This window comes from Anas platyrhynchos, chromosome 5 (genome assembly GCF_047663525.1).
Source record: "Anas platyrhynchos isolate ZD024472 breed Pekin duck chromosome 5, IASCAAS_PekinDuck_T2T, whole genome shotgun sequence".
NCBI classification, from domain to species: domain Eukaryota; kingdom Metazoa; phylum Chordata; class Aves; order Anseriformes; family Anatidae; genus Anas; species Anas platyrhynchos.
In genome coordinates, this window is record NC_092591.1 from 15793315 (window position 1) to 15895630 (window position 102316).

The 102316-nt window shown below is 36.1% G+C and overlaps 2 protein-coding genes across 4 annotated transcripts; one reads left to right on the top strand and one right to left on the bottom strand.

Moving 5' to 3' along the window:
- Positions 1 to 9742: 9742 nt before the first annotated feature.
- Positions 9743 to 19625, top strand: SERPINA10 (serpin family A member 10). Its single transcript, XM_005021460.6, has 5 exons — positions 9743 to 9888; positions 14679 to 15434; positions 16726 to 16999; positions 17788 to 17935; positions 19407 to 19625. The coding sequence occupies exons 2-5, from the start codon at positions 14729 to 14731 to the stop codon at positions 19596 to 19598; spliced, it is 1320 nt and encodes a 439-aa protein (XP_005021517.3). The 5' UTR covers positions 9743 to 9888; positions 14679 to 14728; the 3' UTR covers positions 19599 to 19625.
- A 1718-nt stretch (positions 19626 to 21343) lies between these two features.
- Positions 21344 to 93565, bottom strand: PPP4R4 (protein phosphatase 4 regulatory subunit 4). Of its 3 annotated transcripts, none has more exons than XM_005021459.6 (25): positions 93082 to 93565; positions 92511 to 92584; positions 69181 to 69283; positions 61409 to 61556; positions 60069 to 60142; positions 57901 to 58007; positions 54778 to 54885; positions 50182 to 50303; positions 47457 to 47579; positions 44737 to 44906; positions 43685 to 43804; positions 41718 to 41795; positions 40229 to 40315; positions 38764 to 38946; positions 36107 to 36212; positions 35166 to 35313; positions 32782 to 32926; positions 31870 to 31911; positions 31704 to 31778; positions 29315 to 29390; positions 28813 to 28893; positions 28389 to 28482; positions 27903 to 27973; positions 27181 to 27328; positions 21344 to 23286 (listed from the first exon to the last, which is right to left on the bottom strand). In XM_005021459.6, exons 1-25 carry the CDS (start codon positions 93187 to 93189, stop codon positions 23262 to 23264), a joined length of 2616 nt encoding a protein of 871 aa, XP_005021516.2. In that variant the 5' UTR covers positions 93190 to 93565; the 3' UTR covers positions 21344 to 23261. The 3 variants fall into 3 exon arrangements, with proteins under 3 accessions (XP_005021516.2, XP_021129360.2, XP_071894450.1); XM_072038349.1 differs by lacking the exon at positions 21344 to 23286 and adding an exon at positions 27033 to 27067 and having other exon boundaries at positions 93082 to 93337; XM_021273685.4 differs by lacking the exon at positions 31704 to 31778 and having other exon boundaries at positions 93082 to 93337.
- Positions 93566 to 102316: the final 8751 nt, after the last annotated feature.

Here is a 102316-nt window from a genome sequence, read left to right on the forward strand (position 1 = left end):
GTTTTCTTCATGAAGCAGACTTTCTCTATTTACAGAAGAAAAACTTTCTAACAATTCCAGATTTTAGTGAAACACAAAGGTTCAAGAGACAAAGGGTATGTTTATACTGGCAGCGGCAGGAAAATATCCTCCCTGGTTAGCAGGGGAGGGTGTGAGGAAGGGTGTGATGGGTCTGCTTCTGCCCATGGCCACAGGGGCCTGGTCACAACTGAGCCCACCTGGGTCAGGAAACCAGGGATAGCCCTATGGTGAGGGCTGAGGATAGAAGGAGCCACAGGGTCAGGGCTCCCTGCTACCACTGCCAAGTGGGCTGCCAACTGTGATGCAAGAGCCCTGGCGTTCACTGGCCAGCACCTCTGTCCTGCTGTGCTGCTGTCCACGCTATCCTTCCCTGGGTAGCTCAAACAATTTCCTCACAGGAGAAATGCCAACTTTCAAATGTCCAAAAATACAAAATTCAAAAATACATTTTTAGGCTGTGACAATGGGGTTCACCAAATCATTGCAGAATCAAAACAGGTACTTCAAGACAGACAGACCATTTTGTTTCATCTTAGTTGTTCTGCCTGTCATCTACGTATTATAACCAATGCAGGCTACATTTACCAACACACAGCATGTCTCAGTCACTCTCTGGGAGGAGGTCAGTAGCAGCCCCCCTGCAGACGGGAAAGTGGCAGGGCAATGGCCATGCAGCAAGGTAGCACTAAATCTCTGTATTTTTGAGATTACTGGAAGATTGTGATGACAGCACTTTAGAAGAGGTTTCTGTTACCCAACCCAAATGCATCCTGATGAGTTCACAGAAAGAATGGAGGGTTTTAGCACTCTGCTCCCCCCACCTACTCTCCCCAGTGCTGGCACAGGTTGGCATGCCACCCAGGCATGCTTTCTTCTCAGCTTCCTTCCTCAGCTCTGCTCTCAGGTGTCTGCAATTTCACATCTTTTCTGAGCAAGCCCTGGCTAAGGGACAAAGGGACACAATCCACATCTTCCTGGCTCTGCACCCATTGGCTTGCTATCCCTGCGTTTAGTTTTGGTCAGTGTCATTGCATTTCTTTTCTACAGATGCATTCATGCACACATGTGCCCTCGCACACATGCACATGCACACACACACATATTTGTTTCATGTTTTGAGATACAAGTGTATTAAATGCTCTTCTAGAACTAAACCAAATAACTGTATAGAAGACTGTGGTTTAGACACTTGCAATGCACAGTGAAGAGTATTCTATGAGAAAATGCTTTGCTAGGTTATATCTTTGTTTTCCAATCTCAGAGTAAATTTAAGATAACCGTGATGTTTGCTTTGCAACTATCATGCTGACTGCGTACTTCTCCCACCCCCGTGCCCTCTTGCTTTATTTTAAACTAGGAGATAAAACTCTGGGCAAAGACTCCATTACACAGCTTATTTTTCTTTTCAGCAGAACTGAAAAGGAGAAGAGGCATTTACATTTCATGAGTGCTTAGGACCAAATTTCCAGGCTGGCTTCAACTGTTATTGCAACCTCATCTATTTGAGCTTGTTTGCCTGCAGGCTTTCTGTACCATGCTGCAGACTGGCCTCGACACCTGCATCTATCACATCCACTTGATTTAGATGTGCTACTTCCAACATAAGCTGCAGCATGTGCATAATTACTAAATTGGTCCTTGCCTGAGAAAGAGCACTTAAACCCATGGCCTGCCCAGGGAAGTAACACAGCTATGTCATTAGAAAACTGTTTCACAGGGAGACTGTTCACGCCACTTTGACAGTGCAGCATGAGCTGTACTGCTATCAGCACAGCTGTACTGCTATAAATGCTCCTACAGTGGGTCTGTCAGTGTCTCAGTTCTCAGAAAAAAAACTCAAAACACTTCATATTGTGGCTGCTCTGCACGCCTACGGTAGGAGCTGCTCTGTAAGGCCGCTAAGTACGGGAGTCACGCAAAGGGGCAATACATCTATGCCTGTGGTGCTAGCTAGCAGTGGAAGCTGTCAGTTTTGGATGGCTTCACATGTTGAAGTTTGGTCAAAAAGCCAGAAACAACTGCATTAATTTCTGCAAGATATTATCTTTGAAAATCAATTCACTTTCACATTACAACAGTAGATTAAGGTTCCAATATGAACTAAAGGATTAGTTTAAGGCAATACAGTTCCAGAATGGAAATTTTCTGTACAGAACCTTTTCCTCTGGTATAAAACAACCTTTTTCATATGTCACCTGACAAATTGTTTAAGCTCAACAAAAGTCACTTTTATGATAGAATGAAAGTCCACACAATGATTTAGGGTAGTAACATTTTTCCATTATAGCTCTACTGCATTATCTCCTCATGTACACAGCCTTATGTCAGCTAAATATTACTGATGCAGTAAAAAAACTTATCCACACTGAAAAGACTATTATTTTCTTTTCATTATTATTGCAATGGTCCGTATCTTCTAGATTTTCTTTCTTCAGATTAAAAACTACATTCTTGCTATAGAGAAGGACTGTAGTATGTCTTTGTGTCCAAGATTAGATCCTCCAATGTGTATTATAAATACGATGCACCTAGGCTGTAGGTTAGGTATAGTCAAGCTGAAGATATAAGTTTGGGTGGAAAGTGTATGAACTATGATGCTCATTATACCAAAACCTGTTCTCAAGTTCTTTCTTCTCTTGATACGGAATCTTCAATTTCATGTTAATACCATGCTGGCATTCACAACGGCTCTTGTTTTCCTGTTGGTCTCAGAGAGTAAACTCTTGTTAAATATAGTCACCCAGTCAATAAAATATAGTCGAAATATCATACTTACCCTATGTTTATCTTCTAGCAAATAGAAATGTTGGCTGACAAGAAGTCTGACCACAAGACTGCATTTCTTTAGAAGGACAATGACTGGAACTTGAGGACACTACTGCTCACTGAAGAAGAATGGGTGGTGAATGGTAATTTAAACCTCCTGTCAATGCAAATGCTTCCATGTTCATTGCAATGCTAAAATGAAAAAATGAATACCCCCATCAGATGCAAATTATATGATGCAGATATCTCACATTCATTCTATAATCAGCTTCTGACCAAGGTTACTATCATTCAGTATGGAATAACTTCAGTGGGTTCCAAAAATTCTTTCATTATATAGGGAGCAAAGTAGGTGCTTTCAATCAAAAATTACTAAGAAGGAATAATTTGAAGATGCTGGATGAGACCTTCTGGGAGGAAAGTAGGATGCCTTGGATGTACATGTATTCAGTGATTTATTCTGATCTGGCCACAGACCCAAGAAGTGTCTGAAGGCTATTCATGTACTAGCGACTCTACTCTCTTTAAAGGAATATATAACATAGAGTATTGCAGGCTTTTAAACTCTTCAGTTTGCACAAAACCTTGACTGTAGGAAACTGGGAATCTTTCCAAAAAAAGGCATATTGAGTAGAGTTGGATATTATTCTTATGGCTGCAGCACAGAATGGCAAGAGTAACCTATTCCTGACTCCACAGAGGCCCTGACGGTTAAGGCACTTTAAGCTGGCCTATGGTCCATGTCCTCTGGTAATATGGTCTTCTACTCCAAGTGAATCAGCATTCAAAGACAGTGCACTGCCAAGCCAACAACATGGAGAAGTGCCATCACTAGCCAAGGAACAGCCTTCAATGGCCAGGTTTTGAGCCAGGATGGTTACTATTTTTTGAGCTCAGTTCAATGAATTCTCAGCTTCCAGCTACCTTGATTGTCTCCCTCTACTTCTCCCCTCCTTGGAGCTGTCCTTTCACCCTCTGGATGTAGATACATATTCAAGAAAAATAAAAAAATAAAAAATATAACCTCAATCTCCATTTTAAACAAAAAAAAATATTGAAATATCACTGAGTCACATTTACAAAGCTGGGTGACACTTTAGCTAGAAAATGTCAGGAACTGGGAAGAGCAATTAAGTGCTGTAGCACTCTGAAGGAAGTCTCTCAAAAGAATATAAAATTTTCACCTGGATCCCATAATTGAAAGAGATTCAGACATTGACTCCATTTCCCAAATATTTTTTTCTAATATAAATGTTTTTCTCACTAGCAGTTTATGTGCATCCATAAAAAGTTCCATTTCAAAGATGAGTAAGGTTGCTAAGTGACATTAGCACTTAAATCAAGGAAATGAATAATTAACACCTCACATCTGGCACTGCCCACATATTAAATGCAATATTCTTATGAAGCATAAAGAAAATCATATTGCAGTCCCTACACAGCTCATAGAAAAGGATTGTTGTCCATTTAACTGGTTCATTGTCTAAATACTTTTCCTTATGGGAAGAAAACAATGGACATATCAGTATTTTTTTTTTCAACTGATAGAGGATTTTTATGTTTGTTTATCAAAAATTAACATTATATAAATGACTGAGTGATAGACACCAAGTGTACAAAGTCTCTGTCCTTGCATTTGAAGGCTGGTCATTATAGATATGTCTTCTATGCAGCAGTGTGCAATTTTTCTTTTTAACTCAAACTCACAAGAACTATGTTCTTGCCATATGACAACTTCATAAAGTATTTGAAAAAAAATGCTCACATATTCTTAAGCATTTGTTTATTTGCCCTTCCTTCTGTGCTTTATTTCTATCATTTCAGATCAACTCAGACACTGGTCCCAGGATCAGCAAACAGGAATGGAGAGGAGTGCATGGCTCCTGACCTGTTTCATGGGATGTCAGGTTTATTATAGTGCATAAGCTATTTAACTTTAAAGAAAGACAATAATTCCTGTATGAAAACTAACCCCTGCTTAAATATTTTGTAGAAGTACAGCCAGGCAGGTGCATACTTTTTCTAGGAAGAAAACATTTTTTATATACCCATCCTGTGCAGCCTACTTGAAGTTCACACTGAAGCCATGAGAACTAGCACCAGACTTGTAGCAGGTTATTGTATTTGATGTCCATTTTTAAAAGAAAAACAAACAAACAAACCAAACACAATGCACAGCTATTTGCCAGCTACTCTGGACACTGTGGCTAACACTAACTCTGCTTTTTTGGTACTTAGTAAACCTCAGCACATTTCAAAAGAGCAAGGGAGCATCTTTTTGCTTGACTTTTACAGAGGCCAAAGGACAAAGATTTCTTCATTACACCAGGTAATTGCTTCAGGCCAGACAGTCAAAGAGTACAAGACACAGGAATTCAACTAGATTATTGCAGCAGTAAGGAAATGCATGCACAATGCATGTAAACATGGAATATGGATAAACAGTAGCAGGAAAATACATATTCCAAGTTCAGAAGATCACAAGCAGTTGATGCAATATTTTCTGTGACTTTGAAAATGCAATAATGCCTTCCTTTTTCTTTCCCTAGACATACAAATCACTTATACCTTTTGTAATTCATGACTTTAAAGTTGATTCTTTCAGGAATTTAAGATAGATATGCACTTGCATTTCACATCTACAGGAGAAGCTTTGGGATGACCTCCCAAGAGGACAGAAATACTTTCTAGGGATTTTTGTTTCAGTTTGTCTCTCCTGCCTGCCTAAGTCCTGCCTCATGATACAGACTTAGTAAGTCAGAGAAAAGGGCAGATGTCCCAGCACACAAAATTATCCTTCTTCCCATCGGAGAAATAAAGGTTCTGATGACACCTGCTGGCTCCACAGGGACTAGACAAACACCAACCACTCTGCTGTAGGTCTCGATTCTTATATATAAAGGCACATCTCAAATATTTTATTCAGAATAAAAATGTTCCTTTGTTGTGAGTCAGAGAATCACAAGAAATAAAGCTGGGAGTGGTTTTAAAGGTAATTTACTCCATTCTCTGGGGCAAAGCAGGATTCAGGCTACTTCCATCACAGCTAGTGGTTGTTTTACCTGCTATTGAAAACTGATAGTACTTCTCTAGACACACCATTCCCTTACTTCACCATTTTCATATTCATTATGAAAACTCCCACAGTAAGACGTCCTACTAACAAGAAATTACATTTTTATTTCTGTGCTCAGGGACAATTAGACTACATTTGACTGTGAATTTGAAAACAGAATGGTGATGCTTTAGCTCTATATTATAAAATCCTGCAGTTTTACTGCTTTGTCCATTCAGTACTACTAAACCTTGTAACACAGACAACCCACCCCATGTGTGATACAGGAATATGTGCCTCTCAGAGATGCTGTCACTGTCACCCCATATGAACAATTGCATGAGCCTAGTTCTCTATGGTTAGGCTTATAAGCAGATGAGGTATGGAGCCATCAGGGTGTTTACATCCAGCTGATTTCAATTATAATGCACACTCTGAGTGGGAGAAGCATCAGCCACCTTGATGAATCATCTAGTTGACAAACTGTGCTCAAGAGACTGTATAAAGAACTGTTTTATAACTGTTAGAGCATGTTAGTTTATGTGTAATGAGTAATCTCACTGTGACACTTCAGAATAAATAATAAAGATCCTTGAAAATCATCACTATGTCTCTCCTGCACTACTCTTAGTGTGCTGGTATTTGTTTAGTTTGGGAAGAATGGAAGAGGTTAGATCACATTTAACTAATACCCAGTCCCAAATACTTGCCTAAATTAACAGTTTTTACCTTAATTCTTCTCATCAAACACGAGCCTGTACAGAATTTCTGACTGACCACAACTAGCTCCATCAAGACACTCTGTGTCTACCCTTAAGAAACCAAATGGGTAACAACTAGCTGGAAATTTCACAGTGAAATGTATCTATCTGGTTACTAGCAGGAAACAACCTTGTTAAAAAAAGGCAAGAAACACAAGTCCAAAAATCTTTTACTGGGACCCTGGTAGTGATACACTTAATTAAACCACCAGCTTCCTCTCTGGAACCTGATCTCTCTGTACTGTGATTATGCCCATCATATAGGCATGGGAGGCTTAGCTGTGGTCAGGTTACAGACCATTGCTGAAATGGGACATGGCATGTGAAACAGTGGCATTATTAAAGGAAACACGAATGCTATACCAAGGAGCTTGTAATTGGAACCATAGTTAGCACAGGGAACATAAGCCCAAAGCAAAACAAATACTAAGATAACACTGATTGATAACTAAGATGACTGATTTCTTCACTGTGTCTGTGTCTCCTAAACCAGACTGAGAAAAGTAACATAATTTGGGGTCAAGGAAAAGCAGCTACTGAAGCAGAGGAGTTGCCAGCCCCTCAAGAATAACTGCAAAAGGATGAAATGGACTTTAAACAGTATTTGGAACAAGCAGGGGAGCTTGTTTGTGCCATATTTACCTGCAGGTAGCCAAGATCTGCAGGATATTTGACAAAGAACTTGATGAGAACCTGGTCTACATATCATTGACAGGTTTGGCAGAATTTTATATGCCTCCAAAAAAACTTGTCTATCAGAGGAGAGACAGTCTTCAGCTCCACTGATAACTTTGCAGTTATACATTGCCCATCCTCAGCACTGTGGCAATGCTGTGCTCAAAGTTCCTAGCAGAGATGCATCTGGGTGGCAACACATATAGGCTGCTCTTGCTGGGTTTGGTCCCAGGGGTGGTTTTGCCATTAGCTGCAGAAAAGTGCAATTTTTCCAGTGTGACACGCTGGCAATCCTCTCGCAGAAAATGACTCTTTAAGTACATATAGTTTGGGTACTACCCATATGCTGTGTGCTGGTTTACCGCTCAAAAAATTCTGCTGAATTCAAGGGGTGACTGACAATATAAATAGTATTTGGTGGGAGGAATGTGCTACTCCCGGTCATGTGTGGAGGATACTCTCAGCAAGGTGTTACCCAGCATGAAAACTACCAGGGGCTTCATGAGTAACTAGAGAGGAAGATAGCTCCCTCTGAGCTCTGTGCACAGTCAGTACATCTCATAATAGCCTAAATAACATTTACGTGTTTTATGTGCTCCAGAAAATATTTAACTGAGAGATCTGAAGACTTTAAGATCTCTTCAAACCCTTCTTTTCATCACCTTGTATACACAAGACTTCAGCTGTTGAATATCAGATATCACTAGTGCTATGTCTTAACTCAACCAAGGCTTCCAGTGGTGACTGTGCATGCCAGGGGCCTGGAGCAAAGACTAGGAAGAGGCTCTGTTGGCTCTGTTTCTATCATCATTGCTAATAACAATCTTAATTTTGCTGAGTACAAAAGCTGGGTATTACTTTGTACATACTATGTTTTCCTTGTATTGTGTTATTGGGCCAAGACCACAGTACAACAGAACACACAGAGATTCAGACCCACATTACAGAAATGCAGTTTTCTTCAACCATATCTGATGCAAATTTCCTCTTTGCAGTGAGAAGAAATTTGAATTTCAAGTCCAACTGAATTAACCACAAATAAATATAGACCAGAAAGTAGAAAAAAATAAGTCCAACCATCAGAGAACTGAAGTTGCGTTGTCACTGTGGACATTTTGGTGTTCCCTGTTCCATGTCAAGGAACAAGCCATGTGATGTTAACTCTGTAGCTCAGTCTTACATTTGTGCATTCTTTAATAAAACGCCTATACTTGGGGCTTACTAATAGAGAGGAAGGATATTTTAAAAAGGAATAATATTTTAGAAGAACTTAAACTAAGGAGTAGTCTGGACACCTAGAGCCAGTGACCATTCATGGCTCTGTTGAACATATTAAGCACATAAAACCTGGAAGTGCCCCACAGCAGTGCATCCTTGCGAAGTGGACACAAAATGGTCACACCAGGGAGGGCCACATTCAGGTATTAAGCACTTCCTCGGTCAGTCTTGCACTTTGTACACTAATGCTGTTGTCACTTTTAGAGAAGTAATGCTTGTCAGCAACACACATCAGCCTTTTTGCATTGAGTCCTGGATGCCCAGCCCCTTTATGGGCTTTCCTCTGACTAAGCTCCCACTTAGACTGCAAATGGTCTTTTTTTTTTTTTTTTTTTCAGTTCAGTTGACAAATAGAGACCAGTTCTGTCATCTCTAGTTTTAAGGCCAATTTTTTTTCTTTAAAATCCAAACCAGAATGAAATGTTCTGTTTCATTTGGGAGTATTTTAAATGTAATTTAGGAGCATGAGGGGGAGAGAAGGAATTCCATGTTTACATTTTATTTGGAATTAAGCCAATGATCAAAATAGTGAAGAGTTTAGATCATGCCCACACTACAGCAATTGCTGAGTAAACACTCTGTCTTAAAGTATGTGCCTTGCCAGACTTACAGTACTCAAGACCCAAGAACAACCTGTCAAATCTGTCCAAGCAAGATGAACTGAAAGTTCAAGCAGTTTGTCCTTATAGCTCTGCACAACTTCTGCAGGAGTACCCGCTTCCCACATTTGGTCATTTTTAGGAGAAGCACCACTTGGTGCCTATCAGTTGGTTAATTCTGGCATACTGCTACTTTACTGAATAGATGGTACACTCTTGAAAAGGGAAATGAAAAGGCCCTGATTTCTCTGAAAGCAAAGGCCTCATTGCAGGGCTGGGGAGCTGGCAACACCCATACAAATGATCTGCATCTGCTCCCTCCCTCCCATTTGTTTCCCCTGCCTCAGTGAATATTGATCTCTTTTACAAAACGGCAACAGGATTGGATACTGCTCCTGCCACTAACAAGCTTAGTAAAATAATTCTCATGGGCAATTGGATGTATGGGACCAAATCCTGTTGGGCTACTGAAGGGCTGGATGCAGAGAGTTTACAGTTCCCTTGTTTCTCATTAAATATATAATGTATTTACTGGAATATAACCATCCCTCATTATGCCATTTATGGGAAACACAACACCCAGTGTTTATCAAGCAGTTAATCTATAACAGACAAAACCAGGTTATCACTCTTCGGAAGAGCAAATATTTGTTGAAAAACTTCTATATGGGACAGCCACCTTCATCTGTTTTTTAAACGTAGTTGATTAAGTAACAGAGGAGCTACCTAATAGGTAAGTCAGTCTTTATATGAAGCATTTGGATTGTAAAGAGGAGGATTAGTTTATTATGTATATTAATGTTATTCACATATTATATTTGTCAGTTGTTCTCTAAGATGTGATGTTTTAAATGGTTGTGGATCTTAATCAATATTCTAAAATATTTGCTTTTTCTCTTGCTATAATGTCTTCAGAAGAAAAACCCACTTGAACCAGAAACTTCTTTTATATTTGAGACTACTAGAAAACATTTTTTCTTAAAATGGAAAAAAAAAAAAAAAAAAAAAAAAAAAAACACTAACTTTTCTCTGTCACATATGTTTATTAAGGAACTACCTATTCTTTCTGTAAAAGTTCTCAAAATTAGTAATAAGCTTCACTCTAGAAGTAAAAAACTGCAAGCCTATAATGTGCAAAAATACCACTTTATTGTTGCCAGAAATGTTTTTCCCCATCCTAGAGGACATGATGTGTTTCTAACTGCTGTCAAAGGTGAATGACAAAGCTGATGTAATGTGTGTTTTAAAGTGCTGCAATCTCAGTCTTTTAGTTACTGTTTAGTGAAATTTTGAGGTTCTTACTCCTGTGATGTTCGTAACACCTGAACCAGTAGCATTTCTGTACGCCTGAGGAAGCAGGACTCTTTTCTTGAGTGATGAATTGGTCTGGGACACACCGGTAAACAAGGGCTTCTGCGTTTGCCTATTCCTTTCAATCTGAAATCTGTTTGTGCTAGGGCAGCAGAGCCACCTGGAAGGCAGCTCATGGCATTCCCCTTTCAGTCCTGGGGCAATTTGTTGGCCCTCCCAAGCCAAGCACCAACCAGCCTGTTCCGAATGAGACACAGCAGTGACACCTGTCAAGCACAGCACTCTTACACAGCAACAGTGCTATCCCCAGAGAAGATGGAAAGAGATGGTTCTCTGCAACCTCTAGTGAGCTGTTAGGCCTGGTGCTCTTTTAGGGGAACTGCTGCTGTTGCAGAAAGCCCTTTCTCTGTGACAGGTTATCAGAAGTGATGCTTTCCAGTCCCTGTCTCTGTGCTAAGCCTGACCCTGTGGTGTCTAATTACCTCTCTTTGAAGAAGGGATGATTCCTTGGGGAAAAACAGCCCCAAACATGATCAGATCCAGAAGAGGTCCTGCTCTGCTGGCAGTGCAGGCATAGCTCTGGGGCAGGAACATATCCTGTGCCTATCTTCCTTCCCACAGAAGGGGCTCACTACATAAGGGGCAGAGGTGCTTTGCAGTTGCTGTAAGATCTCTTTTATTTATGGGCCATCAGGGAGAGCAAGTGTCCCAACCCCACAGAAGCAGCTGGTGCTCTACTTGGTAAGGCAGGAGTTGAATTCAAGGCAGTCCCTTCCCTGCTGGGATTGTGCAGAATCCAGACCTCCTGGGTGCCAGGAAGGGCTGCACATTATCTTAGCTGAGGGCCAGCACGTAGAACTGAGAGACGAGTTTTCATGTGAGATTTGGGGATTACATCAAATGCAGACTAAATGAGCATGAAGATTTGCACTAGCTGCTTCTGCAGCCAGTAAAGGCAGTAGGAATCTCACTGTAGATAAAGCAAGAGTTAACAGGAAAGAAAAAGAAAGAAAAAAAATATTCACATATGCAGTAAGCTACATATTTTACTATGTTCCCTGGCTCTCATGCACTCGAGAGGAGGCACAATATTCAGGGATCTCACTGCCTCCCGATTAAGTCATTACAGCCCATCTGTGTTTCACCAAGTACAGAACGTGACCTATTATCTCAAAAGAAAATAGCACACCACCTGACTGCCAAAAGCACCCTGTGACTTGGCACCCAAATGTCTCAGTACTCACATCAACATACCTTTTCAAGACTAACTCCCACAGCCTGAATCAGGCAACTGTGAAATTCAGTTGAACTCTAAATAAATGGCAATCAAATAAAACCAGCTTTCCCATATGCCAAATCACAAATTGTACAATGACTGTAATTTGCTGTTATAGATCCTTAACTAAAAAGGAGTAGTTAATAGTTGCCATGTGTTTTCTAGATTGTTGAATCACTTACTACTTTAATGGCCATACAATCCATCTTTTCATCTCTTTTATCTATTAACATGCCACTGCAACACAAAAGGATTCTGTGCAGGCTTCATAGTGGTCTTGAACATCTTGTTTAATTTGTAATGGGAAAATGAAGCTCCAAAGATTTTAGCCATTCAACATTTTTCCATAAGGTGCAATTCAACACTGCTTTATGGGAGAAGAGTTTGTATATTGCTTTGATGGAAAGATGAATGATGAGCATATTTGCATTTTATGCTTGCAAATTGCATTTGCATGTGCCACTTTACACAAGCAATGTGTAAATGATGCTAAAGTTTGATAACAAAGTTTGCCTTGAGTCTTTCTGGAAAATATGTCCAGTTCTCTCCAAACATATTGTTTGACAGATGAGAGACCCTGTATTAATTTTGCTCAGAAATCATAACTTGTGTAAAACACTATTTGTAATCACAGAGCAACTGTTTCATCTTCATGCTATTTGGCATTGAAACATGGTATTTTCAGACAAACCTACTCCAGCATTTGCTGGACAATGAAGTGTAAAAGTACAGGGAATCTTATGACAAGTGATCAGGAGTGATCTGAATGGACATCAGATCAACCTGTATCAGAAGAACGAAAAGTGAAATAAAGTTATGAAGTGCAAGTATTCCTCATAATGACTGTATTTTCAGTCCTGAGCCTCATAATCTTTTCAGGGTTTGGTAAGTATAGGCAGTAACATGAAGTTTCATGTTGACTTACTAGAAGAAACTAGAAAAAAACTGCACAGCAGGCTGCCAACAGGAGTACATTAGCAGCTTCAGCACTTTGCTCTACATGCTACTGAGGTTAGAACTACAACCTGTTCTCTTGTTGGCCCTCTTGATAGAGCCGCATACGAGGATGTTATCACTAGGGACTCAAACACAGTAGCCGCAATGTTTCCTTGAGTGCTGCTCTGTACGTGGCATAGAAAATCTCATATGTCTTAACAATATTTATCTGGGCTTTCACAGAACTTTGACCTTCTTTCTGATATTGCTTTTGGCAGTGGAATGCTGATCAGGTTCACTGACAAAAATTTCCTATGCCCAAATCTTCCCTGTTTCTCCAGGGCCACATTAGTACTCTCCTGCACATTTACAGAAATACTTCCCCTATTGATTGTACACTAAGCTCCAGATGCTTTACGGATACTAAAAGTGAAATAGATAAAAACTCTTTTATTCTTGTCATGAGAGGAGCTGAAGTCCAGCTCTCCAAAAAGAGTTGACCAGGCAAGAGTTATGATTGTATGATTACAGATACCATTAAAACCTGCAATGTCTCATTTTTTCAACATTTTATTTTTTTGAGCACAACCATCTTTCCCAATAATAATATCCCCAAAATTATGTTTTTTCTTGACTAAGAGCTGCTGTTGCCATCTTATCATTAAACTCTTTATTTTCCTTCACGTATGTGAAAGATATCTCATCTTGACTAAGTGTCATTGCTGTCTAGTTCCCTGTTAAACCACGGCTACATATTTCAAGACTGTTTGTTTTTTAAACATGGTTAGATGAATGAAAGGGTAAAAGTCCCATAGACACAGATTCTTTCTTGTCTTGGACCAGCTTTGTGCAATCTGTATGTCAGTGGATTTAATCCTGATTTATTATGATGAGCTTGGCTTAATACCTTTTCTTTCAAGGACAGACTGGTTTTGTCTGATTTTCACTTTCTCCTTAAGTAAATGTATCCTTCTTAAAATTTCTCTTGGGAAAACTAGGCATACGTTACACAGCAAAACTCGTTTTTTTCAAGTTTGCAAAAGTAAATTGTACAGCAGAACTCCAGCATTCTCCAAGTCATTTCTGAAATATTTAGTAAGTATTTACATACTTAAATATTTTTCTGCTTGGCTCTTGGATTCCACCATTTATGGAACAAAACCTGTAATTTGACTTTTGGGTCTAACATACAGGTATTTATTTGAGTGTCTGTTTTAAAAGGAATTTTTAATGGAATGTTCTCTAACTCCCCAAACCAGGTTGTTTTCTGGCATTTATCAAAACAGACAGTGTTTGTGCTTCTCTGATGCTTATTTTTCTCCTAAGTGTATCTTGTTGATACAACATGCCTCTGACGTAAAACAGGTAAGGTAACAAATATGAAGTGTCAACATCCCTACAGAGGGGACCATGACTGTCAGGCCACCACTGACAGATGGATCCCATAAGAATGGCAACTGTGATTAAGCCCCATAACATGGAGACTGCAACCCACCTGCCAGTGCCCATGAATAGCAGGTGTCTCATCTCCTCAGCCGATCCCCATCCGGGATTAGTCTGTGCCAGAGCTGTCCAGAGAAAATATCACTTCCAACGTGTGCTGCCTAGAGAGCTTGTGCTTATGGTTGGCATCAGTTTCACGTGAACAAAAGCTGCCACACTGTTCCAACAGGTTGATTTTTCCTCTTTGAGCTGGATGTCTCACTTGAAATCTGGGTTTGATTGAATTAGCAAGGGAAAATCAGTGAAATATTTCTGGAATGAACTGTCAATAGCAGATCATAGCATTTCTTTTGGATTCTGTTACTAAATTTGGAAACTTCTCTCTTTCATTGATTGAAATTTGACTCTTCAGATAGGAACCAAGCCTTAAATTTAGAGTGTATACACTGAAGATGCAGAAAGATCCTTGCTACATCCATGACTTTTCGTGTTGTGAATCAAATAACAAACCAAAAATTCATTGTTTTGCTTTCTTTTTTTCCCTTTTTCTTTACTAGGAAAAATAAATAAATAAATAAATAAATAAAGCTCATTACTGGATGCCAACATGAAAATAGGAATTTATCTACTCCTTTTATGTGAAATATGTCTTGAAATCAGCAAGGCTGACATCAAACCTAAAACTCCAAAGAAGGAAAAAAAGCATAATTTCCTAGGAAGAAATAAAAATGACAATATTTCTGAAGAATGGCATCAGCATAAAAATTTCTCTAAACCTTTTGAAGAGCAAGATCTTGAAGAGTTCACTCTTTACAACTTCACTGAAAAGACAGCAAATTTTGGATTCAATCTCTACAGAAAAATTGCAATGACACATGACAACAATGTCATAATTTCTCCCCTTTCTGTATCAACTCTCATGGCTACATATATGCTGGCAGCCAAAGGGGAAACACACAGACAAATAGTAAAAGGTCTGAACCTTCACGTTTTGAAGGACAGAGATCGACATTATTTACCATCTTTGTTCAAACAACTGAAAGATAACATCACAATGAATGAAGAGCTTCTCTTTGAGCAAGGTATTCTTTCCTTTATCCAAAAGGACTTCATAATCAGGGAGGATTTCCTCAATTTATCGAAGCAGTACTTTGATATGGAATTCCTGCATGTGGACTTTCAGAACAGCACACAGGCAAAATCTATTATAAATCAAAATATTAACCAAAGGACCAAAGGAAAAATCCCAGAGATTTTTGAAGAGCTCGACCGCCATAATAAGCTGTTACTTGTGGACTACATTTTGTTTAAAGGTAACTATTGTTTTTATTTTACAAAATTGTTATTTATTAGAAGAAACAAGACTTTGACTTCATCTACATCAGGGGAAGGTTAAATGAATTCGCTTGTCCTGTTTTCTCTACATAGATTTACTATGTTCTAATAGACTTATTCAAAACAAAATTATTTTTCATGATAGGGAAACACATTTTTTAATTCTTTCTTCCATGCAACAAGGAGCCAAAGAGAACAAAAAGCCCTATTTCAATCTTTGAACAATCCCTGTTTGTGACTAAAGAAGTTTAGTTTTTCTTTCAGCTCTTGATATGAGAAAACCTTAATCATGATAGTTTTTTGAATACCTGATACTGGGTGTGAAATCATTGGCTGATTGTCTAAAGTACACAAAATAAAGACAATAAAACATGTTTTTCTATTTCATACAAGAACCTTTTCCCCTGAGAGGAAGCAAAGTGATAAGGCAAAGGAGAACCTGACAGTGACAGGGAGCACAGCCCACACTTCACTCTGACACAGCCATATAGAAGTTGGAGAAACCCGGTTAGGTAAAATCCAAGCTGAAGAGCTAGGATGGCAAAGGGGAAGAGGAGAATGCTCTGCAGAGACCCCATACTCACAGCCACTGCAGCCCAAGGCACTCAGCAGATGCCATCCACAGAAACTCCACTAAAATAAATGCACCCATGAGAACAAAGAAAATTATGCCACAGCCATACAGTCTTTCCACAGACTACGTTTATTCTTTTAGGTTTACAAAAATGCAGTTTGTCCAATACCAAGGTTACTTTCCCTTGCAGAAAACCAGAGAAAAGAGATAAATGGCTGTGGCTAAGATTGAAAGCAAGTGTAGAAATCAGAATCAATAGCCTAGGAGAGGTCACATTCCAGTGCACCTTACCAGACAACGCACTGCTGAATCCCCATCCAAGGGATTGTATAATTACTTTAAAAACAGGATGTTGAACAGCTGGTAGAAATTTTCAGAGAAGGTGGGATGTTAATAAAAGACAGATGCTCATATGGCATGCAATAAACAAAAGGGGTATCAGTTCTGAACTTGACTGACAACTAATCCACCTTAGAAAAATATTCCCTCTTTTCTCTGTGAATGAAGCAGTTTATTTTGTGCATTATTTCCTTCTCCTGCCGTAACAAACATTTAAAGCACACACACTGAGTATACTGCAGTTGTCATCTACTTATCCCGGACACAACTGACACCCACTTCAACTAGCTACAAAAATGATTTCATATGTATATATATATAATACACATAACTATTTTGTTGCTTTCTTTCCTCAGGCAAGTGGCTCTATCCATTTAATTCCAAATTCACAGAAATGGAAACCTTCCACATAAACAAATACAGAAGTGTACAGGTACCCATGATGTTCAAGTCAGATAAAGTTAATTCAACCTTTGATGAGAATTTAAGATGCAATGTGTTAAAACTTCCCTACAAAGGCAAAGCCTACATGCTGGTTGTCATCCCAGAAAAGGAGGGAGATTACATTTCACTCGAAGACCATTTGACAACAGACCTTGTGGAATCCTGGCTTGCAAACATGAAGAGCAGGTACTGCTGTGACATCTCTTGGCCCTAATGTCTTTTATAGCAAAGCAACAAGGCAAAACAAAGTAGCTTGTCTTCCTGACCCCTCTAACATGCTGGTGTCACTGTATCTACTGAGTAGACACCCTTTAATAGCCTACCCACATCCCAGAGTGCAGTGGCATCTATGGGCAAGCAACATGAGAAAGCTTCTGTTCCAAGGTGATGAGTCTATGGCTCATCTTGGTTAGAGATGTCTCTCTCTGACGGCATAGTCAACCTGGTCTGCCCAAATTCCTCATTAGGACTTCTCTCTTTAAATTTAGCCAAATTTAATATATCCATATATTTGTGTTTATGAAATGTATGTATATATATTGTATATATATATGTATATATATGAAAGAAATATATATGTATAGTTAGGAAACCTTTCCTACCAGTGGAGATCCAGACTAATGGATACATTTGAATATGAAAATGTAAAAACAAATTATTCCCGTGAAACGTGATTCCTGGAGTCACAGTCACTTCCACTGGTCTGTAAGTGAATGTGTCGCCCTGGTAGCAGGGTCTCTAGAAGTATTCATGGAAGTCTTTTATTCTGAGTAGGAAATTATTTCCAGGTTCTTTGGCATGCAACAAAGCAGATGATGTCCTGGCAGCCTAAATTCAAGCAGACCCTGTAGCCTTTGCCTCTTGTTTTACTGTCTGTGTGAATCTTAATTCCCAAGAAGTAAGCATTTCAGCATTCAAGTGACCTACCATATATCTCAAGTTTGCATTGATGTATTTATTTATTTATTTTAAAGGAAAATGGATATTTCATTTCCAAAGTTCAAACTAGAACAAAAATACAAAATGAAGAAATTGCTTTATGCTCTTGGAATTAAAAATATATTTTCACGCACAGCAGATCTTAGTCATCTCACAGACCAAGAATATGTAACAGTTTCACAGGTAAGTCTTGTAAATTTATTTGCTAAGGGTCATACAGACTTCTAGGCACACTAGTAGGATAGGACCTCATCTGCCAAGTATATGGAAACTTCATGCCTTAAACAGCATGGATCTCACTGTGAGTCTGAGGTGTGTAGAAGTAAGGGGCGGTCAATTTTCACATGTGCTCAAACACCTAAGTTTGCCCATTATGGGAGAAAAGCCCTGTCTCAGAAAGAATATAGCCTGGGAAGGGTGGGGGTTACAATTAAACAAAAATTGTAAACAAGAAAGACATTGTGAATTACAGTTAAATAGCAGAGTAAGGAAGGAAACCCAAAGAGGGAAACCCTCATACACAGTCCAGGGATAAGTATTTTTCTTAACAAGGACATCAAAACCTTCTCCCCCAGCCTCCCCCCCCAAATAAATAAATAAATAAATAAATAAATAAATATCAAAAAAGGTAAAAGCAAGATAGAGAAGTCAAAGCAATCCTGCCTTCACTTCTGCCCACTTTGGCAGGGAGGAATCAGAATCTCACAGTAAAGCATCATCACAACACAGCTGTATTCCAAACCACATGAAATAGACCGCTGCAGATGCTGTAAAAAGGAGCATCCCATCCTTTTGTGGGATGTTTTTGGCCATCCTTTTGAGTTGTGATGGCCAACTTTATTACTTTAGGTTATTTAGCAGAGAGCTTGGCACTTGGGAAATCTTTCAACTGTCCTGACAGAAGTCATTCCTAGAGCTAGGAGTCTGAGAGTTAGGAATGCACCAGCTGACCAGGCAGCTCAGCAATACAGACCCAAATGCAGAAGAAGTAGTGCTTGAGGCTGAAAGAACAAAAAAGGAAAGAGAAACAGAGTCTGTCAGGCTGTGATTTCAGTGGGAAAGGAAGCCCTTCGACCTGTGAAGGACTGTAGCCCATTGCTATCCATGTTTACCCTGTGCTACCAAATGTAAGAAATAGAAACATACAGGGAAAAAAATAAGACTGGTGCATTTGCCTAAAAAATAAGACTGGTACATTTGCCTAAGTTCTCACAAAATCAACTGGGAATGACAGCCAGCCATTAAGTGTCTGTGACCAGTGAAATCACACCTCCCACTTATGAGAAAATGCCTCCTGTACAGTTTGGTGTCAAAGAGGAACACTGTACAAATGCACTGGTGGCTGCATGCCACCAGCTGCAGAAACAAAATCTCTAAGCGAGTCTGACACTCGGGAACATAGAAAAGCATAACGATACCTGAGCTAGCACATCTGCACCTTAGCTATTGTGGTCATGGTGGCTGTGGCAACTCCTCCACTTTGGCGGGAGACAACATATGGTCTACCAGTAACAGACAGTGCTAGATTGCACAGACCTACTCATTGCAGTCCTTAATATAGGCCTACTTCAACTGAATTTCTGCCACATTGAATTTCATTCTTCTTGTTCACATAGATTTCTGTCACCGATTTTATCTCTACATTGCATTTCAGGTTGTCCAAAAGGCTGTAATTGAAGTGGATGAAAACGGAACTGAGGCCACGGCAGCTACAGGGTCAGAAATAATTGCATTCTCAGCGCCTCCTGTCATTAAAGTCGACCGACCATTTCTGTTCATGATTTTTGAAGAAACTTTTAAAACTTTACTTTTCATTGGTAGGGTGGTTGATCCAACAGAAATGTGAATAAAGGTAACAGTTTTTATTGTGGTATGTAAGAGGCTTTATTTTTTATTTTCTTTAAACTATTAATGTACATTAGAATAAAAAGCACAGTTTGAAAACATGAAAGCCTGTTTTCTCTCTCCAGCCAGCAGTAGGTCATTGTAGCAATATTTCTTTAATGCCAGTGATGAGTTTACTTCAATAGGGCACAAAATGACAAAAAATGGTTTTATTGTAAAACCTACCATGCAAATTCAAAAAAAAAAGTAAAATAATGATCACGGAACTGAACTTTCAAAATTCAACATTTTAGGGATAATTCTGAACAAAAACCAGAGATTCATACATCAGAGTAATTAGGAAGCTCACTCTCAGACACTGCAGCTTAATAGTCCTCAATGCTATTTTCTGTTGCAGAGAGACTTTAGAGCCTACTGACATCAGTGTTAACAGACTTCTGCCACTTACAATAACAGAAGCAGGATCAAACCCTAAAAGAGAATTTACACCCTCTGTCTAGAGATCTTTAGGTCTGTAGAAATTGTCTATCATCAAGTCTGCATCATCCAGGAGGGTGACCTCTTTCGAAGTGTTTATTTGGAGTACTAGATCACCTCATTTCCTCAGGGTACATGATGTGCCTGCTGCTAAAACCTTCTTTCTACTAAAGATAAAGTAATTCTGAAAAATAATTCAGATATTCTTACTGGGAAAATCTAAGTCTGTACTTCCTCATAACACCAAACTGTACCTCTCCTAAAAACATATTTTTTGTCTGTATTATCATCTAGGTTTCAGAGAGAACGAGGTCAAAGGACTCTATGCCTATACTAAGACAGACTTCAGTAGGGTAAAAATATCTTCCCCCAATTGGAATAAATTTCACAGGGTTGATCCTAAAATGCAAAAGGTGTTTCCAAAATATTCCTGAAGACTATTTCAAAGACTATTTCCATCAAATAGAATAGTGATCCCAACAGAACATTTAATGACAAAGTAGGAAGATCTTTATAACATTTAGAAAATTTTAATTAACACAGTCCATATATAGGTTTGAAACAATGCAAGAAGCTACTTCTCACTATATGTAACCAAAAGACCTAAGCATTCCTCTGTTTTCTTACATATTTCAGAAAACATCTGCCCAAAAGGGGGCAGAAGAGTTTTCAGAATCATTTGGCAGAGAAACTTCAAAGGTATCTATTGGCCTCCAGATGTATCCACACGAGAAGTATTTTCACAGGACCCAGGGAAGGAACGAAAGATAAGACTTCAGGGTAAAGCTGGTAAACAGCTCTAAAAATAAAAACCTCAGTTACTATCAGTTGTCTATTTACAGCAACCCAGACACTGGTATAAGCCCCTCACAAAAGGAATTATCAGGCAGACTGGTACCTGACTAGACTGATAAAGTACACCTAACTTAACTTCACATTACAGCATGAATGCACCCAGAAAGAAGAGGAATCACTCCTTCCTGCCTCAGAATGATTAATAGGAGGAATGCTACTAGAGAGAATCACACAATTATTGTTGTACCGTTGACCTCCAGCTGTTGTTCTGAATTGCAGATTAAAAAAACAAAACAAAACAAACAAACAAAAAAAAAAAACCTGCAAAACCTGCAGGAGATTCAGAAGTATTGGTGCTGTCCAACCTGGATGGAGGTCTGTAGTGCAAAGGACTGATTAAAGTATACACGAAACACCATGTGTATGTGCACCTGGTGTACAAGAAGATGTACAGACAAAAGATGTACAAGGATGTCTAAATATAGCACTTAAAGATTACATAGCAGGAATTTAATACGTGGTAGGGTTATTGAGTGGAACACGTGTTACCAGCATTAAATAAATTAACCAGTTAAAAAGTGATGGACAAATGACAACGAAGAACAAACAAATGACAGACTGTATACAGAACACATTACATGCTTATAAAGGGGAGAAAGAGCTTGGGTTCAAGTTTCTGAACTTACTAGCTGTTGTACATCGTTCTAATAAAGGCATTTGAGGGTCAAACACAGTTATGAGTCCTGTTCTGCAGCTGGGCACTGCTGACTTGATTTGGTCCCTGGCAGAAGTCGGACCGAGAACAGATTGAGCAGCTTCTTCTGGCCCACGGCTGAGCAGCTGTTCCTGGTATGTTGAGTCTGTTGTCCCTGGGGTAGTGAGAGTGGAACAAAAGCCAAACCGGGAGGAGCCAGCATGGGAAGTCTGTATATCTGCATCAATACTGCATGTCAGAAATATCACAATACTAGAAGTAGCTTTTAAAGAAATCTGTGATTTACAAGATCCTATACCAGGCTGCAGAACAAACTGAAAACTTGGAAGTTTTCACAGAATCTAAACAATGTTTATGACTAGGGACAGAGCACCTAAATCCAGCAGCAGAGCAAGAAGCTTAAGTATTCAGACAGTGAAACACTGCTAAAGTCAAAGACACATTTTGTACTCCACACAAGACAGCATAAATCTAGCATTATTGTTATTTAAAATAAATACCTTCTGTAGGTAAATGCTTTTATTTAATTATAAAAGATGCCCTGAGAAAAAAATATTTATTTCAGGAACATGCATGTACAGCATTGTCCTAGGTTTTATTTTGAGTAAATTCATCATTCATATTTTTACATTATAAAAAGTAACCACACACGCATATGCATTCACAAATCAGATCGTCTTTATCATATACCAACAGATTTTAAAAAACAGTTATTTCTGCTATCAATATAGTTATGCTGCTTCCATTTTGAAATAGAGAAGCTGACAATAGCTTCATACATACAATCTCTCTCAAGTATTGGCATAAATAGAATTTTCTTTTAAAATAGAATTGCATGTTTTTTCCACAGACATATTTTGATAGAAACATTAGCATTAATACAAACAAATGCAGATGACATCACTGAAGCATGATTGCTTGCAATAAGAGCTAATTAAAAACTAGGTTCATCATTATAAATTATTCAAGTGAAAATACAATCTGAAATACTAAAAATTAAAACAAGTATTTATACAACAAAAACTATGAAATAAAACATTTTTTTTTAGTATTATCTGGAGACATCTGCTTTTAGATTGCTTTGAAACTTACACAGGATTTTTATTAACTTTACTTAGTACTTGTAAAAACATTACCTCCAAATTCACGCACAATGCTACTGAAGTTTATGTTTTATCTATATAAAACTGATCAATGGTTCTGGATTTTGGTCTTAAATTTGAAATTTTGAAAGTTCCTTAAAATGTGGGATTACTTTTTCATATTCATAACAATTACTTCTATTTCTTGCATAAAATATGGATGCTAAGAACTGCTAAAATTGTAAATAGGCCCAATTAAGTAATGGATATACGCATTCTAGATCCAAGAACTTGAACTACAAAGGCATAACTGAAGAAATCAAAATCCTCTCTTTAGCTGCAGCAGTTAAGAGCACATAGCTGAAGTTATATTTCATAACATTTCACTACAACATTAGAATTCTGCAACCATTACGTTACTTATTGGAACATATTTTACAACTTGGGATTTTATTTAAAAGATAAAAGATTTTAACAATGCAAGATACATTTTGTCACTCCAGGCATTATAGAGTCCCATCTGCTTCTCCAGATTTATCGCACAAGAATGTTGCTTCCAACAGTCTCCGGTTCTCTTCTTTTTCTGTCAGAAGATCTAAGGGTTTGATTTTCTGTTTTTTCTTCATACAAAAGAAGAAACACATACAATATGTTGTTGCTATATTATTAAAGAACATAATAAACTGCTACTGTGTGCAGCATTCTAAAATAACTGTTAGCTGCCGTGCTTCAAAAATTACTAGCTGCTCTACTGCACTCACTGAAAAATCCTACAGACACATTTTGAGGGCATTCTTCACAGGAAGTGACTATTTCCCCATTAAGATTGCTACAGTAATGTAGAGATCTCTTTAAGTGAGATGGCTAAGACAGTACAAGCAGTCTACTCATGTCTATAAATGATGCAATGTTTCCAGCCTTACCCGTGATAAAATCTGATAGAAATGGAGAAAGCAAAGAGAGAGAAGCTTAGAGATCTGTACAGTGTTATTTCTAGGTCTTCTATTGACCATAATGTGGTTTGGACAATTTCTGCATTTTTCATAGCCTTAATTTTTTAATCTTTAAAAATACCAGTATTTAGCTTCACAAAGTTGCAGCTATGTCAACTAACAACTTTCTGTAACTGCCAGAAATTTTTGAAGGAGCAGGACTTCACTTGCAGAAATCCATGGAAATAATAATTTGCATCAATATTTTATAATACAATTTACAAAGCAAGATATTGTTCTTCTTCACTCTTAAAAATTGCTGGTGGAACCTACCATGACAATATACCACCTTTAGGCTATCTATTAGCTTCATGGCACAGGTGGAACCCAAAATGTCTTCAAATGCCACTGGACCTCAGAACTTGTACCATCTTACATGGCAGGAGGGAAACATGATTATAAGCCTTAAGTAATCACCTCAATGTGTAGTATATCAAGTAGCAGAACTATTTAATCTTGTGCTCAACCTCCTAAAGCAATTATATGACTGGATGAAAGACACTACTTCAAGATACTTATGCATATAATTGTTACAACATATTACTATGGATATCTTAAAGGTCAGCTGTGGTTATCTTACAAGATACTGATATCAATTTATCAATAACAAATTGATTTCACTGCATCAGTAAATCTACTCTCACCTTTTACAGAATGGAAAGCCTGTACTCCTCATTCTTGAAGTTAACTTACACTTTTTAAATTGAAAATTAAATAAACTCAAGCAAAAGAGCACTTCTTATCCCTAAATGAAAACATTTTCAAGAAAATAATAAATCTGTGCAGTATAATAATACAAGACTGGACTACTTTATGCAACTCAGTGTTTACAAATGGTGTAAATTTCTGCCCTAGGATGATTCATGATCTAACTACCATCACTTCAGCAGGAAGTCTGATTAGTACATTTGCTCTGCAAATTGACTTAAGTATGGTCTCCTGTGGGTTGAAATACTCAACCAGTGTTCTTTGTGATTCTATCCTACTTCATAAGGTGCTCATCTCTTCTGTGGCTCCACCATTAATGTAAATGGATACATCTTCAGCATAATTCTTGCATTTTCTATTGCCTGAGTATTACATAAGGTTTGGCAAATGACACTAAATCCAGTAGTCATTTTCCAACTGTCTGCTTGTAAGCACTAGATCAGGGTTTACAGAGATTGTTTTTCCTGCATCAATATTATTTAAAAAAAAAAAAAAAAAAAAAAAAAAGGAATATTTTAATAAGTGCCAACTTCTCTGAAGTGGAACAAACAAAATATTTGAGCTCTTGAGCATGGCAACACCTCAGTTCTGCATCAAAGTAACTTTGGATTTTAGCAAGTCCTAGAATAGCACGAATACGTGAAATATATGGAAACAGAAATTCTTCACCCCTAAAAATTGCAGAAGGACTCGTCAAAAGTGAACCTTTGCAGATATGCATTAGAGAAGTTTTATGGAAAAAAAAATACATTTAGTCAATAGCAAATAGCTATTGCTTTTTTTTTTTTTTTTTGCAAATAGCAAAAAACTTTGAAATTTTTTATAAGGTGTGAAAAAATAATTAATCTTAGTATCAAACTGTTTTGTGAATACTAATAAATTTTCAAAAATCTGTGCAAGATGAATGAGTAATTGGAATTTCTACAATGGCTGCTAAAAAGTCACAATGTGTGAACTATTATTCTAGTTTTAAAGAGAGGGAGCAAAGGTATACATTGATTAGTGTAAAAGAACACAAATTTTTGAAGACCTAATTTTTCTAAGTAGGTAGCACTGTATGTCATTTTATGTGCTCAAGGCATATGTCCCATTTACTTACACAGATAGCTGGAAATGATTAGCTAATCTACTAATCTAACGGTTTAGTATGCAATCAGGCACTTTGAAATAATCGAGCGCTTAATGACTACCTATCAAAAGTAAGCATTGTGTGGAGTATTTAAGAGAATGCATTAGGCTCTGGCAAGCACAAGAACAGAGTGAAATTTGACTTGGCATCTTAAAGTACTTCTGCTGTGAAAGCACTGACTCAACATATAGTGTCCACTTTCATTCAGTACTCACTGTCCAACTTTTTCTACAAAGAAAATGCAGCTTAAGAAACAATAGGTCACTATGCAAGTTTGATTTTGTTCCAGAATAAATTTATCTTGTACAAAGAAGGTGGTAAAATTCCAGTTGAGAAAGAGCAAGGGACTGTATCATAATGTAATGTATACAAGTAGATGAATGCAAGCTGTTCAGAGAACATTTCTGACATCTGTTAAACTTTTAAGTGATTTATTTTACAATTAAATAATTGTTTAAACTCATCGTGTGTAAAGTGTGGAGGGAATGTCTTGATTTTTTTTGAAGGAATCTGAAAATATTGAAGTGGAAAAATATGAGTTCGTACAGATGCTTATGTAAGTCACTAGAAAGAGTGATATCACTATTGTTTCCTCTTTGTATCTGGCAAACTAGTGTCATGTCTCTCTTCTTCCTCATCTGGCCAAGCATCCATATCTCAGCTCTATTATTTTTGTCCATCAAGTCATAGCCTCAGGTTCTGTACTCTCCTTGGTCTCTCCTACCTTTCAAATGCAAGTACCAGCCTGCATTTTCCCATCCTTTTCAACTAGTTTTAATTTCTCTTACATTCAAGTCTATTTTTCCCAAATAACCTCACTTTTGTGCTGTATCTGGCTCCTATGCTTTCTATCCTTTCTCCATCCTGCTTTGGCTCAGTAAACAAATATCTGATGGAAAACAGAGCTGTTTGAGCACCTAAAATTACAGCTAGTCAAATGACAGTAATTCAGAACTATAAACTATTCTGTAAAAGGAATCTGCAGGGAATTAGCTACTAGAATCTACGGAGGTTTGACCAAGTAAGTACACATCACAGAGATTTTCTAAGAAAATTGTTACAATTTTATCAAAGGACCAAAGAAATTCATCTTTCATTTTGTTCCTTCAAAACGTTGAACAGTTCAGGCTGCCATTTACAGAAAAACAGCCTGAGGAAGATGCCTAGGATTGAGGCTTTTTTTTTTTTTAATTGAAAAAATTACCATAAGGCAAAGAGGCAGCCTTACTAACAACTAGCATTATCAGTTCATCAAAATTCTCTAAAAATCTTTGGATAGTAACACATAAACATATACAAACACATAAAAAGAAGGAAGAGGAAAAAATAAACACGTACATTCTATTTCTCCAACTACAGGCAGCTAATCACAGTGACTATAATTATTATATATCAAATGCACTAACCTTCACTTTGTCCCATTCCACCCTCCCCGTATCACACCAGCTGAATACGAACATGTGCAGAGCAAACAATGAGAAAGACTAATTAAAAGGGAATGTACAGCAATCTTGAAAGCATTTGTAATTGCACATACCACATTTCTATCCTGCTGGTTTTGTATTTCAAAATCTGGTCAAAAAAAAAAAGTATCATAAATATAGGTTTAATTTTCCAGGGCTCTTTTGTGTTCCCTTTGAAGATGTTACAAATAAACTTGGCCTAACCTCTTGTCAACCACTTACATGCTCATCTTTCGGGACTGACTCTCTTTATTTCCATTGTTCTTTTGGTCAGCTGAATTAAAGGAGTTGCGAGAAGTTGTAAGGGAGGAACTGGAAGGGAAGGTAGCATTCCCACTATTACCAGTGGAACGAGTCCGGAATGTATCATCTGGAATAAAAAGCTGTAGGTTAGACAAAGAATTTTGTCTGAAAAAAATACACAGAATGATCAGAACGAGACGTTTTTCTTACAGCAATAACAGGATATTTTCTATTTCAAAAGGTTAACTTTCTGTATGTGAATGGTTGCTAATTATCTAGTGTCTACTGGTAGTGAATGGAAAAAGACATGTTCCTCCGGAAAGCATTCTAAACTAATAATCCAAACTCTTCAACTGCAAATGGAGAGAGAAGCATTTCCAGACAGTGGTTTCTCTCACCCGGTTCAGTAGAACTTGTACACGATATGCCTTTGCTCATGTAAGATGGAAATGCCAAATTCACGTTTATTTTTACTATTTTTAACTGTAACATTAAACGAACATGAAGAAAAATACAAATAAATAAAAATCAGAAAAATTGACTAACTAGACTAACACTTATTAAGTGTTCAAACATAATGGATATCTATTGTTTTAAGTTATTTGGGCAGACAGTATCTTTCAGCATGCCTGTTTGACAGGGCCCAGAAACTCATCATCCTCACAAAACCAAATGTAAATATAAAGTAATAACCTACTTACCAGTAAAGGATAACATACAACTCTTCCCCATTCCTGATATTGAAGATGTATATCCTGTAGCAGTGCTTTTACTTAAACAAAACAAAACAAAATTGCTTATTATTCTTCTCAATTGTATAATTTTCCATCCTACTCTTTGATAATGTTTAAAGTAATTTCTGAGTTTATATGAATAAATTAAATGAGAAAGATATGCTATTTTTTTAAAGAATTTAGATAAAGCAGTTCATATTGAAAAATAAATTTATATGTGATAAAAGATGGCATATATGAACTTAAAAGGAACTTTCAAGAATTTGTACACCTCAGTATGCCTTAAAATGATATTTCTTCCCTCAGTTCAAAACTAAAAAACAACCTTACCCAAGTAAAAAGCTGAAAATTTAGGTCACAACTCAGTGAGCACATCCCCATTTCTATAGATTAACATGCCTATAATTTCATTACAGCTATCTATTAGGTAGCAATTAATATACAAAAAGATACTTAGGACACTTGTCTATGTTGCTGTATTTTGGATGTAGTGCTTGAGTACTGAAAGACTGACTTCGAACCAACTTGGATTTCTTGTCTTCTTTGCCTAAAATTACAAGTAGCAACAATTTTTAATATAGAAATCATGCATTTACTCAGTAATTAAGAACACCTTTTAATGTTATATTCTGTAAACCTATGGTAACTGAAAAAATGATATAAATACCTCAATAATTAATTGAAGTCACCTATTATATACCAAAGAATAAAATAAAACCAAAAAGCATAGAAATTACACTCAGTTCTAGGAATGGATTATTTTCCTATTTACCTAAGTGAAACTCTGGCCCACAAAAACCAACAGCAGCTTTGCTGGTTTTTAACCTGCTTATATGAAACCAAAGCGTTCTAGAATAATTTTTTGGAGAATCTTCACCTGCTGATGTACCAGAAGAGCTCCCAGAAACAGAAAGAGTCATACTTTTCGCCAACACTGATGACGTTTTATTGTCTCTACCTGAAAAAAAAAAAAAAGCCTACTATAAATTACTTGTCTTTGTTTAATAGCCTTACCTAAAGAAAGAAAGCATAGCATATGACAAGTCCTGTGGCAATAATATCTAATCAGGCGCTACTAATACTTTGGAAATACCACAGACAAGTTCTTATATTACAACCTAAAATGAAACATATTAAAGTTGTGTATTTCATTAATAAAGGCAAAAGCCTTCCTTCTAATATCAAGTCAATTTTCCTAAGTATCTTTAGAAACATACAGAAAACAACAACAACAACAAAATAGTTTTACTGTCACTTTCTAAAGTTCTGGTATTAACTGTATAAGCAGTGTCTCCTTTCTGCTTCTTTCTATCCTACCCATGTAAAAGTAAGAGTAAAAGTAATAAATGTACAAGCAATATGCACACAAATAAACTTACGCTTCTTTTCAAATATTTTATCATTAACATTTGTAGATCTTCCTTCACTTTGCTGCTTCTCTTTTTCAAGTTGTTCCTAAAAAATTAATAATTTACTTAGATGTTACTCAGCTAAAAAAAAAACAGTAATAATAACAAAAAAATATTTTACAACTAGGCTGGACATTTACAAAAAAGGGCATGCTTCCAACTCACCAAAATAACAGTTAATTTCTACACTTTCCTACTATCACTGCAAAGGCTTTTTTTTCTCCCCCTTTTTTTTAAAAAAGGTACAAAGTATATAGAAATTGACTGTTTCCAATGGAAAACTGTGGTGCTACATACATGCTCTGATAATAGAACATACATGAAATACTAGATGTGGCTAAAGGACGCAAAGGTACAAGACTCTCTGCAACTGGGAACATTATGAATTCAAACATCAATGAAAATGTTTTTCTCTAACAGTAAGGTGTGTCACATATGCTTAAACTTTTAAAAGACCAAAAATTAACATCTAAAGGTGATAGCCTTTATGGAAAATAGAAGTATTACAGTTCTTCAATTTTGGGGATTTTGTTTTTTGCCTTTCTGTAATATTAGCTAGCCTTATAATATCTTCTGAGAGCACATCCACAGATAGAAGAGTTAGCCAGATATATCAACAGTTTGAAGCCAACACTTGTCTCATGATTCTTGGTGAATAGGTATCACTCCATCTTCAAAAACCCATCTAATACATTAGTTTATTTTCTGTGCTATATTCATAATGAAAAGTGCTAAGTGAACCCAAACTATTCTACACTTTTCTTCCATTTCACTCTAATTACTACCCAAGTTAAAAAAAAAAAAAAAGAGGTAATTAATTCAGGTCAAGGTTTCTGGAATATAGTTTCTACTAAGTCATTTTCTAAAATTAAAGAATCTTTTTAATAAACTTATTAAATGATATTAAAAGCTGTAGCAGTCAGATACATCTAACTGGGTCCAATAACTCCTGATCTATTCAGAACTGTGACATGCCACAGTTTTCTGTGTACACCTCTGATTCTTCAAAAGTATGCCACTCAGTATATGCTCAAAAAGACCTCTGTGATACAGAAGGCATGTCCATATCCATGTCATAAAAAACAGGCACTCTTCTGATGTCCAGCTGAAGAAACATGGTAAAAATAAATCTTATGAAACACTACAACACAGGGCTCACTAAAGGCTATATTGCCATAGCCCCAAATGCTTTCACTATAAAAAACAGTAACTGTACCTACCTAAAACCCGCTAAAGCTAAGATCAAGTTTTGCACTAAGATCAAGTGTACGTAATGAATATGCATCCTGAGAACCAATGGTTGAACCATGGGTGCAAGATAATAGGAGGTGGCAGGATGTACATGAGACAGATATCATATAATTGAGAAAATTAACCTCCCAAGAGAAAGCCTGTAGTACCTATTGATATCAAAGTGGGCCACAAACACAGGCTCTGTAACTACCCTGCAGAGGAATCAGGGGAAATTTCTGGACAGTCTTGAACCTGTACTGGTTCGCTTCAGGGGAGTTCCATCGCAAGAAGTCAGAGAAACTGTACTAACAATACCTGGTCTCTTCTAAAGCCTGTCAGCTTCCTACCTTTGCACACACTGGTCTGCAGAGGAGGCAACAGAATGGAGGACTACAATCCTTGAAAGTCGTTTAACCGAGGTTCTGTGAAAATGTAGTAGGCTATGTGGTGAAGTGCCTGCTGCAGCTTTTGCTTACAGCCACAACGGACAGATCATAAATGTTTTTCTTAGTTGGAAAATCATTCTGCAGACTTCTTTTCTAAATCCTAGGTACCTTGTAGCTGATTTTGTTCCATATAACCTACACTAAGGCTCCCTCCTGCAAGACTACAGATGTCAATGGCCTCTCTTGCTTTCTTTCTGTCTAACAGGAAAGCCTGTAACACAAACACACTGACTTCTCCTTCAGTGTCCTTAGCACAAAAGAAGTTAGTTATAACATTAACTTCTTTGTTTGTGGAGGCTGTACGTGAATTCTGAGGTGTTTCATTCACCAGAAAAACTGCAAAGCTCCCTCAAAAAATTTCAAATGTGTGCTTGGGACTTTAGAACTACAGAGGTGTTGTGTTTGCATATTTATTAAGCAATTCCAGCTTGCCTTTCTAATTGACACGGTAAACTTTAGGTAGCAAAGAAAAGGAAGATCTTGTTATATTTTACATAGTTTATGCTACTTTGAAGGATTTAATCCTAGTGTAAAGGGTAAAATGAAATCATACACAGATTATAAACCTACCACGTTATTCTGTAATATGCACTTCCCCTACCATAAAACTATTGTCTCAATCATATTTAGCTACAAACTATTAGAAATAAGAAAAGACAGGTTGTACTGATAAAATATACCATTTCCAAAAGGAGATGTTCTTGTCTCTCTTTTTCTTGGTCCAATAAATCATTTTCGTAAAATCTTTTCTGAAACTTCAAAATAAAATCAATAAAAATAAAAAATCACTACATGAAAATGGGAATTAGAAGTACTTGGTAAATATGAAAACTAGTAAGTACTTACAGCATCTAAAGAGATATCCATTCTGTCCAATTCTAACACTGTCTATAAAGAAAAATCAAAATATTATTTATCCTTACTCAACAATAAGCCAAACTTTTAACTCAAAAACTGTGGAGATAAGAAAGCTTAAAATAGCAGTATTCAAAACTAAACATGCCTTTTCTCCTTAAACACATGAAGTCTATGCTTGTATTTTTGTGCTACAAATGCTTAAAGTCAAAAACTGTCATGAGAGTATTCTTAAAGCACTGCTAAGTCTCACAGTGAAGGACTAATAGACCTAATATGCAACTCAAAATACACTTGAGGAGAGCTTGGAAGCATGATGTGCTGTAACATGGCCCTAGGAACCAAGAATGAAAAAATGAACAAGCCAGGGAACCCTAGGCAGGTGCTCATCCAATCCCTTCTGCAGACTGGTCCTGTAAGGTAGCCACCTCCTTCAGGTGGCTTCACTTCTCAGTTTCTTTGAGACTGAGCACGAACATGCCTCAAGAGTTTAACCTTTTGTGAACATTCACATTCCAAAGGTATTGTAACATCTGAAACTACTGAATAGGTTTTCTTTTTACATTGTCAAATAAATAAATTAGCCAGATACCTCTACCTCAAAGACTCAATCATTTTTACTAGGTTCGCACTAGTGTTATCTGGAGACATATGCTATTTTCTCCGCAAAAAACATTGAGCCAAAATTCTTTATCTAGAAAATAACTGCAATATAAGTAACTGAGGAAAAAACGACTCTTAAATTTGATAGAATGAAATATATTACATCATCTCTTAATTATCCAGAATTACACAATAGCTATCGGTCTTTAGCCTCCTATTCCTATATTAAGAGACTCAACAGAGAAAGCCTCACTTTGATCATCTTAATTTTTAATAACCCCAACATGAAATACCACTTACTCTTTTCACAATAGTCAGGACATCTTTGTCTTTCTCTTGACACAAAAGTTTCCGTATACATAACTCCAACTGCTGAAGCAAATGTTTATCACTGGGAATCTTCAGAGTAGATTTAACTTTTGGCAACAAATAGCACAGCTTCATTCTGTCAAAAAATAATAAGAATGATAATTCATCTTTTGATGCAGAATTTAATAAATATTATTGATTTTTGACTTGCATGCTGCTATTTGACTTGAAAAAAATAAATTATTTGAAGATAAAGCATGAAATTAGTAAGTGTAGTTATTCAGAAGTTATTTCAGCTTATGGGTTATCTCCAGCCATACTGTGACATTTTCAAAAAAATTCTCCAGAGATTGGGACCACAGACACATATTTGAAGCTCAAAAGATTTTAATTTTTTTTTAAACCTCAAAAGATAAGCAGACCTCTAGATTTTCAAAATGACCTACATGCCCAGCAGAAGCTGTGAGCTGATAAATTGATTGAGGATACAATTTTAAAGGCAGTAAATTAAGGGAGAAACATTATTCATAAAAAATATTCAAGAACATAAACTTCAAACTTAACAGCTATTCTGCTCTGACACTCCATGGACGCATTTTTATTTGTTACTACAGTGCCCTTGTGCAATTTAAGTTTGGCTACTTGCAAACTGAATGCCATAAAGCACTTAGATGAACTTAACTGTGTCTTTTCTGTACTAAGAACAGAAGCAATTATCGGCCTTAAACTCTGGATACAGCTTCTAAATTGGTTATATAAAAAACATATGTATTCCTTTTTCTAACTTTAAAATCAAAATGCTCCACATATTAATTAAAAGTATTTAATACATTTAAGAAAAGAAAACTCTGCATTTGGTCAGACTGTAACAACATAATAGTGAATAATTTTAATCTAAAAGAATAGAATTTTTAAAAAATAAAGAATATAGTGATATTCTCTGTTGTTCTCAGATTCCACTCGCTTGATCAGAGACAATCCTATGTCAGAAATTATAGCATTGTGATGAACAACATTCTGAAGATTTTTCTTATATGAATTTCATATTTTTATACTTTAAAAATATTTTAACCTTCCTAGCTTCCCATTATAAAGGACTATATCACTCAGTAGAAAGCTGGAATTTCATCTCCCTAATTTTTTTTTTATTTTTTCCCTTTTTTGACATCAAGAGGTAAGATCTAGTTCTGACTTTTAAACTTCACTCCACAACAGACTGTGAGTTCCTTTTAAAAAAATGTTGGGGAACATTCCAGCAAAGAATTATGCCAAAAACACGTCAATAAGGTTTCATTACATTTTAATAGTGTATCAGTAGAGCTTTCAACTGAAATGTGTTTAAAAAGCAATAAATCACATAAGATTATACACAAATGAAGGTGGGTTCTGTTGTGTTTTTTTTTGTTTGTTTGTTTGTTTTTGTGTGTGGTTTTTTTTTGTGGTTTTTTTTTTTTTTTTAGCATAATCACCTTAACACAAGAACATGAAACATGAATGTCAATCTACATGCACAAAATGACTTAGTTTTTAGGTTTGGCAACTTGCTGACCTAAGATGTAGTAGTTTAATACTAAACACAAGGTCTATTTAAACACTGCTTTACTTCAAAATAAACTGTATTTAGTGAACTTTACTGAATAGATACATGTATGTGCAAATTATGCTTACATAAGCCTCTACGAAGCATTAGTACTAGATGCTTAGACATATTAAGGATGACAACATGATTATACAAATCAGCAAACAAAGTTCAAAATCACACAAAATGCATGAGAAAAACAAACAAACTACCAAAGTAACAACTTTCTTATTGGTAATCACTACTGAACTGCCTGGGCTGATCTGTTCAGGGAAGAAAATATAAAGTCTCTATTAAAATAAAATAAAAAGTACTGTATGAAAACGAGTAACATACTAAATCCCCTATATTTTCTTTTCTTTTTCAATTAACTTTAACAATGAAGTAGAATATTTACTCACAAGGAGAAACCTACGCTAACTCCTAAACTTTGACCATTGAAAGAATTACTCCTGTTTAGCTTTACGTATTATGTTGAAATTGATGGAGACTGCTAGGTTCAGCTTGTGTCCCTAGACCCATGAAACAGATTACTTTCTTCTCACCTACCAGTGTTTCATGTTCTTTTTCACTCCCAATACCTGACACTTTTGATCAGTCCCCAAATACTCACACTGACCTGCTTGTGTGTTTTTTTGACATCATGCCCATAAGTCCTCTACACCTTTAGAACTAGTCGTGCTGAAGGCTTCTTATTCAAGCCCCATTATTTAAACAAGACATAAAAAACCATAACCGTATTTGTTAATATATTATTTTTTTCCCTGTACACTGCTACATACTCTTTGCACAGTACCTCACATTTGCCACTGGGTCATGTGTAAGTTCAAGCACAGGCAGAAAGAAGTATTTACAGAAGAATGACTTTGAAAAGAGTTCCATAATGAATTCACAAGTATCTAAAAAACGAAGTCTGTTCCAATAACTTTTTCCTTGGCCCAGTTCTGAAAAATAATAATCCACAAATATTAGCTGTAAAGTTTTCTTTGTCACCCTTTTAAAGTTTAACCTTTGACTCAAAGATGATAATCACGCTTGTCATAAAGGCACACCACTTCAGCCTGAATTCTTCCCATCAGTGAAAGACTAACCCTCTGAAATCAGTGACCATTTCTGTCAGTGAGCACTTTTGTCAGATATCCAATCCATGCCTTTAATCAACCAAAAAAAAATTAAAAATATCAGGTTAACTTGTTACTGGATTGAACAAAGCCTGGCATGCCATTTAGATGATGTCCGAGGTGTATTAAAATTACAGTGTAAATATTAAATAATTTTAATGAGAACAATTCAACCTTCTAACTTATCTTTAGAACACACAACATAGGCCAGAGCGTCAACTTACTCATGCGACTAGTTCATTCAAAAATTAATTTCTGAGATTTATTCAACATTTCTTATGTTGAAGCCTTCAGAGAATTATACTGCTGTAGAGGAACTCTGCTCTGTGTGTTGCAGCACCTACAACTAAATAATTTTGGATTCAAGAAGTAGGGTTGGAAGGGTCTTGGCATATCAGTTTCCCACATTGGCTCTCCCCATTTCTTTTGCATAAGCTTCAGAGATATTCCTATATATATATATACAAAGTATGTTTTGACTGGTGATAATGTGAGCAACTGTCTAAGTGTAATGCCACTAACGATGGAAATTGCACTGAATAGATATATAACCATAAATAGATCTTCAGCCAATACTAACTTGCATCTTTAAGTAATCAAGGAAAAATTATCTTACGTTCAATCAGTTTCTGAATAACCTCATGCCTCTGTTCTTGTTTGCGATTATAACGTAAATAAACACAGAGAGTTCGAGCAGCTGCTTTTTGGACTGGCAGGACATTCTTGAAAGAAAGAAAAGAAATACAGTTAAACATACTTGAAGGAGTATATAACCAAAAATGTATAAAAATCAAGAAGTAGAATAAATAGCTAAAAGTTAGCCCAACTTTACACATTTTCATATAATAGCCCCATCCCTATAAGTGTTCAAGGCCAGGCTGGATGGGGCTTTGAGCAAATTGATCTAGTGGGTAGCACCTCTGCCCATGGCGGGGGTGGTGGATCTACATGACCTTTAAGGTCCCTTCCAACCCAATTGGTTCTATGATTCTATGATCAATTAAGAATGTATATATCAGTCTTGCAGAATGAAAAACTGATATAGCTGTACACATTTTTACTTGGTAAATCAAACCTGAAGAGGTACGATTAAAATTTTAGAATGTGTTGAAATTGCTTATGAATCCAAGCCAAAAAATAAAGTACGCCAAAAGCTCTGAAATATATTAAGTGTTCTCCAACCCAATAATATCTGATGTTTATGAGGTTAAATTGCGGGATTTCCAAAATCTTGACTTTTCAAAGTCAATACGTCTTGTATTAAATACTTCCACACACTTCTTATCCTTTAATACCACATAATTGGCATTACTAAGGACTGGGTTCTTCGTTTCTCAAAGTGAAAAGTTATCAAAGTTTTCTTTTCTTTCTAAGCCCATCATACATCTTTCAATTCAAGATTAACAGACATTCAAAGCCATTTCATGATTGTTCAGTTTAATTAGAAATATAGTGTTCCCCGGGGCTCAGTACTGGGCCCAGTTCTCTTTGATATTTTTATCAATTATCTGGACAAGGAGATCAAGTGTACCCTCAGTAAGTTCCCAGACAACACCAAGTTGAACAGCAGTGTTGATCTGCTCAAGGGTAGGAGGCTCTACAGAGGGATCTGGATAGGGTGGACTGATGGTCTGAGACAGACTGTATGAGGTTCATCATGGCCAAGGGCTGGGTCCTGCACTTGGGGCACAACAAACCCATGCAATGCTACAGGCTGCGGAAAGAGTGGCTAGAAACATGGCGGAAAGGGACCTGGAGGTGTTGGTTGACAGCCAGCTGAAAATGAGCCAGAGTGTTCAGGTGGCCAAGAAGGCCAACAGCATCCTGCTTGTATCAGAAATATCATGGCCAGCAGGAGCAGGGAGGTGATCATCCCCCTGTACTCAGCTCTGGTGAGGCCGCACCTTGACTACTATATTCAGTTTTGGGACCCTGGCTACAAGAAGGACATTGAGGTGCTGGAGCAAGTCCAAAGAAGGGCAACAAAGCAGGTGAAGGGTCTAGAGAATAAGTCTTATGAGGAGCAGCTGAGGGTGCTGGGGTTGTTTAGCCTGGAGAAAAGACGGCTCAGGGAAGACCTTATCACACTCTACAACTAACTTAAAGGAGGAAATAGCAAGGTGGGGATTGGGCTCTTCTCCCAAGGACCAAGTGGTAAGACAAGAGGAAATGGCCGTAAATTGCACCAGAGGAGGTTAAGGTTAGATATAAAGAAAAAATTATTCACTGAAGTGATTGTGAACTACTGGAACAGGCTGCTCAGGAAAGTAGTTGAACCACCATACCTGGAGGTCTTCAAAAGACGTGTAGATGTAAAGCTTAGTGATACAGCTTAGTAGTGGCCTTGGCAGTGCTAGGTTAGATGTTGGTCTAGAATGATCTGAGAGATCTTTTCCAGCCTAAATGATTCTATAATAGTCCTTTAATATTTTTATTAGTTTTTATAACCCAAACTTTTCTCAAGTTGAATAGATATATGGTTGGCATAAATGCTTCATTTTTAGGTGCAACTACTTGAAAAATACTTTTTTTGCCTAGAAATTTGGTCCTGAAATGTTTGAACATTTATATGTTTCCACCAAGAACAATTTATCATGTACCATTTTGTCTTAATTTCATTTCCCACGAAGCACTGTCTCCCTACATTGAGAAGAAAGACCGTAATTTATTCCAGAAAATACCAGCCTACCAAGGAGAATGGAGGAAGAATGGGAATATTAGTCTACTCAAATACAGTTCTTGTGAAGCCTGGCAACAGTCTATGCAGTCATGACAGAGTTGTCATGGAAAAATGTAGATTATTTGGTGTCTATTTGCAATTTTAGTTATGTCTGTTATGCAAAATCAGACTGGTGGAGGTTATGCCAATGTAGAATATTAATCATACACTTTTTGATTCAAATATGACAGGCAAAACCAAAGAGATAGCAGCTTTGTTTAATAATTTTAAGGTGTATCTCAGAGGAAAGTGTTTTGATTTACCTAGAAACAAACTGGTAACAAGCACAAAAAAAGGAAAGAATAGTTGAGGGAGTGGAATTTGATAATCTGTCAATACAAATTTTGCTCCTCAAACTGGGGAAAAAGAGTTCATGGAGCATTTTTTTTTTTTCAATCTTACAGGAAATAAAACACAGCCTGATATACTATATGCAGTGAGAAATACTACGTTAAGATAAATGTTTAAATAGTGCTACATATAGCAAATATCAAGTGTTAATTGTTTTAAATACCGTAAACAAATGAAAAACAACAGGAAAGAGACGGGCTCACATTTGTCAAAATGATTGTCAACATTCTGTGAAGAAAACGGTAATAAATCTGATCACTCGATATGATATGAGGGAGACATGCATATTTTTGTAGTAACTTCTCATGAGTTCTCCACTTTAATGAAGTTGCAGCTCTCTGTTCTGCTGTTGTTAATGCAGGAATCAAGTCAGGAATAGAGAGTAACTAGAAATAAAAATATAAACATAATTTCATATCTTCTACCTGAATGACATGTTACTAGGCTTAAAAACAAAGCACAAAACAATGTAAAGAGGAGATAGATTTTAAGCAGTCAATTAATTGTTCTAGGCAAACAGGATCAGCTATACTGTGACCATTGCCAGGAGGTGTTAGTCTAAGTTTTTCTTAAAAAAATCTGATCATGATTACACTACCTCTCTTACACTGTAAATTCCATGGTTAACTACACAGAAAGCTATTCCAGTAACTAACTAAATACACCTTCAGTTCCAATCCTGACAATGAAAAACAATTTACTGTTCTCTTTGTAATATCCTTTTACAGGTATGAAGACAATTATGACAGTCCACTTTGTCTTTTCTTCTTTAAACCAAATAAATCCCCTTTTCCTCCTAGACTAGTAAACTTTGCAGTTACTTTTCTCAGCTTCCTACTTCATTTTGGAAGAAATTGTACACCTTATCTCAGTAGGGGGCAAGGACTTTATAGTAGGCAAGCTAAATTCACTTTTGCAATAAGCAAAGTGAAATACACTGCCACACTTGACATGGCACTTGTTACATGTTGTATGCATTTACAGTTATAAACATCTGATAAATTTTATCTGAAAAGGTTTCAACTTTTGTCCATAAAGCAACAACAAAAAAAAACCATTCTCTATTCATTTAGCTCAAAACAGCATCTTGAAGCAGAAGATACCTTTTATGTTCCATTTTCGGGTGAGGAGTCACTGAATAAACCATCACCCAGAGCCACATAAAATTAAATTAAATAAGCAAAGTTAAGAAGTAAATTCAGATTTCCCAAGTCCTAATTCAATGCTCTTACATTAGGAAAGTGACTTACTCTTACCAGCAACCATGTCTGAAAACGGCAACTGTTGGCAGTTGCAACAGCAATATACCAAAAAAATTGGTATTAACAATTTCTCTTTCAGTGTGAAATTTTAAAATTTTTAAAAAGCATTGTCAGTTTTGATTTGTCTTAATGACTGTTTCAAAATCTGATCTATTTCAGCAAATCTGTGGTTAATTAGATATAGACCACTGAAAAAAAAATCATTTTTACAGTAAGTTTAATCTTTAAAATCTTTTCTTATTTATTAAAGGTTAAAAATAAAAATAAGTAATGAAAAGCCAGAAGCTCTGTGTTTCTCCAGATCAGAAGCTAATCATGAAAATGTTATTACACAATTACTGAAATAACTTTGCTACCAGCTTCATTTAAATTTAGAAAGTAGATTGAAAAACATAGGATTACCTACCTTGCTTTCTGATCCACTGTTTTCTCCTCCATTAGTTGTCATTAGTTCAAGGATTTCAGGAAGGTGACCTACTAGTGCATCTAACACCTATTTAAAGAAAGGTCATATAAATGAGGTCTGTAAATTAACTCCAGTCAATTTCTATCTCTCACCACTATATCCCTTCTATGTTACTGCTGCTCTGTCACACCAATGTAGAGAAAAAAAAATGAGGTACAACTTATTTGTACTGATGAAGCCTGGTCTGAGACTTAAAACTGATGTTTTAATATAGTAATATAAGTATTATAGGATTCATTTTAGGAAAACAGAATTATAACTTTGATTTACATCAATACCACAGTCAGTGCTTTCTAAAATGCTCACAGCATACAATATTTAAAAAGTAACATTCATTCTTAAGAATGATCTTCATTTCATAGACAGTTAATTAACAGCCTAGACAAACATGAAGAAATGTATTTTGGATATTTTCCATCTGAATCTTAAAAGCAACTTTTCCTCATTTAACTGCCATTGATAATTTAGAACAGAATATTTATCCTTTATTAACAGAATAACCTTACATTCAAAGGTTGCTAGATTTGAAACTAGACTAGAAAATTATATCATTAAATATTATTTGGTACCAGTTCTGACTTTTATACTGGATATTTTTATTAGTTAGATATAATTAGGATAATTCTTCAAAATTACCAGCTGCTTCTGAGTCTCAACCTTCAGTTATTCAACTTGAGAAATCTTTTAAGATTGGTCAGAATTTCACAAGCTAAAAGTTGTTCTATGAACACTTTTAATTCCCTTGAAAATGCCTAACAAAGGATACCAAAAGGAGCACCTCAAAGCAAAATTGTTTTTTCTATGTCATATCCAAGGATCCTATACAGAAAAAAATGGATCAAGTATTGGAATAACTGGTACAAGAGGAAACAGCGGTTTTGTCTCAAACAAAGACCTTTTTCAATCCAAAAGTTTTGCTACAGTATCTGTTATACATACCTACATGACTCATGCTTTATATAGGTTGAAACTAAGGCACACTAAACTAAACCATCTCAAGAACACCCAGAAATTCTGTACTAGAGCTTGGACTAAAACTTTTCTACATATGTCAATCTTTGAACCACAGACAACTTCATCTCCTCTTCAGTGGGAGAGATGTAAATAAAAGAAAGCAAAAACCTGGAATGCTATCAACAAATATTTTAACACAGTACCAAAACCAAATATTTCCACAGAATTTGTAAGGTTATAAACAATAAAACAATCAATAAAATATTTAGAATGAATATTTTTTTAAAGTCACTGAATTCAGCATGGGTTAACTGAATTCAAGCACTTTCCTATTTTCCTCCTTTTTATTCACAGAAGGCTTGCATCTTTATGAAGTGTCTGTGAAACAGAAGTAAAAGCTACAGATTATTTCAAGCAGTTACTGTCTTATTGCAGAGTTATTAAACATTATAAAGTTCCAATAAAAGTATATTACCTCCAGTGACTCATCTTGTAATAGCGTAACCAGTTCTTTATGAATTGTATACACACCAGAATTTAAAAGCTTAGCAACCTCAAAAAAAAAGAAAAGAACAAACAAAAAACAGTGAGATAGCAAGATAAACCATACTTTAATTCCATAGCACTGCAGGAACTATGCTGCATGTGCTTACTTTTCAACAACCATGGGGGGATGCAAAACAATTTTTTTAATATCAGCCTTCTAAAGTTACATACTTTCCTGTTGACCACATTAAAAATATGCTTATAAAAAGAATATGAAACAAGAAACATATATATTACCTAACCATGAAACATGCTTTTAGAATAAACTCTATTTCACATTTTTCAAAAAAATTTAGGACTGCATTGCAAGGTTATAAAAAAAATAAATAATTCTGGAATATTCAAATATCAAACTTTGTGATCCATAAAAGTGTAAACAGTCAGCTACATAATTTACAAAAGATAAAATATAAAAATTGGCTTAGGCTGTTCTGCATTTCAAGGTTCCCCAACATAAGAAGATTTCACTCCTTCATTATTTGTTTTGTTCTTCCAGTGATAAGTCACATATAAATTTCTAAAAAACACCAAAAGTCCATCTCCAAACTGTTAAAAAAGTCTTATAACAAACATGATAAAAATCTGAAGAATGACATTTTTGCCATACAGAATACTTAGACAATGATTTTTAATGGCTTTCTTTGTTTATATAAAGCACATAAAGATAAGAGCTTACTTCCAATTAAGATTAAGTTTTAAGGAAATGGTTACTGGAGGTTACAGAAATATATATACATATATCCAGCTACCAGTGAATGCCATAAAATACTTACATCTGCCTGTCATGTGGTTGCTTAGCTATGGTTTTAAAAATACACCAACCAGCACTAAATGTACATTCAGACTAAGGTATAACTTTACAGATTTTTCTTAATGAGTTAAAATACTTTACATATATGCAGACAGAACCTTGAAAGTGTTATATATCTGACATAAAACATGCAGAATGGTATGCTAACTTAATAATTTCAACAATTAACTGGATTATCATTCATTCAGGCAAGGCATCAACAGGCATGGAGAGGTGGAAACCAATCCATCTTCCTTAAGATGGTGGAAATAAAGCCACCTTAGCTTCATAGAATCTATGATTCAATTATTCATTTATTTCCCTACTAGTGATTTAAATGCTTTCAGCAAGCTGCTTAGCTTATCATTTTTCCCAGCTACATAATGGCATAAAAGGCTAGTTTAAGGATTTAAATACACAGATTCTATGTAAAGCACTATGAAAACCTTGAAGACTTCCAATATGGATTACTAAAATCAGGAGAGAGTGCACATTTGTTTCTCAAATTCACTCCATATAGCTAATAGTATTTATGCAGTTCAAGAATTTTTTGAACTTTTATGAAAATAATGTACTAGAACTTTTGTAAACCAAATAATAAAAGTATATTGGCTTTTAGATCTGCATAAATTTCCAAGTAGTTTCATACGAAATTTGAGCATTCAAGCTAGTCTTGATATATGTAAATATTCTACACAGAATGGCAGCATAGTAGCACAATGTACAGTTCTAAAGAAGTTTTACAGGACCAAAGTGGCAAGCTCCTTTCTCCTGTGCCTCTCACAATAGCATTCAAAACATTCAAATATTCCAATTACTGCAATTGCTTATGTTTGCGGTACTAGACCAGCTTTTTCCAGAATTTGATTCTTAAAAGCTCACCTCACAATAAACTATTGTAGTCTAATGTCACACAATTTAAATACACTAATATGTATACAGGCTATAATAATGTTTTGTAAGGGACTGAACACCTTTGACTAATTAATTTTAATAAGTTTTTTCAAATCTTTTTCCTTTGGGTTGAACAGTCATAAATGTAATTTTAAAGAACAAAACATAAACAAAAACACGTAAGTACTAACAAAGAAGCTTTGTAGACTTACTTCATAGAAGCTTATGGCCATAGTATATCGGACAGGAACTTCAGGGTCATGACAAAGGCAGAAGAATATAGAATATAGTTCTAAATGAAAGTTCTTTGGATCCACAAAAACTATCATGGCCTATGGAAAAATAAAGTCTCTAATTAACAGTATTGCTAAAAAGCTACGCTATCAGAGAAGAAAACAATGAATTACAACCAGCAAGACACTTGAAGATAACAGGTTTTGATTTTAAAGACAAAGTCTTGTATTTTTGATGGTTGTGTCAAAATACAGCTATCAGACAAGTTAAAGGCCTAAGGACTACGTGATTTGCAGATCTTTCAGATGCACTGGAGGCTTTTTTCTGAAGACAGAGATTAAAAACATGAGGTATAAAACCTCAGTTTTATACATCATGTTAATGTTCTGGTAATCTAGTGGAAACTGCAATTGGAGACCTCAGAACATTTTAACGAGTGAAAAAACAAGCATCTGAATTTCAACGTAATTGTGTGTGTACATACCTTGGTTTTTTTGCTCAAATAAACCAACAGATTTCTACCTACATACTTGGTGCTTGTCTATAAAAAGTAGAATAAAAATAACTGTCTACCGGCTCTTGGTGTTATTTTCTTTATAAATGCAGAATGTCAAAATACAAAATGGATTTAGAAAATCACGAGTGGTAAATTTAAATACCTCTTACAAACTAGAAAATCCTTTTTGTATTCAGGCAGGAACATATCTAAAATATGAATCTAAACATTCAGACTTAATCTTCAAGTCCTTGCAATGTCATGACACACACAAAAAAACTAACCTTGGATGGTTTGAAATTAGCTACTCTGCTTCACAGTCATCTTTTCAAGGCCTTTGTGCTAACGGTTTAGAGAACACTTACAGGAAGAATGAGACCAGCAATCTCTTGGAACTTGAATTTTCCAAGGGAGAGACGGAATCTAGCTAAAACGCGTAACTGTTGGCAATAACTTCTCTATCCTTCTCATGGTTCTATATAGTGAACAATATACATGACACAACTCAGGTAACTTCAGATTAATGTTACTTACTGGAAAATTGTAAGCACAATTCTTCCTCACTGAAATATACTTCTTTTCCTGTTCCAGAGTTTGAAGTTGTAGTTGATTATCATTATGTCCATTTTCCTGCTGCAAACCCAGTGTGGAAAGCTTCTTATAAAATTCCAAAAACCGTAAGTGCTGCTCAGGAGTAAAAATGCCTCAAAAATAAATAAATAATAAATAAATAAAAATAAAAGAAGCTTACTTTTCTCATTACAAATGCTATTAATAATGTCCCAAGCTCATTTACAAATCTTTGAAATATGCCAAGATTTAACCTACCCTCCCCCCTTGAGCCTAGTGCAGAAAGAAAAATGACACCTATCTACAACAGAGTGAATCTTCTGTTTATATAATTTTTGAAATAGGTTTTTAAGAGCAGGACTGTGTATTTATATTTTTGTTCCATTACTATTGGTTTAATTTTTATTAATTAATTAGATCTTTATGGAACTCAGTCACATGAACACTGCTTGCCTCCAGGAAGTAGAAAAATTGGGCCACCTTGCAACAGATAGTAGAGGTATACGAACAAAATTAGAAAACATACAAGCTGGAATGCAACTAGCAAGATGACTTCAAAAATTAACAGGTCATTTCATAAGTATGCATTTGTAAGGGACTGATCAAGGAAGGGCTGAGTTTTCTAATCAAGGGAAACAGAAAAGCTATCAGTGATTGATACCAAGAGGTTGAAATGCTTAATGCTTATTTTCTTTTTCAAACTTCACTAGTATAATCAGGTTCAGTACAATTAATGACTGACAAAGGTGCCAGCTTCAAGTAGAGAAGAAAAAGGTCAGTGAATACTTAAGCCATGACAGACATTTTCAAAATGTGCAAGGTCAGATGTCCTTCAGTTCACTATGCAAGAATATTAGAATTACTAGCTGCTGAAATCTTACGTAAGTGGCATCAGACTGGAAAACGGCTGAAGTGGTACCGTCAGAGGGGGAAGAACAAGCCATATAATTATAGATTACTCAGATTAACTTTGTGGTTTTGAAAAATGACCAAAAAAATCTCAAAATCTACTTGTAAACACTGAAAAGGAATCAAGAAAATGAGTAACAGCCAACAGGGCAAAGGAAAGGTTATCAAACTGATTCCATTTCCATCTAATACTGGATAAGACCTTTGAATACAAAAATAACAGTAAATGGCATGTGTGTTAACAGTTTAATAAGCAAGGGATCGGGAAATAGAGATGAGAATTGATAAGCTGGTTTCAAAGTGGCTTCAAAACTGCATGAAAAAGCAGTTACAAGAAAGTTACCAAATAGTTCGCTCTCAAAACAGACAAATGTATGAAGAAAGGCCTATCCTTGTAATGTTACTATTCAATATTTTCACTTTTTTGGATGTTGCATTACAGAATATGCTTATTAAATATTCTGACAACATCAACCTAGAAGGAAGACTGTTATTCCTTCAGAAGATAGTTTTAGAGTTTAAAATGATCTTCAGAAACTGGACATATGGTATTAAAACTTTAGGCTGTTATTCCATTAGTACATTGGTAAGGTATCATGCTTAGCCATATATGTCAAGAAAGAGAAAGAGTAACTAGATGATAGTTTTATAAAAAGAAAAAAAAAAAAAAAAAAAAAAGAAAAAGAAAAAAGAAAAAACTAAATTTTGAGCTGCTTCTGTTCATAGGCTGCACTTGAAATACTGTCTAACTATTGCAATCTCTTGAAAAGAAAAAAAAAAAAACAGGGTATTTTTCACAGTTAAAAATGTAAAAACCAATTTAGCTTGCAACGCATGAAATAGGCCTTCCACTTTGTTCTGCTTTACTAGGGTGTAACCTTCGAGAAAAATGGGAACCAGTCAGATGGCATTCAGAGGTGAAAGAACATCAACAGCTAGATCAGTCAACCTTAAGAAGATGGGGAAGACATGATAAAAACAGGATGGCCTCTTCTAGCTCTTCATTTCTGTAAACACTTAGGCCCTGTGGAATAGCCCTTTCAAGTTATTTGCAGTGAAGCAACTGTTACTTTACTGATAGTGTCTAGCCTGATCATAAAGGATCGTTTTAAAGATCTGTAAGAAATATCAAAGGGCTTAAGAATCTAGGGGAAAATTCACTGTCATTTAAAACTGTGTTCTACTCCTTCCCAGGTAAGCTCTGTTTAAAGAATCAAAGGTGGGCAGAATGATCAGAAAAAGATCTGCTGAGCTCAAGTGCTAAGGTACAGAAAACAGGAATTATGGGTACATTTTGCCTCAGCTGCAGCTGGGAAATACATATGGTATTAGATCTCCTTTCTCCCTTCAAGGTCCTTATGGGCTATGCAGAAAAAAATATCAAGCACAAAAGTGAACGTACAAAGTTAGCATCATACTGTGCTGTCAAAGGTTTCTAGTTTCAAACATTCAGTCATCCAACTCAGATCTTCCAGAATATCCAACAAAGTATCAAAAAATAATAAAATAAAATAACAAAATCAGTCAAATCAATAAATAAAAGCCATTATGTTTCTACTTCTGTCCCTGTCTAAACATAAAAGAACGATAACCAAATGGACACCTTAAGTGAAAATTCACAAAACCCAATATTTACGCAATAGATGATTTCAGACTTTTAGTGCCATATTATTTAATTTGATGTATTCAAATCTGGATATTTTCTAAGTGCTTCAAATTTTCTGACCTTCCCTTAATCTTAAAAAAGATTATTTTTAAAGAACATTAAATCGTACCATATAATCCATTGCACAGTTTCCCTAAATGGAAAGACAAAGAAACTAGGATAGATTCATCTGCTTTGAAGGACTTTTCACAGAATGATTTCACTAAGGGGAGCACAGTTTGACTCCTATCATCTGTAAAACAAAAGACATTTTTAAGGTTAGCCATTTGTTATCAAACATCTAAAATGACCACATAGAGTAGACTTCTAAAATAAGTTATGAAAAATGTAATTTTGCTTAGGAATCTTTTTGGCAGTCACTTACTGAGGCAGAAAATAGGAGATAAAAGAAAGTGATGAGTACTACCATAACACAAGTCCTGATTTTTAACACCTTACTTGTTTTCTGTCTGTCTTTGTGCATTTATAAGGAAAGGGCACTCACCACTAAAGGACGGGACAGAAAATAAATGCACAGCTACTAACTTCTTTGTTCACCAGGAATACAGAGAGATAAAGAATACACAGTATTCCAACAATAAAAATTCTTACAATAGTAGGAATACAGGGACATCTAGACCAAACATGACCATGACGGTAAAAAGAAAAATCTGGATCTGTTGGAAGTTAATTTTTTCAACCTAGTGAGAAGAAGAGGTTGCAATTCTTTTGGTGAGCAATAAATTCACAGAGAAACTAAATAATCAAGGGGAAAGAAAAAAAATAATAATAATAATTTAGAAAGTGAAGTAAAATCCAGCAAATAGTGGCAAGCACTTCCCTATAAAATAAAGAAGGAAATGTTCAAAGAAGCCATTTTGACTACTTTTAAATAAAGCCAATGTATTTGAAAATATTCAGATTTTAAAGGGAAGAGGATTTTTTTTAATGGCAACTTAATTCCCAGATTCAGCAAATTCATACAAATGAACAACATATTTAGGTTGACCTGAAAAAATATTTTTTTATTGTGGGAAAGAAACCCTAGGATATAATTTTGAGTCATCTACCTTCACAATGTTTGTTTTGTAGTTCAGCCATGAAACCAAAAATTACTCAAACCAAACTTCTACAAACACATTCCTTGCAAAACTGTTAATAATCCCTGATTGCCTTCTCTAAGTTTTTGGGGTTTTGATAATTCTTTTTGACAGCTAAAAGCAGTAGTTAAAAGCAATTGGGAAGGTGGGGGAAAAAACAGGGAGGAACAAAGAGAAGCAGAAACTTGACAGCATCAGTGTAATGGCTCAAGAATTTGAAAATTAACCTACTAGTGTACTTGCTAATATAAGCACTCATTGCTAAAAAGTTCATCGATTGTATTTTCCCTAAAACTATCTTATTTCTTTTTGTATGTCTCCATATGGCTTATACATAGTGATGTATTTCAGTAATTCATCACCAAGTTCCTGTAAAGTAAATATTTGCTCGTCACTCGTGTATCAGAAGGGAGTAGTATAGTCAGTAAGATGGGTGTGGGAGTGGGAAATGTGGTGCAAAATACAGAGTTGCTAATGAAGATAAACATCTGCAGAGGTTGGAAAAAGACCATATAAAGAGCAAAGTGGCAAGCTATGAGCAGCAATCAACAATCACTAACAGAGCTTATAATAGAAAACTTTTTACATATACATTATTGGAAGGAACTTTTGTGTATTTCACTTCTTTGTACTGCCTCAGTTGTACACAAACAGTGGAGAACACAACTGATACAGAGCCAAAGCTGCCTGCTATTGTCTACCTATATACCACTGAAAAATTTGGGATAGGAATGGTGATTGTAGGACAGGGCACTGCAATTATCCAGAATGTTCCCATGCATGGGAGCAGTTCGAGTAGCTCTCCTTAAAGTTTGCTCCAATCACTATTGAACTGAACTTGTGCACCACGAATGTCAGCATCCCACTACCACTAAGCCAGTACCAGATACAAGAGAGAATTTCTTCTTCCTCCCACGAAGACACAGACACTCACCCCTACACCTGGACCAACATGAAATATTCATGCTGTTTACAGGAAAGATATTACAGGAAAGTGTTTACAGGAAAGAGCACTGGGAAAATTACAAGCATTTACATTTTCCATTTTAAATAAAATGAAAAGCTTTATATAATACACACACTTTCTCATTGCGAAAAGAAAACTTTCAGTGCCATATATGCACAAATTTATGATTAAAATAGCAATTGCTGATGCTTAGTACCTCTAAAACAAATCAGTTGTGCAAACTGCATTTTATGGGACATGAAGAATTTTTTTTTTGTGTTCCAAAACTAATGTTTGTCATACAACACTCAATGTTGAAAATAGATTTGAAAATGTTGAAAACATTTGCTGATACACACACACAAATATCATGTCATTGCCCAGCCTGGTTTCTTCAGCTCAGAAGGCAGGCTTCAGTCTGCCTAGGACTACCTTTGCTTAAGAGGCAAAAAAAAAGTTAATGGCAAAAAAAACCACAAGTATCTGCATATGTTTAACTAACATTTTGTATTATGCATATCAACAGTATTAAGTAAATACTAACAGCCCAACATTCCTATCTTTCATAGAGTAATTTTACTCATACAACTTAGTTTCATTATACTAGATGCTTAGAATAAGAAAGTAAATTATTTTGTGGGCAGCTGGTTTACCCTTCTTAAAATAAATGTATTCATAAAGCATTGCAGGACATGAAATACATACAGAACAAATGAGAAAACAAATAATATTGCAGACAGAACAAAAATTTAATTATATTTATAAGCTGTATTAAGAACTGGGCTACCAAGCCTAAGTTAAGTCCTTACCTGCATCAAACATATCAAGCAGATTCACTATTGTCTCAAAAGCTGCAAGGCGTACACTGCTGCCCTCATCTCTTGCCAGCTCTACCAATTCAGGAAGCACTACAGTTTTGGTTAGTTCTGTCCTGCAAATTGAGGCAAGCATTTAACAAGAAAACATAATGAAACAATGTTGCTATAGCAAAAAATAATAATTATTATTATTTCCTGAAATACCAATTTAGACACTGTTTGGGTGGCCAAGAAGGAAAAAATGTCTAAGTCGTAGGAAAATGAAAATTAAATAACAATATGCAATCAATCTCAGGACTTTATTCTTCATCAGCCATGGAAATAAACAAACTTAAAATGTGAAACTTCATTTATATAAAAGCATTCAAATGAACTCAAAATAAATCAGACAAAATGCATTCTGAAAAAGCTCAAAGGAGTCCAGCTATTTCACTAAGCCACTAAGCAAACTCTTCTGATCAAATATTCAGAAAATACAAACTGCCCAATGTTATGGAAGAGTACATTCCAAAGCCAAAATGATTGAATATGGTTCATAGAAACCATAAAATATCTGGAGTTGGATTGACGTATCTAGAAATACTATGTTTCAAAGACAAGCCTTCTTTACAAAGGGTAAGCAACTACTGCTCAGAGAACACACATCTTCCTGACTAGTCCAAACACGAGCTTTTAGGCTTGTTTTAAAGTAGTAATAAAATGGTTCTGCTTGCCTGTTTTTGCCTTGATAATGACTATCATTGTCTGCGTGTGTGATGGTCCTGACAACTTCAATCTCGACATTGGCAGCAAACTGCTATACTAGGGACTGAATTAGAAATCAGGGTTTCATCAGAGAGGTGACTAAGAAGGAGTGAAAGACTGTTGACACAGAATCATTTGCACAGTAAGGTGACTGCAAAGTAAGATGAAAAAGGATTCATCTCCAGGAGCAAGAGCACAGCTTTTGTAGAAGCTACCAACCAGCACAACTTTCCAATGTCCCAATGAAAAGCTAATTCTTCATTGCTTGATTGACCCTGTCATGCTCTTTTTTTTTTTTTTCTTCTGTTTAATAGAAGTGAAGATAAGAAGCTCACTTTGTTCCACTCTCATGTACAAGCTCTTGGTCTGTCCATCAATTAGTGAAAGCTGTTGTAAGCACCAGATCTCAAGAATGGGACCTCAGCAATTTATAAAAGCCAGGGATCTCACCCTCAATGTTTATACTGGGCAAAATATAAAGCTGCAGGGAAATGCTGATAAAATTATACTACACAAGCGTTAACTGAGATGACAAAATCAAAGCTACATTTGACGCTTCATGCAAATGTATAGAAAGAATTCAAATTCTATCATTTCAATCACAGCTTTTAATACAAAACCAATCACAACCTCTAGGATGACAGGCTTTTACAGAACTACAAATGCCCCAAATTTCCTTTCTATTAGACTAACCAAGACCAACTATCCCTTTATAAGTCAATGTAAACACTAACACTTGCAAATTTTATAAATAACCAGCATCAGTGATTTGCACCTTGGAAAGTATTATTGTTACTAGTAAATCAAACTGTAGCTTAAAAGTTTTCTTCCAAACAGATGATTAATTATTTAATATTATGAGAAAATCACAATACCATTTAGTGATAACATCACTAAATAGTAACATCTTGGAACTGCTGTCACATTATGCTTTCATCATTTATGTGAAGATGTGCTTATTTCTGTTAATTTAATTATCTTTATTTTTCTACTACCTATTCATCCTCAACACAAAACACAGCAACCACTTACACATTGAAAATACCAACAGTTTCCCACTTCTGTGGACTAAAGCATCTAAATCACTGGGGAGGGATCAGGCAGAAAACTCAGACAGAAAGCAGTGTGTATGGGTATGTAAATGCTAAAAACAGAAGCTGGGGAGAAAAGAATTAAAGGAAATGATACAAAATGGACCACTAATTGATAACTATGTATTTAGCTCTATTAAACTACCGTACTAATGCTGGGTAAATTGACTGTAATACTGCCATTTGCCACTGAGTAATACCTACCTCATTTTTAGACTTCCATCTCCAAGGCATAATACATCCAATTTAGTTCATTTTAAAGACAGAAAGTCTTTCCTCATTCAATAGAATGAAGAAAATGTTATTTCCGTTCCAAAATGGTCATTTATTAGTATAAGTTATTGCCCCCTTGTTACACATGAAAATAATTTTATTGTTTCTGCTTTCATATCAAGTATATCTTGAAATTAAAAAGCACTTGGAGAGGGAGTACAGAAAACAACATAAATGCACACATTCAAGTGTATTTCAATACCTGCCTGTCCATATATACCTGTCTTATATGTGAAAAAAAACTGTTGAAAGAATATTCACAGATTGACACAAGTGCTTCCTAAAAGCTGCTGTATAAAACCACTTTCTTCTTCTCAATAGACTGAGTTACAGGGCAAGGAAATCTATGCAGCTGTACGTTTTTTCAAATATATAAAAGGTTTCCAGGTTTATATGAAAGCAATATTCTGTGACTATGTCCACATCCTAGATAATATTTATTTTACTCAAAATAACATATAGATTATTTTAAAAATATATATTGTGCTGTATTGTGTAAATCATCTTCAAAGACAGATTCATACATGTATGATTGCTTCTCAGCTCTTGATTATAAAAGAGGTTAACTGAAAAGGTTAGAGAAATCTATGGAAATGCAGATTCTATCTCATATGAAAACAACAAAAAAAAATATCTCATAATATTGAACAAAAACAAACAAGAAAAGAGGAATGAAGATGACTGAAAAAGACAAGAACATACAGTGGAGAAAGAGACAGAAGAGAGAAGTAAAGGACTATATTCCAAGTGAAGACTGAAATCAGGAAGCAAAAATTAAAAAAAAATGCTTTGCAGACATGTTTTTTTGGCTTTCCATTTTGGTAGCACCTAAAGACTCCAAACTAACATGACAGGTTAGAACCACCCCTCCCTTTAAAGGAGTTTTTAAGTGGTCAATCCCTGAAGAAAAACAGAACCCTCTCTTTCACTCATCTTTAATCTCCCACTAAACAGAATTCAATTTTAAGATAATTAAAGATACATGAGATACATGAGAGCAATCAGAATAAATACATTTTCAAATTATTCAGTCATTCGGTTTAGTAAAGTGTTTATTATTTTTTCAGTTTATAAATATCAACAAATACTATCTTTGTTTTCGGCAATCACAGGCTCTTTTAAATACAAAGCTGTTCAATATAAAAAATGTTAAAACGTTTTACCATGCTAAGCTCCTTTTTGTTATAAAAGAAAATAAATACAAAAACAAGTGAATACTTTACTTAGTTATGAATAACAATGAATAATATTATATTTTCAACATTATTCACATCCTTTGAATTTTCTACTGTAAGGACCTTGCAGTAGAGCCATCTAAAGCACAAATATAAAATTATTTTATATGCAATATGGGCAAGTTTATCTGGGAATGTAGAAATTACTGAACAGTATGACATTACCAAAATAATGTGAAATTAAGTATGTTACAGCAATGCTTAGCTCTTGCTGTGAATATTATTTCCCCTCTATCTGAGCAGGTTAAAAAACAGCATGAACATGCATTTCTTCAGTATTCCCTGACTCACAGGTTAACAACATTGTTTACAGGAATTCCTGGGGCTTTTTGTTTGTTTTAAAAACCTGGCATCTAAATAACAACATAACTCTTCATTAAAAAAAATATCTTCCACAGGCACAGGCACAACTTCCACAAACATCAGTACTAACAAACTGAAGTGCATTTTTACAGTATCTTTCAAATCATGTTTCAGCCTCATCCCTGAATCTGCTCATAAATTCACAATTTTAGAGGCCAGAGGGACTATTAAGATTTAATCTATCCACCTGGGTAACAGGGAATATCACTTGATTGTTTCTTCAAGTCTGTAAGACAATGTACTGTTTTGTTTTTTTTTTTAATTTTATTTATTTATTTATTTATTTTTATTTCCTGGCACAGCAACAGGTGGACAGACCAAGAATTTTAAAATAGCTGTTCACTTAGGGACTACCCCTGGATGTGTGGTTAATATGTTCTGTGCTATGTTAAAATAAATCTTCATGAACTGTTTCTATTACTATATGTGCATTATGAAAGTCTTCAGACTTAGAGTCAGAGTTGACAATGAACTGAAATTTGCTTGCAAAACACACATTCTTTTACAAAAAATTGCATAATAATAATTAGAAACAATACTTGCCATAATCCTCATACTTTTAAATATACCTAGTGTCATCGACATAAAATTGAAATGATCTCAGGAAGCTATTGATAAACTCATTATTTACCAAAAAAAAAATAAAATGTTTTTATGGTTCAGCAATTCTACTATCATAAAGAAGTAAAAATATGAAAATGGACAACAGCCAACTGTAATTTCTAAGAACTAACCAGCACACACCAAATTCATTATTAAACATGCAAAAATTAAGTTAGAAAACTTAAAAGGGTTAAAAAAAAAAATCTCTTTTTAGGTTACCATTAAACAGTTCATAGGAAGATTTTGCATTTAAAAGCAGTTATGCAAATTATACTCACCCTATTCCTTGAGCTATATGCTCCAGCTGCCGACACATGCAAGTTCTTACTTCATACTCTACATCCTGGCACAGTGATTTTACCAATGGAAGAATCTCTCTTTTAACACTAAAAACGTGAACATTTTTTATTAATATATAGAACAATAATATATAAAATCCTCTTTATAGTACTCAAATTATATCCCTATATGACTTGTAAGATCAATTTTTTAACTAATTTATCAAACGTGGCAAATGATTTTTCTGAAAACTTAAAATTATAAACTATATGTTATTAAGAAGTAGAAAAAGGATTATTTATAGTCATTATTATTTCCTCGTATTTCATCTATTATGTTTTTTAAACTAACAAAATAGCAGATAGGTTTAGAGATGCTGTCCTCATTTCATAACTATTCTCAGTACAAATTTTGAACAAACACTGTAAGAATACAATATAAATGGACGTGCAAATCCCAAATAATCTTGTCTTTACTTTGAAAACAGAAAAGATAGGAATCCTAATAAAAGTTGGTGTTTTTTTGAGTCAGAAATCATAATGGAATAAGACAGCTCTATTGATTCAGATGTGTATTAATCTTTTCCTGTGTATATCAAAGATGCTCCAAATCATCACTTGATTAATCTCCAAAACAGCACTTAAACACTGCTGTAGGTCAGTCTTCTGACACCTTTTGAAACTTTGCCACAAAACTTAGTCAGCATTTTCCTGAAGATAAACCTAATTCTTACAGCTTTTGAAGATTTCGTAAGACCTGAAGTCCAGCCTGGTACATATGCCAAGTAGAATCTTTGCTCCCATGGTGAAAACCAGTGTCCTTTTTTTTTTTTCTCTCTCCATTTTCACATTATACAGTCCAAATTGCAGAACCTATTGAACATTTATCTAATTATGAACTGAAACTGTGATCCATATACTACCATAATCTCAGAAGCCATTAGGCTATTGTAGGATTATAAAATACATAGAAAAGTTAACTTTAAGCTTCACTACATCTAGGTGAAGGCAGTAATTTCTTCCATATCTTTCAGCCTTGAAGGTGAGATGAATGAATGATTTCAACTAATTTCAACTAATGTACTCTTTGGCCTTCTGTTAAGAGGTTAGAATACTGCTGTCTATATGTTACAGAATTCAACAGACCAAAAAACATCCACACATAGGAAAAAAAGGACAGTGGCTGACGTAGTGACTAGTAATGCTGTGGGGTGAAGATTAGCCTGTGTATTTTTGCCATCTTGTGTATTTGTGTGGCATTTTGTACAATGAGATATCACTCCTTATCAAGGCTTTAGGGCCTAGTGAAATAAAAACAATAGAATGGATTAGGAGAGACAGCACACTTGGCAGTCTCTAATACCTCTGCTTTGGTATGCATGCATAACCAAAGAGATATTTAAGGAGAATGTAGAACATGAATTTAAGATCAAAAGCTTCAGCACTGCAATGCCTTTAAGCAAGTAGATGCAAGTATTCACATTAAATCAATGGCAGATACAAAACAACTATTTTGAATTCTCTTTAAGTAAAAACACATACTACAACTTGGCAGATTTGGCCTTTGTGTTTCCTTTCATTGCCCAAGATGCTGTCATGAGTATTCATAAAGTGTCTCTATCCAAATCTTTACATTGTTTTAAAATTCAAAAGAAAGAATATGAGGACAGACAAGCAAATTTTTAAGTCAGTTTGCACAGCCTCCATTTATCACAGTGAAAATTAATTTACTTGTTATAGCAAAATTTTTCTAGAACTTGCAAAGATTATACATAATCTTGGGAGCTTGGCACTTCAGATTCCTCCAAAGTAGGGAGTACTTTCAAAAAAAGACTCAATTTTAGCTAGCTGTTGGAACAGAGGGTAGACAAAGTAATGTTCTATTCCACAGTTGTGACTTTGTCCAAAATCTATAGCATAACCTGGAAGTCACGTGAAATATGAAAGAAAGGATTTTAATTATAGTGTATATTTTATGAGGAAAACCAGTGCCATTCTGAAGAATAAAGTGAAGATATGTTTATATATCTTATGTTTGCCTTCTCCTGAGGCCAAACATGTCCTTAGCCAATACCAAAACCCGTCCTGTAAGAGTAATGATAGGGTGTCTTGTATCTTATTCGGCCTGTGACATTCTAAACCCATGGATCAAGGTCTCTTTTCAGCTCTCTAAACTGTGCGCAGAGAACTCTAACATATCCAGAAAATTTTCAACCAGCTTCTTAACATGTAGCTTTTTCATGTCTGATATGTGTAATCAACATAGCAAATGAAGGTTCTAGATAGCTTCATTTTAGTTGCTTACAGTTCTTTTTATTGAAGAAAAAAATCATATTTTAAATAAATTTATTCCTAAACATCTTCTCATACAGTCCTGTTGTTCATGTTTTCCGTTATCCTGAATTTTTGCATTTTGTGATAGATGAAAGTCACTATCAGACGGAACTTCCTGAGCTAGACATGGCTGCTGTGAATCTAGTAACCCTCGGTGGATTTCTTTCATAACATTAAAAATAAATAATAAATAAATAAAACGCGTCCAATTGCCTGGACTGGTGAAAAGGTGCTACTATCATAAGACTGAAATGACTCCAAAGAATGAACTGTACCAACTGTTTGGGGCAAATAAGGTATTCAGATTTACTTTTCCTGTTGTGAACCAGTCCAACCCCATTTAATAGCTGGATACTATCAGGGAAAAACAATAGCTTCTAATGCATCTCCACATAGTTATATGTAGGGAAAAAAAATAGGAACAAGAGTTCTTAAGGGTTTGTCTTTATGACAAGAAAATCTAAGGTGATGTGTTTTTTCTCTCTACGTTGCAGAGACATCCATTCCTAGAAAGAAAAACAATATGCAAGAATGATGTGAAAATGGCATCCATTTGAACCCGTGAAAGACCATACAATCTGAAGTTATAAATTGATGTACATCAACAAGTGTGAATATGATAGTTACACAATGAACATCTTTTATTTTTACTTACTACCCTAATAAAGGGATCTATAAGAGGAAAGCATTTAATTTTTGCAATCAAGTCTACTCTTGTGCCAACTTTTGTCTGAAAAAAGAAATACTGATATAAACCATGGAAAGAAAACACATGGACGGTCTACTCACATATGAGCTTCAAATTTGTAAGCTAATTTTCCCATGATTTTACAACTAACTAAGCGGGACTGAAGTGATTGAGAAATCTGTGTCTTGGAAACAAGTGGATTCAGGATCTATATAAAGGAAAAGAGAAGAAATATCAGCAGTAAATAATGTATTCCCCTTCTTAAAAAAAAAATCCAGGAAAACATAACACAAATGTCACCTACTCCGTTCATGGAATTAAACAGTACTAAAAATAGTAATACATATGTACGTTAATAGTCTACTGGAAACCTGCATTTAATATTCAGTGCTAATTATAGTGTATTAAATCAATATCTTGGCCCAAATAGCAGTTTGTGATTCACATCAGAGCCAGTTTTACATCTGTCTACTTGTGTCTTTATTTTGAGACTAAGTTGTATATGAACATTTATAGCTATTAGCTGGTAATTTTGACAAAAGTTGTTAAATATGCTCTTGTAAAAAAAAAAAAAAAAAAAAAGAGAGAGAGAGAGAGAAGTTCTTTCTCGTGAGTTTTCCCACGAAACACCATTTTTAATGTGAAGTTTTGAAGCAACAGTCCCTCTCATTTAAACATAATTTGGGGATCCGTAGGGAAAAAAAAAAAATCATTTCCATATAGATGCAGAAAAGCAGCATCTTAGCTGTGCTGTCATTTGTTGGATCACCTCTATGGTGCCAGAAACAGAGAAAGGCCTGCAGAACTCCACTTTTAGATACCCTATTTTTTGCCCAGAAATATCAAAGAAATCCAGGTGCCAGACCAGGGAATACATTACAAAGAGGTTTCTCCTGAAGTCTGCTACAGTTCTTCACTCAGGAAGAACTTCACTTCTCTGTCAAAAAAGACTTTCCTGCCCTGTATATTATCCTAACAGTATTCTAAAAGCATTTCTCTCCTCTTACTAACCAAAATTTTGATGTGAGAGCATCTTTCCATTATAAGGACAAGTAGTTCACTTAGACTAGAATTAGTACAACAGGTATACTTCATAAACATTTCATCAGTTATCTATAAAACTGTGTATTATTTACTTGGTCTTTGACTATGACAGCAAACACACCACATCTAGTAACTTAATAACTGATCTAGACAGTCTCTCCCATGAAATGGCCATTGCCAGAGAGAAGATATTAGGCTAGGCTGACCTGTAGTCTGACCCAGCACACAATTCCTTACAACCTTGGAATCTAAGATTGTACTATGATTTTTACTTATTTACTAAAAAATAAACTACTAGAGTATTCCTAGTTTTCTGACATAAAGATCCTTCAAGTAACATAAAAGGCTGGTTTCAGCTGGTTTCTGTACAGTTGCTGAATCAACACTCCTTTATCAACTGTGATCTTCTCAAAACATTTTTGTGGAAGCATATAAATGTGTTACTCTGTTCTAGTGAAAGATCAGAGTAAACTGATTCTGCAGAACTACATTCTGTTTAAATGGCATCTGCAAAGTTACATTACATCTAGATTTTGGAGCTGACTGTAGTTTGTTTTCACCTTTTAGAAGTTTATTTTTTAAACAGTGCTGGATTTCAATTACCCACTGATTTTAATCGGTATTTTTAAACTACAGAAATGTTTATATATTTGCATCTCTATATTGGACACAAAAATATCACTGTCTCAAAGCTTTTAAGCTTAACAGTAAAATATGAATTCTCAAAACAAAACCAAACAAACTAGCTGACAAAAAGGGAGACATTATTTTCTAGTTCCTCGCTCTTACGAAAGCTACATGGTAAAGAATTAAGTGCTTGCAGGGCATTAGGTTTTTGGTACATCAAAAACAACTGAAGCACACAATGAAATGCATCTCTAGCATTCATTCCTATTTGGCAGAAATACAATACTTTTGTCCACTACAAAGAATGAGATACTATCCTGTAATCCAAAACAGGATATATGAAAACATGTTACTAAGACTACTAAGTGTAAGGGAAGTGTTAGAAAACACAGAGGATTCATTTGCTGAAGAATACTAAATCTTTCTATGGTGACCTTCCTGTCTTGCCTTAGCACATTCCCCTCTTACAGTATGTTCCATAAACACTACTGCTTTCACAGGCATAAAACTGCAACAAATCGTACTGATGTAAAATGAGCCTGGCAGAAAACGACAATCTTTTATTTGTTGCTATCGTAAGTGGGGAGAATATTATTACCTCGTGTCTGATAGTCTCTTTGGGTAAAGCTTCTATTACAGCAAGAAGGGTTTCTAGCCATGCATTGCTGACACCTGTCAGAAAGAAATGGGTTATATGTTATGTTGCACATATAATGAGTATAACAAAACACCCGTCAGTTTTACAAAATTACTTCTCTCTTTTTCTATTCACCTCTTCAAGGAAATATATAATTAAAAGACATTAAATTAATATTCAAAACTTCAGACACTCATTAAAATGGGGCTTCATCAAAAAAAGTGTTACCAGCAGGTCAGTGGAGGTGATTCTTCCCCCCTACTCTGCTCTCTTGAGATCCCATCTGGAGTACTGTACTCAGCTCTGGGGTCCACAACATGGACCTGTTTGGGTGGGTCTTGAGTAGGGCCATGAGGACAATCACAGAGCTGGAGCACCTCTCCTGTGAGGACAGGCTGAGTGAGTTGGGTTATTCAGCCTAGAGAACAGAAGGCTCCAGGAAGATTTTACCTTATCTAAAGGGGGCCTATAAGGAAGCTGAAGAGGGACTTTTTACAAAGGCATGTAGTGATAGGGTAAGCAGTAACGGTTTTAATCTGAAAGCAGGTAGATTTAGGTAAGGTATTAAGAACAAATTCTTCACTCAGAGGGTAATGAGGCACTGGCACAGGCTGCCCAGAGAAGCTGAGGATTCCCCATCCCTGGAGGTGCTCAGGGCCAGGCTGGATGGGGCTTTGGGCAACCTAGTCTGGTGCGAGGTGTCCCTGCCCACGGCAGAGGAGGGTGGAACTGGATGATCTTTAAGGTCCCTTCCAACCCAAATAATTTTGATTCTGTGATTAAGAAACAGAATAGGTGAGAACCAAATTCTGTCCCCATTACATTTGCCTTATTAATTCTTGTACAGGGAAATAATTACTCTGTTTAGAAAAGACAAATTTCTCATTTAGAAGCATAACCTTTTCTTATCCCCACTGAAATTTTCTAGTGTTACAAGAGGCCTTTATTTTTCTGTGTGTCCTAAAAATAGTGTCAAAGAAGTTAAGAAAAACAAACCATTAAAGAAGAAACAACACCTCTCTCCATTTTCTTAGCCACTGAATTCTGATACTTTAACAGTAGCATGGACTCACTAACAAGTTTTAGATTTAGTCTTTCAGAGTAAGTGCTTTTGATTGTTTCAATCAATATGAAGAACTACTTTTAAATATCAGTATGTACACGGTCAGCATGCAAAAATCTTTTATTTCATACAAGTCTAGATATAAAGTCACTTACTGCTTTACACAGTACTGTACTGTCACTAAGGAAACAAAACATACAGAAATACTCAGTCATCAGCGTAGTTGTACAGCCCTGACCTGCATCTCTGTGTTCCAGGTTCTGGAGAATGATGTGTAGGAAGGAGTGGGAGTATGTATGAATGGACACCGACTCATCTTGCAGAACAGTCAAAAATGAAACAGCAGCTGTTAACTGCATTTCCACTCCTGCAACATGCAGCACCTCCTGTATAATCAGACATTATATCGATTTAGAACATGAGGCAGAACTGTACTGAAAGAACATTCAAATTTTTACATTCAGTTTTAAGAATGAGCATGCAATGACCTTGGTAAACTACAAAATTGGTTGTAAACTTATTTTCCCCTAACAGTAGTTAATAGTGGATATTCAGATCTCTGATACTATAAAATGAACTTTTAAAGAAAAATAAAGTTAACTATATTTTCTCTGACTTTCAATTTCATCAATGTATATGTGTGGATGCTTCTGCTTTACAAAATGAGATGCAGAAAACAGGCCAGATAACAATTGCACTTCTGCTTCTGTTTGTGCATATGAATTAAAAAATATATTTCATTCATTCAGTGAGCAATACTAAAATAATGGAAGGTAATTCAAATTTCCTTCCTTGCCAGTTCACATGAAGCACAAATGAAAATGTAAATATAGTGATCATCTTAAAAACAGAGCAAGACGTACCATGGTATTCACTCAGGTAACCTGGCATTTACTAGCACTTGGCTTTAACATTTAAGAAATGTAACTATTAGGTTGTCTTTAAAAGCATCACTTCAAAAAATAAACATACAAAATATGGAAATGAAATATTACTGAATTTCTGGAATGAAACAAAAAGCAACTTTAAATTTCAGATTTGTTCACATCCCAAAAAGCTTGCAGAATACAATCTAGGACATAGTGTTCATTTTAAGTATGTACACATCTATCAGCTGCATGAAAATTTCATTAGTTTACTTCTCTAAATGTATGATTCTACTAAAACATTACAATCATTTTACAACTGATTCCAAACTCTGTATCAGCTTAAATGCCTGTATTTCCTATTCATCATTCTGTATATTTTGTTTCTGCTTTTTTTTAATGTGCTTGAAATAAAGTGCTTTCTCAGATCACATACTAAAAATCAACTATAAACCGATTCTTATGTAAAGAAAAATGCATGTAAACCAAATTAGAAAACATCTGTTATACACCTAAGCATTATATAGAATTATGCTGAGAATGTACGGTTTACAGAGAACACCTGAGAAATGATTTAGATTTTCCTTACTTCAGAGTAGAACAACAAAGTTTTCATTACAGAAATGCCAACCAGTTTGTGTATGCAAATGTGCAGCAAAGCCTAATTTTTCATTTATCTAATTTCAGATAAAATCATTATTTATATTTCAATAACTATTTTTTTTATATATATTTCTGAATATTTGTAACAGCATTCCCACCACAAAAATGACGAAAAGAAACAGCATTGTGCACCTTACCAAAGTGAGATAAAATGTTTGCATTCAATAGCCATGGAAACCACCCTCTTGTTATCTCCACAGACTGCCTGTCCTTGCTCCTCTCCTGCTATTACTAAAGCCATAGCTAAGAATAAGACCACCTATGAATTTTGTAATAAAAAATGTGGCTGGGACCAGTGCATACTGTTCTGGGATTTTGGTTTACACTTGTTCAAAAACACCCCCAAAATAACCAAAAGAACTATCACTCACACTGTGGATGCTGAGACCTCACTGTAGATCAATCAGACCGTAATCGAGCTGCACTCCAGTTATGGACATACTCACTTTGCATTCAATGCAAACAGGTTTACTTACTATCAAATCAAGTTTCCAAACAGTCTCCTCCACAGATTCGTACAACTCTAGATAATCATGCACAAGAAAATATTCTTTGGATGCGTCTCCTCATAGACCTCAGAAGACATTAAATTGTAATTTTCTAGACTGCTTACATATCTGCCTGCATTGACGTTTGCACTCAGAACTATAAAGATCCACCTACAAAGCTGTATGGGTCTCCCCTTCTTATTTCAGCCACACTGAACTCAAGCTGGATGACTTAAATATACTTCATATGAATGTATTTCTTTAGAAAGTAGTGTATTTTTCTACACATGGAATCTCCAAAGCTTCCCGCTCTGGAGGAAAAAAAAATAAAAATAAAAATAGTTTTCCTGTCTTTCCTACTCAGACAAGCGCATTTAAAGGAATTTAAGGGTACTAACATATTCTTGAATTTTCCTGAAGTCTAGAAGTTAAATTCAGGCATCAAAACTTGGAAAATTTAGAAAGCATGACTTATTCCCTTAATCAGAAAACAGAAAATTAACTAGTTTAATGTGTTTTATGTCCTGCAGCAACAGAATCCTCCTGAAAGAAAGCTGTAAGTAGAAACACAGTCTGTCATTTTAGTAACCGTGGTGACATGACAGAAGTTTTCATTTAGGACTCAAAATACACATCAAAAAAGGAGAACTAAAGAAGATACAATGAGAATGGACCTTAAAATAGGTATAATAATAGGGTGAAAATCACCCCACGTCTTCCTAAACTATGAAATCAATGAGGAAAAAAGAAAAGCTTTCAAGGGGAGACTGATATATCAGGAAAATCAGTAACAGTTAAATGAGTCTGGAACTAATCACACAGCTTTGAATAAGGCTTGATTTATATACTTCAACAGGAGTAGCTACAGTTTTCTGCAGTTACAGAATGTGGAAAAATCAGATAAAAACCTAAAACCAGACAGACACCTAAAATCAGGTAGACGCTTGAAATCTCCCTCCACTGCTTCTGGTGGCAGTGGCCATGGACACAAAATGCTAAACCTGCTTGCGACTTTCAAGTTTCATTGCTAAACAAATGACTTTCAAGATACATGAGGAGGTGCATGTAGAAACCCAGAGTGGGGACTTCTATGCAAAAGAACCGATACAAGGATGCCACTTAATTTTAACAATATAATTTAAAAGATATTTCATAATCTCATTCCTTTTTTAGCATCTAAATGAGATATATTTGTTTTATTACCATAACCACAACACTGATACTAAATTTAATCATTAGATCTTCTATGTTTAATTCAGTGTTATTTTATTATTTTATTCTGCATATCTCATATTATCTTCTGCATATATATTCTTATTTCATTCTGCATATATCAGACCTAAAACAATTATGTCAAATATAGGAAGAGTCTTTGGTATCATTTTAATTGTTTTTTGAAGAAAGATAAGAAATTTGCATATATATGTTATTTTTTTATTTACAAAAGTAACCAGGTTAATAAATTTCCCACAAATGAAATTGAAATTTGTAATCCAGACAGCCAGAACATTTGTTGCATTTATTTCTGCCTGAATCTGTTTTATTCTCAGCTCTAATAAAAGCAGTATTTTTGCTTTTGTGTTTCTGCAAATACACTACAGAAGTATTGTTTTTCCTATCCAATTACATGGTGACAATACTTTCAGATAAACACGACCCTGAAACTACTTTATAACTCATTTTTCACATGCAAATTTGAATTTACAAATTATTTTTCCCAATCTATAGTTGCGAAGCCAATTGCAGCAATTTAAGTCAACTTAGATCCTTGCAATGCCAGACTACATTTGCAGGACTGTAACTGCAGTTGAGTAGTTGGCTATGCCTTTGTAAACTATACAGTTTCCATTTAATGGTCAGGACTATTTCTCCAATAAAATCTCCTAGTGGATAAGAGGAAAAAAAAAAAAGTCAAGTGGCTAATGATGTCAAATACTATTTTGCAGTCAAAGACACTGAAGTACATGTTAAAAATATAGTAAACATGCATGCAACTGTTCTATTACCAATAATAAATATTAGATAACAAAATACCATTGAAGAATAGTGATACCACTGAAGAATAGTAAGAGTATATCCGCAGAAATAAATTTACCACATATATATATGAAAGTTTTAATTTATAAGGTTTAAAGCTAAAAGGTACACTTAGATTTAGACTGTCTATAAACCAGAAGCCACTATATTTCACTCTTTCACCTCTGCCTTGAGCCCATTAACTTAAATGTCATTTAATTTATCATCTAGAAAGGCATTCAGTTTGGATTTAAAAGACACTGCAAGATGAAAAATCCACCACTTTTCTCAGTTAGTATGTTAAAGATTGATCATATTTATTATTAATAATGTCTGCTTCATTCTAATTTTTCTGTCTTCAGTTCCTAACTCTTATTTCTTCATATACTGTTTCCAGTTAAATGGCTTTTATTATTATGCAGGAAGATACTTTTACAAAGTAATTAAGTGCCTCCTGATCTGAATAAGCTAATCTCTAACTCCCAGTGTACTCCCAGATATTTTCCAGGCCCCAGGCCTCGATCATGCTAATGATCATCCTTTTAAATTTTTCTCCATTCCTGTATAAAAAATAAGACTAGAACGAAAAACTGTATTCCTACGTTAGACATTTTATTAAAGAGAGAGAGGCAAATTCTACCATTTCTCCAGTTATTTCCTGTTCATACATAATTATTTTGTTGCAGAATGAAAGCAGAATTTTCATTTCCAACAGCTTATTTATTTCAATTCTTAAATTATAACAAAAAAAAAAAATTCCTTTATATCAATATATAAAAATATCAGAGTTTAGTAATACTTAAGAAACATAGCATGAAAATGGCTTTGATGGAAACTCATCAACACTGCAACACCTGACATACTAAGTTAAAAAAAAAATCACCAGATTTTTCTGTTTCTTGTTACTCCCTCATTTCAGAAGTATTCTGCTCTCAAAGTAGAAAGACCAGTGACAAAAATTGATTCAGTATTTTAAATAGAAAATTTTAAAAAAGATTTTCTTGAAGTCAGTAGGTTGGTTTAGGAAAGAATGCATTATGGTATGTCAGAATAACATGTAGTAGTAACTGCAGAAACTTGGTGCAAGTTAAAAGGCTTTCAATTTCTTTGGAACTTCAAGTCACTCTTTTACTCAAAGCATTATATATATAAATATTTTTTAAAATAGTGTCTATTGGCCTACATTTTATAGCACAGAACACGTCAACCAGAAGTACTCAATGTTTTTAAACAATCTGTCAGTTCTGAGGACATCTACTTCTTGGCCATTTGCTGAATTTAAGTAATCACATCAAAGCTGGAACAGATCCTCTTAAGAATTAGAAGTCTCCTGGAGTCACAGAAGTCTCAGGAAATATTACAAAGTTGAAAGGTGATGTCTGATATTCACAGAATCACCTCCTACAACCTGCTGGCGATATCCTGCCTAATGCAGCCCAGTATATCATTAGGCTTTTTTTGCAGCAGGGGGCACATTGCTGGCTCATGTTCAACATGGTGTCCACCTGGACCAGTGGGTCCTTTTCTGCAAAGCAACTTTCCAGCTGGGTAGCCCCCAGTATATATTGGTGCACGGAATATTGCTGAGTACATCTACAATGCAGAACCTAAGGCCCTCCTGCTGAAAAGTATGTGGTAGGGCTTCCATTTAAGTATCCTACAGAAAAGTATTTGCTATATAATCATACTGAGGGCTACATACATATTTGTTCCTCACCTCTTATGCTATCAATTCATAACAAATGAGCAAAATATAATTTATTACATTTAAACATTTTTACAAACATTGACCTATCTCCCCAGCACAAGCAGCCTCTCCTCTTTATTGATGACTTGGATGAGGGAATTGAGGGCTCCCTCAGTAAGTTTGCAGGTGACACCAAGCTGGGGGAAAGTGTTGATTTGCCGGAGGTTAGGAAGGTGCTGCAGAGGGATCTGGACAGGATGCATCAATGGGCAAAGGCCAATGGGACATGTTTCAACAGGTGACATCGGTGGTACACTGATGGTTGGACCAGATGATATTGGAGGTCTTTTCCAACCTTAACAATTCTATGATTTTTTTCTATGATTTCTTTTAGGAAACAGAGAATTCCACAGGCAATAAGAAACGCACCAAATTATTTTTCAGAGTATGATTTTTTTTTTATTATTATATTAATATAATAAGGTAGCTGGCTTAATAATAGTAATTATTTTTTAAAAGCTGAGATATAGATATCCACACAGCTTATCAATAAAAGAAACAATTAATTTCTTCAAAATTTCAGCAAAGAAAACAATGAAATATAAATGAGAATTTCCAGGAACAAATACCATTTTCACATGGGCCCACTTTGCAATTTATTAATCATCTCCTCAACAGACAGGAAACTAATGTAAGCATGTGACTCAGCCATGTCACCTTCGTTACTAATATAATTATATTCTTTCCTACATCTGGCAGTGAGAATCCGGTACAGACACAGCAAGAAAACTCACAGCAGCTACTACAGAAGACTATTTTTCTTCTTATCCCTAAAGTGCTTCAGAGAAAGAGGACAAGAATATAACTCAAGCTTTCAGTTCTACATATTGAAAATTTTCAGACTGATACTTGAATCAGTAACTAGCTAAACTCTTTCCATCTTTTTGAAGTGATCTAAATACTCTTCTCAGCCATTGGCTGTTTGCAACAAGAAAATTACATTCCTGTTGGCAAACTGTATAAAAAGGGGTATGAATTTTAAATTCATATGGGGAAAAACCCAAACTTCTACAAAGTGGCTAGTAAAATCATGACTGAATTGCATTACTGGAAATGTCAACAGCTTCTCTAAAAATGTACGGGGACGCTCAGTCTGTCCATAAAGATATGAAGGCAACTCAGAGCTTTAAAAATACAGTTTCTGCAAGCAATCCTGTGATTTTCTACCTCCTTTACCATATAGAGCATATGTATTCACCTGAACAGCTACTAACAAACACAGTGATTTTTTAGCTGATAATTTGTGTAAATTAGAAAAAGGCTCAAATCGAAGTGATCTGTTGCGTTAGACTAGGCCACAGATTGTTCTAAATCAAAACACTGATTTAATCACATAAAAAATGTTAGTGGTACCAACAGAAGACTGACAATACCCTGATCAAATGAAAAAAACACTCAGCAATTTGTTGTTATAAAAATAAATTTTCAGATATTTTGATACCCAAAAATAATATATTTTCCACTTTGCTGATAGTCTTAAAATCACTGGAAATCAGGCATGCTAACATATTTGAAATCTTAATTCCTGCTGTAGCCTTACATACTTTCAGAATTATTAGGCTTTGCATTTGACTTGATATACCTAAAAGGAATTAACGTCTGTTTCATCATGCAGTCTTATTTGGTTGAAGCTGCTCCTAAAACCACACCTTAAATTAACTTTGTAATTTCTTCTAGGCTACATCAACCGATGGGTCACACCTGGGGCTGAGTATAAATACAGAGATATTTTTGTTTCTTAAGATATCCTTTATCCAAATAAATACATGTATAAAAATATTGTTTTAACATTGCATGGATAGCATGTGTTTATCACAGCTAGAAGTGACTTACTAAAAATTTGGAGGGTAGTAAATGAATTTTAGGACAGCTAAAAGCAAAGTGTGTTTTCGGGATTGCTGCATGAAAATCTTAAACGTTCGGATGGGAGGAGATTGAGAATGTCAAAATGAACCATTATGACTGGCTGGTCCTCAAAAGGAGTTCTCAAAAAGCTGTCAAAACATTGGTAACTCTTTAGAATACGTAAACATTACTACTTCTGCTTTCTTTAACTGATGTAACACTTTTCAAAACTACATAAATTCAGTCAATTAACGTCAAAGATCTGCTTGACATACCTCTCCTAATGAGCAAGTCTGCAGCAAAAATGTTTAATTTTTTTTACCCTTTTAAAGTATCTGGACTAGCAGAAAAAGATGCGTTCAAACCTCACCACACACAAACTTACTCGTATTTTTGGTAAAACACGACGAAGTGTTTCTGCAGGATTCTGTCGCATCAGAACTGGAAGATTTGCCACCACACTTGTTCCTTGGATATCCTGGCCAGAACTTACAAAAAGATATGCAAACAACATATTACTATCTAAGATGATTACAAGACCACAATTTTCATTTTAAAAAAATGAAAAAAAGCCCCTTGCTCACCCCACACAGGTTAGTAAGTCTAAAGAAGCATCACAACTTTTATATAATAAGCAGTAGAAAACAGTATTAAAAGCATATCAAACATAAAAAAGCTGTTATGTATCATTTCTAGTATGGAATGTTCTAAAATATATATAAAAAAAGTTCTATTTCAAACTGGATGATCAAAGCAGTGATTTTGTGCAATCTCTTCTATTATATAAATATAGGTGATAAAGCATAGGAAGAGAGTAGATGGAAGAAATAAATGAAAACTACTCAACATGTAACAGGAACCTGTGATTTTTGCTTTTCTGAGGGAAAATAATCAGCTGTATGTCCAATGTGATTAAAGATGCATGCAAAAGCTTGATTAGTTTATAGATCCTTTGTTTTTCTTATCCTGTGTCTCTTGGTAGTATCCTCTAATTGAAAGAGAAATAGAAAAGAGAAAAGAAAAAAGAGAAAGAAAAAGAGAGAGATGGGTGGGTAGGTAACAATGAGGAAAAAGCATGAGATGAGAATAAAAACTATGCAAGCTCATACACTTCCAAAACAGAATCAGAAGAGAAAGGATCACGTATTCCCAGGTGCCAAAATCAACACTAAAGCTAAATATCAAAACATTTTTTCCTGTTTAAATGCATAAAATCTGTTTTTCTAAACAAAATCAAATTTGTTCCAACAGCAAAGCTCTTCTTTAAATAAGCATGTCACACTCAACTGTACACACACAAGCATTTTAGTGTTCAATATGATCATGCGTACATTTTTAAAATGAAATTCATAGTAAAACTACATTTAAATACTTCCATATACCACTCCCTTTCCTGCGGTCTTTCCAAGTTGTCTTAGTGGAACATATGAGCTCAAGAGGGGAACAAGCACACAAATGGGTCACAAGAGAGTAGATTTACAGAACAACTTCCCAGTTTTGTCCTGCCACTGAAGTACATTAGGCAATTCATAGATAAGATGCAAACCTTCGTGCAGCATTTAAAGCTAACAAAATCTTCACACATTCCACTAATGCTCTAAATCATCCTCAACATTTATGTCTTTCAGAAGATCAGCTGAAATTATAGTTATTTACAGGTACCGTCAAGCAGGCCAATTTAAATCTATTTTGTTAAATGCATGTAAATACACTTTTACAAACAAGAATATATTTGTATAATAAGCAAGAAGCTTTGGTTAAAATCAATACAGACTAGAATATCCTAACATTAATATTTTCATGTCCTACTAGATTTTTTTCTTTGCATTCTATAATTTTCTAATGAAAATATTTAACAATTAGTTAGCATCAACATTAACTTAATTGTGTTTAGATTAAGAAAGAGCATTCTTCACTGTCCTTGCAAAGACAGTTTTCTGTCTAAGACTAGGAGCATGTTTTGGAAGATTAAGTGCAGGCTGGAAGGCAGGAATTCCAGAACTCAAATCCTCATTTGGTCTGTGTGAGGTGGAAAGTCACACACACAACAGTTCAGTTTTGTGCTAGGTGTCCATTCTACAGATGGGTGTAATTACAGAACTCACCCCCTGCAAACAATCACACTGTGTAAGGTTCTTAACCTGTGAAAACCTCTGCCCCAACAAAAACCTCCTCTTCCATAAAGTGTAAACCTGGCATTGCCTTTATGTCTCATTTTTTGTACAGAGTAACTTGAAAGCATGTGTCTAAAGCATACATGATGGAATTAAACTAACTTTACATTGTGCATGTCTACCTCTGCGATAATTTCCCTTAAAAATTAATGAAGAGAAATAAGAATGAATAAGGAGCAATTTATTTCAGCCTAAATAAATGGGCCATGCCCCTGGTCTACCTGTTTTCTGGCTGTTTTCTGGCTGTTTTCACTGGCTCTCCTGTGTGCATCTGCATGGTGAGCAAATGATCCTGCACACAGAAACCCATTACAAACCTTAGTCCTAGAGGTATTCATGTTTGTGCTGAGCTTCACCATTGGGAGAGGTCCCATTGATTTTTCACACAGTAATATATAGCACCTTCAGAGATCTTTGCCTGACTATAGCAGCTAACAAACATGATGCTATATAACAGCTAATTGATTGATCATCCCCACTTCTCTGAGCTCAAAAGCAACCAAGAAGGGTCTCTCACGAACTCAGTCATGGTAATTACTGTGTTCTAAAAGGGAGCTACATGACAGGAATCAGTATTCTTGTCTTTTATTTTTGGACCATACAAATCTTAAATATTACAAAGATAAAAACCCAAATGGAAGAGTTATCATGAATTCTAATATGAGTAACAAGTGAGCAGGAAGCTGTGACCACAGCACTAAGGTTATCAGACATGCTGTAAACAGGCTTGCAATATTCTGACCTTCTAGCAGAATTTGGGAGTCATTCAAGAGTAGGCTCTCCACATTTATTGTATCTGTATTCTTGTAATAAAAAGCAAGCAAAAATTGCAGCTGGAGAAAGAGGTCAACACAGATGAAAAATTGACTATGTATGTTACTGCACAAAGCTGAGAACTATGTTTGTATCAGCAGAAGCATAAAAATATTCTTTTCCAATAAATATGTCTATTTCAGATTTTCATAAATTACTTCTCTTTGTCAGAGACAACGTGATCTGAAGAAAGGTTAATAGAGTCAGGGTCAGGAGATCCTGAGTTCCAGTTCTGTCCATACCACTGATTTTCCATGTGGTTTTAATACCAGATCATTTAATTGAAGAATCTCAACTTTAGTTTCTCTTCCCTCGTTTTCCATTTTCTTCACAGCAGTAGCTGTGAAAGCAGTAACAATGTTAATTTAAAATACATTTTTTTACAACTCAGTGTCATGCAAAGTTTCTCACTCTTCTGAACTTTCAGAAAATTATACTACAATACTTAAAAGGTAGACTGAAATTCACCATACCAGAACACAATAACAAAAATATTAATAAACAAAGTTCAGCAACCTGAAAACAAAACAAACTTCAGATACATAAATTCAAGCTCAAGGAAAGACTTAACAACGTATAAACAATTAACATGTCCTACATTTTTGAATAGGAGGTTATCTTTTTCTCCCGCTATCTACCTTGCTTTTGCAATAAAGAATATGACTATTACAATAATGCATTTTTTTCTAATATTGAACTTTTATTTAATACAGTGCATATTCTAACTGAAAAAAAAGATTATCAGCATTTCTGTTTTTTAATGCTCTGTTCAGACTACCACTGATTTAAGCTGATGTGGTTTTCTTGAGAAGTAGAAGGAGTCAATTTAATGGCTGGTTACCACACACACCACTACATATTTTTAAATGTTGTCTGTAAACACAAAACTGTTGACAAGTTTTGACAGGGCAAAGCTACACCAAAGACATTTTTAACACCATTCAAAAACAGCGATAATGGGTAAAAGTACAGATTTTTAGACTGATTTTAATATTAGGATGCCTGCAATCTTATTTGGAAAACATGTACGAGTTCTCTCCATAAAACCATGTCTCCCTGTAACATCTAAACTCAGTGAAAGAACAGCATTGTGCCAGCCACTGAAAATGGATTTAACTTAGTTAATAACTGGTCTATTTACAGCTTGCATTATTTTTGCATTATTCAAAGCCATTTTATTATCTAATTTAATGTAATGAATATTAAAGCTTTTCATGCTTATGGCAAATTTCTGAGTATTACATACTAATTCCAACAAAGCTTTAAAGCAGAATTGGGAAATCTACAGCCCCCAAAGTGGAAAATGGTCCCAGGGTAGATGAGGTCCACACCTCCTTACCCAACACCTTCTTACAATACAGCTTGCTATCTCTGCAAGGAAAAAATGTATACCTTTGTGTCATCCAGTAATAATAATGCAAAAGGTCAAAGTAACTTGGAGAAGCTATGATGTTTTATTTTGAATAATTTATTCACTGTGTATCAAGGTGAAAGAAATCCTAACCACTAAAAAAAAAAAAAATGCAATCAACTTCACCCAACAGAAATGTAAAGAAAAGGGCAGTGTTCCCCTTTAAAGCCGAAATGCTTAGTATCTGGCTTGCTGCCAATTAAGAATGTGAAGCAGGAGGCATTTCAACACCTACACAGCCTGTAATTTTCCAACTGCAGATTTTTCTTCTATTTCCACCAAAGAGGCTGCACCATAGATTCCCTTTCCTTTTAAATATTAAAGCCCTCAGGATTAAAGCGAATTATTGCTAAACACTCAGATTAAGACGTTTTTGTGCTAGTAAATCCATGAAAATAAATACTAAATAGTTATTCTCTTCAGTCACAGTATGCTTAATGCTCTGAAGGTGCTATTCCTTTATTAACAGTGCTAAGTATAGAACTCCAACAGAGACCTATACTTAGATGCAATTTAGCTCCATCTCTTTTGTGCAAGCAACATCCATACATATAATTTAAAGATAAAACTTCAGGACTCATCTTCTGAGTTCATCCTAGATGAGATCCCAGTGATTTTATGATGCTGGGAATCCTCAACCCAGAAGGAAAAAAGCTCTGCCACCCGAATGCTTCTGTCCTAATTCTCACCATCTCTGCAACGCCAGCTGCTCGCTGCAAGCCGCTGGTACCAGAGCTCCTCTAACCATGAGGTTCGTTACAGACATGATACTTCTCAAGAGTAAAGGCAGCACTAGGCCTCATCCTCCAGCTCCTGTGATCACTTTTGCTTGTCTTTTTCTACCCTCATAAGACGTGAGACTGCCTTGATATTGGAGCAAATCTTCCTACAGATCTATTTACCAGCATATGAAGGAAAAAAAAGGTGACTGGGAGTAGTCAGCATGGATTTGTTATGGGGAAATGAGGCCCAACCAGCCTGGAAGCCTTCTAAAATGAGATGACTGACCTGGATGCTATCTTATTTTAGCAAGGCTTTTGGAACCAGATCCCATAATCAGTTCACAGATAAAATGATGGAAGTACAAGTGAAATAAATGGAAAGTGATGCGGACTGAAAACTGCATGAATTATCAAGTGTAAATGGTTGTGCTCAGTGGCATGGCAGCCAGCTGGAAGCCAGCCACTGGTGGGTTACCTCAGGGGTCCACACCAAGGCCAAAACCATTCAACATCTTCCATAATGACCTGGATGATGCAACTGAGTGCACTCTCAGGCAATATGTATATGACACAAAACCAGTAGCGGGTGGCACACCAGATGGCTGTGCTACTTCAACGTGCTGCAGAAATGGACCAACAGGATCTTACAAAGTTCTGCAATGGGAAATGCAAGTCCTGCAGCTACGTGGGATAACCCCATGCACCAGTAGAGGCTGGGGTCCATCGGCTGGAACATAGCTTGAGACTCACATGTCCTCTTCTGACAATGGATGACGAGTTGACCAGGAGCCAGCAACACACGTTTGTGGCAAAGCAAGCCGACAGCAACCTGGGCTGTGCTAATTCCTCTCTTTTCAAAAGAAACTCATAGACAGACTGGAGCTAGCACAGTGAAGGCCCCATAAAATGATTAAGAGATTACAGCATCTAATATCTGAGAAACTTAGCAGGGATTTTTAATCTCCAGCTGAGAAAGCTTTGGGTCTTATTCATCATTTATACATGTCTGAAGCGAGGGAGTAAAGGAGATGGAGGTAGGTTCTTCTCAGTGGGGCCCAGTGATGGAATAAGAGGTGATGGGCACAAACTGAAATATAGGACATTACACTTAAGCCTTAAAAAATATATAAATTAAAAATCAGAGTGCTCAAACATTCGAACAGGGTGCCAGAACATAGAGTGGAATCTCTATTCTTAGATACGCTCAAAATCCCAAGGAGACAACAAAGCAGTAAATATATTGTTCTAATTGACCCAGCTTTGAGCAGGGAGGTGTACTAGATGATCTCCACAGGTCCCTTCCAACCACATCAGTAGGGCCTGTGATTCTAGGATTATATTCAGGACAGGTGTTTCCCAGTTTACAAACTCTTAGCCAAGCTCAGGGTAGATAATTACATTTCTTATATTTCAAATAAGTATTTACAATAAAGGCTTAAAAGGTCCAATTTGTATTTAATTTAAAAAAAAAAATCTGCAAAATAATAGAAAAAATAAAGGTCTGTAGGTATTCAGTTAGGAACGTTTGTATCTGGAAAGGAAATGAAAGAGTACAGCTTCTTCTACAGCATGAACAAAGATTAGCCACTGAACGTTCCCCAGAGGAATGTTACCACAAAGGAGTTTCAAAAGGAAAAGATAGATGTAAATCTTTCGTTTTTTCTTCTTTGTTGGCTCTAGCCTGCAAAACACAATGACACGAGCAGAACACAGCACTGCAGGGAAGACTGAGGTACAATATTAGTTTACCCACGCTCAAAGTAAAGCACTGTCTTTATGAACTGACTTCTGTGTACTGCTGTAGCTAACTGTATCATTCAACAAAAATGATTTGCTAAATAGTCATCATTGAATCAACTACCGAAGTCTGTATTTTGCATAATTTACTTTTACAAACCTAGAAGTTCTGATGCATGGGATTGAAGTGCTAACCCATCACCCCACAAGTGATATTATTTTCAGTTCAAGATTCATAAATGTTTTGTGTGCCTGCATTTGTTGAAAACAAAAAAGTTTGCCAACTTCAATGAGTGAGGCATGAGCATAACATGAGAACAATCTTCAAAATGTTATTCTTAGTTTTCACAAAATGTATATACTTTGGTGGACCGTGAAAGTACAAAGTACCTTAATTCACCTGCAGACTTCAGCTACCTAGAAATTTCAGTTTTTCTTAGATTTGATATGGATCACTTCTACAAAATTTCTACTTACAGGATCTAGCCCATTTCAGAGTTATTCAATATCATTTCTTCTTCTACAATTTCTTTTATCCTGCAGAATATAATGGTTACCAAGGCACGCTAGATATCAAGATAAATATTCGTCAGTAACATAAAGGTGTCTGGACCATGAGATATACTTAGAGAATCTTCTCTATTTGTATTGTGAAGATTTTTATACAGCGGTCTTTCCTATGCAGAAGGGGAGAGATAGACTTAACTAAGTCCTTAATTAAGGACTACTCTTGCTGACTAAAAACTAATGCTTCTACAAGTTTTTTGTTTTAAAATTTTGTCTTTGATTGTTAAGTTTCAGGGGTTTATAAAGCAGAAAAGTGTCCCAAAATCAAAAATATTTAAAAAATATTTTATTTCAAGAAGAATGCTCATATACTCTGGTATTTTGTGTAATCCTTTCTTAACACTGGTGTAAAACATATGTGAAATGCAGTAATCTTCTTTTAAATTCATGTTATCTACACTCACATTTCAAGCATACCTCTGTAAGCATAAATTATAAGTGCCTAAACATCTATTTGACATATATTGTGTTAAGTATATAATAAACAGACCCAGTTCCACAGAAGGATCTGTCATTTTATTAAAATAACTTTCTTTCAGAGCTATGGTTGAATAAAGATTTAGAAGCACAAGTTGTAGAAATATTAACAGTTTTGAACTTATATATATATATATATATATATAAATAAATTGCAAAGGAGATTTTATAGACAATGTAAGTGCTGCAAAATTGTTTGTACATTATCCTCTACCATGCTGCAAGTGACAAATAAGAGTATCCAGAATCAAAAAAAAGCACTTATCACTCAAAACTATAAAGATATTTGAGATACCTTTTTTAAAGACAGTTATCAGATTTATCAAGTTGCTTACATTTCTGACACAGTACAGGTTTAAGAATAGATGCTTTCTTTTCAAAAAAAACCCTTCATGTAAGAAAAGAAAAGCATTGCTCATTCATACATACTTAATTCCAAATCTATGTATCATATTAACTATTTTATATGTTTATTATGTATCTTATGTATTAAAATACAATACTGAGGCTCCTAAGCCACATGTTGCACTTTTTTCTCTCTCAGAACAACTTTTCAGGGTCACAGTTAGCTGGGTACAGCACGTAACAACCTCAAAACTAATTTAAGTTGTCCTAGAAGCCAATGGCCTTTTTCTGTGTGTAATTATACCTGGTAACATTTGTGTACCCCATCCTTCAATATACATGAAATTTAGGCTACTATGTAATATTCTAGAGTAGGGATATAAACCAGGCTGTAACTAAGCCCAAGGCTGAACTGGCCAAAGTAGCAATGAGCAGCTTTTCCCATCAACTGTCCTGTCCCATTACCAGCCTTGCCAGGTCAAACAGAAAAAACTTGCATTTTCAGGCTTCTATAACTTCACTGAAAACAAGATTAATCCAAAAATGTAGTACCTGATTAATACTCATTTTAAATGAATTCGGATGTCCTGATAATATCCCACTATGACCATCTCCTTATAGATGGTATTCTTAAGAGTTTTCTATTTAAAATCACATTTTTCAAAACCACTTTTTCATTATCTTCTACTTCAGAACTATGTACCCTTGGTCATTTTAAAGCATATCTGAATCTGATCTTCATACATCATCCAAACATACACCACTACATATGAAACTTCTTGAGCAATTAAAATAAGAACAGAAATCCCCTATTTAGCTTCACAGTACTTTTGTATTCATACAAACCCTGTTTACCAGAATCAGTTTAGTCAGCTGAAGTTTGTTTGCTGAATAATTGTCATAGAAATAAAGGATTTATAATTCATACAGTCTTTTCTCTTCCTAAGACAACAAAAATGTACTATAATGTTACAACAACTTCACTCTTCCTAATATTACCAGCTTTTAGTAATCAGTGTCTAAACTCGCAGTGAGGATACATTAAGCTTTTCTGCTTTGAACTTCAAGAAAAGTTTCAGGAATATAAGCAGTACCTCAAAAGAACATGTTTTCTGTACCAAATATTAGCCTATTATCAATATTACTATCTCCTAAAAGGTGATTTCCTCCTCCTTAGGTGACTCGTAACACATATTGCATTGCGTATGGTTTCTGGGTAGAACATCCACCTTGGTGGTTTTTATTTTGAGTCTAAATTTGAAAAATAAAACCAGCCTCTTCACTCCATGATCAAGATAATGCAATCTCCAGTCCCTGGATGATGTAACAAAAATGAGCTAGTAGTTGATACTATTCTTCCCTCTGCCCAGTCCTCATCCACTCACTCATAATTTACAATTTTCACTTTCAGCAAGAATTGCCATTCCACACTATGTACTATATGATATATGGACTCTCCTGAAAAAGTGCAAGGTCTGTAATTCTTCTGCACAGGAAGTGAGGGGAAAAAATTACACATGCTAACCAAAGTATTTTACCCTTCTAAAGGTAAATTATTTCTGCTGACCTAAATTTATCTTATAGTTTAATTCAGGCACAGGATGTCTTTTCATTCTCCAACCTTATTTGTTGTATCACTATTTCATCCACAGAGACAGCTGTTTGTGGTATGAAAGGGACAAACACCTCAAATGACCCAGCAAGTACTAAAGTCTACATAGTCTTCAGCTTATGAATCATTTACTTGAGGGGCATTATACACAACAGTCCCAAAAGCTTTATTACTTATCTGTGTGTCTGTTTATCATGCATACTCATCCTTGCTGAGCATAACATATTCCATCTTTTATCACTTCTACATTGTTTTTTTCAGAGCATCCCTAATCTAGCACTTGTGGAAGCTGATGACGATCTTGTCATAAATATTTAAATATAAAGATACTCTTTTCTAGATCAAGAACATTTCAACCTCTCCTTTAGAAAATGGACTTGCAGTTCTAAAAAAGAGTTCTTTATTTTTTCAAGATATACTGATTGATCTAACAGAAGATATCACTCCCTTTCACCTTACCCCTTGCAATGAGTCTCTCTAAACATTTATTTAAAAACTAATTCTGCTATACTAATTTCATCAGCAAACCATTATGCAGGTATACCATTATGCTCATTGCTGGTTAGAAAAGCAAATGTTACTGATCTGTTTGTCTATATCTGCATTGCTTCATTAAAAAAGTTTTTTATGTAAAAGAGATTGTTTTAAGGTAAAAACAATGGTAACTCTGAGAAGGTGGTTGGGCGGTGGAACAGGTTCCCCAAGGCAGTGGTCATGGCACCGAGCCTGCCAGAGTTCAAGAAGCATTTGCACAATGCTCTCAGACATAAGGTTGGATTTTCAGGGTGGTCCTGTGTGGAGCCAGAAGTTGGACTCAATGATCCTTGTGTGTCTCTTCCAACTCCGGATATTCCATGGAAAAAGCCTAAAATAACCATGATGTTCTAAGGCTTAAATACAAGTACAAATTTTGAGCCATCTTCCAAAAAAAAAATTCAAACTTTTTAAAATAGGTTCATAAGATCCAGAATAACAAACTAAGCTGCTACAGCAATCATTGTCACTTAGACAAATTGTACATAAAACACACTTATTACTGACTAACTTGACTGTCCATTTCCAAAATGACACAGAAGAATGAACCAAAAGGAAATAGAAAAGAGACCAACAGAGACATTTTAAGAAATGCTGAGTACAGGAAAAGTCAATGAATGAATGAAAAGCAACAAATAAAAACAAAGAAAGGGTACAGACAGACTGACCCCAAGGGTTTGAAGCTATTACTCACAGATTTTCATGTATATGCAAGAGAAATATATCTCCATGTCTATCTGTACAACATACAGAGATACTGTAGGTAGATATAATAATATAAACTGAACTCCTGTTTCAATTTGAAAACTATGGAAGAAAAATTCTGAGCACTGAAAAATGCATCTGAAAACTTAGAAACTCTTTCAAAACTTTATCTACAGAAGTAGTTCTTTTTCTTCCCAAACAAAGAAATCTGAGTGTGAACTCAGAATGACATCAAACTAATAACACTAATTTTTTATTAAATTATTGCTGTCATACTCAAAGGACCTGGAGACTCAAAATAAGTATAAAAAACAAACAAACAAAAATTAAAAAATTAGAAAACAAACACAAACCCATGAACTCTCATATAAGGTACCTTTTAGATAGCTTGGAATTGGTAAGCCCTGCTTGTTCTACCTCTGTTCATTATTCAGATGTTTTCAAAAAGTAATGGACACTTACGTCAGGCTGAAACAGTTACATGCATCAGCAATACAAAGTCATAAAAGTCATACAGCTTCCCGTAGTGTTGCTCTCTCAACCGTCAGAAATTGACACAGATCAAAGGCAGCTTTCTGAGAGAAACATGCAAATAACTAAAAATTACTTCAATTTCAAGCTGTTGCTGATTCACATCCAGTCAAACCAAAAAAGTGCTTTACTTGATTCATGTTCACTTTGGAAAGCAGGGTGAAAATCATCTTCTTAATTAAAACGAAGAGTCAGAGTCACGTCCCTCAGAAATATGCAAGATTTCTTCCATTAACAGCATACAGTTTGGACTGGACAGATAATCAAACCAGATAACACAGTGAGCAGAACGAGCAAATTGAAGCGATGACAAGTCTGGCAGATATCCACCTCTCTGGCAAAATAATTTCAAACAGTAAATAAAAATACATATTATATATACAGATAATTCATCTGTATTTACATTCCCATTAAGAGCAAAACATGAGAATCCTCCTGCCTACCCAACTAGGTTTAGGTAATTATAACCCCAGGCCTGTCTTAATAATGTTCCCTACCTCCAAAATCACTACAATGATCTTAAACAGCCTCTTGTTAGACTATTTTTTCCCCTCACATACTCATATTTTAAATTATTTCTAATGGTACAATTATCCCAAAAAGAGTTTGACATTCTGCAATGGAAAGAATAAATAAAGCATTTTCCAGTAATTCCACCCACATTTACTAAAATTAGTTCAGAATCATCTCTGGAAGAAAAGAATCTCTCTTTCTTTTGAATGCATCTCAAATACACTCAGCTGCATAGCTCCTTCACAGGGTATCAGTTTTAACCACCAGAATACTTAGATTGTCTGTTTACTATGTTAGTATCAATATCCTTTGATGGAAATAAAAGTAACATGGAAAAACAAAAGTTACAGGAAAAGGCAACCACTGATACAATATTGCTTTTTTCCCCTGTTCATTATGTTCTTGTTTCCCGTTTTTTTGTTTGTTTTGTTTTTTAGCAGAAACATAACAGTATTGACAGATCACTCAAAGGTGTAGGTCAGTAGACCCTTAGTCCAAACTCATCGTGGGGTGTTAAAGCCATGCATTATTCTTCCATGAATAATACTTTGATTAGGTATCTGATATGGTCTACTTGCAGATGGCTATCTACAGGTGGAATTTAACTTAAAGAACTGCATACAGGGCTTAGAATTTCAATGTCATTTCAGTGTGTTCAAAACTCGAAACCCCTGTATGACAGGACCCATGCAGTCTTTATTGGTGTCACTAAGGCCATCTCAACTGGTATTCTGTACGTAGTCTCCTGGAAACAATGAGTTTAAGGCAAGCCTTCAATCATAGGGATGATGGCAAAGAAAAGGAAAAATAAGATGTATGCACTTACAAGGGAAGTAGTAATGAGGAGGGGTAATAATCAGTTTTCTGCATGTTGCACTCAAAAAGTGGGAGCAACAGAACATAAAAATACTTAGTATTTGTGTCCTTCATTAAAAGGCATCCTTATTTAATCAGAAAATAAGATGAAGTACTATATAAGTAAGTACTTAAAGTCTTCAGAATTAGCAATAAATAAGATTCACAGATTTTGATATCAATTTTATTGATCTAAGTACTCTTTAACATTGCTTTAAAATAGGCGGGACAGTTCAAGTGATCAAAGTGAAAGCAGATTTGTCTACTCTTAATAGCTGATTTTTCCATACCAGTATGCATCTAACCATTTATAACAAACTCATGGTGCAAATATTTTATTTGCACATAATATAACAGGCATGCAAGGTTCAGAATATAGAAGCAACGCTTAAAATGCACCTGCAGTTGGTCTTCCATGGTGACTAAAAGTAAGAGGAAATAGACATACTCTTGGGTTAAACCCTGTACTAAAGAAGTAGGTTAATTTGTAGTCATCGCTTTCTTTTCCACTGATTTAGTGTTTTGCAATTTTAAAAGGCAAGAGTAGAAATAAATTTTGACCTGAAGAATGTATTCTACGTGTCTTGCTCCCAAAATGGCAGAAAAATAGGTACTCTAATCTTGAGCTTTTAAATGAAATTACTTAAGGGAGATTAACTGTTTGTAACAGAAGCATTATGGTGCAAACAGCAATGAGGCAATGACTCATGTTTTGCTATTTAATATGGACATAAATCCTCCTCCTCAGAAAGCTCTGTTACAATTTCAGCAGTGAAAATGGCATCTTTTCTGTTTCTCCCTTCAAAGCCAGCATTTTTATCTTCAGGCCTGCACAATAATGTAAGTAATATTACCATGTAAACATGCATATTAAAGCAGAAGCCTTCACATTTCTCTTCTACATATGCTTATTCTGTCAGAGACAATACAATCAATTCATATTCACAGGGAAAACATGGTTAGCATTTTTAAAGTATGTATTTACGGTCCCTTGACTAGCTTAATTTAAAAACACTGAAGTATTAAGGTTGTCAATGTCTTAAATTTGACTAGTTTCATCCCCATTTGACATTCAAGGAAACCGAGCCATAGACATTACCAAGCAATCCCAGAAGAAGAGCGCATATTGCCTGAGAAAGTCACGCTACACGCTGGTCAGCTGCACTTTTCATTCAGTACAAGCACAGAGTAGACCCCATTGTGCAGACCTAACCTCTCAAGCAGAACATAATGGTATTGCTGAGCACAACACTCCTACTGTGCAGCTCTGCTTATATGAGTTGAGTTATCACAGTGCTTCAACCCAGCTGGAATCCAACTTCCTGCTCTTCTCCAACTAGTAAAGAGAATCAAGTTGGAGCTACACAGGCAACTTTGAAGAGCTGCTTTCATATGAGCGTAAACTGCTCCAGTGTCTGTTTCCTCCATTGTTCACCAACAATGTCTGGGGGTGCTGGCAGGGTGGAGCAGGTATTGATGGTAGAAGATAATTGACACCTGCCAAAATTAACTCACCGTTTTTACTTAAAAAATGTAGACTCAATACTTTTTTATTTGGGATATAATTTATGAATCTGTATATAAAACTATTGTCCTGAGAAAAATACTCCAAGAATTTCTGCTCATACCCTTCCCGTGCCCCTGGACCGCCACAGAAAACCCTGTGGCAACTTTCCCAATTTAATTCAAAGTTAGAGCGCATTGATGTTTAAGAAATAAAAACAAATTACATCATTCTGATGTAGAATCCACTGAAAACCAAACAGCACTACGTATTATGTTTGAAATTAAGTGGAAGATTTAACCTTAAAAATCTACAGAAAATTGCCGTAGGTAAAATTGTATTGATCCACTTGCAAAGCCAGAAGAATTCTCTTAAACTAGACAATTACTGGAAAATGGATGAGGACAAGAAGGATGGATAAATTACTTTCCTCCACATTAGCAAGGATATAAGATTATGCTCTTTGAGGCTGCAGTCTTTCTTCATTACACTCTATTTTGACTCATTGATGCTGGGCACCTTTATTTATATAAACTTACAAAAACATGTCTGGAATTGCTACAGGTACTTTTCTAGCTACTCTAAGTAAACAGAGTCAACAACAGCAATACCCCTGGTTACTGCCCTCAGCTTGGATTCATACACACTTAGAATGATATAACTGCATTCGTATCAGTTAATTTATCCCTGCTGCCATACAGCCTCAATCAAAATTTGTTCTGCTATAGTAAACTTAAGAACAGTGGAAGAACAGTAAAGCAGACATTACAGAGATACACTGGGACTGAAATCACACTGCAGCATGTTTTTTTACGCAAAGAGTGTGTGATTTTGAAATTATACAGTGACTAAGAAATATGCTCTCTCCATAGAATGTGTTACGAAAGTGGTAGGTATCTAAAAATCCATTAGTACATATGGGGTAGATGGGCAAGATATTTTCAACAGTAGTTAACAAGTTCAAGAAAGCACAGCAATTGCACTCAGCCCTGCTGTGAATTGACACAGCTGACAAGGAGTGACTCAGCTAATCTGCACATTAGAGTAGTACACATTCGCAGAACCCACAGCCATGCGACAGCGTGGAATAAAGAAACCTGCTCCCAAAACATCTGCTATCAAGATACAGGCGATTATATCCAGAGCCTGATGCTTGTACTCCTCAACATTAACCCCTCCTAGGGCAATGCTTCACAAAAAGAAACAAGCAGAAACATTGAGTTCAACACAAAAGAAACTAGAAGTATAGAATTTAAATTAAAAAAAAACACTGCATCATCAACAGTCCATTAAGATAATAATGTGAATATGAAATATCTGGTACCTTTCCCTGCTTGTATAAAAGTCTCAGCCAGAGGCAATAAGGCTTGCCTCAGACAGATGTATCTAAGAGATCTATGAGAAGTTTCCAAGTCTTTTGTCTTTTTTCTCATTCTGGTTTATTATATGACTCATAAAGCAGAAAGCCATTTTTCTTCCATAGACAGTGGTGTTCATCTGATAGCTATAGGGAGTTCGCATTCAGTGGGAAAGACTTTTCAAGAAGTGCCTCCATGAGACCAGCAAGGTTATTCATGGAAAGAGTAGCAATATCAAGAACTGCAGGGACTGTGACAGCCATGTAAAATTAGTTTTAACAGATTGAGGCACAGGATTTAGGGAACTCTTATATCAAAGACAGCAGAAGCTAATGTTATTGTTCAAACTGGTCAGACCTATGCACAGACTGATCTAGGACAATAATTATACAGGGGAAGGGAAATTGAAGCCTAAGGATGCCAATGCTGTTAATTCTCAAACCATATCACCACCATGTTCAAATGAAAAGATTCTTGCTACTTCTGAATCACTAGCCTATCTTTAAAAAGCTTTCCCTGAGGCTATAACTCTGTCTTTGTCTAGAGATACCACTTACAGCATCAGTTTTCGAACCCAGAGCTATTCAGTTTCAGAATCTGAAGCTACTTTCTTTTTACGGCATATAATCCTATAATTGTGTATAATTCAAACAGTTGGTTCTTCAGCCATAATATGTTGTTTTTTTTCAGACTTTGCCATTAGAAATCCTCACAGTAGAAACTGCTTCCATTTTCCTTTTCAGTTCATCTTCAAGACCTAAAGAGAACTTTTCTTATACAAAAAGCTGCCTCTGGAAGATTAAACAAGATGTCCCTTCCCAAAGCACTAGAACTTCTAAGTCAACAAAGGAGGTTAGAACTCCTTGAATTTCTTCATCTCAAGAACCATTTACGTTCCCATCATGCTTACCCTGGTGTAGAAGTGTCTGCTTAAGTGATGAATTCTGGTTTCTCTTGTGTAACACAAAGCTTCAGACTGAAGCTTGACAGGCAGTATAACCTTACCACAGTGTTGGCATTGAGACCACCAGCTGGTGGAACAAAGGCAAAAACATTGCTAAAGTTACCCTAAAATTAGCTAAATAAAACTGTTCTACAAGTATGCCCCAGACAACAAGGATTAATTTTAAGTCTTTACAGAACGATTTCTTGTCACATTGCAAATTATTCCTGTCATAGCACATCAACTCAGGCATACACAGACCCAAGCTTGCAGTCCTAGTTCCTGAAATCCTTAAATTATAATCTGATTTTCACCTCAGTAAAACAACCTTACCTTTACGAAGAGTGAAAATGCGAACCAAGACATGATGGAGTGTTACCCACCTTAGTTTGTGGAAAATGGAGTATGTCAAAGAGCTCTGAATGCAAAAATATGTGAAGTGGTGTATCAGCACTGAGAATCACTATTCAGAAGAGTCTTAAAGTACTCACACAAATGACAAGCATTTGTCAAATCCCTGTCACTAACAGTGTACGCTACTATCCTGACTCTCTCATAACTCAAGCATCTACTACAGGTTTTGGGGAAAGAGTAGCTGGACTACTATTCTCTGCTACTTCTACCTGTCAGCAGAAACTGAATTTGAGTCGGAGTAGAGGTCCATGAAACCATCACATCATGGCGTGTGAAGGGCTCCCAATGCCTAGAGCTAAGTAGCCCTCAAGACAATAGAAGAAGCCACTGGCATACTGCAGTCACTATATTAAGGGGCACCATCTTGTGACAGTGTTCTCAAGCTTACCATAAATGACCTAATCTTTCAGGGCTCTATACTTTGTGTATTCCAGCACTATATTTTACCATCTCTTGCAGTTTCCATTGGATGCACCTTCAGTTCCTGAAAAACTAGCACAATGCTATCATCTGGTGCCAAATCAGGCAACGGATACAAAAATAAATTAGTAATATTGAGCAACCATGAGGATAAAAGCTCCTTACAAGTACACAATGTTGTTATGAACAGTTGGAGCTTTCTAAGGAAGGTGATACAAAGGAGAATTATTGTACTTGCACATTAATTATGTGCCATCTCAAAATGAGCTGTGCAGCTGTTAAGAAGTTATTTATTAAGTGACAGTGTTCATCTAAACAAAAGGAAAACAAACTCAGTATCCTGCTGGGCAGTATGCTAACCCTGTATGGGATTTATCATGTAGAAACAACAAAAATTGTAAATACTTGGCTGGATATTCCTACGTAGATCTTTTCTAGGAGAGCATGACAAGGTTCTCTGAAGTCAATAGAACAGGTTTTACATATTAAAAAAACAACACACAGTTCTTTCAACTGTTTATACTATGAAAAGGGGCAACCACACAGCTACCTAGTTTCTCATTATTATCTCACACCTGAAGATGATCTGAAACAAACTTAATTAACACCTCCAAAGGAGAGTTCATCAATGCAATAAGGAAGAGCTACCACTGCCCTGACACATCACAGCTCTCATGCAGACTTCCAGAAGTCCATTTAATGTCAAAGAGCTCATTAAATACAGTGTAGCTGATACCTTACACTCTCCAACCATTTCAATTGGTACTTAAAGACTCTGAGTGTAGATTCAAGATTAGTGTCACCTGAACTAAATCTGTTCTACTACTGATGGGAGAACAATCTACCAGGTTTGACCCCCTCTCCACTCAAGCTCCCACTTAAACTAGCATGAGCAGTCATGCAGTTGCTCATTTTATTGGAAGTGAGTATCTGAGAAATGTTAAAATTACCATCAGTTCCCTAACTGAACTGAGACTGCATGGCTGCAGTTGCAAGACAGCTGGCAAACAAAAAGCATCACAAACACGCTTTTTTTGCATCACAAACACAAGGAGAAGAAAGAAAAACCACTCCTCCTGATATGGCAAGAGCTTCATCCAGCTTAACTTCACCATGAAACTATATCATGAAACTTTACCTTCATTAATACCATAAACCAACCAAATCTACTGCTAAGTCTCAAAGGCATTTCATCTGCTGTACAGCCTTACTCCCATTCTGCTCCCCACTTCTCTTGTGTCTTTTTTTCTGGTGCACAAAGTACTGGATGACTGAAGTGATCTGTTTTAAAGCTAACCATTACTTTCATGGTTTGGCTCAGGTAAATTCCCCAATGTGCTTGTGAGGGAGAACAAGGGCTAGAACAGGGAAACAATTGGCAATAACATCTTCCTGCATTGACTGCAGCCTGAAAGACGCAAGAAAAATGAAACAGATTTTTCTCTTTTGTTTGCTTTTGTTTGATCGTTTTTGGGGTTTCTCTGAACACATTACTAACCTATACTGTGTACGTTTCCAGCTGCTTCCTTAGCTGTAGTTTCAAATCAGCAAGTGTGATCAACAGAAGTATTTGCACACATCTAAATTTTAATAAAAGCATGTGACTTAACATCGTTTCAGAAGAATACATCTACACTTTTCACTTTAAGGAAGCAAAAATATCTACTACATATACATGAATTTATTTGCATAACAGAGTCAAGGTCATGCAATTAATTTATCCATCCAACTAAGTGAATCGAGAGTGAAACTTCTATATAATATAAATTGTAATTAAAAACAAGACATTATTACCCTGGGAATAATTCAATAAAGACTGAAGAATACAGCTTGCAGGTATAGTTGGAAGAATTATTTTCCAACACGCTTAAGATGACAGTTGGATCCTTCAGTACACTATCTAGGCAACAGGACCATAAATTCTGAAGCTGTATAATCTGTTATATTAAACAATGCTCACTTTTGAAAATCAACTACTAGAGTTATATTTAAAGGGAAGCTTTACCTGAATTCAAAAGCCGAGTTGCTTACCCCTACAGAGAAAATAAAACTTCAGAAACTAATACCATGAAGACTACAAACTAAAGGAAAAAAATAATAAAACAAAAGTCTCTAAATTACTAGCTAGTTGTTTTGATGCTCACAGTTAAAAATGTATAAGGTGTAAAGAGACTTTTAGAATTTAAGAATACTCTAGCTAACCAAAGATGGCCACAATAAAGTACAACTTTTTCTTTTTTTTTTTTTAATAGAAAAGCAGTAGGTTTATAAGCACTGAATTCTTTCCGATCTAGATAGAGTATCTATTCTATTGTCAAAAACTGTGTTAAAGGTTTTGGAGGGGGACTGTATTGTTTTCTGAACTGGGAGATAGATTTACTCCAAAACCAAAGTACAGTATGTTCCCAAAAGGGTGAATAATTCAGTCTTCCACCTTGATAACTCATTATTACCCTGTTATTTTGAGTGTGACAGAAATGTCAAGGCCTGTAAGCTTTAACACTAAGCAGGCACAAATAAACAAAAAGTAGCTGAATACAAAATAATACAATACACACAACAATGTAAAACCCCCTAGGGAAAGCTATCAGAAAAGCCTTCAGAAAACAAACCACTATACAGTGTGCATGCTAGTAAATATCCCTGAATCCAAACTAAATTCACATCAGACAAACAATACATACTTATCTACTGGCTTTATGCCATAAAAGGGTAAGTTACAGTAAGACAACTGAGAGTAAGTGCTGACACTAAACATCAGCAATCATGGAAACTACAGGCAAAGGTTCATAGCATGAATAAAAATTGATGTCCCTGAGCTGCTTATTGTCACTCTCCTGGCACAGGTCACGATGCCCCAAAGAGTCAGCGCAATGCACAGCATTCAGTTGCTTCAGTGCAAAGTCTAGCAGCTTGTCTTGATCTGCTGATGTTTTTCTATGATAAGCCATCAGTCTTGACGCTGACATGGATGAGATAAACATGGCTGTTCTACTCTCTTGGCTCTTCTGTAGGGACAGCAATGTTGAAAACACATTCAGAATACAACTCTGGTGTAACCCAGCAGAACACCAAGCATTCAGGCTAAAGCTCTAAAACCAAGTTCCTTGGCATTTAGATGCCTCTCCCTCTATAGGCACTCAAATCCATTTGATTTCAATGGTAAGTTCATAGACATCTGACAGCCTGGTCTAAAGAAGTCCAGTTCCTCAACCAGAATTCAGGTTAATTGAGATTACAACAAGTGACATTCTTATTACGTTAGAACTTGATCGGTCTCACTGCAGAACGTTACCTAATTAAAATTGAGTACTCTGAGCAGCAACAGTCTGAAGCTGCAGTTCACCCATGCTTAGGTCATACTGAAGTGACTCCAGCCACCAAGAGAGCTACTGAACCCGTTCCTTTGGCTTGCACAACTGTTTCTGTTGCTACACGATAAGCCCAACCAAGGAGCAATCCGTAGTACCACTGTCAAATTAGAAGTAACAGAAGAGACAAAAAGAACAAACTGATGAAACTGATATGAGAGCTGTGAAACGAGCACCTCCTCACATACGCAGTAGAGCAAGAATCAGTCAAAAAAACACAAACACGCATTATTCAGGTACTAAAAACCTCAGAGAGTAAAAGGCTGTGCTGTTCTCTCCAACTCAGATGTCAACACATTTATTTTCAGACTACCATTGTAAGGTTTCAGAAGCAGATATCTAACGGGGGTTGCGGATGGGGTTTCTACTAAACGTAAAACAGCTCTGCATACAAGCAGCCCAGAGCATCCAAGTTCCAGGGTGGGAAGGAAAAGCTGGAAGTGAGTTTTGGAGGGAAAAGAGGCTAGCAAATGAACAGAAAGTGGCTGTTTTGTTGTTGTTGTTTTGGTTTGGTTTTCCTGTTTAGAATGAGAGCCATTACAACATGAATACTCTTTTTGGACTTCCACAGGAATTAATTACTAAGCATTAGCTTTGCTGTATCATACAAAGGCTTCACTCTATTATTCAGCTCCACTGTGCTGTACAAGAAACACTGCTTTAAAGGTATCCCCCTCAGTAAATTAAACATCCCCAGCTCGCAGATTAGAGTTATATAAATAAGTGACAACATAAATATGAATGTGCCACAACATTAAATATTTCAGTGCTACTTGTAGATAAAGAAGGTAACAAATTTACTTTCTATTACTGCTCTTGCAGGGTATTTTTGTTTGTTTGTTTTGGGGTTTTGTTAAGTATATGGATTTGGCATCATCCTCTCCAAATGGAGCACAACACATAAATCATTAACAATTCATTTCAGTTTCACTAAAGGAAGTCTTCCAGGGGGATTTTCAGAAATGGCAGAGGCTTAATGGATAACATCAAGGAGAGTCCCACATAAGGGACAACCTGAACGAAAGCAAATAATGCATCTGTGTGATAAAATGAGGCATGAAAAGACCAGACTGATATTGCTGTTAAACAGGAACAGGCAAAGATATTGTATTATAATAGATGAAAAAAATACCAGACAAGCCAAAAATATATACCTTTGTGCATTACATAAAGGATACTACTTGTGTTACATGCAGCTTTTCAACTCTGATTATGCCCTACTTGATACAGGAAAGGCAATATAAAGCAAAAAGCTTCCATTGGATTAGTGTATTAACATACCTGGACAATCACAGCAAGCGATTGCCTTACAAAAAGCTTACCAAGCAGAGATGAAGCTACCTTTCAGCAATAAAAGACAATGCAAAGGCAAAAACAAAAACTTCAGCACGAGGGAATGAGTATTATGTTTCCAGAACAGCTGTTCAAGTAGAGAGAAAGCAGATGAAGATGTCAAGAGAAGTTCAAGGCCAGGTTGAAAAGCAATTAGTAAGATCAAAGACGTGGAGTAGAACCTTTTACCCTTTAACAAGGCAATGATCCAGTAATGACATACTGCTAGAAACATGATCTTTAATTGAGAAAAGAGCAGAAAGAACAAAGAAATTTGCTGCCATGGGGCTAGGGGGAAGTCAACCATGCTGCCTGCTGTGAAGTAAAAAATGAAATTGATGTACATCTTTCCAACGATATACACCACATGCAAACTGTTTCTTTTGAATTTCCCTAGAGTCAACAGACTACTCTGATTACAGCTACTACTTGCAAAAGTTTTTAAATCCAGTATTTAATAAGGTTTAGCATTATATATATATATATATAAAATATAATATATATATATATTTTTTTTTTCTACAGAAGTATTAGTGGACAAAGAAATACTTAACTAAAAATAATTGCACAGACCCCAAGAAGGGAAAATTAAGGCACTGGGAATACATACTCTAAACACTGAGGACAGTAATAGACTAGAAGAGCACTTAAAATAGCAGAATAAGCAAACTGTGAGGAATCTGCAGCTGTTTCTCCAATTACTAGGTATTGTTTAAAAATGAATATGCAAATCAAAATCCTTCAGAATACTTGTAGTCTCAAAGATGACTTACACAATAGTTGAAAGAGATCTGTATTTTAACTATCAATCTTTAAGTTATTCCAGTAACTGCAGATAAATATTTTAAAGAACAAGGAGGAGGTAAAACTAAAAACCAGAACGCAGAAAAGCATTAATATAGTATCTTCAACAGTATTTCCTACAGACAACTTGAGAGATCAGTTTTGTATTCGCCTCAGAAAGCCCAGTTTACAAAGTATGCTCAAATAGCTCTGCTACCAGTGTGTGGTAACTGCTCATGCCTTAGAGCAGATACGAAGGCATCGAACGATTGGCATTATTGATGTTAACACTCAGGGTATCTTGCAAAATCAGCTGCAGGGGAAAAGAAGATGAAGTACTACTCTGTTGGTGAGGGCCATATTAGAAACTCGGAAACATTGATACATCTACACAGGCAGCCTATTTATGCAACGTAAAAGAAAAAAATACAGTACCTATTTTTATCTTGTTTATACATTCAACGTAGAAGAAAGTAAAAACTACTACTGCAAGACAGAAAATAAAAGGAGCGAAGAGTAAATACACTAAAAAAAAAAAAGCTATACATCATCATGAAGGTCAGTAATGTTTGACAGCAACATTTTATTAAATACCTGAGGAGGTAAACAGCCCTTTCAATATCATTGAGTTCTTCATCAACTGTCAGTCTTTCTATTTCTTCTGGCGTCTGTCAAGCGTGAAACAGAGATTATGAGTTTACAATGCCTTACTATTTCCTCATTTTAATCTCCTTAAAGCAACCCCTTCCTCCCCACATCCAGGGGCAGCTCCAAGAGTAATTTAAATCTAATCCTTGAAATCTCCAGCTTCAAATTGAGTCAAATAAATGGTTCCCCGGGAAAAGCTGGGAGGTAATGAAAGTACAGCTCCATGCCAGGCACTACCGCAATTAATCACTGAAAGGGAAGTATAAACAAGTCGCATGTAAATTAATATAAAGACTTAAGTTAGTCTATTTTTTTTTCCCCAGAATAAGACTGTTAAGCTGCAAACACAAAGTCCCTGCTGCATGGGATTCGGGGCTGTTTATTGCAGGAGGAAGGCAAGCAGGCTTTACCACCGGGTGCCGTGCAAGCAGCCCGCCCGCTCGGGCAGCCGGGCACCAGCCCAAGCAGAGGCGATTTCACGCGGCTCGGAAAGCACCGTTCCCCTCGGCGCGGATACCTTCAGACTCCTGCGGACCGGCCTCTCTATAATAGTTAGCTCCTGCAGGTCTTCTATGTATCCAAAGAGATTGCCCTGGCTAAAATCCATCCTGGCGAAGAAGACCATCGGGTGCACGCACCGCCGAGAGCCTCCGGCGAGGCGCCGCTCCCCCGGCGGCTGGCGGAGGAAGGGCCGGCACCGCGCAACGCCCCCGAGGAGCGGCCGCGCCGCGCCCGCCGCCGCCGCCCGCCCGGAGCCCGGCCTCAGCGCGCACACTGCGGCAGCGCCCGGTGCCCCGCCGGGCCCGGCCCCCGACGGGAAACTTTCCCCGGCCGGGCCGGCAGCGGGCCGGGACAGCCCCGCCGAGCCGGTCGCCGGGGCAACGCGGCGCCACAGCGGCCTCCGCGGGGCAAAACTGCAGCGTCTGAACGCGAGGAGGGGGCGTAGCGCGATGGCAGCCCCGGCCCCCTCAGCGCTCAGACACCGGGGGCTTGTTCCCGTCCCCGGCCCCCGTCCCCTCCCCGGGGGTCCCCGCCGCCAGCGCGGCCTCCCCCGTCACGGCTGCGGGGCCGGGAGCCCCCCCTCGCACCGCCCGCCCCCGGCCAGGTGTGCTCGGCCGTGCCTCGCCTCCGAAGTGCTTGGAAGGAGAAGGATACGGGAGAAAGCTGTAAAAATTCTGCATGTAATGTGAAATGCCCAAAGCGGAGTCCTCCCCCAGTGAATGCTTTCAAATTAATTTCATTTAAAGGGGGAAGATGAAAAGAAACCTTTGACATACTTATCAGGGAACTGTGAACCTGCAACAAAGACATCATTTCCACTCTTCGTAACTTCTTATTCCTCGTTTTTGCTGTCCTTTTCCTCAGCCCTGCTACAGGAGCCCTTCCTGAGGCATGCAGTTATGCTTTGGGAGCCATAGGACTTAGCCTGCCTCAAAAAGGTGCATTGGGGGCATAAGGGAGAGTGTTTCACAATAAAGGTATGCCACTGTCACCCCTGAAGGATGAACAAATAAACATGGAAATGCTACCTTTCTGAAGAATTTCATATAACAACGTGTTTGGGGTGAGCTAGTGAAGCAGAACACATGCAGGGTGAGAATCAACAAACACAACTGCACCTGGCTTCACCTAGCCAGGGAGTTCTCTGGGCTTTGAGACACTGGCCTTTGCAATTACTGCAATGGAAACAACCAAACAACCACATTCATAACAAACAAACAACCGTGAATACTTTACAAGAGCTTGTCCGAGGACTTCACAGTATTTCCCTGCTGCTTTGAAAAGCACCCATGACCCAGCAAGTTTTGTCGGTAAAGATGATTCCAGAAATCGTAAGGATTAGACAATATTATGTAGCCCATTGCCAAGAATTTGATTGACATTTCTGATTGGTATCTCAGCTTTTATTTGGGAAAAATAAATAAATAAATAAATAAAAATGGTGCGTTATTTGTCTCTCTATTGGATAGGCCAAGATCTGTGCTCAGTTAAGCCACTAAACCGGCAAAGAATTAAAGCATCTCCATTATTTCAAACATACATCAAAATTGCCAAGACAAAAATCTGAACCAAAATACATACAAAAAAAATAAATAATTAATTGTTATGTAACTGAAAACTGAAACAGTCAGTGTTTTCAAGACATTCTGATGAGCCAATGTGTACAACCAGGAACACTATTTTGAAAACCTTTTTTGCATAATCCTTTTAAGTAGAGAAAGTTACTAGACTGGAAATTGATTAGCTACCAATGTCCTCTCAAAGTCATTAAGTAACTAGGCAGAAATTAAATAAATAAATAAATAAGTAAAAAATCAAGTTTAATAAAATGTTCTCAAATTCAGAGTCCTGATACCCAAAACATCCAATGGTAAAGTATTAGGAAATCATCTTCAAATCCCAACCTTAGTCAGAAAAATCCTTTCACAAGTTTGTTCACAGCCAGTTTGTGATTATTTCACCTTGCAAATAGTTCTCATGAATCTTAAAGTTCTTCCGAGAGCAAAGACTTTTTTTTCATGTTCCTCGAATTAGGAGCTCATTGCAGTTTTCAAGTGAGGTATTTCAAAAGTCAGCTCTAAAGACTGAGGCATGTTGAGTTTAGCCTTATGATTAGGATGTTTTTTTCATATTTATATTATATATATTTTTGTAAGCCACAAAAGAACAGGCTTTTTTATAATGATGCAAACAAGCCCCTTAATGTCTTTAAAAAGCTGTGCTTATAACTCAGTCCAGGCAACGTTACACCGGCATAACTCCTGTCAATTTTAAAATCAATAGATACGTAAAATATGTTTATATTAGATATGTTTGTAACATCCTGTAAATGTGAAAATCAGAATAAAGATGAGACTTCTGTTAATTAAATACCAGACCAGAATGAACATCAAAGAAGGAATTAACTTGCCACTATTCAATATACTTATCTCTTTTTGACCCACAAATTTTTTTAGATAGGAAAAAAAAAAAAAAAAAAAAAAAAAAGAAAAAGCTTGCATATTTTGTTCCAAAAGTACATATATATGTTAATCTCCCCAGTAGTAAAGCTGCGGGCATATTCTTCCCAAATGGTCTTTCATTCTCATCTGTGATGAAAGTCACGCATGATTTCACTTCCACTGCTGCTGCTGCTTTCAGCTCCTCCCTTTTCCACTGCTCTCTTCTCGCAAATAAAGCTTTACTTCCAGCTTCATTCTCAACCTTGTCAGAGCTATTGTAATAGTATGAAGTGCTATTTCATACTGCTTTTGTGAAATCCAGAGTGAATTGGGACCTCCATTTTAACAGAGAAGCTGTGTAAGCCTGTGAAGTCAAAACAGGGTTGATTTTAAATAATCCTTCATTGACGGAAAAAATTGCAGAGCACCTGGGACAATAGCATGCATACCTGACTGAAAGAAGAGAAATGGTGTTATTTATGTGTTCTACCGCAATAAACTATACGTGCAATAAAGATTCTGATTAAAACCAAAGGCAAGATAGTGGGAAGGATGTGGCTATTCCTCCAGTACACTGGCTGAATCCACAGAATGTTGAGGGTATGGATTTACCATGTTTCATACGTGTGCAGTTCTCCTTTGCTGCCCAGCAGCTGGGTGTCTACATTCTGGAAATTGCTTTGAAAAAGTTGCAATTCTTTACCTGTCACATGTTCCCAAAGAATTAACCTGTAAGCAAATTATTCCCAAAAGTCGAAAATTCAGGAAGTCTCAACATGCATTGCAATGCCCATGTCAGCTGAAATTTGAAAGAACTGCTTGGAGGATGTAGAAGGACATGCCAAGAAATGCTTTCAGACAAAGTGTATGTACTCCCCATTAAAAGGCTAGAATTTCCTATGCAAGGGCCAAACCAATAAGAGGAAAAAAAATAATAAAAAATCAGTAGAATATATTTAGATTATTTTTAAAAGAAAAAAAAAAAAATACAAAGCACACTTTTTTAAGCACTCCCCCTCCCCCCCCCCCCTTTCTTTTTTTGGCTTTTCTTTAACATATTTTTAATTTAGACTTCTTTTTAGCTGAATATTTCCTTTCAAAATGAAGAGTTTCCTTAAAGGTCAAAATTAATTTAAATGTTTCATCCTGTCATTCCCCCTTTTTCCTGTTAATTTAATATTAAAAGTAATAATAAATGCCCTTTCATACAGTACACTATGTAAATTATGCACTGCATAATCACAGTTCTGTTCAGGACTCAACCCCTAAACTGAGTGTGCAGAAATTTGATTCAATCTGTTCACCACCACCGAGAGACAGCCAGAGCTGTATCAACTGTTGCCAACATGTCCAAATGAGCAACTTCTGATGGGAATGGTTTTATTTTATTTTATTTTATTATTTCTGCAGCTCAACAAACCATTATAAATGCAGCTTTAATGTTCCACCTAGTGCCTTAGCCTTGCAAAATAAAATTTCTTATTCCACTCTTATTCTAAGAAAAAATGTGTCCGTGAACAGCTAGTCTTCAGAAAACCTCCATGTCAAGGCAAACCTGTAAGAACATTCCTCTAAAAGAACCATGCACAAAAATCCATGTCTACTTCAGAACAATGCTTGGAACGTAGCATACACAAACCTCAGCAGGAAAAAAATATTATTTAGCATATTTTCTAGTTTGTTGCTAAGAAACTGTTGCTTCATTTTCTTATTGCCATTTGCAGTAAAATTCTGATTGTTCATTTGCCACTTTGGTCAACTCTTTGTAACAGCTATATAATTAAAAAGGAAAACATTGGAAAGTACTCATTGTGCTGTCATCATCTGTACACTGGTCCCCATATTCTCTCCTATAATTTAGTGCCCTCCAATAATATTTAAAAAAATAATAAATAAAAAAATAAAGTAATAATAATAAATATGTATTTGTAAGATTATAAGCTGCATTCTTCATATCTTTCCGTAAGAAGAACTACCAATGCCCTACAGTGTCAAATCTGCTATCCACTCTCCAAAAGTAGTTAATTGCTCTTGCATGAAGACAGGGTAAGAACAGAAAAAATACGTTTATGTATGTCCTCATGCCAGGTATTTGTAGGATTTCTGACCAAATAGTAGCATCTAATAGCATATTACTTGATGAATTTTAAATGAATTATTTTCTATTTTAAAAAGAACACTTTTTTTTCCCCCCCAGGTTTAGTATTTTTTGAACATCTACATAAAGCAGAATTTACTTACATTTTAAAAATAGGAACATTAATGGTAAAAATCTCAATAATGTTGGTTGGATATTAGAAAAAATTTCTGCACTGAGAGAGTTGTGAGGCATTGGAACAGGCTGCCAAGCGAAGTGGTTGAGTCACCATCCCTGGAGGTATTTAAAAGATGTGTAGATGAGGTGCTTGGGGACAGGGTTTAGTGGTAGACTTGGCAGTGCTAGGTTAATGGTTGGACTTGATGATCTCAGAGGTCTTTTCCAACCTAAAGGATTCTGTGATTCTATGATTTCATTAAGGAGTTCTATACAATATGGTATCAGTTTTCTCAACCCTTTACAATGAGCAGGGACGTGAAAACATCTCTGGAACTAGTAACATGGGTTAAATGATACTGGGCGCAGTAGAGGGACTGGAGCTCAGCCTAGCCCAGAGAATCCTCTGCAGGCAGTAAGGATGCCCGTGCCCCAGCTCGGGAGGTTAAGTGAATTTGTGTGCGTGGACATGGTGAGAGAGCCTCAGAGCCAGACTGGCACCATTAAATTCCTAACACAGAGGTAGCCAGTGAGTCCAGTTCCTTGCTATGACAACCATGAACACGATCTGTCATAAACATGTCAAACTTTATATTAAAACTAACAACTTTTTGTCTTTGAGTAATCTTTACTCTCTGGTTGCCATAGAAACTTCAGATTTCCTACCTAAAATTACTGTTGGCCAGTTTACTGGGTTTCTTCTTGTGCCAGTGTTGTCCTGTACTTTAAATCATTCTTCCTTTCCTGTTATTTAAAGGCTCTAGTCATATCTATTCTAATCCTGGGTTAAAACAAGCTAAGGTGAGCATTCAGTCTTCACTCCTAAAACAGGCTCTCCATTCGCCTCATCACCCTTACTGTCCTCTCTGCATCTGCTGCAGTTTGACTTCACTTCTCTTGAATAAATGTGACCAGAATGACAAATGGTATTGCAGAGAGGAATTTCAGGGAAGTAATTCCTTCCATGAAGAACTCTGTACAGGAATTAGCTTACCAAATATACCACATTGGCAGCTCACAGCTATCTTGTGATCAATTAATGCATGAGGTCATTCTTGTCCACAGTCTTCTAAAACTCATTAACTCCTATTTTAAAGTCTGAATTCTTAGTATTAGCCTTAGCTGAATGGTGCTGCACTTCGTGGGAGTAAATTCATCCCATTATTCTGGTCCTTAAAATCCTTTCAATCTCACTGGTATCATAATTCCACTCTGTATTAATAACTTTGTGTCATCAGCAAATTTAGTATTGTATCACAGTTATTAATGAAATATGATTAGTCCTTAAGAAACTCCTTGAGTAAACTCCCTGTACCCGATAGGTTAATTTATCAATATACACACCAATGTGCTCCTGCAAATAAAAGAAGCGTTTCCCATCCCTCTTTAGCCAACTCATTTCATCTCAAAATTCTCATCTATTCCTCGTTATTAACCATTTCTCATATCGCCAATATTTTGATGGTGTCCAGATGGTTTAGATGAACTGTATATTTCTGTCCATAAAACCATCTCTTTTCTCCCTTCTACCCTTCCTCCCCCCCCAAAAAATAAATAAAAATAGAAGAGGTCAAGTAAAATAGCCTGATTTCCCATCTCTTCTTGACTAACCAATACAGTATTTTGTTTTATTCCCTGCTACCTTCATCACTTTCTTTATTATTCTTTCCTTTAAAATACATTCTGAAGTATCTATTGCATCTGACTATACTTGTAACTATTGCAAACATTTCCCATGTCTTAAATGAAGGCCTCTCTGCTATTCTTCAGCAATGCAGAAAAATCTTCACCTTGATATATCTGTACTTGAAAAAGTCTTTGCTATTGTACCTACTGTTAAATATGCCACTACTCTTAAAACTCATGCCTGGAGATTATCTTGCTGTCTGGTTTTTATAAATGCATTAGCTGAAGAAGAAGCACTGTCTTTGACAAAGCATCCTATATAGCAGAAATGCTTCACACATATTAGTAAGCGAATCAGCTGGTAAGTTAAAAGAAAGAGCAAAGAGAGAGAGGGGAAGGGAAGGGAAGGGAAGGGAAGGGAAGGGAAGGGAAGGGAAGGGAAGGGAAGGGAAGGGAAGGGAAGGGAAGGGAAGGGAAGGGAAGGGAAGGGAAGGGAAGGGAAGGGAAGGGAAGGGAAGGGAAGGGAAGGGAAGGGAAGGGAAGGGAAGGGAAGGGAAGGGAAGGGAAGGGAAGGGAAGGGAAGGGAAGGGAAGGGAAGGGAAGGGAAGGGAAGGGAAGGGAAGGGAAGGGAAGGGAAGGGAAAGCAGTGCAGTCAAGGCAGTATATCTTTTCAAATGAGGTTTAACAACAGTGGGGAGACATAGGAAAAATGTTGCAGAATACTGTAGAAGACAGAAAGAAGAAACCATCCTAGAATTCTCTCCCAGTTAACAGTCCATCTCTCAGATTATTATTTCTATGATGCTATGTCTTAATGGATCTTGTCAGTCCTAGAATGATATTGAAGAACTAAATATGGGAACAAAGGCCTTGAGCCCAAGAGAACCAAGAGTTTACTTCCCACCTCAGGGCCAGGGCGACAGCCTAATCTGAAATTCGATAACAGAAAGACAGAAGACTAAATTCTACAGCCTGCAAAGCACAAGAGGTTTCAAGTACCCCAGTGGCCAGTGGCCTCATATTCTTCATGTGCAAAATGTGCCTTAAGGTCAGTACCAATATAAATCATTACATGGTGACATTTCTTTATTAGCAGAAGTGGCTATTAAGATCAGTAGTTAGGCAGATACTGATGTTCCCGCAAGAGAAAGGAAAAATCAAGAAATACATGTAAACCAAAGCATTACAGATGTGATTACTAAATGAAAACCTGCATCAGTCTTTCACATGCAGATTCAGCAGTTCCTGGCACTGAATGTAGTTACCGTATCACTTATCCCAGAATTAAAGGTTAAAAAGATCTCTGGCTTGACCTACTCTAGGAGAAGTCTTCTGTACTTTATAAAACGTCAACATATTAATGCATAAAACATGTAATGTCTAACATATAATACCACATAGTAAGGCTTAAACCATGATCTCAGGGCTACTGGTCTACAAGTTTACAGTTGGAATGGATAGAAGGATCAGTTGTCAAATAAAGGTTTGTAATAAAGACATCAATATTCTCAATTTCTCTTGCACGCTCAGACATATTGGCCTAAATCATTTGGATATTATTGATAAAATAATAAAATATGTATGTAACGACATGAGTTATACAAACATACAGCTGGTGTGGTTTGCAACTATTACTAATACACATTATTATCTTCAATTCAAAATATCCACAATAACTGTTGATCTAAAGAAGTCCTAGGAGGAAAAGCAGACCTTGAGAAGCTTTGTTTGCCATTGGCCTTTTAACTAACAGCTCACTTTGCACTGTCAGTAATGGAATTGTATTCACCAACTGTTTAACATCTGTCTTTCTGGTAGGACACACATGTAGTAGTGTAGATAAAGGCTTCTCGCAAAACAGCAAAGCTGTGTCACTTTGAGGTAACAAAGACTCGGGAAGATTAATGTTACTTGAAAACTAAGTAAATGTTTAGTTCCTTTGGTTATGCCTTTTCAAAGCAACTCAGAATATCAATGCCTTACAGAAGTTGATGCCATAGTAGTAAGAGTTGACACCTCTTCTGCAGACTGTTCTGAACTTCCATGCTCATTACAAACTGTCATGTGCCTTCTTTCAAATTAAGATTTAGGGACTGTAATTATGTCTCTTTGTCTACAAATAGTACATAGAAATACTGATTAAGAAGTCAGCTGCATCCACAAATGGATTTTTGAGGAAAAACCAGAACACCCCTATCCTCTGTAAAAATATCCCCATAATTACATTAAAAAGCACAATTCCGCATAGTTTTGCAAGTCATTATCCTGTTAAAACTTTATTTCAAGACAGATCTACAAACTCTGGAACTATTTAAGGACAACATATCAGAAAGAACTCTACTGTCCACATTTTTTACTCTTTATTCAGAAGCCCACCACATCTAAATTTGAGAGTAATTACTCTCTTTTGCTTCTGAGAATTTTCTTTTGCTAATATTCAGTAAAATAAAAAGAGATAAAGTGGAAAAAATCTAAACTAGTGATTTTTTCAGTGTTAAACTTGATTCTACACAACCTGGATGGAAAAATACTTTTCATGAAGAAATGCATGAAGACTGCTGAAACCCCCATTAAACTTAGCTGGGAAGATCCAGTCACAGCTTCTACAGCTTGCTAGCTCCAGCAGTCATCAGTATCTCCAGTTCAGCACTACAGAAATAAGGTTCGCAGGTTAAACTATCAAATTCTGCTCCCTGAACTCACTTCAGGACTCTCATTGGTTTCAACTCATTTCTTACAGAATATGAGGACAAAGCAGCAAAATTCATATGCTCTTTAGCATTGCTTATGAGTATGTGAATTGGAAAGAGTTCCTCATATTATGCATTGGCAGAAGCGTTAACAATGGATACCTGGAACTGAAACTGTCCTGGAAAACATTTAATGTGCTTATTTCTGTCCTTGGCCTTAACACATTAGGGGGAAAAAAG

Bases quoted from the DNA above. Each gene is read 5' to 3' on its own strand.
- SERPINA10 (XM_005021460.6), top strand. From the start codon at position 14,729: ATGAAAATAGGAATTTATCTACTCCTTTTATGTGAAATATGTCTTGAA. The intron at 15,435-16,725 runs GTAACTATTGTT...TTCTTTCCTCAG, and splicing joins GGACTACATTTTGTTTAAAG to GCAAGTGGCTCTATCCATTT. The intron at 17,000-17,787 runs GTACTGCTGTGA...TTTATTTTAAAG, and splicing joins CTTGCAAACATGAAGAGCAG to GAAAATGGATATTTCATTTC.
- PPP4R4 (XM_005021459.6), bottom strand. From the start codon at position 93,189: ATGGTCTTCTTCGCCAGGATGGATTTTAGCCAGGGCAATCTCTTTGGA. The intron at 60,143-61,408 runs GTCAGGGCTGTA...TCTTTCTGACAG, and splicing joins CCTGGAACACAGAGATGCAG to GTGTCAGCAATGCATGGCTA. The intron at 40,316-41,717 runs GTAATATACTTT...TTCTTTAAATAG, and splicing joins TACAAGATGAGTCACTGGAG to GTGTTAGATGCACTAGTAGG.